General features: G+C 36.4%; 2 protein-coding genes and 1 long non-coding RNA gene across 4 annotated transcripts; 1 reads left to right on the top strand and 2 right to left on the bottom strand.

Moving 5' to 3' along the window:
- Positions 1–1,607: 1,607 nt before the first annotated feature.
- SCFD1 (sec1 family domain containing 1) lies at positions 1,608–116,808 on the top strand. Of its 2 annotated transcripts, XM_019428052.2 has the most exons (25): positions 1,608–1,737; positions 8,231–8,301; positions 10,547–10,635; positions 11,924–12,014; positions 14,203–14,325; positions 15,750–15,837; positions 19,924–20,013; positions 22,796–22,851; positions 23,794–23,879; positions 25,982–26,081; positions 44,444–44,583; positions 47,876–47,966; positions 48,537–48,610; positions 49,288–49,369; positions 68,564–68,660; positions 72,295–72,365; positions 74,611–74,690; positions 79,630–79,692; positions 85,632–85,707; positions 94,564–94,617; positions 99,086–99,138; positions 101,616–101,649; positions 103,211–103,276; positions 112,873–112,941; positions 116,604–116,808. In XM_019428052.2, exons 1-25 carry the CDS (start codon positions 1,680–1,682, stop codon positions 116,625–116,627), a joined length of 1,926 nt encoding a protein of 641 aa, XP_019283597.1. In that variant the 5' UTR covers positions 1,608–1,679; the 3' UTR covers positions 116,628–116,808. The 2 variants fall into 2 exon arrangements, with proteins under 2 accessions (XP_019283597.1, XP_019283598.1); XM_019428053.2 differs by lacking the exon at positions 94,564–94,617.
- On the bottom strand, positions 34,373–35,409 carry LOC109254284 (MICOS complex subunit MIC27-like). Its single transcript, XM_053889320.1, is given in 2 exon segments — positions 34,373–34,772; positions 34,775–35,409. Coding segments are annotated over 2 exon segments (825 nt in total). The 5' UTR covers positions 35,400–35,409; the 3' UTR covers positions 34,373–34,572.
- Positions 97,187–101,225, bottom strand: LOC109254286 (uncharacterized). Its single transcript, XR_002074740.2, has 3 exons — positions 101,047–101,225; positions 98,582–98,636; positions 97,187–97,590 (listed from the first exon to the last, which is right to left on the bottom strand). It is a non-coding gene; the product is annotated as an uncharacterized LOC109254286 (long non-coding RNA).
- Positions 116,809–144,179: the final 27,371 nt, after the last annotated feature.

A 144,179-nucleotide genomic window follows, 5' to 3' on the forward strand; every position in this document is an offset into this window, starting at 1 on the left:
AATGGGTAACAAATTCCTTTCTCAATCTCAGCCTCACAGGGTCTATTTTATATTTGTCTACTGTAATCATTCTTCTGTGGAGTATAATATTTTATACGTTTTTGCCACCCTAAGTGCATTCCTTAGTCAGGACACTATATTATTCCATATGTATATATTGTATAGAACTGTTAAACATTGTTTTAATGTTTTATATTACTGTGACTCAGAGTCCTGGGAAGAAGTCTGTGACAGAACTGAAATGGTTAACAGGTTTGCGTTTGAAAGTAAAAGTACACAAATCAAGATTGGGCTTTCAGGTACTGGAAGATGGGAAAGTCTATATATTCTACATTCCATGAAGACAAACAATGAAGTACAACTTTCCCCTAGGGTAGGGATTGTTATTTCTGTTCAATTACAGTACATCTAGATCACTGGCAATTCCTTCAAAATAACACTGAATAAAATAGTAAATGTTCCAGTTAAGTTTTTAGTGAATATGCCAGTTAGCTGTGAAAACTAGAGGATGCAGTTCTTAAAGGTAAAGAATGTAGGTTCATAACCTTTGATCAACCTCTTCCTATTTTCCCCAGTCACTTGTCCCTGGTAACCACTCTTTGTTTCCCATGAATTTGACTTTTTTTTTTTTTTTTAAGATTATACATGTAGGTCATTTGATGCAGTAACAACTTTTCAGCTAGAAGATGAATAAGGTCTGAGACCTAATATATAACATGGTGACTACAGTTGATTATTGTATAATTGAAATTTACTGAGTAGATTTTAAATCTCACCAAAACAAAGATAAATATGTGAAGCAATGGATGTGATAACTAGATGGGGGGAACCCTTCACAATATATAACTATATCAGATCATCACAGTGTAAACTTTATCTTTTGAATTTGTCAATTACACCTTGATAAAGACAAAAAATTACACAATAACCAAAATTAGTTATCAATATCGGATATGTTTTGTCATCACGCAGTTTCAAGTGTATATTAAAAATCAGCTGTCCATTAACCAAGCAACCCTCCCCCACATGTGATTTTTGCAGTTACTAAAATCAAAGGAGGAGGATATTCAGTTTGCTATTTTGAATCTTCCTAGCTCCTGTGTTCATGTACGCAAAACACCATAAAACTAGACCATTTTGCCTAAAAGATAAGATTGAGAAATCTGCCAAATTAGAGCAATGCTCCAAAGCTGCCTGTTTCCTTGGGAAAGGGGCAAAGGGGAGACCTCTTCTGCTGCACTGGGAAGGAGAATGGAGGCAGCTTTTAAAAGCCTACTTTGTTCCTGGAGCTTCACTTACTTTAGTCCAGTGATCGTTAGATCCCCTAGAGCCTTCTCACCACTTAAGAGATCTGTAAACGACCAATTTAGTATTTAATTAGGTTCTTAGCATTACACCACGCTCCTACCCTAACAACTCTATTCAACGCAGCTACCATCTGAGAAGCTGTGGCTTGATTAGATAGGATAAAAATTCCTACTATTACGCAGCTGGAAAGTAAGCACTACCAGGTGTTCAGGTACTAACTAAGCTCACTGCGTCTCCAAGCTCTGAAGAGAGCTGAAGGAGGCGGGATCCGGCCACCAGGAACCTCCCTTGACCCCGCCCCTCTGGGCTTTGCTTCCGGGGCAGTCCGGGCAGCCACGTAATCCTCGGGTTCTTCACTAACCGGGCAGTGGATGGTGGGAGTCAAGATGGCGACGGCTGCAGCAGCCAGTATTCGAGAGAGACAAACAGGTACGTCTTACTCCCTTCTCCCTGCGGTTTTGTGCCTGTGGTGGGGATTTCTTCTCCTGCTTGTCGCCCTCCCTCGGTCGTGGTGTGTGCAGCTCTGAGATGGACCTCCTGAAGCTCAATCCAGTTCCCAGAGCATCGAGAGCCCCTCCCCTTTTGAGTTTTTAGGCAAGAGATGTAATAGCTCGAGAACGCGGCCTCATTTGTGGTTCAGGAAAAGGGGCTTAAGGGTTGCTATGGCCCTGCTCTTGTCCCTTTTCTGCTGGGCCTCAAAAGGCCATCACAAGAATATCTGGCAGCTGGCAGATAACAACATAGATATTCCCCTGTGTTGCCACCTATGAAGTCTCCGGGTTTGTTTCTGTGCCTGGTCCAGGTCTTCCCTAGATTTTAATGTTGAAAGAGTTTAGTTTGGGGGCATTTCCTCCACAATTACAAAATTTAAGTATTCTTTCAGAGCAGCTTACCTTCTGCCATTTCTCTTCTTTGGACCAGTGTTTTGGGGGTACCTGAAGAGAAATGCCCAGTGATAAAGATTTCCTTCTTTAGCTTACTGGAATGGAATTCAAGAATGGCAAAAAACAAATGAATTAGTAGCTTTGTCATTTTAACCGTTTGACAAATTAGTATTGTAAAACTATTAGTTTCATCCTCGATAGAGCAGTCATACAGCTTCTGTTTGTACCGTTAAATGTGTTTTTTTTAAAGTACATACTTCTTCCCTTTAGCTTTCATATTTTTACATGTTAGATATTTTGTATTTACTTATTTTTTGTAAACTTCTGATGACAACAGAGTTTATACCTGTTAGCTACAGACTAATGGTTTGTTCCTGTTAGCGAATTGTCCTGAAAGTTGGCAGGCTGTGAATTCTGAGGAGCTGATAGAAACAAACCATCAAGAGTATGCACAATTGGAAATTCTTTCCCTTGTAATTAAGTTCTTTTGCATGTTAATTCGAACTGGAAAATAAATGGTTAAAATTAATATGGCTTACCAGAAGGGATTTCAGCTGTGCTTGATTCCTTAGGAATTCAAAGAAAAAATGATTAGACTATCTTGTGGTAACACAGTGCATATGGAATTGTGTTCTGCTTTTTCCATTAGATAAATTTAGTATAAGCTATCAGGTGAAGTTAGGCATAATTTAAGTAAGTAAGGTTTGGGGAATACCTGCCATACGTTTTACCAGTAAGCAAATAGAAGCCCCACTTGTCTTTGCAGTATGGTTCTGACAGCTTAATGAAGCTCAATGAATTAGGTCATGTTACATATTAAAATAAAATAACATATCAAGGAAGACTTAGAAAGCAGCGTTTTGCTTAGAAACCAATAGAAAGCAGTGTTTTGAAAAATAAAATTTTTATGGTAGTAATTTTTATATGCAGAAACTTTGTAGAATGTTGAATCCTAATATAATTTCAATTTCTGTGGAAATACACTTCATTGTAGTAAGATTTCACATTACAACTAGATAGGTTATGCCATAATAATCATTTATCAGATTAGTACTCTAGTTGAGTTCTGTCTTATTTTCGGACAAAGGTAAACCCCTATATGTGTGCTAGAGTACCAGAAGTAAACCTTTCCCTCATGACTATTGAGAATGTTTTTGGAAGTAACTCAGAATCAGTTCTCAAATATTCTAGATGAAGACACCATGGTACACAGGAATTTGCGATCTATTTGGGTAGATAATAGCTGATACTGAATAGTATTCCTAAGCATTGTTTTAAGTGATTTTATGTGTATTGTCTCCATTTTATAGATGAGAAAACTAAGGTATAGAGAGGATAAGTGACTAGCATGGTTATTTTTTGTTTTCCTGCTTGAAGAATATTTATCTTTTAAAGGTCATCTTAAAAGTCATCTGATTTGTGAAAGTTTCTTGGATCACTCACCCTCTTTATTCTTACCTTTAGTGCAACGGACAACATCCTGTGTTACCTATCGTTGCCCTTCATGCATGCCTCTCTGTTGAAGGTTCTTGCTCAACACTCCCGCTTCTCAATCTTGGCAAGCCGCAGATCCACTGCTTTCTTTCTTGCAGTGACCTAATGTAGCCTCTTGGCTTTAGATATCATCTATATGTTAATGATCCCCAAGTTTATATCTCAGGCCTGGACCTTTTCCTCTGAATTCCATTTACCCCATTTCAATTAATAGCAACTCCACCCTTGTAGTTAGTTGCACAGGTCAGAAACCTTTAAGGTTTCTTGACTTCTGTTTTTCATATCCCACATCAGATCTGTGAGTAAATGTTACTAGCTCTACTCTGAAAATACATTCACAATTTGACTGTTGGCATTGCTTTCACGCAGGTCCAGAACGCCAAGAATTTCTGCAGTAACCTCTTATTTAGTTGTTTTGCTGTTATATTCCTGTTCCCCTTCATTTTTTTTCCCCACAAAGTAACAAAGTGATCTTGTCACATATTTGCGCAGAACTCTCCAACAGCTTTCCATTTCAATCCTGGTAAAAACCAAAATAATAATATAGTGGTCTACAAGGCCTTATGTGATATATTTCCTGCTTAACTTTCTGACCTGACTCCCTATTGCTCTCCCCTTTGCTTGAACACGTTGGAATGCTCCCACTTGAAAGCCTTTTTATTTGTTACCCCTTTCTGGATATTCTTTCAGAGACATCTGCATGGCTCACTCTCTCATCTTTACTCAAATGTTACCCTCTCAGGAGGCCTTTCTTGTCTACTGTATTTAAAATTACACTGCAAGGGGACACCTGGGTGGCTCAGTCAGTTAAGCATCTGACTTCGGCTCAGGTCATGATCTCGCAGTTTGTGAGTTCAAGCCCCACGTCAGGCTCTGTGCTGATAGCTCAGGGCCTGGAGCCTGCTTTGGATTCTGTGTCTCCTCCTTTCTCTGCCCCTCCCATGCTCATGCTCTGTCTCTCAATAATAAATAAACGTTAAAAAAATTTTTTTTAATTACACTGCAGGGGCTCCTGGATGGGTCAGTTGGTTAAGCATCTGACTCTTGATCTTGGCTCAGGTCATGATCTCACGGTTATAAGTTTGAGCCCCACATCAGGCTCTGCGCTGACAGCATGGAGCCTCCTTGGGATTCTCGCTCTGTCCCTCTCTCTCTCTCTCTCTCTCTCTCTCTCTCTCACTCTCTCAAAATTAATAAACACTAAAAAAATTTTTTTAATAAAAATAAGTAAAACTAAAATTACACTGCAGCTCTCCCCCCTTCCCTTTGTTTTACTCCATAGCACTTAATATAATCTTATATGCCATATGTTTAACTTAATCTGTTGTGTTTTTACCCCAACTAAAATGAAAGTTCCTTGAGGATAGGTAATTTTTATTCAGTCTGTTGTGTTTAGTGCCATCGGCTGGAGCAGTGCCCAGCATATGGTAAACAATAACTAAACATTTGTTGAATGAATAGTAAATGTGGTTGAATATATAGCAGATGAGTAAAGAAAATATTTCAGGTTAGGGTGAAACTATATTAACCAAGTCTAGAAATGATATGTTTAGGGCCAATAAAGAAAACTAGTTTGCCATTTCATTTAAAAGCAATGATTTAAGCCTATAGGAGAGTTACTCTGATGAAACTAAAAATACATTCTTACATATTCTTTGAACACAGGCCCTGTACTTTATTAACGAATCCACTGTGTCAAAATCTGTTAACAAGTTAGCCAAGGATCACAGTTGAAGAAACTCACCTAGATGGGACTAGGAAGGCAGATGTGGGAATATCTGCTGATACTGGCCTTTTTCAGTAAAGTAAGGCCTAGCTCTAGAGAAACTATACACCTGGGACTCTGATGCAGCCTGGGCTGTGGTTTTTCCTAGTTGTCCCAAGAATGTGAACAGTTCCTAGAAACAAGATTTTCTTTTTGTTGGGCCATGGGTGCCAGGGTGATGATGGCTATATTGCCTGGAAGTGGAAGAACTTGCTAAAAGCTCAGTGGGAGAGTTCATTCTGCAGCACCTTGTATGCCTCCTATGTTACTTCAGTTTTAAGTACCAAAGTGTTTTTTTGCTTGTTTATGTATTTTTTTGTATAATATCATAGTATCTGTAAGCTTAGCATTTAATAGAGGTTTTTCTAGTGTGTGAATCAATATACCAAAAATTAATACACTGGTGATTTGAATATTATATGGTCAATTATATATACTATATATATAATATATAGTATAACGTATTAAGTAGGGAAGAGTATGACCTGTAGATTATTTTGTATTAATAAAGTCTAATCCAAATGCTTTTATTTTTTATTTTTTAATTTTTTTAAATGTTTGTTTATTTTTGTGAGAGAGACAGAGCATGAGCAGGGGAGTAGCAGAGAAAGAGGGAGATACAGAATTCGAAGCAGGTTCCAGGCCCTGAGCCATCAGCACAGAACCCGATGTGGACCTTGAACACAGGAACCATGAGATCATGACCTGAGCCAAAGTTGGAAGCTTAACCAACTGAGCCACCCAGGAACCCCCAAATGCTTTTAAAGATCAACCAAATAGATTTCAGGGTTGCCAGTCTTAAAAATTAAATTACCCAACTAATACCCTTCCTTGAATATTTGGCCTTTCCTTTTTTTTTTTTTTAATTATTATTTTTTTATGTTTATTTATTTTTGAGACAGAGAGAGACAGAGCATGAATGGGGGAGGGTCAGAGAAAGAGGGAGACACAGAATCTGAAGCAGGCTTCAGGCTCTAGGCTCTGAGCTGTTGGCACAGAGCCCGATGCGGGGCTGGAACTCATGAACCGTGAGATCATGACCTGTGCAGAAGTCGACGCTTAACCGACTGAGCCATCCAGGCACCCCAAGGACTTTTCAACTTCACACAGAAGTATAGAGAGATTTTAATTTTCCTTAGAAAATATTTCTGAATCTGCAATACACATGAACAGATGAGCACTAAAAATCTCAAAATTCAATAACACATAGAGCATAACTGCTTTGATTTTAGAAATTGTATATTTTCTTATCATGAGTTATCTACCATATCTTTGGGAAAGTCTCACTTTTTCCATGGAGCATATAATATTGAACAGTATAACTTTTCATTGAATCTGATGAGACAAATTGGTCATAAAATGTATTACAAGATAACTAAAACATAGACCTACTGTATGAAGGTTTTGTATATGAACCCCTTAAATATATCCTATGTAGTTTTTGTTTTTCAAAAGAGTGATGCTGATCTGTGCTTTCAGCCAGACAGTAGTAAATAGACAACACCAGTTATCTATTGAGACCACTGCAAATTTGTAGTTGATAAAATTTCTTTTTGCATCTGTATAAAACGTATGAGGAAATGTCTATTGATGTCTTCTGCCCATTTTTAATTGGATTATTTGTTTTTTGGTTGTTAAGTTGTATAAGTTCTTTATATATTTTAGGTGCTACCCCTTTATCATTTGCAACAACGTGGATGGAGCTAGACAGTATAATGCTAAGTGAAATAAATCGGAGAAAGACAAATAACATATGATTTTACTCATGTGGAATTTAAGAAATAAGCAAAGGAGAAAGAAAAAGAATAAACCAGGAACAGACTCCTAACTATAGAGAACAAATTGATGGTTATCAGAGGGGAGGTGGGTGGGGAGATGAGTAAAATAGGTGATGGGGATTAAAGAGTACACATCATGATGAGCACTGAGTAATGTACAGAATTATTGAATTACTCTATCATATATCTACAACTAGTATAACACTGTATGTTAACTATACTGGAATTAAAATATTTTTAAACTAAAAAAGAGTAGTGTGGGGCTTGTCAGGAGGAATGGAAAAGGCTTCTTTCAGAACATTTTCCACATTGTCATCTGGGGACAGAAAATCTCCCCAAACACTTGCCCAATTAGCTGTTGATGGAATGGTCTTACACAGTCTGACCTGCTTTTACATATCCATTCATTTGATTTATCAGTTTTACTAGAGTGATTTGTGCATTTTGTTTTGAGGTGGTAAGTAATAGATGAGGGGGGTGGGGAATGAAATCATGAAAAACAATAATTTTTTTTAAATTCTTTTAATGTTTTTTATTTATTTTTGAGAGAGACACAGAGTGTGAGCAGGGAGCAGGCAGAGAGAGAGAGGGAGACACAGAATCTGAAGCAGGCTTCAGGCTCTGAGTTGTCAGCACAGAGCCTGACATGGGGCTCGAACTCACAAATCGTGAGAATGTGACCTGAGCTGAAGTCGGTTGCTTAACTGACTGAGCCACCCAGGCGTTCCACAATGATAATATTTAAAAAAATTTTTTATAATGTTTTTTATTTATTTTTGAGACAGACAGAGACAGAGCATGAGCAGGGGAGGGGCAGAGAGAGAGGGAGACAGAACCTGAAGCAGGCCCCAGGCTCTGAGCTGTCGCACAGAGCCCGACACGGGGCTCGAACTCACGGACTGTGAGATCGTGACCTGAGCTGAAGTTGGATGCTTAACCAACTGAGCCACCCACGTGCCCCCCACAATGATAATATTTAATAAGACTGTTTTCATTTCCAGTGGCTTTGAAGCGTATGCTGAATTTCAATGTGCCTCATGTTAAAAACAGCACTGGAGAACCAGTATGGAAGGTAAGAGACTTTATTTTAATTTTATTTTAACTTTATTTAACTAATATTTTAACTTTAATTTATTTTAATTATTTTTGCTTGGTCTTTATTGGTGGTGATTGGAGGGAATTTCTTGTTAATGCTGAACAGTAGCACATTTTAGTTATGCATGGAGAGTTTATTTTTATTTAACGTGGTTTCTTAATGTGAATCTTTTTAATAAACATTTTATGGTGGGAGACAGGCAAGGATAATAATATGCATCTAGGGAATCCAGCTGATCTCTTGAATGGCCCCTCACTAGTAGGTCTTTCATCTGGTTGATGTTTTGTTCCTTAGCTTTGCAGGTCCAGAATTTGGATCTCTCAGGCTTGTTCAAGGTTAGTCAGACTTGGGTAGAGAGTGATCTGTAAACCAGAATGCCAGTTTTAACCGACTCATGAGACAGTGATTTGTAAACCATAATGCTGGTTAATTTATGATATATAAAACTGTCAGTAAAATTGTTAATTGGACCAGAAAGCAATCTATAATATTTCTCCCTTGAGAAATGATGAAGTACCTTTAAAAATTCCTGTTCTTTAAGCTTGTTCATTTTAAACTTTATACTTTCTTTCTTCAGACAAACTAGAATTCAGCTGCTTAGGTTTACACTTGTTAGTTTATAGTCATTTTATATTTCTTTTTTGCTAATGATTGAGAACAACTCAACCTGGTAACTATTGGGGTGTTTTGAAAACTCTGATGATCCTTATAAGTCCTTTGGTTAACTCTAAAGATGGTTAAGGTCATCTATATGAATTCCTAAGTTAAGCTTCAAAATATCCCCTAATTTTTGCCTTCTTTCATGTTTATTTGTGGGCATCCTGTTATTGCTCCTTGAATAAACAATGCTCGATTATTGTTTCTAAAGCCTTTATTAAGCTTTTGAATTAAATAGCTCGAGAATTTCTTGGGTACAATCTGATTTGTGTCAAATTCTTTCCCTATCCATTACTTATGTATCACAAGATTAATAATACCCAGCCTCTTAGAACTAGAGCAGAAGAGTTTTAGCTTTTATTTTTTAATTTTTTTTATGTTTTTATTTTATTTTTGAGAGAGACAGAGCGTGAGTGGGGAAGGGGCAGAAAGAGAGGGAGACACAGAATCAGAAACAGGCTTGAGGCTCTGAGCCATCGGCACAGAGCCCGACGCAGCGTTCATGGATGGTAAGATCATGACCTGAGCCGAAGCCGGACACTTAACTGACTGAGCTACCCAGGCACCCAAGAGTTTTAGCTTTTCTAAAGGAAATGCTGTCCTATAGGAAACACATTTTTTTATGACAGCACGTTTCATCCCTCATTAGCAATTTCTTACTCTGTAAAGAATTACTGATGTAGTTGTAAAGAAACACTAGTTGAAATTTCTCTTTTATTAGCCTTAACTCTAAAACTAATTTTAAGTTAGAAGATTCAGAGTTCTTTCTACCCCTCAAAGATGTCAGTTATAATATTTTAGAATGTGAAGAAATGTATGTGACAGAATAAGGCTAGCATGTACTCTTTAGGGACTTAATTTTTTAAAATTGTTTATTTATGTTTATTCATTTCCTGAGAGAGAGAGTCACACGGGGGAGGAGCAGAGAGAGAGGAAGACACAGAATCTGAAGCCTGCTTCAGAGCTCTGAGCTGTCAGCACAGAGCCCAATTCAGGGCTTGAACCCAAGAACCACAAGATCATGACATGAACCGAAGTCAGATGCTTAACTGGCTGAGTCACCCAGCCAACCCAGTCACTCACTCATTTTTTAAGTGAGCATCTTATTAACCTGAGATGCTTAAATTACCACATTTTCTTTACAGTCTTAGAACTTGTTACCCATTCGTTTTTAGAGGGACTATTTTTACTTCTCTCTTTTTAGAAAGGATTGTTGTAAACTTGGTGGGGGAAGTGTATGTGAGTTTGCTGAATATTAAAGATCCTTTATTATAGCTTAAGATAAGTATTTTGTAGTATGTTGCTAGTATGTTTATCCTAGCAAAAATATTCTATGAGAATAAATTTATGTAATATTAATTTAGCCTAAGTGATCATGCTTTAAAAACTAGATTATGACATACGTGAACGTTTTGGGCAATGACAGAAAATATTAAATTGAGGTAAGTATAAGAATTCAGCATACATGATTTATTAAAATAGAATATACTTCAACATTGTCTTAATATGAGCTCTCTATCAACTGTTTACTGATAGTTTCAAAAACACGTTTTTTTTAAACCAGGTGCTCATTTATGACAGATTTGGCCAAGATATCATCTCTCCACTGCTATCAGTAAAAGAGCTGAGAGACATGGGAATTACTCTGCATCTGTGAGTTTTAACATGTTTCTAATAATGACATTTGTTTTCAGATATATTGCTAAAGGATATCTTTGGCCACCTTGAAATCCAGTTATTAAAGGACATCATTAATACATAAAATGTTAGGTTACAGTACTTGTATAAAACAACATTTAACTATTTACTTTGAAGTTAGAAATAATTCTCAGTCTGAAGTTTCATAATTTCAGAATTTAAATTTTCTCTCTCATGTCTTTTCGTAAAGACTAATTTACCCTCTTATATGAAAGAACAGAACTGGTTGTCTTAAGTTCTCTTCCATCTCTGAAAATTTTTTATTCCTTCAGTTTGAATATGCTTTTTATTTATTTTTTTTAATTTTTTTTTTTTTTTTTACATTTATTTATTTTTGATAGAGACAGCACAAGTCAGGGAGGGGCAGAGAGAGAGGGAGACACAGAATCTGAAGCAGGCTCCAGGCTCCGAGCTGTCAGCACAGAGCCCAACGTGGGGCCCGAACTCACCAACTGTGAGATCATGACCTGAGCTGAAATTGGACGCTCAACTGACTGAGCCACCCAGGCACCCCTGAATATACTTTTTAAAGAATGTCTAAATTAGTTTATCGTTAATATGAAAAATTTAAGTATCTATGGGATAATGATTGTTAACCACTATAGGAGCTATCTATGTTGTCTTCTTAACTACTGAATGTATTTTATTATATTATTTCTGGTATGTTTGATAAATATAACAAATCTGTCTCCCTCTGTCTCTGCCCCTCCCCTGCTCTCTTTCTCTCTCAAAAATAAACATTAAAGTGTGTGTGTGTGTGTGTGTGTGTGTGTGTGTGTGTGTGTGTATACACATAGATACATATGTATGTGTATATATATATATTTGATTTTACTTATGGTTAAATTTTTTCATTGTTTTTAAAGACTCCTCCAGCTTCCTGTTTTCCCTCTCTTGGAGAACTGAATTTTTCCTCTGCTCACCCTCCCCCAAACATATTTCTATGAAAAATGGGAATAAAATTGCTATTGAATGTGCTTTAGTTCTTATTCAGGAGGAATATTGGTATTAGAAATAAAGGTGATTGTAATAGAAGAGATGAAGACTGACATTAGGATCTTACTAACAAATAACGTTAGCACTGATAAAAGGAGAAGCCTGGGTTAAACGATTAATTGCAGCAAGAGCTTTTAGTGTACTGGTCATTGTCTGTAAAATGATTCATCCTTGGTTTGAGAAGTACTGTTTTAAACGATCTTTTTAGATAAATGACTAAGAAAAAGATGAATTTTATGTTTTTTAGGCTTTTACACTCTGATCGAGATCCTATTCCAGATGTTCCTGCAGTGTACTTTGTAATGCCAACTGAAGAAAATATTGACAGAATGTGCCAGGTAATATGAGTTCTTATATGTAGGGACAGGTTTTTTTATTTTTTATTTATATTGTTAATCAAAAAATTTTTTTTCAGGAATAGAATTTAGTGATTCATCACTTACATTTAATAGCCAGTGCTCATCCCAACCATTATCCTCCTTAATGCCCCTCTCCCCTTTAGCCCTTGCCCCCATCCGACACCCCTCCAGCAACCCTCCATTTGTTCTCTAGTTTTAAGAGTGTCTTATGGGTTGTCTCCCTTCCTATTTTTATATTATTTTTGCTTCCCTTCCCTTATATTCTCCTGTTTGGTATCTTAAATCCCACGTATGAGTGAAGTCATGTATTTGTCTCTGACTGAACTAATTTCACTTAGCATAATACATTCTAGTTCGATCCATAGAGTTGTAAATGGCAAGATTTCATTCTTTTTGGTTGCCAAGTAACATTTCATTGAATATATATACCACATCTTCTTTATCCATTCAGCAGTTGGTGGACATTTGGGCCCTTTCCAAACTTTGGCTATTGTCAGTAGCCAAACGTTGGGGTACGTGTGTCTCTTAGAATCAGCATTGTTATATCTGTATTTAACTCTAGCAATTTTCTTCCTTATCTCTGTAGACATATATAATATCCAAAACAGTTTCATTTCAGAAATACAAGATTTATCCTAGCTCTTTTTCCCTTTACAAATTTGTAACTCCTTTTTCTGACAGTCACAAACATGACCCCCAATATCCTCAACATACTTATTTTCTCAGTCCTCATAATTATTAGTCCTTTATCCTTTAACCAATGTCCCAACCTTTGTTAAACCACTGCCCTGCTTGCTACCTTCTTCACACAGCCTCCAAATCCTCAGTTTTTCACACTTAAACATCTCCAATACCAGATGCATCTTAAAATTGATGGTGTGTTATAGAATTTTATTGGCAGCATTAATTCTTTCTTGGTGTTACATAACATAATGGTGCCTCTTTCAATTGACATTTTCTTAGATTAAAAGAAATGCAGGCATACCTTGTTTTATTAGGTTTCACAGATAATTCACTTTTTTAGAAAGAGAAGGTTTGTCACAACCCTGCATCAAGCAGGTCTGTTGATGCCATTTTTGCAATAACATTAACTCACTTTCTGCCTGTCACGTTTCGGTAATAATCAGACTATTTCAAACTTTTTTATTATTATATTTGCTATAGTGATCTGTGATCAGTGATAATTCGCTGAAAGCTTAAATTTTTTAGCAATGAAGTATTTTTTTTTTTAACGTTTATTTTTGAGACAGAGAGAGACAAAGCATGAACGGGGGAGGGTCAGAGAGAGGGAGACACAGAATCTGAAACAGGCTTCAGGCTCTGAGCAGTCAGCACAGAGCCCGACGCGGGGCTCGAACTCACGGACTGCGAGATCATGACCTGAGCCGAAGTCGGACGCCTAACTGACTGAGCCACCCAGTCGCCCCTGAAGTATTTTTTAATCAAGGTATATACTCTTTTTTTAGACATAAGACTCTTGCACACATAATAGACCACAGTATAGTGTGAACATAATTTTCATAGACACTGGGAAACCAGAAAATTATTTTGACTCATTTTATTACAATGTTCACTTTATTGTGGTGGTCTGGAACTGAACCTGCAATATATCCAAGGTATGCCTGTATGGTTATTTAGATATCTATTTTTCCTAGAGTTTAAGAAGATAAGTAAATTTGATTTAAGAATTTGCCTGACTTAAATTATGGTACTTTTGGATGATTAAGAAGTAATACTTCTGGAATTGGTCATTGGAATTATGTCTGAACAGTGAAGGAAGTGTGTTGTTTTATTAAATGACCAGAGCAATAGAAGGTATTAGCTGCAAAATATAATAAGCATTTTACTTTACAAGAGAGCCATTTCTGGAGATTTTTAAGAAAAAGGCAAATAAACTATTTCAGAGCAGTTTTGTGTGATACTATAATTAGTAGAATTTTATTGATAATAGAATTATAACTTTAATTATTAATATATAGGTCCATTATATCTGGCAACCAAGTAACTAGTACTTCTACATAACTTTCTTCTCTTGGGTTTTTTTAATTGTCACTTAAATCTGTGTATTATCCTCCAAAATCTTACTCTTAACAGTATCTAAATGATTTCTGTCTGTGGTCCTCTTTTATATGTGCGCATAGGAATGAAGTATTCATTGTATTTATAGGATCTGCGAAATCAACTCTATGAATCATATTACTTAAATTTTATTTCTGCTATTTCAAGAAGTAAACTGGAAGATATTGCAAATGCAGCATTAGCTGCTAGTGCAGTAACACAAGTAGCCAAGGTAAGAGATTTTGATTAGCTGATGACATTTTGTTAATGTAAAATTTAGTGTATTTTAAAACCTGTTAATTGACTTAAGTTTCTCATTTACAAAAGACGAGGTCAACCTAAGAAATATTTAGACTCAATACTTTTTTTGATAATGTAAATTACCTATAATTTGAACTAGGCAGAATACACCAACCTAATGGTACCTGTTATTTGATGAATTTGAAAGATAAAAATAAAATGCTTAATCAGTCTTTAGTCTAGGATTTGTATCATCTTTTTAGCTCAACTTAGAAATGGTTTGACAGTTGGGTTGTTACAAATTATACTAAAAATATGTTGACATTATTTTATTTATAGTCACGGTATTATCTTCAGGTCTTACTTAGGAGAGAAGATCCAACGAAGTTACATTACATATTATAAGAGGGAAGGAATTTACAACAGGCCAGCAGTTCTACATCATAGTTACCATTTAGATAGGTTCAGCTTAGTTATAAATAAATCTGTCAAATCTTTTCTTGGTTACAGCAGTACTGTGCCTTGTGCTTTTTGACATTGGACAAGACATGAAATTCTAGGGAATCATATAGGGCAAATAAAAGACAAAACAACCATACATTTGCTTCCCATTTTTTCCCACTGAGTTTTCATTCTAAGGTTTAGATAGTCTACTACTACTTCTGATTAGTTTTTGAGGCTTATGTTTTAATGTTCTTTCTTTTCAAAGTTTATTATTTTACATAAAATAATAGGAATGGTTTTCAATTTGCTTAACTAAATTCAGTGTACTTCTAAGAATTTTCTTAATTTTTCTCCTGATTTGCCCTTCTAAAGAACTAGTATAACTTTTTTCCCACTTATAAGTGTTCATGGTGGAAAAATTGTTACTATGACTTACTTAGGAAAGTGTGATTAAAGTGAACATAAAAATTAAATTGCAATTTTTTTCTTCAAAACTGATATACATTCCCATCCCAAGCACAGTTTTTGAAAAAATCTTTTTATCTTCATAAATGTTGTTATCTGAAGATAGTACTTTCCTCCTTGATAATTTATTGACCAAAGTCTTGTTTATATTCCTTTTTAATATCAACTCCTCATTCTTACCCAATGAGGCAATCTGCCACATGGTATAATTTTTGGTTATTAAATATAATGGTAATTTTTTCCATTATTTTCCATTGGTTGATTAAGTCAAGCTAAATGTGCTTTCAGTATTGCAAAATTGGGGTGCCTGGCTGGCTCAGTCAGGGTAGCATGCAACCCTTGGTCTCACAGTTAGTGAGTTTGAGGCCCACATTTGGCTCTCTCCTGTCAGCTGGAGCCTGCTTTGAATCCTCTGTCCCCACCCCGCTCATTCTTTCTCTTTCAAAATAAATAAAATTTTCAAAAATACTGTAAAATTGATATATAAACCTTTTCTTTTATTTCCAGGTTTTTGATCAGTATCTCAATTTTATTACTTTGGAAGATGATATGTTTGTATTATGTAATCAAAATAAGGAGCTTGTTTCATATCGTGGTATGTAAAAACAGGAATATTGTAATTCGTTAAAATGAGTGATGTACTGTAAAAAAAAATAGCACATTTAGTACTCTCAAAAACCAGCTTTGTTTACAGTAGTACAACTGTAAAAGATTTTTTAAAGCACACAAAGAAAACAAGTCTTAGACTGAATTTTGTCACATATAACAACATGTACTAGACGTGTTTTGCAAGCCCAATGAAGCACCAAACCTCTGACTTTTTAGGTACCTACCCCACAGCAGCTTACATGAATGGTTTATTCATGACAAGTAAGACAGTATATGAGTCTTCTACTGCTTTGACTCTTGGACAAGAACAAGTTACTCTGCTTCTCTGTGCTTTAGTTTTCCTCATCTGTAAAGTGGGAATAATAATACTATCTACCTCACAGAGTTTTTGTGGGAATTAAATGGATTAGTGTGTGTAAAATGCCTAGAAAAGTTTCTGGCACATAATAAGTATTCACAAAAGGTTGGCTAAGGCGTCAACAGCTACTATAGCACTATTAAGGAATGAAGTATAGGTGCCATTTTCAAATACAGGTTGTTAGACTCCCTTGATTTTTATACCTTGTTTATTCAGTAGATTGAATATTTGTATTTGATCAAATGCTATCTAACCATCTCTGGAGTTTGCATTCCCATTTTTGGTAAACAGACCATTCCTGGATGTAGATTAAAACTAACAGGCCACACATGCATAGAAACACACAACCACACAACACCCATACCACATTTTATTGTCTGTGTTGCTTTTTCTGTGTGTGGAACACTTAACATGAGTTCTACTTCTTTAACCTTTTTAAGTATACAATACAGTATTGTTTACTATAGATAGTGTTGTATAGCAGATCTCTAAAACTTACTCATCTTGCCTACCTAAAACTTATATTTCCATTGATTATTTACATGGAATATTTTAAAGGAAACTCAGACTATAGGAGATAATGATTAGCCAGTTTATTGAAATAACCAATAATTTTGCTCCTTTAGGATTGAGATGTTTGTGGCTAAAATTTCAGCGGTTCTTAAGTGGAGAGTATGTCCATCTAACAGGACATTTGGAAACATATAAGGGTGTTTTTGATTGTCACATTTAGCTGGACTCTACTAGCGTTCATTGAGCAGGGACTAAGGATGCTAGATGTTCTGCAGTGTGTAAATGATGCTCATAACTGAAAACTATCTGCTCAAAATGTCAGTGGTACCCTATTATGAAATACTGGACCAGATGTTAAGTTCCCTGAGAGAAGAGAACATCAATTTTTTATTTTTACTGAGCTCTGTAGCATGCTTTCTTGGTGAAATTAAACAACATCCCTGAAAGGTATAAGTGTTTGGTGAATTACCCACGTCATAGATTTTTGACAGTAGTTGTTACTTATATAAATCTATTTACAATTAACTGAGTTGTAAATTAATTAGCTGTTTAAGAGGCACCAGGGTGGCTCAGTTGGTTAAGTGACCGACTTCATCTCAGGTCATGATCTCACGGTTGGTGAATTTGAGCCCTGCGTCGGGCTCTGTGCTGACAGCTCAGAGTCTGGAGCCTGCTTCAGATTCTGTGTCTCCCCTGTCTCTACCCCTCCCCTGCTCACACTCTGTGTCTCTCTGTCTTTCATGTTGAAAGCCCAGTTTTCCTTCAGCTAACTTTAAGCTAAACTTACCAATTGTTAGATTATTTGTAAATCTGGTTATATAAAAACAAAGCACCTTGTGCTTACTTCAGCAACACATAGACTAACATTAGAACCATACAGAGATTGATGTGGCCCCTGTGCAAGGATAATATGCACATTCATGAAGTGTTCCATTAAAACAAAGCAAAACAAACAAAAAAACTAACCAAGCACCTTAACTTTTTTGATCAGTTAACTCAGATTAAACAGACTAGATTCTAATCAGTCCCAATGAACAAGCTTAGTCCGCATACTTGGTTTGCTGAATTCCCTTAAACAGTTTAAATTGCATTTATAAATTTAGTATTTTCTTTAAATACTTTAAAAATGAGACCAGGCAAATTTATAAATCTAATATTTAAAGAATTTGTAAAAATAATTAAATTTATAGTGAGCCTAAATTCATTACACCTTCACATACTTATAAATGTAATTAATTTTTTTTATATCTTAAAGAATCATAAGTCTGAAATTATTAAGAATTAACTTAAGAATTAAATTTAAAGTACAAGTTTAATTTTAAAGCATAATTACATGGTTAATTGTCTAGATTCTCAATAGTATATTTATAATATTAATAGATAGTTCTATAAGCACTTTACAGTACAGGTTCATTTACTTCTCAGAGTAACTTTGTGAAGTAGGTATTATTCCCATTTTCTGAATGAAGTAACCAAGGCACTGATATTCAGTAACTTGATAAGAAAATGGCAGAACCAGGTTACTAAACCGAGGCACTCAATCCAGAGACAGTGCTCTTAACCATTTGGTAATTATGTGCCAAATCCTCTCAGACATTGCAAGTGCTTTAAGTGATCATGTTAAACAGATTATCCCAAACATAAATATGTTGATATCATGGCTTTTGTTAATATCATCTACTTTTCATGAATTGGGAATTTATCCAATAAAGGAAGCAGATTTATCTTCTCAAAGTCAGCTACTATCTCAAACCAGGTTGTTACCATGAATGAGTTGAGGTCATTGATGGGCATTTTTTTTTGACTCTTCGAGTCAGTTCTCATTTAGAGGTGTGAGACCAGGTCATAGGACCTAAGGGCTGAAGGCTTCCATTTGGATTTTACCTGTACCAGTGATTGACAGAATGAGTTGAGTATTTCTCCGGATTGGTGTAGCTTGAATTTACATAATTTACATTGTATCTTTTGTCCATTTCTGTCATATGATTGAATGAATGAATGGCAGTCTGCAACATTAGCACATTCCCTCATCCAGATTCTGTATTGCCTGGTTGAATTCTTTATTATTTTTATGTTCTCTGCATGGTTCATATTTTCTTTAAATATTTCAGTATATCCAGTTGGATTCTGCTTTCCTCTCATGATAATCATAAGTTGTATTGAGTTTTATATTTGTTTTCACATTTGGGATGTTGGGAAATTAAAAATATTTTATAGATAATATTTTTAGTCCAGTCTCTCTCTTAAAAATATTTACTGAGCATCTACTTGTCAGATAATGGGCGAAGGTATTGTGTGAGATGGAAGATGAATAAGGTAAGGTCTTTGTCTAGCATAGTCTTCACAGCAGTGTGTTTTTTTTTTGTTTTGTTTTTTTAATGTAGCCCTAAGAATCTTCTGAGGTGCTTGTCAAAATTGGAGATTTCGGGTGCTTGGGTGGCTCAGTTGGTTAAGCATCTGACTTCAGCTCAGGTCATGATCTCACAGGGTTCATGAGTTTGATTCCATGTCAGGCTCTCTGCTCTCAGCACAGAGCCTGCTTCAGATCCTCTGTCCCCCTCTCTCTCTGTGCCTCCCCGTCCCTCCCACTGTCCCCACCCCCATCTCTCTCTCTCTCAAAAATAAGTAAACATTAAAAAAAAATGGCAGATTTCTTAGAATTATCAGAATCTATTGAATTGAATCCCTGAGGAAAAGGGCTGAGAAACTTGAATTTTTAATAGCTTCCAGAGAAACTTTCTCTTCTTTCATATTTCTAGAGTGATTCTTAAACCCACTGAAGTTAAGAAACCACTTAGGTACAGTGTAATGTGTCAGAAAAGAAATTCATGTAACTTAATATAATACAAAGAAAATTATATGTGACACTGGTCTTGCAATAATTGATTTGCATTGTCCTTTTCTGGCAGTAGTTGGGTAATGAGATCAATAGTTTCTGGAAGCCATCTAATGTTTGTGAATAAAATTATGGAATATGATTTTTTTTATTTTCTGGCAAAAATTTTGTATACTTTATGTGGTAGATTTTTTTCTTAATACTACTCTGATATTGAGGTATTGTGTTTTTTTTGAGATAGTATAATTTTTAATGGATACTCATTCACTTAAAAGTTTAACACATAAAAAGTTTTACTTGTTTAAGTATTACCAATGTTATCAAGGCATAAATTTTGGTACTTTTTTCCCCATTTGTTACTTTAGCCATTAATAGGCCAGATATCACAGACACAGAAATGGAAACTGTTATGGACACTATTGTTGACAGCCTCTTCTGCTTTTTTGTTACACTGGGTAAGTTTTCAAATCTTTCTGGTTATTTCTTCAAAATAAATTACTTGACAACTCATTTTCATCTGTTACAAGATCCTCTTGTCTGGATCTCTGTAGGCTCTCTCTCCAGAATTGGGATAAAACATACATACTGTACTATACAGAACCATAATTTTTCTAATAATTTGATGTACTTAATTCCTCTTGAGTTAGCATTTCATAGCTCTATTGGGTTGTTTCCTTAGATGTCTTTGGTAATTGTAATTTTCTACATTTGAATGGTTTGATGGTGACTTAAACTATGTGCCTGCTAATTTTCTTTTAATATTCCATTAGGAAAAATTTTAGATATACTTTTAAGTAGAAAGATAAGTGTAACTATTAAGGTACACTCAGAAGGTTCCAGAAAACACTAAATTTACATATAATATTAATCTACTATACTCTCAGAATTTTAAACATTTCTTTGGTATGTCTAAATTTACTTAACAGCTATTTTGCATTCAGTACCTAATGTGTCATTTTATGCTTTAATATTACTAATAGATGTGTTTAGAAACCTTCAAATTGTGGGGCACCTGGCTCAGTCGGTTGAATGACCAACTCGGTTTCAGCTCAGGTCATGATCCCAGGGTTGTGGGATCCAGCCCCATGTTGGGCTCCATGCTGAGTGTGGAGCCTGCTTAAGATTCATTTTCTCTCTCTCTCTCTCTCTCTCTCTCTCTCTCTCTCTCTCTCTCTCTTCCCCCACCCCCTTCGCCTCCTTCCTCCTCTCCTCCTTCCTTCCTCCTCTCCCTCCCCCCCTGCTCCTCTCCCCTGCTCGAATTCTCTCCCTCTAAAAATAAAGTTTTTTTTAAAAATAAATAAGTATCTAAAAAAAGAAACCTTCTAATTGCAATTTTAATTTTGTAGATGCTGAAAACCTTAACAGTTAAAATGATCACACTGGAAAGTTTCTCCATTTCACAAATGAGAAAATTAAGCAAAAAACAGATACTGTGAATAGTTAAAGATATAGACAAGTTTGAGGAGAATTTGCATGCAAATTTTGGGGTCCCTCCTTTTAGGGATTTTCTCCTATAATTTCCAGCCCTGAACTCCAGTCTTTGATTCCTTAGCTCATTAAGTCTTCTGTTTTCTGCCGAGCTCTTTCTCTTCTGTGCCTTGCAAACTGGAAAGTAACTTCAGAAGGAAAGCTGGTTAACAGCGTATCTCATTTTTCAAATCTAGCTGTTCTTTCAAGAGTTTTACATTCCTCCACTTTCTGCCTGCTTTTGAGTACCTTCAGTACCTTCAAGTGGAGTTGTTACTGTTGTAAACAAAGCACATGTATATATAACTTTCAGTCATTAAACAGACATAATTAACCTTCCTATTTGCCATCCTACACATTGTCCATAATTGTGCTGAATGCTAAGGTTTTCGTGGATGTAAGATTGTTTTACCTTGATGATCGTTGTATTTTCATGATAAAGGTAGATTGAAAAAGAGCAGTATAAAGACCACTGAAGTATTAGAGCTACCTTTATTATATACAGTGTTAGAAAGTGATTTTTGCAAAAGAGAAATTGAAATTCCTGCCAGTCTGATATAGGAGGATGTCAATAAGAAGCTGTTAAATGAAAAAAAGCAAATTTAAGAACAGGATGTATAATACCTATTTTTGTTTTTTGTACTCTTCATAAATGCACTTAATAAGACTATATGGGGCACCTGGGTGACTTAGTCGGTTAAGCGTCCGACTTCAGCTCAGGTCACAATCTCGCTGTCCATGAGTTCGAGCCCCGCGTCGGGCTCTGGGCTGATGGCTTAGAGCCTGGAGCCTGCTTCGATTCTGTGTCTCCCTCTCTCTCTGCCCCTTCCCCGTTCATGCTCTGTCTCTCTCTGTCTCAAAAATAAATAAACGTTAAAAAAAAAAAAATTAAAAATAAAAGACTATATGTAGAAAATAACCTGAAGACATCCATGTCTAATTCTTAGTGGGGATTCTTTATGGTGCTGGAGTGAAGAGGGTTAACTTTATATATTTCTAATATTATTTGAATTTTTTATAACAGGCATATATAATTTGCCCTTAGAAGAAAAGAGCTTTAAAAATTTTGCTAATATTCTACATTTTTACTTTTCCAGTTGACTGAACGTGCTTTGTATAGAATCTAAAATGCAGCAATTTCAGCATATAAAGATTACGGTGTTCTCAGTTTTCTGAGATTTTCAGTGCAATTGGATTATTTTTTTATTTTTTTTATAACTTTAGGATTTCAACCTTTGATAAAACTTGGAGTAATAAAGAGAGAAGTTAAGAGGTCTAATAGAGTTGATTCAATAATGAACTGAGGCCTTTGAGGAGCTTTTCATGTTACGTGAAGAATATGTTATCTTTAATTTTTTTTTTTTAGACTGTAATACTTCATTGTTAAATTGTAAAATAAAGAATAATAATAACAAACCACTAAATTAACTAAGCTCTTTTCACTCTTTTCCTTTAAGTCAAATTAAAGTGAATCCTGTGAACAAACTCTTTGAACCTGTCTGTAGGAAGTCATATATTGATTTAGTTAATTCATTGAAAAAAATCTCTGATTGCACCGATTGGCCAATGCTATATAAAAAAAATAGTCTTTTTTTTTGACTCCCTGATGTTTCTTTTTTTTTAAACCTTGCTTTTACTCTTGAGATAATAAATCTTCTTATGTTTGTAGCCTGAAATTGTATATACTTCTATTTTTGATGCTTAGGTGTTTTATAAGTATCCATTTTAATTATTAAGAGCTGAAATCATTGCTAACTGTTGTTACAATAGGTGCTGTTCCTATAATCAGATGTTCAAGAGGAACAGCAGCGGAAATGGTAGCAGTGGTGAGTTCATGCAGATATCCATTGGCAATAAATAATAATGTATCAGTTGTTTTCCATAAGTACCTCAAGTGTTTTTGTTAATATTATATGATTACTATGGGTTATATACTAAATACCAAAAGCAAGTATTTTTATTTTTTAACATTGGAATTCCACAAAAAATAAAAAGTAATCATTGTGTACTTGACATGGATAAAAATGATTTTCTCTGATGTGCTGTTCCAGCTTTTTCTTGTTTACTAAAACGTATATTCGTCTTTCCACTTTGTGTCTATAAGTAGTATTTTACACAAATTTGATCCCCCAAATCATTTTATATTTAACTTCATTTAGCAAATGTATATTGACATAACCATTTTTAAAATGAAGTTCATTTTGCTATTTTACTATATTGTAGTAAATTGAGCATTCAAAAATTTGCTTTAAAAATTAAAAAATAAGATTTAGAGAAGTTACAAAACGAATGAAAAGGAAACAAGGTAAGTGGTATTGAAAGATGGAAGATACACTAACCTTTTTTAGTTTTCTTAGCCAAAGTGAATCATTGATTGATGGAGGGCTGCTTTCTTTCACATATCCCGTCTCTATTCTGGAACCTCTTGTGGCATCACTCTGTGGACACATTCCTTATACAAAGAGTCATGACTGGGGAAAGACGGTGGCTCATTGCAAATTGTTGCTGTACCTAAAGTAAAAATAGTGAATGAATAGTGATTGGAAGTCAAATCAGGCCTGAGTCACAGTAGAAAAGGCATTGTTCTTTTTAAGTTCAAGTTATGATAATATTGAATAAAGAAGCTAAAATATTTAGATTTTAGAATTGCTGTTTTGTAAAGAAATTCCAAGTTTCTTAATTATGAAACTAAGAACATATTATGATTTTCCTGAACAAAATTCTGTGAAATTGTTTTTTAAAAGTTATTATCAAATTTGATTTTTCAGAAACTAGATAAGAAACTTCGAGAAAATCTCAGAGATGCAAGAAACAGTCTTTTTACAGGTGACACACTTGGAGCTGGCCAATTCAGGTATTATGTTAGTTAATATAGGACTTGAAAAGAAATTTATAGATTTATAGCATTTTTTGGGTTGTTTTCTTATGTTATAAAATACCCTTATACTTGTAATTGAAATTTGTTTCTTTTTAATGAGGTAATCACTGTCACGGTTTTGACTCAGATTGTTCTTGTAATACAAGTGGAATATTTTATTCAGTTTATGTTCTATTGTTAGCATTTTGTCTTTTGCATTTTTGTCATCTGTAGGGGAAATTTTTCTGTTTATATGGCTTTGAAGGTCAGAAGCCATTTTATACCGATTATCATTAAGCCTGTTGGTAATAACATTAAAAATAAGTGAAAAACTTGTGATGCTTTTGTATGTTTTGAGCTATCAACTGGTTTCTGTTTTTACCTTGAAATATTTGTTTATTAAAATCAATGGGCAATATTGGTGTAAAGAAGTAGATAAACCCACACAGATGGCTGAGAATTATTTCAAGGGGAATAGACAATATTTTGGAAAATTAATTCCTACCCCCACTTTTAGGTGAATTAATAAATAAAGCCTGTGAAAATAAACTGATACTTAGAGAGTATAATACCTTCTAGGAATGATAATTCTATGGTAAATTTCCATAGACTTCAAGTTAATTTAGATGGATCCTACGGTCTTATGTACTATTTCTATAATTTGCAGTTTATACTAGCATTGTGTTTCAATTGTTTGTTCAGCTGTCTTGGCTCCTACGTTATTTTAAAATCTTCTGTGATTTCATTGTTGGGTTTAAATATTCTTCAAAATGTTTCTCATTAAAGAGAGCAGAAATGTGAAATTCTCAGCTAATTTTTTTTTTCAACAGAAGGAACTACTATAGCATATTTTACTTAACAGTTCCCTTCTTACAGTGCTCTCATAAAAGCCTTAGAAACCAATATAAAGGCACTTTTTTATTTGGATAATTTCTAAAAACTTATTTATAATAATATTAATAATAAATAATTTATAACATAGTGGTCATTTTTAATTTGTTGGATGCATTTCTAAATTATTTTAATTAGGAGTCAGTAGCCTTACTGACTGTTGTTAAATACATTTGAATCCAGTTGTAGGTTAATGATTCTCCATAAGAATTTGGCAATGTCTGGAGACCTGTTTGGCTTTGACACCTGGGTAAATGCTACTAGAATCTAGTGGGCTACATTATAGGATGCCGCTGAACATCCTACAGTGCACAGAATAAGCCCCAAATCTCACTAGTGCTGAATTAAGAAACTGTCACAGGCAGTCCTTCCTTGCCTTTCACCTAGCTCTGGAGTAATAAATGATAGTAGGTGGTAACTTTGCCACTCCTACTTATTTATTGCAGAGTTTTATGATCAGTGCAGTACGTTTATAATCAGTACAGTGTAATGAGTTACTCAAATGGTCAAAGGTCTCTAGCAGAAAAAAACGTGCATAATTAATATAATCAGATAACAGTATCTTGTAAAATTGATGTATACTCTTGATACAGTAGTGCCAAATTGGCAACCAGATGACTTTGTGCCTCACTTTGCTTTAAGTCTGCTTCACATCAATAATATATGAAGTATCTGGTAGGTGAATATAATATAATTAGGTACCATTGTGGCTTAATGCTTTTAGTTTTATATCTTATAATGGGATAGGGTTTCATAAGGTTCTTCTCTAGAGTCTGCTGTTTTGAATTTGTGTTTACAGAAAAAAAGTTGTAATTTGTTATTTGAAACTGTCGAACATTAGTGTACATTTATAAGATCCTACTCTGTCTTCTAATTTTCCCAGAAACTGACAATAGCTTTTCCTTTTTTCCAGAAATGTGAAATATAAATCTGAGTAGAAGCAACTTATTCTTACTTTGATAACTATACAATTATTCTGTAAAAGTACTTGTATAGTTTTTATCCTTTAAGACAATTCCCTGAGACTTAATAATCTAGCATTATACACAGGCTCTAAGTAGTCCAAAGCATAGAGCAAACTATTATGGAATGCTAGTATTAGCATACTTATTGTTCATATCAGAATGGTATATACTGAAAGGTATTAGAAAAATGGAGATGTATATACTGTTACCAGGAGTTATATAATTTTTTAAATATATTTACAGCTTCCAAAGGCCTTTATTAGTCCTTGTTGACAGAAACATAGATTTGGCAACTCCTTTACACCATACTTGGACATATCAAGCCTTGGTGCATGATGTACTGGTAAGAGGCTAAATATACTACTTTTTACTAAAATGTAGTAACATTCATTGGTCCTTTTAATTTAAAATTAACGTCATGGCTACCAAAACACAGATGAGAAGGATGGAGGTGAGAAATATGAAAGAAAAAGTGATGGGATTTGGTATCACTGGATGTGGATGATGGAGAATAGTGAAGCATTGAATTTATGATCTTTAAAGTGTAAGATTAATCATTTATATTGTTGCCAGTGATGGAAAGAAAAGGAATGGAGAAAATGAGTGACTTTTAAAAAAGTTTTCATACAAGTTTTTTCATTTGTTTTTCCCATACTGAGAAAGTAAATAAATAATATGTTTCTCTCTGGGGAGGAAAGCCATAATTTCTCCCTTTTTCCTGGGAATCAGGTAGCCTCATTTTATGGTAAAAAGAAATAGTAATTTTTATATTACACCACATGTTTTCTGAAGTAATTCCATATATTTAAAATCATGTTTGAAACAAAAATCTGTATTTATATGCATACATATATTCATGTATTAAATAGTGTGTATGGCATGTAATATACACAGATAAATAAAAGAGCCCCAGCCTTCAAAGGCACTGGGCAGAAAATATGTACACAAATAATTTCTGTACAAGGCATAATGTAATAAAGCCAGAATAGTCCCCATTTGATAGAAAAATTTAGACCCAAAGTTAAAGAATTTGAACCTAAATCATTTGCTCTGCAAAGACTAGCACTCTAATTTACTAATTTCTGGCCCAGGCCTCTAGGGATTATAGTATATAATAATATCGTTATTGCAAAGAGTTCCTGAAATGTCATATAGAAAAGAAATGAAAAACATGACAATAGATGGTTTTTTGTTTGGTTTGTTTCTTTAAAACCCATATTCTAGCTATAAGGTTTATTTAAATAAAGTTTTTATTTATTTTGAGGGAGAGAAGGAGAGGGAATCCCAAGCAGGCTCCGCACTATCAGTGCAGAGCCCTACACAGAGCTTGATCTCTAGGACCATGAGATCATGACCTGAGCTGAGATCAAGAGTCAGACACTTAACCAACTGAGCAACCCAGGTGCCCCTCCTGGGGTCTTGTGTTGTTTTAGACTCTAGGATGAGTGTTGATGTAATAGTAGGCAACTCTGATTCAGTATAGAGGGCAAGAAGAATCAAAGGGACTACTGAATTAAACCCTGAGTAAGGGAACATGGAAGCTAGTTTTAGGAGGTCATGTAAGAGGCTGAAGAAGAATTCAACCACTACTGGAGGGCCTACTCTCTGACAAAATATTTGGGAAAAGATCTAAAGGAGGTAAGGTAGTGAATTAATATCTATATGGGAGAATAGCATTCTAGGCAGAATGATGCCTAGCATGTTTAAAAGATAACAAGGGGGGCGCCTGGGTGGCTCAGTCGGTTGGGCGTCCGACTTCGGCTCAGGTCACAATCTCGCAGTCTGTGAGTTCGAGCCCCGCGTTGGGCTCTGTGCTGACAGCTCAGAGCCTGGAGCCTGTTTCAGATTCTATGTCTCCCTCTTCCTATGACCCTCCCCTGTTCATGCTCTCTCTCTCTCTGTCTCAAAAATAAATAAATGTTAAAAAAAAAAATTTTTAAAAGATAACAAGGTAGCCAAGATGACCAGAGCAAAGTAAGGCAGGGGGAAAATAGCAAGAGATGAAGTTAAATAGGATATGGGAAACCATGTAGCATAGGACATTATAGGCTATTGTAGGGATACTGACTTTCAATTTGAGGGAAATGGGGAGCCACATGCAGTTTTGAGTAAAGGGTGACATCTGATAAACATTTTAAGAGTATCACTCTAGCTGCTGTGTTGAAAACACTTTCTTTGGGGGGCATACGAAGAGTCAAGAGACCAGTAGGAAGCTATTGCAGTTATCTTAGCAAGAGATAATGATGGCCTACAACAGGATGGAAATGGTAAGGGTTATGACAATCTTTGGAATGTAGAGCATAGGATTTGCTGATGAATTGGATGTGGGATCTAAGAGAAAGAGAGAAGTCAAAGATAAGTCCAGAGTATTGCTTTTGCAAATGGACAGATGTTATTTATTGAGATAGGAGAGACATGGCAGGAGAAATTTTGGGGCGAAGATCAGATGTTGAGTTTTAGACATGTTAAATGTGAGATGCCTGTTAAAGTATTCAAGCATAGATATCAAATAAATGTATGAGTGTGGAGTTCAAGAAGAACATCTGGTCTAGAGAAATAAATTTTGGAATAGTCCATATATAGATTTAAAGCCAAGAGATAAAAGGAGATAACTAAGGGGGTGAATATAGATAGAAGAATCCAAGAACTGAACTCTGAGGTGTTTTTCAACATTTAGAGGTCAAGGTGAAGAATAGGAACTAACAGTATAATGTAGCAAGAACCAACCAGAAGTGAGAGATGAAAACTAGATTTGTGGTGTTTTGGAAGGCAGTGAATTCACTGTTTTCAGAGAGGAGGCAGGAATCAACTTAGACAAATGCTCAGGACTAAGAAGTCACCAGTGTGTGTGGTAACATCAAGGTTATTACTAACTGTGGTAAAAGCAGCTTCCATAGTGTAGGGGCAGAACACTGAAGTAGGTTTAAGAGAGATTGAAAGAAGAGACAGAATGAATAGAGACAAACTGAAAGAGTTTTTGCTGTTTAGGAGAATTGAGAAAAGTGGTGGTTGCTGTAAGGGTGAGGTAAAAAACAATTTTTAAATGAGAAAAATTATAATTTTTTAAAATTATATTAAATATTATACATTAAAATTTATAAAATTATAAATTAAAATTTTTTAATGAGAAAAATGCCTCTGTAGGTGGCATTAATGGTCAGCATGAGTATAGACCAGGATTTTTCAACCTTGGCATTGACATTTTGGACCCAATAATTTTTTGTTGTGGAGGGCTGCCCTGTGCATTGTGGGATGTTGAGCAGCATCCTTGGCCTTTACTGTCTAGATGTCAGTAGCACTTTCTCAGTTGTGACAACCAAAATGTCTACACACAGTGCCATACCCAGACTATGAAGAGGTGCAAAACTGCCTCTGAGTGAGAACTGCTGTTATAGACTAATAGCAGGAATTTCAGAGGTGGAGTTGTTTTAGGGAAGAGAACAAGTGAAGAATCTGGGAGTAGCAAGGAAGACCACTGTCTCAGTCCTGGGTCCAACCAGTTGGAGTTCAGTGAGAGCAAGAAAGTACAGTGGAAGTTTCGAGTAGATGTTCAGAAAAGGAGATTTGGCTGTTGAATGAGTAGGAGTTCCAGAGGGTATGAGAGAATGGTTTCAGGAATTGGTTAAAAGTGAGAGATGGGATCTGAGGGAGGTAGTATAGGGAGCCATACAGAGATGGGCATGATGAGATAGTTTTGATTATCTTAGATTTGGTTGGTGGGTTCCTGGCTTTTGGGTGGGAGCTAAGGGTGGTATAGGTTAGGAGTCATGTCTTCATTCTTGCTGGTTGTATGTGGAGGCTGTATAGAACATTAAGATACTGCTATTTTTTCTAATGAAAGTAATTGATGCTTTGAGCACAGGAGTTAAGGTATATATACAAGTAATTGCACTGTGAAGAAATATGCTTTTATTCCCCTTTGTTGGAAGAGAAAGTTGGGAAACATAACTTAGAGCAGAGCTTTCCTCAAGCCAGATAATGCTTATACTGGTCTTTGAGGTTTTCAGTGTTGTTGAGTGAAATGAGAATAGAAAGGGCTGTGAATATTAATTTTTTTGTGTGTGCATTACCTTTTATTACCCTTGTATTTTTGTGAGGTATATAATGCAGTAATATTTATTTCCTGTTCTTTGGAGTTAAAATAATCCTTTTAAAAATACAAGGTGCTAAAAATAGATGGTAGAGGGTTTGTTTGGTTGGTTGGTTTTGCTCTCATCTTCAGTTCACACAATTAAAAGTTGGCAATCTTGTGTCCGTAAAAATTCAGTTCAAAAAAATATTTTTTAAAATGTTTATTTTTGAGAGAGAACACGAGCCTGAGGAGAGGAGGGGCAGAGAGAGGGGACAGAGGATCTGAAGTGGGCTCTCTGCTCGCAGCAAAAAGCCTGATGTGGGACTTGAACTTATGAACGGTGAGATCATGAGCTGAGCCAAAGTCAGATGCTCAGTCGACCACGCGACCCAGGTGTCCCTCAAAAAAATATTTGTAAGTGCCTGTTCCATGCTAGTCACTGGGATATGTGGTAAACAAAGCAGATGTTACCCCCTGATTGCATGGAGGTTGGAGTAATGGATTCCTGTGGACATTTGGGTTATTGTTGGTTTTAGTTTTTGTTACAAATAATAGAACACATCTCTAGTTAACTTTCTTAGGCTAGGTTCTCAGATTCCATATTACCTTTAAACAGTCTTTTCTCAGCATTATTATCAGAACATTTAGGTCTTACGAAAATAGTTTCCTTAAAGAGATTGGTTAAGATAAACTATGCAAATTACACTGACTTAATCCTGTTCATTAATTTTATTTTTTAACTTAATATTTTTTTAATTAAAAAAAAATTTAATTCCAGTACAGTTAACATACAGTGTTAGGGTTTCAGGTGTATAAAGTGATTCAGCAATTCTGTATATAACTCACTGCTTGTTAAGATAAGTGTACCCTTAATCCCCTTCACTTATTTAACCCATCCCCCCTCACCTACCTCTGTTCTGGTTACCGTCTCTTTGTTCGCTATAGTCCAGAGTCTCTTTGGTTTGTCTCTTTTATTTCCTTAGTTCATTTGTTTTGTTTCTTAAATTCCACAGATGAGTGAAATCATATGAAATCATATGTGTTTGAATGCATTCTATCTCTGACATATTTCACTTAGCATTATGCTCCCTAGATCCATCCATATTGTTGGAGATGCAAGATTTCATTGTTTTTTTATGTTTGTATAATGCTCCATTGTGTGTATATACCATATCTTCTTTATCTGTTCATCTTTTGGCAGACAGCAGGTTCTTTCCATAACTTGACTATTGTAAATAATGCTGCAGTAAACATAGCATTGCATATATCCTTTCGAATTAGTGTTTTCATATTCTTTGGTTAAGTACCCATTTGTCCAATTACTGGATCATATGGTAGTTCCTGTTCATTAATTTTAATGCAGTTTCTAAATGTGAAAAAACTATAACTGTGATATCATAAATTATGTCATTTTTTTTTAGTTAAAACTACTGCTTTTGAGGTGTCCTTGAAATTTTTAACATTCTTAATAATTATTCCCTTTACCTCCACAAGATGGAGTAAAAGTTCTAGATAGGAAGGGTAACCTAAAATTGGAGCTTGCTTTTTATATTAAAAATCTTTGCCTGAAAATCTGGAACACTGATAGTATTTATATATCTAGACCTTGGAAACAACTGAAAAATTCACACAGCTTCCTTGTGTGCCAGAAAGAGTGTGGTCATTTACCATGGGAAATACACTCTTCTAGTGAAAACCTTACAGTGCCCCTTTCCTTTTACTGGGATATAAGAAGTACGATTAATAATTAGTCATGATTCCTTTTTATTATACCCTGGTTGTGGGAAGGGTAGATTTGATTATTCATCTGCAATGAATAGTTACCATTGGGCAAAGGGGGATGGGCATTATTTCATCTTAGTATCTTGTTCTTTACTTGGGCTTTGTTTTTTCATATCTCAGGTGCCCTTTTTGTGTCTTTGGCCCTCTGCTACTGACTTTTATTATTTGAAACATTAAACCACAATTTATGCTAATATGTAAAGGGTTTTTTTTCCAATTGAAGAAAGGAAGTGGTTTCTAAATAAGTACTTTTAAAAGATTATTAGAAAAGCATTTTAGAAGCACTCCTTTTTTATTTTTATTTTTTTATTATTTTTTACTGTATTTTTATTTTTTATTTTTTTAATATGAAATTTATTGTCAAATTGGTTTCCACACAACACCCAGTGCTGATCCCAACAGGTGCCCTCCTTAATGCCCATCACCCACTTTCCCCTCCCTCCCACCCCCCATCAACCCTCAGTTGATTCTCAGTTTTTAAGAGTCTCTTATGGTTTGCCTCCTTCCCTTTCTGTAACTTTTTTTTTTTTTCCTTTCCCCTCCGCCATGGTCTTCTGTTAAGTTTCTCAGGATCCATATAAGAGTGAAAACATGATATCTGTCTTTCTCTGTATGACTTATTTCACTTTGCATAACACTCTCCAGTTCCATCCATGTTGCTACAAAAGGCCATATTTCATTCTTTCTCATTGCCAAGTAGTATTCCATTGCATATATAAACCACATCTTCTTTGTATTCGTCAGTTGATGGACATTTAGGCTCTTTCCATAATTTGGCTCTTGTTGAAAGTGCTGCTATAAACATTGGGGTACAAGGACCCCTATGCATCAGCACTCCTGTATCCCTTGGGTAAATTCCTAGCAGTGCTATTGCTGGGTCATCAGGTAGATCTATTTTTAATTTTTTGAGGAACCTCCACACTGTTTTCCAGAGCGGCTGCACCAGTGTGCATTCCCACCAACAGTGCAAGAGGGTTCCCATTTCTTGACACCCTCGCCAGCATCTGTAGTCTCCTGATTTGTTCATTTTAGCCACTCTGACTGGCATGAGGTGATATCTGAGTGTGGTTTTGATTTGTATTTCCCTGATGACGTTGAACATCTTTTCATGTGCCTGTTGGCCCTCTGAGTGCCTTCTTTAGAAAAGTGTCTATTCATGTCTTCTGCCCATTTCTTCACTGGATTATTTGTTTTTTGGGTGTGGAGTTTGGTGAGTTCTTTATAGATTTTGGATACTAGCCCTTTGTCCAGTATGTCATTTGCAAATATCTTTTCCCATTCCGTTGGTTGCCTTTAGTTCTGTTGATTGTTTCCTTTACAGTACAGAAGCTTTTTACCTTCCTGAGGTCCCAATAGTTCATTTTTGCTTTTAAGTCCCTTGCCTTTGGAGATGTGTCAAATTGCTGCGGCTGAGGTCAGAGAGGTTTTTTTCCTGCTTTCTTCTGTAGGTTTTGATGCTTTCCTGTGTCACATTCAGGTCCTTCATCCATTTTGAGTTTATTTTTGTGAATGGTGTAAGAAAGTGGTCTAGTTTAATTTTTCTGCATGTTGCTGCCCATTCTCCCAGCACCATTTGTTAAAGTGATTGTCTTTTTTTCCATTGGATACTCTTTCCTGCTTTGTCAAAGGTTAGTTGGCCCTACATTTGTGGCTCCAATTCTGGAGTCTCTATTCCATTGGTCTATGTGTCTGTTTCTGTGCCAATACCATGCTGTCTTGATGAATACAGCTTTGTAGTAGAGGCTAAAGTCTGGGATTGTGATGCCTCCTCCTTTGGTCTTCTTCTTCAAAATTACTTTGGCTATTTGGGGCCTTTTGTGGTTCCATATGAATTTTAGGATTGCTTGTTCTAGCTTCGAGAAGAATGCTGGTGCAATTTTGATTGGGATTGCATTGAATGTGTAGATTGCTTTGGGTAGTACTGACATTTTAACAATATTTATTCTTCCAATCCACGAGCACGGAATGTTTTTTCATTTCTTTGTATCTTCTTCAATTTCCTTCATAAGCTTTCTATAGTTTTCAGCATACAGATCTTTTACATCTTTTGGTTAGGTTTATTCCTAGGTGTTTTATGCGTCTTGGTGCAGTTGTGAATGGGATCAGTTTCTTTATTTGTCTTTCTTTTGCTTCATTGTTAGCGTATAAGAATGCAACTGATTTCTGTACATTAATTTTGTATCCTGCGATTTTGCTGAATTCATGTATCAGTTCTAGCAGATTTTTGGTGGTCTATCGGGTTTTCCATGTGTAGTATCATGTCATCTCCAAAAAGTGAAAGCTTGACTTCATCTTTGCCAATTTTAATGCCTTTGATTTCCTTTTGTTGTCTGATTGCTGATGCTAGAACTTCCAATACTGTGTTAAACAACAGCGGTGAGAGTGGACATCCCTGTCGTGTTCCTGATCTCAGGGGGAAAGCTCTCAGGTTTTCCCCATTGAGGATGATATTAGCTGTGGGCTTTTCATAAATGGATTTATGGTGTTTAAGTATGTTCTTTCTATCCCAACTTTCTTGAAGGTTTTTATTTCAGCTCTGGGAAATGAAAAAGTGGGGAACACATCCTTCTACCCAACATTCTAATTTAGCTGACATTAGTTTCAAAAAGGTAAAGCAAATATGTATGTGTATCTATGTAAATATTTTTGTGCCCACATACATATTTGCTCAGATTTTAGTCTCATCATTGTTTATATGTTTAGTCTATTTTTGGTTTTTTTTATAAACACCGCTAAAAATCATTAAATGCATCCCAGTACTTCCAATTCTGCCTCTTCATCAGTCATTTAATATTGTTTGAATTGAATTCAGTTTGTGTTTTAATGACTTTTGTGATTAGTCAAACTGTACATTACATTAGAAGATGTAAGGGAAAAACTTGGTTTAGGTTATATTCTATGTATCACAGTTACCCTTTACATGATTTTTTCATCATTATTTTCAACTTCACACATCTTGTAGTTCTCTATGCAAACTATTTCAGCTTCTAGTACTGTACATATCTATGTCTTCTGGATGGGACTGCCCATGATCCATGAGCTTGGGGTCAGGCATAAACTGTGTAGCACCTGAGGTAGATTCTGATTTTGTCTTTGTTTCAAAGATGAGTTCTGTTGGCAAAGGCACTGAAAGTTTCAGGTTGTGAGTTTTTGCGGATATTTCTATTTCACCAGAGTTTTCTTAGTTTTTTCTTTAGGTTTAGGGAGTGATTCTTTTTTGTTGTTTTTTGTCCACAATGATTTAACTGCTTCATAAATTTGCTGGTTTGTAGTGTATGCCTTTTTCCCAGTTACCTTGGCAGTTATTACTGACTGAACTGGGTAGCAAACAGTTGCTACAGTGGCCAGTCCCAGAGGATAAGCAATTTTCTTAAACCTAGAACCTTTTCTTCCTGAAAACAAGCCTGCTAATCCTGAAACTGTAATCACTCCAGTTTTTGGAAGAAAATCTCTAGGTGGATTCTTCAAATAGACATAAGCATCTTTTCCAAATTGTACTGTATCCATTATCCCATTTTTCACAAAGACATAAACACCCTTGCACCAGCCAATATAATGACCAGTTGTTTTGCAGATGGATGCAAAGCCTATTTGTAAATGACAAGGCTGCTCTTTGACATATTTAGACTGCAGAGGTGGGGTGGTATATATGGAGAGCTGCTCTGGTTTTACTAGCTGCTTTTTCAATTCTTCTTCTTTGGCTGCATGTACACTTACAGATGCACATATCAGACCTGCAGGTATGGTTGTCAGTTTTCCCATCGTAACAGCCGCCATATCTGTGACCTTCTCCATGTAAGTTTTCATATGGTGGGCAGAGAGGGACCAAACAGTTCGACTGTCTCTCGAGGGTTTTTATTAAGAAAAGATGCTGAATTTTGTCAAATGCTTTTCTGCATCAGTTGACAGGATTATATGGTTCTTATCTTTTCTTTTATTAATGTGATGTATCACATTGATTGATTTACAAATATTGAACCAGCCCTGCAGCCCAGGAATGAATCCCACTTGATCATGGTGATTAATTCATTTTATATGCTGTTGAATTAGATTTGTTAGTATCTTGTTGAGAATTTTTGCATCCATATTCATCATGGATATTGGCCTGTAGTTCCCTTTTTTTGCTGGGTCTCTGTCTGGGTTGGGAATCAAAGGAATGCTGGCTTCATAGAATGAGTCTGGAAGTTTTCCTTCCCTTTCTATTTTTTGGAACAGCTTAAGAAGGAAAGATTTTATCTCTGCTTTAAATGTCTGGTAGAATTCCCCAGGGAAGCCACCTGGTCCTAGACTCTTATTTGTTGGGAGATTTTTGATAACTGATTGAATTTCTTCGCTGGTTATGGGTCTGTTCAAGTTTTCTATTTCTCCCGGTTTGAGTTTTGGAAGTGTGTGGGTGCTTCTTCCAGGTTGTCCAGTTTGTTGGCGTATAAGTTTTTATAGTATTCCCTGATAATTGCTTGTATTTCTGAGGGATTGGTTGCAATAATTCCATTTTTATTCATGATTTTATCTATTTGGGTTCTCTCCCTTTTCTTTTTTGAGAAGCCTGGCTACAGGTTTATCCATTTTGTTTATTTTTTCAAAATTAACTCTTGGTTTCATTGATCTGCTGTACTATTTTTTTAGATTCTATATTATTTATTTCTGCTCTGATCTTTATTATTTCTCTTCTTCTCCTGGGTTTGGAGTGTCTTTGCTGTTCTGCTTCTGTTTCCTTTAGGTGTGCTATTAGATTTTGTATTTGGTATTTTTATTGTTTCTTGAGATAGGCCTGGATTGCAATGTATTTTCCTCTCAGGACTGCCTTTGCTGCATCCCAAAGCGTTTGGATTGTTGTATTTTCATTTTCATTTGTTTCCATGTATTTTTTAATTTCTTCTCTAATTGCCTGGTTGACCCATTCATTCTTTAGTAGGGTGTTCTTTAACCTCCATGCTTTTGGAGGTTTTCCAGACTTTTTCCTGTGGTTGATTTCAAGTTTCATAGCATTGTGGTCTGAAAGTGTGCATGGTATGATCTCAATTCTTTTATACTTATGAAGGGCTGTTTTGTGACCCAGTATGTGATCTATCTTGGAGAATGTTCCATGTGCACTCGAGAAGAACGTATATTCTGTTGCTTTGGGATGCAGAGTTCTAATATATCTGTCAAGTCCATCTGATCCAATATATCATTCACGGTTCTTGTTTCTTTATTGATCCTGTGTCTAGATGATCTATGCATTGTTGTAAGTGGAGTATTAAAGTCCCCTGCAATTACCACATTCTTATCAGTAAGGTTGCTTATGTTTGTGATTGTTTTATATATTTGGTGGCTCCCATATTTGGTGCATAGACATTTATAATTGTTAGTTCTTCCTGATGGATAGACCCTGTAATTATTATATAATACCCTTCTTCATCTCTTGTTACAGCCTTTAATTTAAAGTCTAGTTTGTCTGATATAAGTATGGCTACTCCAGTTTTCTTTTGAGTTCCAGTAACATGATAGATAGTTCTCCATCCCCTCACGTTCAATCTGAAGGTGTCCTCAGGTCTAAAATGAGTCTCTTGTAGACAGCAAATAGATGGGTCTTGTTTTTTTATCCATTCTGATACCCTGTGTCTTTTGGTTGGAGCATTTAGTCCATTTACAAAAATAGGTTTTAGAGTCATTGGGATATCTGTAAGCTTTTATACTTGTAGTAGTGTCTCTGGTACTTTGTGGTTCTTGCAGCATTTCACTCACAAAGTCCCCCTTAGCATCTCTTATAGGGCTGATTTAGTGGTGATGAATTCCTTCAGTTTTTGCTTGTTTGGGAAGACCTTTATCTCTCCTTCTATTCTAAATGACAGACTTGCTGGATAAAGGATTCTCAGCTGCATATTTTTTCTGTTCATCACATTGAAGATTTCTGCCATTCCTTTCTGGCCTGCCAAGTTTCAGTAGATAGGTCTATGGCTACTGTTATGGGTCTACCTGCTATGGCTGCCTCCATTTTATTTTGCACCTTATAGCATTTTTTAATTCATCATGACTATTTTTTAGTCCCTTGATCTCTGTAGCAATAGATTCTCTGCTGTCCTCTATGCTTTTTTCAAGCCCAGCAATTAATTTTATGACTATTATTCTAAATCCTTGTTCTGTTATATTGCTTAAATTGGTTTTGATCAATTCATTAGCTGTCACTACTTCCTGGAGTTTCTTTTGAGGAGAATTCTTCCGTTTCGTCATTTTGGCTAGTTTTCTGTCTCTTACGTGTTTTAAAAGCTTGTGTGCTCTGCTCCTGTGAGCACCGCTGTATTAAAGGAGGGTCATATGCTGTCCAGGGCCTGGCCCTTCAGGACGTGTTTTTTGGGGGATTGTTACTTGCTCTCTGTTTTTGTGACTTTGGTTATTTTATTATCCTACTCGTAGTAATATTTTGTACCCTCCACGAGGTGTGGTTTGATTTGTTCCTTGGAGTAGCCCTGTAAAGGAAAACAGGTAGACAAACAGGAGACAAAAACACACAAACACACAAATTACACAAACAAATAAACAAAAACCTAAAGACTAAAAACAAAAAACCCAAAAACAACAACTACAAGTTAAGAAGAGGGTGGAGGCGGTGCTGATGGAAGAGCATACACAAAGAAAGAAATGACAGGAGTGGGGGGAAGGGGGGGGTAGGGGGCGGGGAGAAAAAATAAACATTGATTAGGCAGAGAGACTAAAAGGCTTAATCCAGAGAGAGAAAGGAAAATAAAGAAGGAGGTGGGGAAAACGAAATGAAAATCAAATTACCCAGAGAAACTATATGACTTGATTATTCCAGAGAGAGAGAGAGAGGAGTGTAAAGAAGGAGGTGTAGAACATGAATCAAGACAATGGATTAAATATGCCTGTTGAGACAGACCAATAACCAGAGTAACCAGCCTAGGGGAGGGAAGAGATAAGAAGGAGAAATGGGGGGTGGGGGGTGGAGAATATATTTATATATCCAGAACTGACCTAGAGTTAATCTGGGTCAGTGCTGCAGTGCTTGTAGGTAGTAGCTGTCCACAGGGTCTGTGCCACTCTGGTGGATGTAAAGTTACCCAGTACCAGGGGGTGTGGTTTGGCGTTTTCTGGACCCACCTCCATTATGGGCCAAGGGAGTGATCCCTGAGGCCCTGCCTTGGAGTAGTGGTGGGTGGGAATGGTGATCTCCCAGTGTCTTCTCCACGGAGCCAGACCTGGTGGACTCCGTTGGAGTCGTCCGCACTGTGCTGCGGGTGCAGACGGGGGCGGTCCTTCTGGCTCCACCAACTCCCATGACCCTGCACTTGGCTGGGATTCAGAGTCCTGCTCCATGAGCTCTGGCGTTGGGGAAGCGCATCTCAATGTGGCGTTACGTGGTCCGGCTGGCTTTGTCTGTGCTGCCACACTACAGGGAGGACCGACTTCTCCTGTTGAGGATTGAGAGCCGATGCCCTTACTGTGAGCCCCTGGGTGGCGGACGCAGGCAGACCTTGTCTTTTCCCACAGCACTCCAGGGAAACGGCCACCTTATTCTCCTGCAGACTGCACCCTCGGCCCTGCCACCATGCCTGGGGGTAGTGGACGCAGGCAGGTTCTGTGCTATCACGCAGCCTTCCAGGGAGGGAACCACTTTCGCCAGCTGTGGACTGAGCTGGAAGAGGAAGAGGGTTCCTCCCCTCCGTGTCCACGCGGCCTTTTTTTATCTCCCCCAGTTCGAAATTACCCACCTATCTTTTTTCCAGCTTTCCCATTTTCTTCCTAGTAGATTCAGTCTCTTTTCCTCCCAGGCTCTGGTGTTCAAGGTCCTTTGGCTTCTACACTTGTTTGTTTGAGAGACACAGGACGTATGGATCCCCCTACTTGGCCATGTTGGCCCCCTCAATTCAAAGCACTCCTGTTTTTTAAAGATGTGTGATTACAGTATATTGGATCCTAAGTGTAGTTCAAAGTTTTATGCTTTGAAGATTGATGCTCTGTTGATCCTGTAGTCTTTATTAACACAAAACCCCTTGGACAACACTGTATTGGACTAGTTTGAGGCGTTTGCCCAGAAGTCAAGTATGATGTAAACTTCTACTCCCTTAATCTAAGCTGTTCATAGGAAGCTCCTAATAAAAGTGTGTAGACTACATAAAAGCCAAGAAAACATCCTTGACTTCATTTTTTAAAATGGTATTGTTTCATTGTATTTCCATATTCATTGCTATTTCTGAGCTTGAATTAAAATTTTATTTAAGGGAGGGGCTCCTGGGTGGCTCAGTTGGTTAAGCGTCTCATTCTTTTTTTAGTGCTCTGACTTTATTTATTTATTTTGAAAGAGAGAAAGCGCATGTGCTAGCAGGGGAGGGGCAGAGACAGAGGGAGAGAGAGAATCCCAAGCAGCCTCCATGCTGTCAGTGCAGAACTCAACATGGGGCTTGATCTCACAAACAATGAGATCATGACCTGAGCCAAAGCCAAGAGTTAGATGCTTAACTGACTGAGTCACCCAGATGCACCCCAAACATCTAAGTCTTGATTTCAGCTCAGGTTATGATCTCACAGTTGGTGAATTCAGGTCCCACATTGAGCTCCGTGCCATCAGTGTGGAGCCTGCTTAGGATTCTTTCTCTAGCCCTCCCTCTCTGCCCCTTCCATGCTCTCTCTTCTCTCTCAAAATAAATAAATAAACTTAAAAAATGTTTATTTAAGGGAAAGAAGAGTATATGTTACTTGCCATATACTAATCTAGCATTAGGTTGCTACCATTTTTTCCCCCTTATATCCCACTTGCTTAGTATGTAGGATTTTGAGATTTTTATCTATGTTTATGATGCAGCATTGTATAGAGATTTTCTTTTTAAATTAAATGATTCTTAGAAGATTTTCCAAGTTAGATTTTTCCTTCCTTTTTTCTTAATGTCTTCACATATTTTTCTTTTCTCTTCCTCCTTTTATCATTGACCAAAGTTCAGGGTTTCTAAAACAGTGCTTTCTCAAAGAAATAAAGTGTGCACTACAGATGTAATTTTAGATTTTCCCATAGCCACATTAAAAACATAAAAAGGAACAGATGAAATTTAATATATTTTATATAACTCTATAAATCAAATTATTAGCATTTTAACACATCACTTTAAAACTAATTCTTTTATATTCTCTTTATATATTAAGTCTTAAAAATTTGGTGTATGTTGTACTTACATCACATCTCAATTCTGACTAGTCACTTTCCAGATAATCAGTGGCCACATGTGACCAGTATCAACTGTATTGGACATCCTGTTTCTAAATCATTACGTCTCAAGTTCTTTGCTAGTTTAGAGAATGAATAAATTGGAAATGTTTGCATATAGTCAGCAGTGTATCTGTAGGGGCTTTTTTAGCCCATGATTCCTAGAGTAATAAGGAATTTTGCTTTAATAAGAATGAACTAGCTTATCAGAGTGTCACTGACATTGCTGAATCTGTACAGAATACCTTGGCATCTGAATTAGGATATGTTAGGTAGTGCTGTTCAATATAAAAGAACCCTTGAACCTCCATGTATTAAAATAACATATCTATATTCACAGTATTCTTTGTTTCTTGTCCAGTGTGGATGGGCAAGGAGGAACTCTTGTTTTTCATAATCACTCCCAAATTAAGGGTGATGAGGCCCCATCTCAACACGTATTTTCACAATCACTGTGGCAAGGGGCAAAAAATTGCAGGTTGTATTCATCGTTACAGATAAAATTTTAAGATATTTTTTTAGGCAATATTTCATATAAAAAGACAAAGTTACAGAGTGCTGTAATGAACCTCCATTTGCATCACTCAGTTTCCCAGGCAATATGCATCTTATCTCAGGCATTATATAATCTATGCATAAATACTACAGCATTTATCTTTAAAGAAGGACCATAATTTTATTATCATACCTAACAAAATTAACAATTATTCTTTGGTAGTATCTCATATTATCTCTGTATTCAGCATTTCCTAATTGTTTCAAAGACGCATCTTTACAATTGGTTTGTTCAAACAGGGATCCAAACAGTATCTGTACATTGCATTGGTTGATATATCTTTAAGTTTCTCAATTTATAGTAATTCCTCTGTTTCCATTCCTTTTTTATTGCTGTTTTTTGGTTGAAGGAATAGGAATTGTTTTCTAAAGAATTTCCTACATTTCTGTGTTTGGTTGATTGTATTCTTGTGGGACACAATTTGACATGGTTCTCTATCCCCAGTATTTTCTGTAAAATGATCTAGACACTTGATTAGATTTGTCTCAATTCTTTGACAAAATAAAAGTTACTTTTATTTTACTTTGCTGTTTTCTCATGTGAATATAAATCTTAGCTCTGCATAAATGGGTGTCACCTATTTCATCAAAATGTAATTTTGTTAACATTAGCTCTTTTTGGGTCTACTGGTCTACTTTAACTTGTAAAAGGAAACCAATACTGCTGAAGACTTACCCATGTTTTTAGCACTTCTCAATGTTATTTTTTTATAACCCGTGATTGGGGACACCATTGTCCAGTCTTCTAAGTCAAGAAAGTATGAATATCAGAGGGAACAGTTTCTACTCTGCCTGTTAAAACTAATTCTGTTGTCTTGTATTTGTGTATAAATATTCAGTTTCTTTAATATGACTAAGTACAGCACTGAATGTTCTAATTTCCCAATTTTCAAGACCAAAATTTTTCTTATTTGCCTGGCTGTTAATGCAAACAATGGAAGTGTTCTTGCCATTATTATGTTATTTCTCAAAACACAGTTGCAGGGTATGGTCTAATGTACTAGACTCTGTATTGTTGACCTACTTTTATCAAGAGGAAATTAAGTTAGAGTGACTAAAATTAACAACTCAGGAAGCAACAGATGTTGGTGAAGATGAGGAGAAAGGGGGACCCTTTTGTACTGCTGGTGGGAATGCTAACTGTTGCAGCCACTCTAGAAAACAGTATGGAGATTCCCCTAAAAATTAAAAATAGAACCACCCTATGACCTGGCAGTTGCACTACTAGGTATTTATCCAAAGGATGCAAAAATGCTAATTCAAAGGGGCACATGCATCACGATGTTTATAGCAGCACTATTGACAACACCCAAATTATACACACATACACACACACAATGGAATATTTCTCAGCAGTCAAAAAGAATGAAATCTTGCCATTTGCAGCAACATGGATGGAACTAGAGTGTATTATGCTCAGTGAAAGAAGTCAGTCACAGAGAGACAAACATGATTTCACTCATACGTGGAATTTAAGATGCAAAACAGACGAACATAAGGGAAGGGAAACAAAAATAATACAAAAACAGAGGGAGACAAACCAGAAGAGACTCTTAAATACAGAGAACAATCTGAAGGTTTCTAGAGGGGTGTTCAGTGGGGGGATGGGCCAAATGGGTGATGGGCGTTAAGGAACTCACTTGGGATGAACACTGGGTGCTGTATGTAAGTGATGAATCACTAAATTCTACTCTTAAAATCATTATTACACTGTTACCTAACTTGGATTTAAATTTAGAAAAATAATAAAAGAGGAGATTAAGTTACAATCAGTATTTAATCTGCTAAGACCTAGAAGTTTAATTATTAGTTAAAAACTTCTAGGGGTGCCTGGGTGGTTCAGCAGTTAAGCATCTGACTTGGGCTCAGGTCACGATATCACAGTTCCCAGGTTCAAGCCCCATGTCAGGCTCTGTGCTAACAGCCCAGAGCCTGGATCCTGCTTTGGATTCTGTATCTCTCTCTCTCTCTCTCTCTCTCTGCCCCTCCCCTGCTGGGCAGGGGTGCTCTGTCTCTGGGGGGCTCTGGTGTGCGCGCGCTCGCTCTTGCTCTCTCTCTCTCTCTCTCTCAAAAATAAATAAATATTAAAAAACCCTTCTATCTTAGAACTAAGATGATTAATGTAGTCATATTAGATAATTTCTCCATATAATTTCTTTTTTTGCTTGTCATTCATTTACTCATTTACTGATGGCCATATTTTGTCTTTGGCTCACTATTCAGAGTAGAGTTGAACCATAAAATACTGTTATTACACGAAGGAATTCCCTGGGTCTAAAGCAAGAAGGAAGAGAAAGGGTAGAAAAAATACTCACTTTCTAAAAGTTTAAAAATTATACTTAAGATTATGTTTGTTAGTAGAAACAAGCATTAGGAGGCCTGTTTAAATAAATGGATTATGTCCAAATGTTGGACTCCTATACAACCATGATAAAGATGAGGTAGATGTAAATACAGAGGTAGAGGAAAAAACTCTAAAATACATTATTGGGGTGCATGGGTGGCTCAGTTGGTTAAGCATCTGACACTTGATTTCGGCTCAGATTATTAACTCACAGCTCATGAGACTGAGTCCCATGTTGGGCTGTATATTGGCAGCACAAAGCCTGCTTGGGATTCTCTTTCTCCCCCTCTCTCTGCGCTTCCCCCATGTGTGCTCACACACGCTATCTCTTTCAAAGTAAATAAACTTAAAAAAAAGAATATGTTATTTAAAAAAAAAATAAAATACTTTGTTAAGTGAGAAAAGCAAGGTACAAAATATGCATAATGTAATCTAACTCTTTAAAATTAAAAGGATATGTCTGTGCTGCCATGTGCAAAAATATTTTTCTAGGAGGATACACAACCTTAACATGATTTTTATATATTTTTTAAGTTTTAATCATTTGCATCTACTATTTTAATTAAAATACATAAAGATTTGAAAGTACATCTTGTGTAACAAAACATTAGAAAGAGGTCTTTAAATTTCAGATGTGTATTTTGTCCTTATTAGAAATATTAGAAAAGACAGCAAGAATCTGTTGATTATGTTCCTCATTGTAGGAAATGTTATGGTTCTTAAATTGTTACTTAAAAAAAGATCACTTTTTCCTAGGATTTCCATTTAAACAGAGTTAATTTGGAAGAATCTTCAGGAGTAGAAAATTCTCCAGCTGGTGCTCGACCAAAGAGAAAAAACAAGAAGTCTTATGATTTAACTCCAGTTGATAAATTTTGGCAGAAACATAAAGGAAGGTAAGTAAGAAAAGTATCAGTAAGTGAAAGATTCACCCCTTAAAAAGAAATGAAGATGTCATATGACAATGAATTTGATTAAAAAAATCAAAAAGATCATGGTGGTTCATCTACACAAGAGGTAGCCATAACTAAATAGTCTGTAGAGATGTCTTTATTGCTTGATTTCTTCCTGATTCCTAGGTTGTTTTTGGTTGTTTTTTAGGGGCCACTTGCCTGTTGATTAAAACCATACTATATGATTTGGTAGATTTTATAGATAGTTTTTTTAAATTTTGTTGCTATCCATTGACCCTCTACAAGACCATTTCTGTCTTTCATTAAAATAGGTTTTTGTGACAGGAAAACATTGAAGTGCAATTTTCCCTCTTTGTTCCATATCTGCCTTCATACAAACACAGTTTTAGATAAATGTGGAGAGAGAATAGCTAAGCCTGAAAATCAGATTTGTTTAAAGCACATTAGAAATAATAATTTGCTTTGTGATTTATTGTAGGCAGATATATAGATTCCATGTGTTGCTATGTCCCTTTAAAGTTTAGGGTATTTAATGGCCTCATTAATTGTTATAAAAGTTATCTAGTGGTCCTTATGGCTAGGGAAGTCATTCTAAACAAACAAACCAAAAATATCCTTTTTCTCTGAGAAAAAGAATGCTGCTCATCAACAATTACAGAATTATAATGTTATTTATTATTACTATTATTTTGAGTATTTCAAGCATTACTGTACCTATATATGTGTCCATGCTCGTGGTATGTCTATTCCTTTTGGCCTCATTTATGTTTAAAGAGAAGTAAAATAATAGGATTGATTCAATCAGCTGGATTTTTTGTGTGTTTTATCTGTTTATAACTTTTTTTTTTTTTTTTTTTTTAACACTGGGAAGTCACATTGCTTATAACAAGGAATTTTATTTTCTCTGCAAAGAAAAGTCACTGTTTTCCTCTTTCTGCTGTGGCAGTTTAGGTACTATTATGATTGATTTTATTTATTTTTATTTTTTATTTTTTAATATAATTTATTGCCAAATGGCCTTTCTTCCATACAACATCAAGTGCTCATCCCAACAAGTGCCTTCCTCATTGCCCATCACCCACTTTCCCCGCTCCCCCAACCCTCTCAACCCTCAGTTTGTTCTGTGTATTTATGAGTCTCTTATGGTTTGCCTCCCTCCCTCTCTATTTGTAACTTTTTTTCCCTCTTCACCTCCCCCAGGGTCTCCTGTTAAGTGTCTTAAGATCCACATATGAGTGAAAACATATGGTATCTGTCTTTCTCTGACTTATTTCACTTAGCATAATACTATTATAATTGATTTTAAATGATTTTCTTCTCTTTAGAATTCCGTAGTCTGTATTTTTTTCCATAGTGGCAAAGAACAAGAAATTACATTTACGTTATTTATAGAGTATGCAGAGTATTTTAAAGTTAACTTGAAGATTCACATTTTTGGGGGGCGACTGGGTGGCTCAGTCAGTTGAGCATCTGACTCCTGATTTCTGCTCAGGTCATGATCTCACAGTTTGTGAGATAGAGCCCCGTGTCAGCTCTTTGCTGACAGCTTGGAGCCTGCTTGGGATTCTTTCTCTCCCTCTCTCTGCCCTTTCCACGCTGTATCTCACTCTCTCTCTCTCTCTCTCTCTAAATAAATAAACTTTAAAAAAAAGATTCACATTTTCTAATAGAAAAAAAGCTTAAGAAAAAAATGTCTTCCTTCAAATATGGAAGATTTGACTATTTTCTTTAGACTATATATTTAGGAACAATCTAAGAAGTCAGTTGAATAGTAAGATATTTAATTCTTTGTAAGTAATTGTAGCCCTGAATAACTCTCACTCTAATGATTGTACTACAATATTAGAGAAATACAGTAATAGTAATGTATGTGCAAAGATACTGGGAGATTGTATAGAATAAAAGAAGTAACTTAAATCTTTCTGAGCTTCATTTTCCTCATCAGTAAAATGTAGGGATGATAATTCTACCTATTGCCCTATTTCAGAGGGTTGTTATGAAGACAAAGTGAAAAATACAAAGAAGTAACTTGCCCAGAGTCATCTAGTTATCATTGGTAAAAACAAGAATAAAGGCCAGTCCTGGCAGATCCCAAAGGTCCTGGTCTTAATTATTAATAGTATGTACCTCACCAAGACCGTGGTTAGATTAGATGAGAAATTGAGACAGATTTTTAGCATTGTGTTTGGCATACAGTGAGCACTCTGTAAATGTAAGCAGTTATTGTTTGTTAGTCCTAAGACTAGAAGATACTGGAGATTTCAGGATTATCTAATTCAGCCAGCACATTTAAACATGCTCAGTGCTATATTCTGCCAGCATAGTCTGCTGAAGCTGAGGTTTATGCCTACAGTTGTCATGTCAAACTGGACTGTTTTCCTCAAAACAGGGAGTTCTGCCATTTCTCTCAGTCTCCATTGGGTGAAATGTGCTGATTGTGAATGGAGTGTTACCAGGTGTCAGGGCAAAGTGCTTTTGTTTTATTGTCTTTTCTTTTTTGAAGGAAGCAAAGCTTCTGGCCTCTGCTAAAGCTGTAGATGAAAATTATTTACATTAGGGACTATTTCATGGTCAACCACACATTCGTTTAGAATTATTCAAGATTAGTGCCACGTGAAACTGTTCCAACCAAAGCTGCTCAATGATTGCAGATCACTTGTGTCCTAAGTCTACGGATATTACTGCTAAACCTCATTTGCCTGGAAGAAGACATCACACATTAGAACAGCAAAACTGTGGCCTGTATTCTGTTTTTACTAATAGTGTTCTAAGATATTAAGCTTACAGAATTAAAAGACCTTTTTTCACAATTACCTGCATGTAATATTTTTTAAATGCCGTGTTTGTAGTTATATGAACCCTTTGATAATCTGTGTTAATTTGGTTAGTAATATTTAATTGATGTTTGGTATACCATGTCTCCTCTTCTTTTTCAGTCACTTAAATATTTTACTTTTTTTCCTAACAGCATATAGGTGAAGAAAAATATGATATGGCTAATGAAAATAATAGGAAAAAATTTAAATGTCCTTAAATGCAGAAGTATTATGATATGCATTTTAAAGAAATAATATTTATAATATAGATACTAGAAGGATATATAGTTGGATTTATGCTAAGTGTTTTCTGCCTATGTTATATATAAAAAATACTCAAATCCAAATAGGTACATTTAAAATAAAAATAAATCCTCATGGTATATATTTCAGAATTTATACAAAAAGGACTATTTTAATGTCATATTCATAGTTCATCTTGTTCATTACTGTTTCAGTCCATTCCCAGAAGTTGCAGAATCAGTTCAGCAAGAACTAGAATCTTACCGAGCACAGGAAGATGAGGTTAAACGACTTAAAAGCATTATGGTAAGATTCTGTTTGCTGTCTTAGAATTATACAAAAGTAGAAGGACATCTGGAGGGAGGAAGAGGTTAACTTTTTTGTTCCTTATGAAAATTTGAGCCATTCATTGTTTTAATAACAAAAAAAAAGTATTGTCAATTTACATAAATTATCTCTTAAAAAAGAAATGTAAATACTGAGAAGAGCAAAATTTTTTCAAAGAATAATCTGAATTTATAATCTGAAAAAATATATAATGTGGCTTCATGTTAGAGGTCTGTGTTCCAGCGCTGCACACTCTAACTGTACTGTGATACACTCAGCATGTGGCCATACTGTTTATTACTGTGTGACCAGTGCCAAGCTTCTGCGCCTATTTCCTTATCTGAAAATACTAGGTGCTGCTCGGTGGTCATCCCACCATTTATATTAGACTGGTGGTACCTAGAACTCTAATGTAACTATTAGAGATGGGTGTTTGTTCCTTAGAGGAGAAGAATCGTCACTCTGGGTGACTCAGATCTTAGTGTTTATCCGTAATCTGAGGAATATATTGATTTTTATGTTTCTGGGATTTTTTTTTTTCCTTCTCAGGGACTAGAGGGGGAAGATGAAGGAGCCATAAGTATGCTTTCTGACAATACTGCTAAGCTAACATCAGCTGTTAGGTAAGTAGGCAATATACGCCCTTTAAGTCTGTCTGTTGATAAGATTTATCTTGAAGGCTAAAAGTTTGGCTAATATTTTTAATAATAGGAAACAGTAGGTAATGGCATAGACCTTTAAATTTAAAAAACTAAATTGTCTCTTTAAGCTGATTTAAGTTCCTTTTATATAGCAGATCATTTGCTTCTTTCACTAGTTAGAATTGTATAATGGGGATAATTTTACTAGGAAGATAGTATTGGTGATAAAATAATACAGCTTACTATTTTATCATTGCTGCTGTTATTATGTTAACTAAAGGTTAAGCATGTTCTTTCTGGTACTTGAAATACCATCAAGGAGAGAAGAAATGTGTTTTAAATGTATATGTAAAATCATTTTTCCACTAATCTGATTTTACTCTAAACCTCCAGATTTTGGAATCAGAAAGTGAAATGGTGGAATAATGATGTTTGGGAGGGAGATTACTTTAAACTAAGAAGTATTTCACTTGTATTAAAGTAGTGAATATTGTTATGTGTTAAAGCCTAGAGATTAACTTTGGTTGATATCAGTTTAATTTGTCATTTTATCACTACTTGTTTCCTCAGAGGAAACACCCAGGTGTGTATTTTATTAAGATCTATGTCATTTTCTTAGAAAATTGAATGGTTAATTTTTAATTTTTTGGTACTTGTAGTTCTTTGCCAGAACTCCTTGAAAAAAAAAGACTTATTGATCTCCATACAAATGTTGCCACTGCTGTTTTAGAACATATAAAGGTAAATTTAACCTACTCCCCAATATTTATGTGTTCCATTTATGTAGAGTTTTATACTTTTTAAGATGGTTTCGTATTCATTATCTCATTGAGGCCTCACTGTAATAATATGAGATAAAATTATCAAAGGCAACATTAGTGCCTTCATTTTTTGCAAATGAGGAAGCTTAAGAATCCAGAAAGATTAGTGATTTGCCAAGGTCACACGTTTAGTAAATAAAAGTTACATCTGTGATATTTGTATTATGTTGTCTCAATATTGCTTCAGTACTACCTCTCCACTTACTCTGTTAACAGTAGATATGTGTCTAACTGTCAGTAATAGAGATTTAGACACCCTTCTTACTATAGTACTATCTAAAATATCCATTAACTTTAGTCTTAGATGAGTATTTTAGTATTAAGGGTTCTTACTGTCTCCTGTTGTACTGTGATTTTGAGATAAATGGTTTGTATCTTCTATATGTTGTTATCATAGTTCTTTTATCTCATTACTTTGTTCATGATTACCCCATATCAGTCCTTCAGTATTCTGCTGTCCCTTATTCTCTGGACATGTAGCTGAATTTCAGTGACACATTGGCCATACACTAGGATGTGGTTATTACTGACCCTTGCTTTCCATCTGATATGATATATTTGAAAAAGCAGTGTAAAATAGCTAAATATGTTTATTGCTTTTCAAAGATAGTGATAACACCTTGAATTTATGGGAAAGGGACTTAAACATTTTTCTTTATTAATGATTTAAAAAGTCATAGAGATAGGAAGGAACTAATATAGATAGATAATGGACATTGTGCATCATGGAATTTAAGCCTGCATAATTTCTTTTGTTCCACATCTCAATATTGGTACTGGCGATTTTCATATACATACAGGGATAGAAACATAATTGTTCAGTTTATAGATGACTCTACTGATATTTTCCCTTCCATATTTAGCATCTCTGTAAAATGGGTAAAGACTGCACAGATCTGTTTGCCTGAGGTCATTGTCTCCTGTGGAGATAATATATATCATCAGGTGAAATACAACAGAGAGCTATATTGAGAATATCCTTCAGTAGGAGAGAAAAGACTTTGCTTACAAGGTGAAGACTGAATCTAATGTAAAAAGTTTATTGCATCAAAACAAAATATAAGTTCTGGTTTATATCTGTTAACCTGTAATTTTATAGTAAGGATCTTATGATCCATTAAACTAATATTTTTTGAGTACTTGCTTTGTGCCAAGCAGTGTTGCTAGGTGCTAAGCGCAAGTAAGCGGACAAGTAAAAATAAATTCTAAGAAGTTACAACAGTTGTTAGTAGTCCTGTGTGGTCTTTAAGATTTAAACTCTTCTGTGGATTTACTTTGACTTTAGTTTTTGTTTATTTTTTCATTAGTAAAGTTTATTGATTCTTACATTTTACTTTGTGACCTCAGTTCTCATAGCTGTAAAACCAATAAAATTACCAAACGGAGTTGTGTAACCCAAAGTAACTAATTATTATACTATGGAAAGCATAGTTTTATCCTATTCATAAAACTTGACAAACATTATCCTGCTACAAATTTATATGAATTACTCCAGGTCAGAGACTAGAGCTTATGGTTTAAGAAAATTCTAGCTAACGTAATTGATTTATTCAGTCATGTTTATGGAGTAACTGTGTGTTGTGCTAGGCCTTGGAAATTCTGTGGTAAATAAGACGAGTTATGTATTCTCATGGAGCTTCTATTATAGTAACAATAAACAAAGTACCCAAATTAGAAAACAAGATAACTTCATTCATTTAGGTGATAAGAAAACAAAAACAGGGTGATATGAGGTGATAGAGAACATCAGAGAGGGCTACTGTAAGTGGTTAGGAGTAAGTGGTTAGGGAAATGACCTTTGATGAGGTGATGTTTGAGTTGAGACCTGAACCACAAGGAGCCGGTTAGTGAAAATTCCAGGGCCAGGCATTCCAGGCAGAAGGACTAAAAAAGTGCAAAGGCCTTAAGACAAGGAACGAAGTTAGTGTGTTTAAGGACACAAAGGAAGATTTCTATTATTTTTTTTAATCTTTATTTTTGAGAGAGAGAGAAACAGAGCACGAGCAGGGGAGGGGTAGGGAGAGAGAGAGAGAGAAACAGGTTCCAAAGCAGGCTCCAGGTTCTGAGCTATCAGCACAGAGCCCGACTTGGGGGCTTGAACTCAGGAAAACGAGTTTATGACCTGAGCCGAAGTTGGACTCTTAACCGACTGAGCCACCCAGGCGCCCCAGGACATAAAGGAAGAATGTGCTTATAGTAAGGAGTGAAAAAGTGATAGACTGTGGGATCAAGAGAAATTGGAATTTAAGTGTGACGGGAAGTCATTGGAGATTAATGACATGATGTGATTTGTGTTTTAAATAGAAAAATGAGTCTGAGTGCTGGGTGAGTTCTGGAAATAAGTATGGAATTGGAAGACAGCTATTATAGCTGTCTAGGTGAAGAACTGTGTTTTTTTTAAGGCACAATTTACTATAAATTCTTTATGATGTTTATTTATAATTTTATACTCATGATTTTATATGAGTTTTTCAAAATCAATGTGTGCTAATAGAGGCCATCTGTCTCAGGTATTTTAACATGCCACTGTGCATAACCCACATAATTCTTCTTTAAGACCTGGCAATTTGGCTTTCTTTATAAAAGAAGTTGTTTTTTCCAGGGCTGCTGATTGGCAGAACATTTTATGCTAACTAATTTGTCATTCACTGTGTTGTTAAGTGATTTTATATAAAAGCTACACATTTTGGGATGATTGTTTTGCTGTAACTCAAGGAAGACACCCTTTTGACAGGATCTGATTTAAAGAAACGGTGCTATACAGGACATTTCATTTGCAGAAGGAAAATAATGTCCCCTATAGGACACGCTGTTCCTTCTTGGGTCATTCTAAGAAACCCAGTCACTCAGAACATTTTTAAATATCATTGATAAAGGAGTATATTTATCTTAAATATTTATATGTAAATTATAGTTGTATTTAATAAGCTGCATACTCTAAGAAATATTTTGATGTAAAAAATTATTTTAGTATAAAAAAATTAGAATGTTTTCTGTGAAGAGTCTTTGTAATATTGACAGTCTCTTTTATTCTTCCTTGTCAAAATTAGGAAGGTATTCTTCCTTGTCAAAATTAGCACATAAATTCTAGTCCCATTATTTCTCATTACTCCTAGTTATAAAATTTCTTCTTAAGGTTTTCCATAATTATTAAATTTCCAACTTTGTAATGTTTACTTTTAAATGGCATGTGTATTTGTACTTTTACTGAGCTACACCATCTACCTCTAGCTATAATGTTAATACAAACTTAATAAGTATTGTTCTCCATGATCTCTTGCTCTCATAACTAGAATTTATTGATGATTTGAGCTTCACTTACTTGCCAACTTTTACTCACCTAAGCAGTAGATATTTTTTATTACTATTGGCAAGAATATTATGACTTTTTATGCAGAGATCTCAGAACATTTCTTTTGCGATTTGTCTTCATTGCAGTTTTGCATATCTTTGGGGATGTTTAGATAATAGCTGCTTCTTACATTTCCTTAGATCATTTTCTGAAGCAGAATACTAGAAGAAAATAATTTGTTTAGAAGCTGTGGCAGTTATCTGGCAATCAGTGTTTTGGTGGAAAGCAGAAACAGCATACCAGTTTGCAACAACGTTGGCAATTATTATTACCTATGCTTATTGATACTCTAAGGATTTTAGTGGGTTGGGTCGTTAGCTTTGGTCTAATAGATGAAAGAGTAAATTGTTGAATTCTCATTTGTTTTGAGTAATCCATACCTTTTAAATCTCTTTTTTTAGCATTTCTTTCATTTCTAATACAATTTCATTTCTAATACAAAACCACTTGCTGGTTGTTGGGGAATGGCTCCTGGGATTACTTAAATTTTTTAAGTAATTTATGGACAAATTTTAGTTTATTTCAATTTTTGTCCCACGTGCATAGTCAAACTTAATTAAGTACTCTTTAGCAAGTCCCTAATAAAAGGAAAAGACACCTATGTGTAAGTCATAGTAGATGAGAAATAGAAATGGCATTATGTGCTCTTTCCCCCAATGCCCCCACCTGAAGGAAGAGCTCTAACATCTGAACACTCCATCCCGATACAGTTGACAAAAAACAGCTGTTAAGAAGCTATTATGCATTGAGGCGTCATTGGTGCTGAATTCTCATTTTTGTTTTCCTGCTTCTTGTAGAGAAAGTTAAGAGGTACTGAATTAGATCTGCAGACTTAATCTGGTCAAGCAAACATGTACTACCTTAGGTTTATACTCTGAAAAGACTTAGCCCTTGCTAGCAATGCTAGCTTTTAACTACAGGGGGAAGGAGGCTCCTCCCTTTCTTGGGCTCAATTTCTTTATCTTTTCTAGGGGAAGATAAGCTTTAAAAATAAAGTAGGAGCTCCCTTAATTGATCTCTACTAGTCAACACACCAAATTAACTGATGGCCTTTATTCCTATAAAACATAGTGCCTGCCGGCCACATTATGACATGCTGACAACTGGCCACTAGTATGCTTCACAAGTTGCATTTTTTGCTTACCTAAGAGTTACTTGTATTTGATTCCAATCTACGTATGTCAGTTGTTTGAGTAAGAAGAGGTTGTTTCTTTAAAACTAAGTTGTATACCTTAGAAAAACTTACTGAAGGTAGTGATTTAACTGTTTAAATTAGTAGTAAAAAGGGGTGCCTGGGTGGCTCAGTCACTTGAGCATCTGACTTCAGTTCAGGTTATGACATCATGACTCATGAGTTCGAGCCCGGCATCAGACTGTCTGCTGTCAACACAGAGACCACTTCATTTCCTCTGTCCCCCTCTGTCTTGGCCCCTCTCCCACTCTCTTGCTCACTCTGTCTCTCAAAAATAAAATAAACATTAAAATAAAATTAGTAAAAAAAAAAAAAAAAAACATTAAAAGATTAGAAAATTTTGAAAAATACTAAACTCGCTTTGCAAGTATCTGTAAGGTTTTTGGTTCCACTTCAAAGAAACTGAAACTGGACATTATACGTGATCGTTATAGTTGTGCTTTATGCAAGAAAGAAAAAAATTCAGTGAAACCACTGTACTTAAAGAAACCACTGTACTAAAAGAAAACCACTGTACTAAGTACAGTCACAACAAGACTGACAGACAGTTGTGTGTTTTAGGTCTTAAGTTAAAAGGCGGTGTTTAAAATGTATATTTATACACAACACAGATTTTTTTGTTGTTGTTATTCTTTACATTAATGGACTTTGATTAACTCATCACTACTCCCCTGATCACAGTAGGAAAGAAATTTTACTATACTAGAAATCAGAACATTTCTTTAGCTATTTTAACTGATCGCTTTAGAGTGATGTCTTGCTCAGTATACATACCAAATGAATGTTCATGTGACCTTGGTGTCTTTTCAAGGCACAGGGGGCAATATATTCTGTAGGAGGAAGTCCCCAAATGACACTTCATTGTCTTCTACCTCTTCTTACCCAGATGAGATTAGTTACTTTCAGAACTTGACATTTTTTTCAATTACAGCCAAAGGTAGCTCTCAAATGAGAGCTTCTCACTTCTCACTCACTGTAAATTTTGGGAGACTACTTCCACATCTCCAAAAAAAAAGGTGAAAATACCTTTCTCTAGCTCTTTGCTCTCACTTCTCTGCCATCTGCTTTTGTGAAGCTGAAGCCTTGTCATTGAGACCCAATTATAAAGGTTAAGTGAGAAGAAATAAAGACTTCTCAGAAGTCTTTAATATGACTTCAATAATAAGAACATAAGAACATAAACACCCTAATTTAAAAATGGTCAAAAGATTTAAATTTTTTTTTTTTTTATGTTTATTTTTGACAGAGAGAGAGACAGAGCATGAGCAGGGGAGGGGCAGAGAGAGAGGGAGACACAGAATCGAAAGCAGGCTCCAGGCTCTGAGCTGCCAGCACAGAGCCCGATGCAGAGCTCGAACTCACAGACCGCGAGATCATGACCTGAGCTGAAGTCGGACGCTCAACCGACTGAGCCAACCAGGTGCCCTGGTCAAAAGATTTAAACAGAGATTTGGCCATAAAAGATACACAGATGACAAGTAAGTTCAACATAAATAATCACTAGAAAAATGGAAACAAAAACCACCATGAGACCTCACTACACATCTGTTTAAAACATCTAAAATTAAAAAAGATCATGCCAACCTTTAGCAAAGATACAGAGAAACTAAAACTTTCATACACTTCTGGTAGAAATGCAAAATGGTATATCCACTTTGGGAGATAGTTTATTAGTTTCTTAAAATGTTAAACAGAAACCTGTCACATGGTCCAGCCATTCCACTCATAGGTATTTACCCAAAACAAATGAAAGCCTGTGTTTAATGTACACAGCAGCTTCATTGTAATACCAAAAACCAGAAACACCCCAATGTCCACCAACAGCTGAATTGGATAAATAAATTATAGTATATCCATACAATGGAATACTATTCAGAAATAGAAAGGAAAGTACTATTGTCACATATAGCAATATGGATGAATCTCAAATACACTGAGTGAAGCCACATTAAAGAAGAGTACATAGGGGCGCCCGGGTGGCTCGGTTCCGACTTTGGCTCAGGTCATGATCTCACGGCTTGTGGGTTCAGGCCTGGTGTTGGGCTGTGTGCTGACAGCTCAGAGCCTGGAGCCTGCTTCGGATTCTGTGTCTTTCTCTCTCTCTGCCCCTCCTGCATTCACGCCCTGCCTCTCTCTCTCTCTCTCTCTCTCTCTCTCTCTCTCTCTCTCAAAAATAAATATAAAAAAAAATTTTTTTAAAAAAGAGTATATAATCTGTGATTGCATTTACATGAAATTTGTAAAAATGCAAGCTAATATGTAGTGATAAAATGCATATCACTGCTTGCCTAGGCACCTGGAAAGGAGTGGGAGGGCCAGAAGGGAGGCATTACAATAGGGAAACTTCTGGGCAATGAATGGTAGGTTGATTATGTGGATAGTGTTCATGATTTCATGGGCATATGCATATGTTAAAACTTAACAAATTTTGTATTATATGTCAGTTATATTTCAATAGAAGTGAAAAATTTGAACAAAGCTTAGTGTTCATTTATTTCAAATCTTTTAAAAAAAAAAAAAAACAACTTTTTTGGTGTGTGTAGTCCTGTTAGTTTAATTTTGCTTTTGTTTCCCTTACCTGAAGAGACATATAAAAATAAAAATCTTTTGCGCCACAAAGGAAACCATCAACAAAACAACAAGGCAACCTATTGAATGGGAGAAGATACTTGCAAATGACGTATCTAGTAAAGGGTTAGTATCCAAAATATATAAAGACCTTACACAACTCAACACCAAAAAACCCAAATAATCTGATTTAAAAATGGGCAGGAGACCTGAACAGACATTTTTCCTAAGAAGATATACAAATGGCCAATAGACTCATGAAAAGATACTCAGCATCACTCATTATCAGGGAAATGCATTGAGAGAGCATCTGTCAGAATGACTAAAATCAAAACCACAAGAAACAGCTAGTGTTGATGAAAATGTAGAGAAAAGGGAACCGTTTTGTGCACTGTTGGTGGGAATACAAATTTGTGTAGCCACTGAGGAAAACAGTATGGAGGTTCCTCAAAAAATTAAAAATAGAATTACACTATGATCCAGTAATTCCACTGCTGGGTATTTACCCAAAGAAAACAAAAACACTAATTTGGAAAGATAATTTCATCCCAACATCTATTGCAGCATTATTTACAATTGTGAAGATACAGAAACAACCCAACTGTCCATCAGTAGATGAATAGATAAGATACTAGGTACACACACACACACACACACACACGCACACACACGCGCAATGGAATATTACTCTACCAAAAAAAAAAAAAAAAAAGAATGAAATCTTGCCATTTGCAACAATATGGGTGAACCTAGAGGGTATAATGCTAGTTGAAACAAGTCCGTCAAAGAAAGACAAATACCATAATTTCCACTCATGTAGATTTTAAGAAACACAAAAAAGAGACAAAACAAACTGTTCAATACAGAGAATAAACTGGTCGTTGCCAGAGGAGAAGTTTGTGGGGGGATGGGTGAAATAAATAAAGGGTAGTAAATGTACACTTAACCAAGATGAGCACTGAGTAATGTGTAGAATTGTTGAATCATCATATTGTATACCTGAAAATAATATAACACTGTATGTTAATTATACTTTGATAAAATAAAAAATAGCAAAACAAAAACTTGTGTAAATCATAGAGAAAGCCAATGACTAATTTTGGTAATGCGAATTTTTTGGCTTTAGATTTAAAGTGACCTAGAAAAGCAAGAAATAGGATATGCTACATAATATGTGGCTAGAAAGCCTAGTAGATCTTTACAGATTTTTTTCCCCTTATGGAAGTATGCAGCAGAATAAATACAGAGAGAAGTGAATTGACATGAGGAGTAAAATGTTTAAAAGGACATGCATTCCTTATTTTTTCTCATAAATTTCTCATATTTATTTATACCTCAACTCGTTCCACAGAATTTGAGGTAGCTTACAATAAAAGCACATAGAATAGTCAAAGAGAGAATAATTAATCAAAGTCAAAATCAAACATAGCCCTTAAAATTTTTTTCTGGCCCCTGTCTTCCGTAGTCCTTCATGAGGCTTCTATGGAACATGAAATAAACTAGAAGGAACATTGGGACAGAGTTATACATAGATTCCACAAATTAATGGTGAGGTTTCTTCCTTGGTCACATTAAGTTAGAAATAAAATTTACTGTATCCTCTGGTCTTTTATTTCCATGAATGCTTAAATAGGAAATGGAAATTTAATGGTCAACTTTTAAGTTAGTTGTTTCTTAAAACAAATACACTTTTTAAAGCAATGGATTTTTTTAAAGGTCAGTTATGTTGAAGTACTGATAAGTACCTCAAGAATCAAATTCCATGCTCGAGTTACGTACTGACTGTGATAGTAAATGTTAATACACACGCGCAATTTTATTAGGTACTCTTTGTATTCACTACAAAAGTAAGTATATCTTTTTTTTATTTTATTTTAAATTTATATCCAAATTAGTTAGCATATAGTGCAACAATGATTTCATTAGATTCCTTAATGCCCCTTACCCATTTAGCCCATCCACTCTCCCACAACCCCTCCAGTAACCCTCTGTTTGTTCTCCATATTTAAGAGTCTCTTATGTTTTGTCCCCCTCCCTGTTTTTATATTATTTTTGTTTCCCTTCCCTTATGTTCATCTGTGTTGTCTCTTAAAGTCTTCATATGAGTGAAGTGATACGATACTTCTTTCTCTGACTAATTTCACTTAGCATAATACCCTCCAGTTCCATTTACGTAGTTGCAAATGGCAAGATTTCATTCTTTTTGATTGCCGAGTAATACTCCATTGTATATATATACCACATCTTCTTTATCCATTCATCCATCAATGGACATTTGGGCTCTTTCCATACTTTGGCTATTGTTGATAGTGCTGCTATAAACAATGGGGTGCATGTGTCCCTTCGAAACAGCACACCTGTATCCCTTGGATAAATACCTAGTAGTGCAATTGCTGGGTCATAGGGTAGTTTTATTTTTAGTTTTTTGAGGAACTTCCATACTGTTTTCCAGAGTGGCTACACCAGTTTGCATTCCCACAAGCAGTGCAAAAGAGATCCTCTTTCTCCACATCCTCACCAACATCTGTTGTTGCCTGAGTTGATAATGTTAGCCATCCTGACAGGTGTGAGGTGGTATCTCATTTGTGGTTTTGATTTGTATTTCCCTGATGATGAGTGATGTTTAGCATCTTTTCATGTGTCGGTTGGCCATCTGGATGTCTTCTTGCAGAAGTGTCCATTCATGTCTTTTGCCCATTTATTCACTGGATTATTTGTTTTTTGGGTGTTGAGTTTGATAAGTTCTTTATAGATTTTGGAAGTATATCTTTGTTTTAAGTACATGTAAAATCCTTTATATTCTTCTGAGTCATTTTATTTAACACCTATGAAAAAGTAAAAGTGAAAGGTGTTATTATTCAAAGCTACACAAATTTTCCCAAATTTTGTAACACTGTTAAATGTGACCCTTATGTTCATTTGTTTACCACTGTATGCATGTGTTTTGGATTTTATTTTTTAACTAATAGACTGTTTTTTGGAGTAGTTTTACATCTGTAGAAAGAAATGAGTGAAAAGTCCAGAGAATTTCCATATTCCTCTTTATCACCTACCCCCCCAGTTTTCCCTATTATTAACATTTTGCATTAGTGTGTGGTACATTTGAAACAATTCATAAGTGAATATTAATACGTTGTTATTAACTAAAGCCCATAATTTTCATTAGGGTTCACTCTTGTACATTCTCTGGGTTTTGACAGATGTATAATGACATGTATCCATATTACAGGATCATGCAGAAATAGTTTCACTGCCCTAAAAATCATCTGTGCTCTGCCTACTCATCCCTATTTCCCTTCCCCTGAGTTCCTGTCACCCATGTCTTTCTACTGTCTTCACAGTATTGTCTTTTTCAGAATGCCTCGTAGTTAGAATCATGAAGTATTTCAGTGTCTTAGTGATGTGAGTCTAAGACTTCTCCATGTCTTTTCATCACTAACACTTCATTGTCTGGATGTACCAGTTTGTTTATCCAATCAGTCATTGAAGGACATCTTGATTGCTTTCAACTTGTGGCATTTGTAAATAAAGTTGCTGTAAATGTCCCTGTGAAGATTTTTGGGTGGATGTGTTTAACCCACGAGGTTGGTTGCTGGATCATATGGTAAGAGTATGTTTAGATTGGTAACAAAACTACCCACTGCCAAACTGCCTTCCAAAGTGGCTCTGCTCTCCACCAGCAGTGAATGAGAGTTCATGTTGCTTCACATCCTTACCAGCATTTGGTGTTGTCCATGTTGGATTTCAGCCATTCAAATATATGTGTAGTGGTGTCACATTGCTTTAATTTGCAATTCCCTAATAACATACAATGTGGATCATCTTTTCATATGCTTACTTGCCATCTGGGTCTTTGGTGTGGTGTCTGTTTGGGCTGTTTATTTTCTCATTGTTTAGTCTTAAGCATTCTTGGTATTATTTGAGGAAAAAGTCCTTTAAAAGATGTATCTTTTGCAAATATTTTCTCTGGTTGTGTGGCTTGTCTTCTCATTCTCTTGGCAGTGTCTTTCACAGAATAGAAGCTTTTAATTTTAATTAAGTACAGCTTACTGGTTTTTTTCTTTCATGGATCATGCTTTTGTGTTGTACCTAAAGAGTCTTCACTATATCCAAGATCATCTAAATTTTCTTCTATGTTTCTCCTATCTTCTAGGAGTTTTATAGTTTTGCATATTACATTTAAGTCTATGATTCATTTTTATTTAATTTTTGTGAAAGGTAAGGTCTGTGTCTAGATTGTTTTCTTTTACATTAGATGTCTGATTGTTCCATCACCATTTGTTGAAAAGACTATCCTTTGTCCATTCAGTTACTTTTGTTTTTCTGTCAAAGATGGGTTGACTATATTTGTGTAGGTCTACTTCTGTACTCTCTTTTCTGTTCCATTGATATATTTGTCCTGCTTTTCGGCTAGTAGCACATGGCTAAGTATTGTAGCTTTATTTTAAGTCATAAAATCAGGTATTGTCAGTCCTCCATGTTTTTTCTTCTTCTTCAGTATTGTGTTGGCTATTCTGGATCTTTCTTGTCTCCATATAAACCTTAAAATCACTTTGTTGATATCTACAAAATAACTTGCTGGTAGTTTAATGGAGATTGTGTTGAATCTATAGGTCACATTGAGAAGAGCATGGAATATCTCTCCATTTATTTAGTTGTTCCTTGATTTCTTTAATCAGATTAAAGATTCCTCATACAGATCTTGTATGTAGTTTGTTAGATTTATAGATATTTCATTTCCTTATTTTTAGTACTAATGAAAATAGTATTTTTGCTTTAATTTCAGATTTCAATTGTTCATTGCTAGTTTATCAGAAAGCATTTAGCTTTTGTGTATTAACCTTGTATCCTGCAACCTTTGTATAATCACTTACTAGTTTCTAGAGTTTTTGTTGTTTTTTCTTTGGATTTTCTACATAGATAAGCATGTTATCTGTAAACAAAGATGGACTTATTTTTTTCCTTCCCAGTCTTTAAATTCCTTCTCTTTCTTTTCTTTTTTAATTGTATTAGCTAGACCTCCATTATGATGTTGAAAGAGTGCAAGAGGGGACATCCTTACCTTTTTCCTACTATAGCCATTGACTTTTGTGTACTAACCTTGTATCCTGCAACTGTGCTATAGTTGCTTATTAGTTCCAGAAATTTTTTATTGTTTTTTGAAATTTTCTACATTGACAATTGTATCATCTGCAAATGAAGAGTTTTTTTTTTTCTTTATTCCAATCTGTGTACCTTTGATTTCCTTCTCTTATTTATTACATTAGCTAGGGTTTCCAGTACAGTGTTAAATGGAAAGTTGAGAGGGAGTATCCTTGCCTTGTTCCTGATTTTAGCTGGAAAGCATCTAGTTTCTCATTATTTGCATTGTTTTTTTTTTTGAGAGAGAGAGAGAGAGAGAGAGAGAGAGGTAGACAGAGTGTGAGCCGGGGAGGGGCAGAGAGAGAGGGAGAAAGAATCCGGACCAGGCTCCGGGCTCTGAGCTGTCAGCACAGAGCCTGATCCAGGGCTCGAACCCACAAACCACAAGATCATGACCTGAGCCGAAGTTGGACACTCAACAAACTGAGCCACCCAGGCACCCCAATTGCATTCTGTTTTCTGAAAGAGATTGTAGAAAATTGTTTTAATTTCTGACTTAAATAGTTGATGGAATTCATTAGTGAACCTACCTAGATATTATGCTTTCTGTTTGGGAAGATTACTCATTATTGATAAAATTCTGTAATCAATTCTATTGATCTTTTTGAAGAGCCAGCTTTTGGTTCCAGTGATTGTCTCTGTTGATTTCTTGTTTATAATTTCATTGATTTCTGCTCTAATTTTTATTATTTCTTTTCTTCTGTTTGCTTAAATTTGTTTTTTCTTTTTCTGGGTATATATTTTAAGAGTTCAACACACTGTTGGTATAAATTAAAACTAAATGCTTCTGAGAGTCATAGTAAAATAAGACTTAATATAGTTTACAAGTGCCCTGTAAATATTTTTTCTAGAAATATTAATCAATTTTTAGATTTCATTATATTGCTAATATTTTTGTTTTTAATACTTCTCATATAAACATGTAAACATCACTTCATGTACATTTAAAATTTTTTATTACATAGATCACTTTAGTCAGAATTTATTTTTAGGAGTCAGTATACAATATAATTTGTAGATTAAAGTTGCATGTATATTCTAAAACAGATTTAAAGTAGCTTTCACAAATAGCACATAGAACAAAAATAATGAAATAAAAACTCGGTAGTTATAATGATAATTCTCAAATTTGGCTTTGAATTTTCAGGCAGCCAAGATAAAAAAAAAAGAGAGAGAGGTGTAATTAAGTTAAAAAAACAACAACAACAAAAACCTTCTTACCAGAAAGGAGAATTTGTTTTTTATTCTTTTTTCCTTTTAATTTTTATTTATTTATTTATTTTAAGTACACTTGACTCCCAGTGTGGGGCTTAAACCCAGAAATCAAGAGACACATGCTCTACTGACTGAGCCAGCCAGGCACCCTTTTTTATTCTAAATGAAGTGTTGCTTAGCATCATATTACAAAATACATTGTTCATGTTGGGCATTATCTGGAAAAAATTGAGTGATACAATGATATTTTTACACTCACATTTTCTATAGCAACTTTAATGAAAGTCAAAGGTGTAATACTAATATATAATTCAGTGAGGGTGTTTTGTGAGTTTCCAATGTAGTAATGTCTAAGTTTATAGGGTCTAGAGTGGAAAGATTGCATACTCTTTAAATATTATGTTACTACTTTATTTAGTTGGTCTTTTGGTAGGAATTAGAGAAGTTGAAGTTACGTATTCCGATTTGGGCCTAAAATGCTAGAAATTCATTGTGCTTGGTTGAGAGAAAAATGCATCTATTTAGAAATAAGATAATCAAGTATTAAAATTGATAGGCTGTTGTAAAAAATTGAAGATCCTAACCAGATTCCTCACCCTGACAGTGCAGTGTCCATCACTGCATAGAAATGAGGTAGAGGTATAAGGATGAATTTTATTCAAGATTTCTAATTCACTCTATCATATGAACAAGTACTCTAGAGTAAATATATTCATCTACCTTTGTTGTAGAACACCTTCAAATACAATTTAATGTATCATCTGGTTTTTGCACCACATCATTTCTTAACATGGCAGACCCATTCAAACCCACCAGTATAAAATGCAACAGGATACACACCTAGATAATGGAAAATACATTAACTTGCTATTTTGTTGTATTATAAAAAGCACTTGAGATTTGGAGAATTCCAGTTATCTTGCAGGGAGGGCACAAGGCACACAATAATAAGTAAATAGTAACAAGGAGTTCGTATTCTAGTAACCTACACCAACTGCAGACTATTATAATACAGTGTTCAAGTGCTGCCACCTGGAGGATGGGATATGTAAATACAGCACTAAAAAAATGATGCGGATTAAACATGGGAAAAAAGAACAGGAAAGGAAAGGCTAGGGTGTAGATGATCTTCAACTTAGGTATAGGTTATATCCTAAAAATATGGTTCTAAGTTTATTTTAGCTTAGGCTATGCTTTACTATAAGTAAAATGTGATGCACAGACCCCTGTCCTACAAACCATATTTAATTCATTATGTAAAATGTTGCTAATACTGTCTTTCAACAGAGAAGAGTTTATCATCCCATCTGTCTCCTGTGAGAAGTAGCAGAGGAATATTGAGATTCTTAATAGTAAAAGGAAGTATAACTCTAATCCCTTTTTGCCTTTACTTTCACTGCTGACTTGTGCTAGGTTATAGAATTAGGGCTTGGAAAAGAGGGAAGGTCAAGAAATACCACTCTATGTCATCAACCAGTCGTAGACTGAGGTGAGAAATGAGAATTGTAACTAGCAGTGAGTAGGGAGTACCAGAATGGTGGTGTTTGTAGCTGGAATGTAAAGAATGGTTAAGAGAAGGAAAAATCCCCTGCAGTTGTAGGAAAGAAAAAGAAATTCATTTCATGCCCTGTATAGGTCATCTGACAAATGTGCTTCGGTAATAGATTTTCAAAAGAGAAAGTAAGAATACCACTTGTTCATCCCAGATGACTCTTAAGAGTTCTCCATTATTGTGAGTGAAGGGACAAGCTAGTTTTTTAAAGGATTCCCTTCTGTCCTTTTCAAACCTGGTGGGCTTTTGCAGTCAAAAAAGTTGTGTGTGGGGGTTATGTTAATTTAATATAAATGTTGAGGTAGTGTACTGAAACATGAAAAACATCAGCCTGATTTTCCAATGGTAACTCTGAAATTGGGAGAAAAACACTAGAATTTTTTAAAAATCACATTCCTCCCTTAGCCCTTTTAAAGAGATTTTTAAGAAATTCATGGCTTTCAGAGTGTATATTCACTGGATATAAGTTGTATTCCATGCATAGTCCTCTGGGTCTCTATAATAATCCTTTTACTGTTTATTCTTGATATTTATTGAAGTTCCAAAAATCTGTTTATTATCTTGACCTTGTTATTTTGTTTTATATTTTTAATTTGTTTATTTTTTATGTGACTATTGTTATCCAAATTGTATTCTTCTTTGAATTCATATTGTATAAGAATAATTAATCTTTGGGATTACAGAAGTTGTTTCTCTTAGTATTTCCTTTACTTCAAGAAATTGAGAAAGAACTTCTATATATTATCTATCCGGCCAAAATAACCTTTTGCCACATATAAATTACGTGTATTACCAAAAAAAAAAACCCCAAATATGTACTAATTGACAAATATACTTTCTTTCATAAAGCATAAACAAAAGAAGCAATAAATTGTACTTGAGGAAAATATAATTTTCCCTACTCTTTATCTGTGGTGTACATTGGAGTCTGACCTGGATTTGAATCTCAACTCTCTACTACTTCTACTCTGGTAACCTTGAATAAATATATGTTTCTGTGTGTCTGTTTCTTCATCTTTAAAATGGGACTAATAATTCTTAGTTCATAGTGTTACTTGGAGAATTAAATGAGATTAAGTTAGTAGTTTTCAAACACTGTTCTCTGGTACCCTAGATCACTATAGAGACATTTAATGGGTCGCTTGTATCTATTTTATGTTTAGGGTTCTGCAGAAGATTTGATTTGAGAAAGAGGGTCCTGAGTTCTCTGTTTAAAAACATTTGAAAGCCATAGCTGTAAGTAAAGTGCCTTGCACAAATAGATCCTGAACATATACTAGTTCTCATATTCAGGCTAGAAAATCTCCACTCCACTCTTCTCTCCTTCATGGGAATCACTATATTGAAATGCTAAGTTAATTTTCTTTAATGCTTTATCGAGGTATAGTTCACATAGCATACAGTTAGTTAACTTATCTAAAGTGTACAGTTCAATGGTTTTTATAGTATTGTCACAGAGTTGTGCATTCACAACCAAAATGTACTTTTATAACATTTTCATCACCTCCAAAAGAAACTCCCTACCCACTAGCAATTAAACTAACTTACTTTTAGATTCTATTTGCATTGCTTGTTAGAAATTTCAGTGTAAGTTAATACATGAAGACTTAGCAAAATAAATCTAATGTCTGTAGCTACAAAAATCAGTGAACCATGTTTCTTTTCTTCATTCGTTTGCAGGTACAGACATTATACTCCATTATGGCATTGAACCTACTTAATTTTACATATTAAATCACTAAACACTTGGTTCTTTACATTTTTCACTCCTAGAAGTTCATCCGTCTACTTTTGTGTCTTCTAAAGATGACTACTTGATCTGTGTATGTCCTGCTTTTAGTTGAGGAATTCAACAAAGACCTTGTCAAGTACTTGTTATGAGCCAGGTGCTATGTTAAATTCCCAGGGTTAAACGATTAATTAAACACAGTCTAGGGAATTTACCGTTTTAGAAGGGTAGCATGTAAACAAAGGAGAGTAATATAGTATGAAGATTGTTATTATGGAGAGGTATGTAAAATGCTGATGGTACACACTTAAGGGGGTAATAAATTCCTCCAAGCAAAAAGGAGATTGATGGAGAGGCAACAAAGGGGAACGAATAGAGATTGAAGAGAGTTGCAAAGAAGCTGGTCCCTGAAGAATGAGTAGAATTCACTGCACAGGTAATAGAAGAGGAATGTATTCTTAAAAACTAATAACCCAAGCCTATGCCTAGAGGACTACAGGTGTACACAATGTTTAATCAGAAGTCATTGAGGTATTTGATGTGACTAAGTGAAAAGTGGTGGGTGAAACAGAAAAGGTTGGCTAGAGCAGATCATGAGGGCCTGAAAGTCAGCTTAACACCTTATTTTATATGCTTCCCCCCACCCCCTTTCCAGTCTTCACTCTAGAGATAATTAGCCTTTACCAGTCTCATATTCAGTTCACATTAACATAGTTCCTACTACCATCATTTTAGTTCCCCCTGGAGTTATCTTTGACTTTTTTCACTACTTTGATTCCCATATCCATTCACATGTTAATTATTAAATGTGTCTCTTCCTTTCCATTCCCACAGCCACTACCATGGTCTCTTTCCTAGGATCTCTTTTCCATTTCTTTTGTCCTTTTTCAAAATTAAAATTTTCCATTCCTAAGACTTCACCTCTTAATCTGTAGTATTCAAAGTAACATTATACAGTAGTGAAAATAGTTCCTATTTCAGGGAGTCTGAAGAATATGAAGGACCCAAGGGTTTATAAAAAGGAAGACCCTTATAAGGTTTATTATACTCTTCCAAGAGTTGACTGGCAAGAGAATTCTCTGTGTACTGATGTAGAATATATTGTTGAGTTAAAGCAAGGAACAGAAGAGTATAGTATATTCCTTTTGTGTCAGAAAGCTGACAGGTATTAGGATATAGACCCTGTTTGCTTACATTTTGCATAAAGGAACTGGACAACTGTAGAAGAAATAGTTGTAGTAAATATCCATAGGAGTAGGGGTAGAAGAGAACAAGGGTGAGGACTGGTCTCAAAATACCTTTTTATGTTGTATTGATTTTTAAACTGAGTATTTCAACTATTTAAAACTGGCCTTGTGTGCCACTGTGGGAGAGTGGGATTGAGGGACTCTGATTTTCTGTTGCTTTATATATGAAACTCCTTATAATGAAACTATCATTCAGACTTCTCCACTCTGACTATGCCATGGTGCAATTCGTTTCACTGAAATGAACTCTATTCCTGTCCCCAGTCACTTTGAAATCTCAAGTCAAAATTCATCACTTTCTTCTCTACAATGGGTTAACTGTTTATTTCGTTCTATCATCTTAGCTCAGTATATTTATGTTCTGTGTTTATATTTTGGTTCTTCATTGGTATCTCTGAGTATTCTAATTTATTTCATGAATGGTTTCTACTCATTTAAATTGTTAACACTTTCAATAGAAATCATATTCTTTTCTCTTTTGTATTATTGAAGCATAATTTAGTAGATACTTGATAATGATAATCTGTATTTACTTTGGAGAATCCTAATATTTTAACTTCATTTGGATAGTTTTAATAAACAAATTTTAAATTGGAAAAGGGATCATATAGGAGAGCTAAGTTTGACTACTTTTCCATTACCTAAAACTTCAAAATGTTAAGTAGGAAAATTAATGAGGAAGTTAGCTTTGTTTAAAAACCACTAAAAATAATTAGGGTAATTTTCTGTCCAGTTTAAGTTGAAAATGTGTGGATTTGTGCACTAAAAAAGTAAACATAACATGACCACCTGACATTAATTTGCATGGAATACAATTATTTATTTATATGTTAATTACTAATACAGTAATTGAGATTGGTGTGATTTTTATCTTTGCTAATATATGACATGCAGAATTAATTCTGAGTTTATAAGTCAGATATGGTAAAATAGTCAATCTGTAATTTTTTAAACTAAGTGTATGATCAAAAGTAAGAAACTTGAAAGTAAATTCTATTAGTAAATGAACACTTATTTTTAAAAATTGATCATAGAAAATAGAAACTTGTAAGCTGAGAGGCCCTTAGTATGTCTTTATTACTTCATATAGTCTAATCTAATATTTATTTTGAAACAGGCAAGAAAACTAGATGTATATTTTGAATATGAAGAAAAAATAATGAGCAAAACTACTCTGGATAAATCTCTTCTAGATATAATATCAGACCCTGATGGTATGTACCATAAATTTGAGGTTAATGTTAAGTTTCAGAGCTGTTGAATCCAGCATGTTCAGTATAAGTAAAATCTGAATAGAATTATTATTTTTCCAATCCATGCCAATAATGAGATAATTAAATGAGCTAGTTTCTGTTGAGAAGTTCGTAGCATAGCAATTCCTGAAGTGGAAAAATGATTTGCATTTTATTTCACTGAACTTCTCTTTGATGGTATTGAAGAACTTGTTGCATTCATTTATTTAAAGTGATATATCTGGGGAAAAAAAATAAAGTGATATATCTGAAGTTCAAATTCTGCTGGTTTTAGGAAGACTTGGAAGTATAACATTCAAAGCAGGTGTCTCTAAATGATACACTTCTAATTACTTTAGTTTAACCCTAAAGCATTTCCCAAAAGGATATATCTAAAACTGAATTCTGTTTTAAATATTTAGGGACTTTACTTTTAAAGAAACTCCTTAATCAGTCCCTTTCATATTTACGTTTAACTAAATATTTGTATGTTAGATTTTCTTAAAACAAGATATGACTCTTTGTACTTAGAAAATGTTATAATTTTTACTTTCAGTTATAATGATCATGGGGATCCACATAGGTTTTAGCCTCCAAAACTATCCAAACTTTAGAGACTTGTTGATCATTTCAGAATAGTTTTCAATTCAAATCTCAGTAAACTGCTTTTCCAAAATGAATAAAAAGTATATAAGCTATTCAGCTTATATTTTGCATACAAGTCACTTAGCTGAATGATGATGGTTTTTGAGTTAGACTTTGGTATGACTTTTAGACTTTATTCCAAACTGAAAAGTAATAAATTCCAAATTGTTTGTAATTAAAGATTCTTTTCGCAGAAACTTCTCTAAGAAGCTTTAGGTTATTGCTCACACTTTTAAGAAGCTGGATTTGTAGTGAGAACATACTATTTTGGAGTTATTTGCACTTTACAATGAAAAAATGCAAAATATATAAGCCCATCATTTCAGAGCTATTCCTTATTATTTATAATAAGTTTTGACTAAAGTTGAAGCAAATGAATGTGTTAATAAAAAACTATCAGAACCTTTCTCTATTCTTTCCCCTTACTTTCTCAGTTTAGTTTTAAAGACATTAACTACAAGAGAACAAGGTAGGCATTCATGCAAAGTGGAAGTCTGGTGCCCTTTTAGCCCAAAACAAGATGTTGCAACCTAAGCAGGATGAGAAAGGCATCCACATGTGGCACAGAGGGTGACTGTACACAGTAGCAACCCAGCGTCAGTCCAAGTGGGGTGAGAAGTGTGGCCAGGCATGTGAGCAAGTGTATTGCAGAGAATCAGAGCCCACATGGAGTGAGAAGACGTCCATACAGGCAAGGGGATGGCTGCAGAGATGGGATATTTGTTATATACAGTGGACTGGTTAAAGAAGTGTATATGTCAGGTGCTACAAATGGTGCCAGGTTTCCTCTTGTCAGAGAAGGAAGAGAAAACAAGTAGGGAAAGGGAGAAAACTATACAAGTAGAGAAGGGGAGAAAACTATAATGAGCTCTATAATGTTGGATTGGAATTGGAAGTATTATAGTCTTGGTGTTTTCACTATGTATTTGTCAGACAGAAATAAATATAGATAACATGTGCGTGCATATATATATATATATATATATATATATATATATTCAGTCAACTGAGCAGGGCTGGGAGCAACAATGCCCTAGTGTAAAGATTGTAGCTTATAAATACATTTTCTACTAGGACTCGTTGGAGAAGTAGTTGATGCTGAGGATATTAAAAACAGTAACAGGCATCTACAGGCCCCTAAAACTCAGAGAGAGGGGAGCCTTTCTCTCCTGCTTTAGGAATGGTGGTCCCAAGAGCATACAGCAAGCCTGGTTGCTTTTTTCTCTTTGTCCTTTAGCTGCTTAGTCATAGTTGCAGGAAATGCACAATAGAACAGGGTAACTAAAGCCAAAGCTTTCTGACCGAAGCACCAGAAAGGGAAAGCCAAGGGAATTGGAAAGTACCAGGGAGATTGCAGAGAGGAAGGAGCTCAGGAAAGCAAGCTCATAAAGTTGTTTGTGAATTCCTGGGCTCACTCCTGAGCTGCACATACGTGAATCTGATCCTAAATAGCATTCCTAAGACTAAGAGTTGAAGGGCTATATGATTTTCCAGTTCCCACAGTGGCCACTAGATGGTTGGACAGATCCCAGTAGCACTGCAGAAGGTTTTGAAAATAGAAATGAATGATGGAACCACAACCCACAGATAGCTGGTGGGAACTTTGGCCTGAACCCAGCCAGGCTAATTCCCTGCTAAAGCAAAAATAGCAGCTTTCTCCTGGGATTTAAACAAGACCCTGAATTTCATAACATAATATTCAGTGTCCAAGATACAATATTTATCTGTAAACATCAGAACTTTGGAGAACCCATCATTGATCTTTATTACCATTCTTTGCCATATTTAGGGAGTAAGGATAATTTGAGAATGGTTATCTGGATTCTAAACCATATAAAAAACTGATGGTTCATTAGTCACGTTTTAAAAAAATTTTCCTAGTTTTTATTCTATAAGAAAGTATAACACTGCCAAGTTCTTGAGTATTAGGACTTTGAAGTGAGAGTACATATTGTTATTGGTTGGTGGTAAAACTGAGTTACCAGTGACCAGTGCTTCATCACTTTGTACCAAAGTACACCCAGTAACAGGGTGAAGAATAAATGAATTTCTCTGTAGTTTGGGGCTCTGGGTAGTAAGAGTAGCAGATCAAACTCAATGTGAGCAAGAAATTTCGATATCTTATGTTTTGTCTTAGAATTTCTAGCAAATATATTTTGCATAATACAACAGTGTTTATTTTAATATATAAATGTATTCTTTTCTCAAATCTTATATAGTGGTAGAATACCCTCAAGAAAGAGGAGACCTGTATATTTTGTGACCCCACTTTTGAGAAGTATTTCATACTTAGGTTTCATAACCTAACACCTAGAAGGACCATACAGCTGTTTTCCCAGGATAGTCTGATTTTTATATTTATTGTCTTTACATAATTAGTACTGACATCCTTTTTCCATCTCAGAAGTATACTGTTTTAGATGTGTGTGATTATCCTACCTATTCCGTTCTTTCTGAGTTTCAATCTAAAAGGTTCATCTCTTGGGGCACCTGGGTGGCTCAGTCAGTTAAGCATCCAACTTCAGCTCAGGTCATGATCTCTCGGTTCACAAGTTCTAGCCCCACGTCAGGCTCTGTGCTGACAGCTCAGAGCCTGGATCCTGCCTCAGATTCTGTGTCTCCCTCTCTCTCTGACGCTCCCCATTCATGCTCGCTCTCGCTCTCTCTCTCTCTCTCTCTGAAAAAAAAAAATAAACATTAAAAAAATTTTTTAAAAAAGGTACATCTCTTATAGACACTTAGGAAGAGAGAATGAAGATACTCCCATATCCCATTCCTTTACTCCCACAACATTTAATCATTTTCCGTATCTGTGTGTTACATAGTCATAATTAGAGTGCCTATAACCTTAAATCACTTGAAAGAACCACATTTTATCTTGTCATATTTATATATGCCTTAAATTTTTATATACTTGTGTTGACTATAACACTTAACCAGAATTCTGAAAGTTTTTTTCCCCCCTATGTAGCAGGAACTCCAGAAGATAAAATGAGGCTGTTTCTTATTTATTATATAAGTGCGCAGCAAGCACCCTCTGAGGTATGTCCTCTTTGTTTAGTTATTGGATAGAAGGGGAGATATTTGTTTGTTTCAAAAATAGAAGACATATCACTGTGACCAAATAACTACCTCATTCCTTTCTTTAAAAAAAAAAACAATTTGTTAAGGCTGGTTCTATTTACTGCTGAGTTTTATAGCAGTATTTATTGTCACCAAGAGAACTGTCCACTCATGAAATGTCTGATCACTTTTAAGTTGTTGGAATATGAATTGAATTCAAGTGCCCAAATTCTTATTTCTGGGAAAATAGCTATTATAAATGAAGTTAACCAAGTTTGCTATGCTTTTTGTGAGTTTGGCCTTATTTCTCATTGTGTAATGATCTTAAAAGCTCCATTTCATTAAGCTGTAGCCACTAATGCTTTCCACTGAATTTATCTTTAACCTAAAGTAAAAATGTAATATTTTAAGGTTATTTAAAAACTAATGTCAATTATAGAACATAAGGAGTCAATTGGAAGAAAATACCCAAACTTCCAAATTGCTATGTAAATATCGCAGTTCAATTAGATTACACTTCAGATTTATATATGTCGTATGATTCATATAAAAAAATGAAATTGAGATTTTTTTAATATTGCAATCAAATAACTTTTATATCAATAAATGCCTCACAATTATTGGGAAATGACATATTTCCCTTTCTAGATTTTTTTTTTCCCCTGGAAAAGAGGATTATGGATAATTTTGTTGTTTTCTTTTTCTGTGACGGGCCATCACTTGCTTTAGAAGAAAGAAAAGTTTATAGGTAATTAATTGACTTTGAAGGCAAATGGTAATTTTGGTGTCAGTGTTGTTGCCAGGTTAGAGACCTGCTAACTCTCCTGTTAACTCAGTAAAATTTTACTGGTGAGCAGCAAGTGTTAGAACTTTGGAGATGACACCTAGGATGATACAGTAGCTATAAACGTCTTTCCTTTGCCAATACCATGTATTTTTATACGTCTGATAGATCATAACGCATTTTTTTGGTCAAAAATCTTGGTGTTAAATCAGTAAGCTAAACCCAATATTTGCTTTAGGCCAGTTCTGCTTTGTTCTGGGAATACATCTTTTATTTTAATTTAGTAAGAAAGTGTAGTTTTCTTTTTAGAAGCATCTCATACCTATATCTTAGAGGATTTATATATATATATATATATATATATATATATATATATATATATATATATATATTTGGCTTATATATAAAAAGGCTTATAGCCTATTTATAATATTTTCTTCAGAATTTTTTATTTTGAAACTTAATTCAGAATTCCCTTAATTTGACCACATTATTTTCATTTATTTTTGGTAAGGACTATCTTTTCATAAGTTTTAAGTGATCATTAAGAGGCTTAAAGCAAATTATGATTACTGATGTCAGCTGATAGCCCCAAAAATGCAAAATAGTGAACATCTCTGGTTGAAGGTGAGCTTTAAATTTCTGACTTGTAAGGAGCACCTGGGTGGCTCAGTCAGTTAAGCATCCGACTTCGGCTCGGGTCATGATCTCATGGCTCCTGAGTTCAAGCCCCGTGTCAGGCTTGGTGGTGACAGCTCAGAGCCTGGAGCCTATTGCAGATTTTGTGTCTCCCTGTCTCTCTGCCCCTCCCCTGCTCATGTTCTGTCTCTCTCCTTCAAAAAAAAGTAAACATTAAAAAAAATTAAATTTCTGTCTTCTAAAATTTTTATAATGGAATCACTATGATGATAGGCTCCTATAAATTACAGGAATTCAACTGGACTTACTCATCAGGAAACAAAAAGAACAAGAAAGAGAAAACAACAGTTTAAAAAGTGTAAGACACCTGATACTCCATTAATGCATTTGGACCACTAGAGTGTATATGACAGGGGAAAACCTGAATCTGCATTTCCCCTCAGTCAGTGTCATGCCCCTTGTGTTTCTGGTTCTGAAATATTCTTGGTCAAGCCAGTTGGTTCATATAGTGATTATCCTGAGGAAAGGCAAGTTCAAAAGTGGAGGAAAAATTGACTGACTCACTGAGGGATGACAAAGTACTGGATAGGTGATTTGGAGTCTGTCAAAGGTAATTTTCATTAGATGTGATTTTTGTCTCGGGTGCTCACTCATATACTCAAAATATGACTCCGTTCTACTTGGGTGCCTGGAATTTAAACTCGTGCCTTTGGTCTGACTTTTTAATGAATAAAATAATAACAAAATGGTCTTCTCTTTCATGAAAGTAAAAATTTTTATATCGTTCTTTGCTTATTTCAGGCTGATTTGGAGCAATACAAAAAAGCATTAACTGATGCAGGATGCAACCTTAATCCCTTACAATATATCAAACAGTGGAAGTAAGTTTTATTTTCTTCTTATATAAAAGAGTACAGTGGAAGTCCCAAGAAGATAAGAATGTTACTAAGAAAATTGAACAGTGCCTTAGTATTTTTTTTGTTAATTTGGTGACATAAATATTTCCCTATCTGGCCCTCTCTATCCACAGCTTAAAATTACAAAAAATGGTCATGCCTTTCTTTCCTAGAGAAGTTGATGTTTTCTTCGCTGATTAGATACGAGTGACAAAGACTGAAATGTTTTGGGTCAGCCATCTCAAAAACATCAGAAGAAAATTTTAATTTCACTAGTAGAGAAATGCAGATTAACATAGCACACAGATACAGTAAAGTGCTGTGCTAAGGATACAGAAAATTAATTGGTGCATTTATATTCTGCTATTAAAAAATATAAATTGTCACCATTTTGCCAGATGGTATAAAAATTTTTTTTTAAAAATCTTTGTGGGATGCCTAGGTGACTCAGTCAGTTGAGTGCCGACTTTGGCTCAGGTCATCCATCATCTCACAGTTCATGAGTTCGAGTGCCATGTCGGGCTCTGTGCTGATAGCTCAGAGCCTGGAGCCTGCTTCGGATCCTGTATCTCCCTCTCTCACTGCCCCTCCCCCACTCATGCTGTGTCTCTCTCTCTCTCTCAAAAATAAAATAAAAACATTAAAAAAAATTTTTTTTAAATCTTTGCATACTTCTAAGGTTTCATTCCAAAGAAGTAATTGGAATTGTAAAATCTTAGAAGCAACCAATCTCAATGTTCAACAGTAAGCATTTCCATAAGATAGAATACAATTGAAAATTAAAATTCATGTCGTATAAGACTGACACTGGAAAATGTGTATAGGATAGTGAAAAAATAGTTTACAACAAGTGACTTCTCTCTTTGTGTCTAGAGACTCTTCTAGACTTTGGAAATATAATAGTGACCATGTGGAAGGCTCCTTCAGTCATTGAATTTACATTTGAGTGGAGGGAAGATGAATCAACAAATAAGCAAACAAATGAACAGAATACTGTTAAATGATACTAAGTGATATAAAGAAAATAACACCGAGTGATAAGATCTTAACTTGGGGGTAAAAGTTAAATTTGTTGAGAAGATCAGGGAACGTGTCTGAGTAGGGATATTTCAGCCAAAACTTAGATGACAGTTTTTACATTATGATCTCTATTATCCATCCATCTATTTCTGTGTGTATTTGTATATATGAACATAAATCTATATACATACAATTGCATACCTTGACATATATTAAAATGTTAACAGTGGATAACTCCAGGTGGTAGAATTTCTTCCCTTTCATGTGCTTATCTTTATCTTCCAAATTTTTTACAACAAACCTTACTGTCAAAATATTTTTCTTTTTTTTTTTTTAACGTTTATTTATTTTTGAGACAGAGAGAGACAGAGCATGAACAGGGGAGGGGCAGAGAGAGAGGGAGACACAGAATCGGAAACAGGCTCCAGGCTCTGAGCTGTCAGCACAGAGCCCGACGCGGGGCTCGAACTCACGGACCGTGAGATCATGACCTGAGCCAAAGTCGGACGCTTAACTGACCAAGCCACCCAGGCGCCCCTCAAAATATTTCTTAAAATGGGGTGCCTGGGTGGCTCAGTTGATTAAGCATCCAAATATTGATTTCGACTCTGGTCATGATCTCACAGTTTCGAGTTAAAGCCCCATGTTAGGCTCTGTGCTGATAGCATAAAGCCTCCTTGGGGTTCTCTCTCTCTCTCTCTCTCTCTCTCTCTCTCTCTCTCTCTCTCTGTCTCTCATCTCTCCCACAGTTAATAAATACACTTAAAAATATTTCTTTTTTTTTAATATTTCTTAAAATGATTGTTTTAAGACTATAAGATTGAATATGCTTTCCAAGCTCAACAGTATGCCAAGTTGTTAACAGTGGTTATCTCTGAGTTTTTGAGTTTGAGTGCTTTTTCAAATTTTTTTTTTTATGATTTCATTTATTTTTTTAATTATTTATTATGAGTAAACGAGTGGGGGAGGCAGAGAGGGGGGAGAGAGAAGCCCAAGCGGGCTCCATGCTGTTAGCACACAGAGCCTGATGCAGGGCTTAATCCCACGAACAGTGAGATCATGACCTGAGCTGAAATCAGGAGTCAGGCACTTAACCAACTGAGCCACTGAGGCACCCCTAATATTTTATTTTTAAGTAATCTTCTACACCCAACATGAAGTTCAAACTTACAACCCAGAAATCAAGAGCCATGCACACCGACAGAGCTAGTCAGGAGCCTCATTTTTTTTTTTTTTTTTTTTTTTTTTTTTTTTTTAAGTCATCTCTACCCTCAACATGGGTCTCGAACTCATTACTCCAAAGTCAAGAGTTATATGCTCTACTGACTGAGCCAGCCAGGTGCCCCTGCTTTTTCAAATTTCTTTTTATTTCACTATGTTCTTGTAATAAGAAGAAAATATACAATAGACCTCTGTTTAAAAAGAGAAACTGAAAACTGCTTTTTCCAATTTTTATAATATATGCCTTTACACATTGGCTTTGTGGCATATGTCATTGTTCTTTACATTATGATTTGTGGAGAACTCCTTAATCAAACATTTATTGTTGGAAGAGGAAAGCCAGTCTTGGACATCATTTTATATGGTTATAAAATACGTAATTCCTAGCATTTTTCTTTATAAGAGTAATACAAGTTTTTTGAAGAAAATTGTATAAAACTCTGTTAGAAAGGAGGTAAAAATTTACCTGTAATATCATCATCCAAAGTCTACAGCTAAACACTGTATATCTTTTTATATGTACATTACATGTATTTTTTAAAATTTGGAAATTATTAGTATAGATACAGTTTTGTATTCTAGTTTTCCATTAACTCATTTTAGCAGTCCATTTTCTTAAATAATTATAGTGTTTCTTGGAGCACCTGGGTGGCTCATTCGGTTGAATGTCCAGCTTTGGCTCAGGTCATGATCTCACGGCTGGTGAGCTCGAGCCACAGGCCGGGCTTTGCACTGGTGGAGCCTGCTTGGGATTCTCTGTCTTCCTTTGTCTCTGCTCCAACCCCACTTTCCCACCCTCCCTCCCCGCCCCTCAAAAAGAAACATTTTTAAAAAGTTTTTTTTAATAGTGTTTCTTAAATTTTCTTCAGTGGTACTATTTAGTGTGTGAATATTGTTTAGCCATAAAAATGTGCCATGATTTATTGAATCCTTCCATATTGTTTAGATATAGTTCATTCTAGTGAAAAATAAGTATTTGTTGAAGGCAGAAATTCTAGTCTACTTCTGAAAACATTTGATTCACATCCTCCTTCCTGAACAAGGTTGTGATTTTTGTGTTTGGGATTTCTCTAATGGTATTTTCAGTGAGTTCTGTCCCAGTTGAAATAGAGTGTTTTTAACATTTCAATTATCACATCTTAGTGATTTCCATTCCGTTTTTTACTCTCATATGATTTTCTCGTATTTATGTAAACTTTTTTTTCTTTTACAAAAACAATTGAAATAGTTAGGAATCATTATAAAAGAGTATTGAGTCACATAAAGTGTTTATGGTATGCTATTAAAATGTTACAAAACAGTTTTACAGTATATTAATTTTGTTTTTAAAGTATATATGTTATATATATGTGTGTCCAGGGATTAGAGGAATATACACAAAAATCATGATTGTGAGCCTCAAAGTGTTAGGGTTCTTTTGGGAGCATTTTGTGTCCTCAATTCTCTATGGTAAACATACTCCCAGAAGGAAAATATTTTTAAAAGCACATCTAAGTGCCATCTTTTTGCCAGACTTCAGAAATTGTATAGTTTAGTTAAAGAGAATTCTGGACACTTGAAAGATTTGAAAATAAATGACTACATGCAATTAGGTATAAAAGTGTGTGTTGTAGAAAATAACTCTTAAAAGGAAAAATCATTGGGTGATAGAATAGTTTAATGAAAAAATTGGTTTTGGGGCACCTGGGTGGCTCAGTTGGTTAACCGTCCGACTTCGGCTTAGGTCATGATCTCACAGTTTGTGGGTTCAAGCCCTGCATCATACTCTGTGCTGACAGCTCAGAGCTTGGAGCCTACTTCGGATTCTGTGTCTCCCTCTGTCTCTCTGCCCCTTCCTGGCTCGTGCTCCCTGTTTCTCTTTCAAAAATAAATAATCATTAAAAAAAAATTTTTTTTTAATAAAAGAAAAAAGTAGTTTTGAGCAGAGTCTTAAAAGGAAATGCACAATTTCTGTTGGAGAAGAAGGCAGTCCATTTATCCCCCTCAAAGGACAGCATGAACAAAGGCATATGTCTGGGAATGAGGGAGTATGGAATGTGGGGACTGATAAAGAGACTAAACTTAGTTCATGATTGTTCGTTCAAGGCAGCAAGTCTGTTTCATGTTAATGACCAGATATAATAAAAGGAAAAAGTCTTGATGTTTGGGAAATGAATGCATTTGTATTTTTTAAAGAATTTCAAGGGCACCTGGGTGGCTCATTCAGTTGAACATCCAACTTCAGCTTGGGTCATGATCTTGCAGTTCGTGGGTTTGAGCCCTGCATTGGGCTCTGTGTTGGTAGACCAGAGCCTGCTTGGGATTCCCTCCCTCTCTCTCCCTCTCTTCCTCTCTCTCCCCCTCTCCCCCTCTCCCCCTCTCCCCCTCTTCCCTCTCCACCCTGCTTGTGCTTTCTCTCTCTCAAAATACATAAACTGCAAAACAAAACAAAACAAAATCTCAGTGTTTCAGTACTAATTGTACTGTACTTGGACAACATTTTACATGATTACCAATCATATAGTCAACATTTATATAGTTGTTTCAGTGCTCATTATACTGAAACATTGTATTATATTCGTTGAAAGATGATTCTCTTTTCAGAAATGTCTGCATAGTAAGAGTCAGTGGAGTTTTTAATACTGTGATGCTGAATGTTTGCTCTGATAATCAGTTTTTCAATATAGCTTTTTTTATTTCATAGGGCTTTTGCCAAGATGGCCTCAGCTCCTGCCAGCTATGGTAACACTACTACTAAGCCAATGGGGTAAGTATTTTTAATAATTCTGATGGAATAAGTCTGGTACTCCAGACCATAATTAGACTCTCAAGCCCTAAAAGCACACTGACACTTTGGGGCACCTGAGTGGCTCATTTGGTAAGCACCCAAGTCCTGGTTTCGGCTCACGTCATGATCTCACAGCTTGGGAGTTTGAACCCTACATCGGGCTCTGCACTGATAGCATGGAGCATGCTTGGGATTTCTCTCTCCCTCTTTTTCTGCCCTTCCTCAGCCTTGCTCTCTCTCTCTCTCTCAAAAAATAAACATAAAAAAAAAAATAATTAAAAACATAATGTTTTTCAAAATAAACATTTTTTAAAATAAAATGTAAGTTAATATATTTTACATGGTATGAGCTATTGGCTTCTTTTGCTTCCTTGTTCTTAAAACATTACATTTTTTTTATTTTCAGAAGTTATATGAAGGTTAAAGCTACTTTTATATCACTGTTGATAAGTAATACAGATTTGGAGCTAGGCACTCAAGACTTAGCTTCAAGAGAGATGTAGGCATACTATTAAATGACAGGGAGGAAATCATTTAATAGTAGGAGGAGGTCTAGGTCTAGGTCTGACTCCTGACTCCACAGAATCCTATAGTGTGCATGATTTTCAAAGTAACTGAACAAGGTAATTCTAACTACTCTTTTTCATACCATACTTGTTTCAAATTCTTTAAGTTTTAGGATAAAAGTGTACAATCCAGAGGAAAGCAGTTTTATTCTAGCTTTACCTCAAGCTTCCAGTTTTAATGGAACAGTTTGCAAAAAGCGAAAACACTCAGCTAGGCAAGTGTTTTAAATGCTTGACAGAATGAATCCAGCTAGCCTCACCTTCATACAGTGCTGTGTAGGTTAGCAGTGCCTCGAGTTGCCTGGTACCAGGGAATTGCCTCTGAACTCTTCATTCCAACAAAGATTACTTTCTCTTGTTTCTGTTAAAGCATTTCCACCTTGTCCATCCTTTGATTTCACAGAGGAGTAAAGGCAAGATAGGGAAAAGGAAATTTATTTGGAAATTACTCTCATGTATTTAGTAGACTTTCCAGTTCCATATCTTAAAATCTTAACTGAATATTAAAAGCCTAAAGATTTCTTGTGGATTTCGTAGTTGAGGATTTTAATAAAATGTGTTGTAAGAAAATCTTGATGATTTGAAGGCTATCCCTAGCCTTCTGATATCATAATACAGGAATACCATTCTGTCCCACAAAACATCCCTTGATCCCAAATGAGAGATTGACTGAGCCACAAATATATGCCCAATATGGCAGGTCATTTGTTGATGTTACTTTTGTTGTTAAATACTCAAACATTTCTTCAGAATTGAGGTAAAATTCACCAGGTATGTTATGCTTCACATTTTTATGTGATAGAGGTTATGTATTGTGGGGAGATTGTATAAACACAGGACTGGATCTAGCTGCTGTGATGTAGAGAATATAGTAACTTTTTGACTTACTTGTAATACTTACACCCATATATATTTTCAATATGTTGATGTGTTTTGAATTCCTAAAACAAGTTATCCTGATTTACTATCATTAATTTTATTGTTTTAATAGTAAGGCAATCAGGAAAGCAGGGAGTTCTCTCCAAATTGTAATTTGCCTAAAACCTATAGACATCGCTCAAAGGTATTGGGGGTTCAGTTCCAGACCACTGCAATAAAGCAAATAATACAATAAAACAACTCCAAATTAATTTTTTGGTTTCCTGTGCATGTTAGTTACATTTGTACTGTGCTATAGTCTATTAAGGGTATAATAGCATTTTGTCTTTAAAAAATGTACATATCTTGGGGCGCCTGGGTGGCTCAGTCGGTTGAGCGTCCGACTTCGGCTCAGGTCACGATCTCGCGGTCTGTGAGTTCAAGCCCCGCGTCAGGCTCTGGGCTGATGGCTCAGAGCCTGGAGCCTGCTTCCGATTCTGTGTCTCCCTCTCTCTCTGCCCCTCTCCCGTTCATGCTCTGTCTCTCTCTGTCTCAAAAATAAATAAATGTTAAAAAAAAAATGTACATATCTTAATTTAAAAATAGTTATTGCTGGGGTGCCTGGGTCACTCAGTCGATTGAGCATCCAGCTCTCTTGATTTGGGCTCAGGTAATGGTATCACCTGATCATGGGTTCATGGGATCAAACCCTGCTTCAGGCTCAATGCTGATAGTGTGGAGCCTGCTTGGGATTCTCTCTCCTGTCTTTCTGCCCTCACCCACCCTCTCTCCTCCCCGTGTGCATGCGCCCTCTCCCTAAATAAATAAATAAACATTTTTTTAAATGAGGCTTTTTAATAGTTTGTTGCTAAAAAATGATAACCATCATCTGAACTTTCAGTAATCTTTTTGTTGGTCAAGAGTCTTGCCATGATATTGATGGTTGCTGACTGCTCAGGATGGTGGTTCGTGAAGGTTGGGGTGGCTGCATCCTGTTAAAATAAGACAATGGTGAGGTTTATTGCATCAATGGACTGTTCCTTTACAAATGATTTCTCTGTAACCACGCATGCAGCTTGATCGCATTTACTTGTAGTAGAACTTCTTTCAAAATTGGAGTCAGTCCCTCAAACCCTGCAACTGTTTTGTCAACAAAATTTATGGAATATTCTAAATCCTTTGTTGTCATTTCAGCAGTCTTCACCGGGAGTAGATTCATTCCCAAGAAACTACTTTCTTTGCCCTTCTACAAGCAACAACTCCTCATTCACTAAAGTTGTATCATGAGATTACAGCAATTCAGTCCTATCCTCAGGCTCTTCTAATTCTAGTTCTCTGTATCCACCACATCTGCAGTTACTTCTTCCCTTGAAGTCCTGAACCCCTTAAAGTCATCTATGAGGGTTTCAGTCAACTTACTCCAAACTTTTTTTCATGATGATAGTTTGACCTCTTACCATGAATTGTGAATGTTCTTACTGGCATCTAGAATGGTAAATCCTTTGTAGAAGATTTTCAGTTTAGTTTGCCCAGATCCATCAGAGCAATCACTATCTGTAACAGTTACATAGCCTTACAAAATGTATTTCTTTAATCAGAAGGCTTGAAAGTCAGGATTATTCCTTGATCCATGGGCTGCAGAATGGATAAGTTTTTAGCAGGCATGAAAACAACATTAACTTTAGCGTACATCTCCATCAGAGCTCTTGAGTAACCAGGTGTGTTGGCAGTGGGCAGTAATATTTGAAAAGGTGTCTTTTTTTCTGAGCAGTAGGTTTCAACACTGGGCTTAAAATATTCAGTAAATCATGCAAACAGATGTGCTGTCATCCAGGCTTTGTTCTGTTTCTAGAACACAGCAAAGGAGATGTAACATAATTCTTAAGGGATAATTCTTAGGGATTTTCAGAATGGTAAATTAGCATTGGCTTCAATTTAAAGTCCTCAGCTGCAATAGCCCTTAATAAGAGTCCTTGAAGTTTTGAAGCCAATTGAAGCCAAGTCTTGACTTCTTCTAGCTATGTAAGTGCTGGATGGCATCTTCTTCCAGTAGAAGTTTCTTTGTCTGTATTGAAAAACTGTTTAGTGTAGCCGCCTTCATTCATTACCTTAGCTATATCTGGATAACTTGCTGCAACTCCTCCATCAGCTCTTGTGTCACCCTGCACTTACCTTACAGAGATGGCTTCCTTCCTTTTTTTTTTTTTTATTTTTTTATTTTTTTTAAATATGAAATTTATTGTCAGATTGGTTTCCATACAACACCCAGTGCTCCTCCCAACAGGTGCCCTCCTCAATGCCCATCCCCCACCCTCCCCTCCCTCCCCCCCCCCCCCCCATCAACCCTCAGTTTGTTCTCAGTTTTTAACAGTCTCTTATGTTTTGGCTCCCTCCCTCTCTAACCTTTTTTTTTTTTTTCCTTCCCCTCCCCCATGGCCTTCTGTTAAGTTTCTCAGTGGCTTCCTTCCTTAAATCTTATGAGCCAACCTCTGCCAGCTTCAAATTTTTCTTTTTTCTCTCTCAGCCTTCGTAAAATTGGAGAGAGTTAGGGCCTTGCTCTGGATTAGGCTTTAGCTGAAGGGAATTTTGTGGCTGGCTTGATCTATCCATAGTACTCTAACTTTTTCCTTATCAGCATTTCACTTTCTTATTTGTGAGCTCACTAGAGTAGCACTTTTAATTTCCTTCAAGAACTTTTTCTTTGCATTCACAACTTGGCTAACTGGCACAAGAGGCTTAGCTTTCAGCCTGTCTCAGCTTTTGACATGCCTTCTTCCTCACTAAACTTAATTATTTCTAACTTTTGATTTAAAGTAAGAGACATGTGCTCTTTTTCATGCGCCTCAGAGGTGGTAGGTAGACTGCTTTAGGATGAAGTTGAACATCTCTTTCTCAGCTGCTGGCTTCCAGAAACTCATTGACGTGGACAGCAGACAGAATTTTTACCTTTTATGGAGGCATATGGCCACAGAAATTGCTGCTGATGCTCTGGGTGAAGAAGGATTATGTAGTCTGAATCAGTGGTGGCAATGACAAACAAGGATTCCCAGTGAAGCAGAGTGTTTTGACCCATGGCTGTGTCTGCCTTCTCAGTAAAGGTCATTTCCGCTACAGACCAAGGATGCAAATCTGTTCAAGGTTGCATTGTGGGTGTCAGTCTTATTGTTCTCAACTTGTTCTCATTGTGAAAAAAAAAAAAGGAGGGGAAGGATATTCCTGGACTCATTGATAATACTGTGCCTCATCACCTGGGACCCAAAAGAGCTAGCAGAATCCACAGACTTCTCACTCTCTCTAAAGAAGATGATATCCACAAGTATGCTGTGAGAAAGTCCCTGAACAGAGAAGGTAAGAAACCAGGACCCAAAGCGCTCAGTATTCAGCAATCTTGTTATTCCACGTGTCCTCCAACACAGATGTCGGCATATTGCACTGAAGAAACAGCATACTAAGAAAAAAGAAGGAAGAGGCTGCAGAAAATGCTCAACTTTTGGCCAAGAGAATAAAGGAGGCCAAAAAAACTGCCAGGAACAGATTGCCAAGAGACAGAAGCTGTCCTCTGAGAACCTCTATCTCTTAGTCTGAGTCCAATCAAAAGGAGATTTTCTAAGAAGAACAAAGAAGACCAGACATCAAAAAATAAATAAATAAAAGTGAGAGACATGTAACTCTTCCTTTCGCCTGAACACATACAGGCCATTATAGGGCTATTAATTGGCCTAATTTCAATATTGTTGTATCTTAGGGAATAGGGAGGCACCAGGAGAGGGTGAGAGAGTGGGAAACAGGCAGTTGATGGAGCATTCAAAACACACCACTATATTTATCAGTTAAGTTTGCTAGCTTACATGAGCAAGGATTGTGGCACCCCGAAATAATTACAATAAGAACAGCAAGGATCACTGATCACAGGTCACCAAAGCCAATACGCTAATAATGAAAAGGTTTGGAATACCGTGACACAGGGACATGAAGTAAGCAAATGCTAATGGAAAAATGTTTAATTTGAGGGGCACCTGGGTGGGTCAGTTGGTCCAACTTTTGATTTTGGCTCAGGTCATGATCTCACAGTTCATAAGACGGAGCCCTGTGTTGTGCTCTGTACTAACAGTACAGAGCCTGCTTGGGATTCTCGCTCTCCATCTCTCCATCCTTCTACACCTGCCCCCCACTCATGTTCGTTCTCTCTCTCTCTGTCTCTCAAAATAAATAAATAAACTTTAAAAAATAAAATAAGATGCTTAATTTGAGGGCAGCTTTTATTTTTACATTTTATTAATAATTATTGATAGACAATTTTATCACTGTTTTATTGTTAGATAAAATTGCAGCCAGGATATCTGGAAGCAAAACTTCTCGGGTCACTGTTTAGTGAGAATACAAGTGGTAGGTACAGTGAGCCTCAGCAGGTCATGTGTAATAGGCAAATGATTTATCTGTAACAAATTGGAAAGATAATTTATACTTAAAGTAATCCTCTTCTTTTGTCCCTAGTCTCTTATCACGAGTCATGAATACTGGGTCACAGTTTGTGATGGAAGGAGTGAAGAACCTGGTATTGAAACAGCAAGTGAGTATACTTGTTAGAAAACATTCTGGTAATTTTTGAACATAAATGTTGACAGGTTGATTGCTTAGCTAGAATACCTTCTAGATATATTCAAGTTATAAATATTTGGAATAAAGTAAAATCAAGGGGCCTCTTTCTGGCATATTTAAAAATATGATATTTTCACACGTGTAGTTCAGGGCTCTGTTATTTTAGGCTTTTTTTTTTTTTTTTAATTCATTTGGACTTTATTGACACTTTGATTTTCCTTTACTGTCAGGTTTGTAAAAGTACATTGATTGGAAAAATGAACTTACCCTACTTAGAATAATAAACTGTTACCTAATGCATATAAGTTTTAACATATATTAAGAGAATAAGCAAATGAACTTAAAGGTCTAAAGGTCTGTGTAAGAATAAAATATTTTAAGTAGAATGTATGTTTTGGGGTAATGAAACTATCCCAAAAGTAGTATAGCCTGATTTTACACTTCATTTTGGAATAATAGTTTTGTACAGAAAACATTTTTTAGTGACTTTTGTTTTTCTTTTTTTCTGCTATCTAATATATAAGTATTCTGCTTCAGAAAGTCATCATTAATTTTGTTTGTTTTCAAATAGGATTTGTTTTTTACTTTATGGAAATTTTCAAATAAACATTAGTATAGGAATCTTCCCTGAACTCTTCACCAAGCTTCAGTACAGAACATCCTGTCATTCTTGTTTCATTATTCCTATTATATTTTTTTATTTTACTTATTTTTACTGAGATAGTTGAAGGAAAGGCTAAAACATAATATTTCACACATAAATATTTCAATTTATAATGAGAAAGATTTTAAAGCCCAAATTTTTAAGAGAGTTGATTATCAGTTATTCAGATGTGAATAGTCAATGTTTACTTGTTTTCAGAAAAAGGTTGATCTTTTCTTTCTCTGGGCTTTCTTCATACTTTCATCTTCCTTACAGTATTTACATGGAGTATTTTGTATTGATGTTATTTTTTACTCTGCCCCCCCCCCAGTTTTATTGAGATATAATTGACATGAATGTTTTACTTCTTGATAAGGATCTTGATAAGATCCTTGAGAGCAAGGAATTTTTTTTACCAATCTTTGAATTTTCCATAGCACTTTATATATAGTAAGTATTCAGTTCTTTTTTTTTTTTTTTTTTTTTTTTTTTAACGTTTATTTATTTTTGAGACAGAGAGAGACAGAGCATGAATGGGGGAGGGTCAGAGAGAGGGAGACACAGAATCTGAAACAGGCTCCGGGCTCTGAGCTGTCAGCACAGGGGCCCGATGCGGGGCTCGAACTCACGGACCGCGAGATTGTGACCTGAGCCGAAGTCGGCACTCAACCGACTGAGCCACCCAGGCGCCCCAAGTATTCAGTTCTTTATTTGAGTGATGTTTTATTATAAAAAACATGTAGTATAAGTAAAGAACAGTGAAAAAAAACTAATATGCTTTATTTAATTAAAGGGCTCTTGACTTTCCAAACTTAGGATACATTCCAGATTGCATTATTTCCTAATTATTTGGGAACACTTTTTAGCTTCATTATCCCTCTTAGGAATTCTTTTCATTCCCTCACAGTCTACCTCTCTCCTGGTAAAGAGCCACTAGTAAGTACTTAATCCACTCTTTTACTGGTTTACATTACTTCCCTGAGTCTGTTCATCTTTCTTCTGCAGAAGGTGAAAAGGTGGAAAGGGGCGCCTGGGTGGCTCAGTCAGTTAAGCGTCCAGCTTCAGCTCAGGTCATGATCTCACAGTTCGTGGGTTCGGGCTCCACGTCAGGCTCTGTGCTGACAGCTCAGAGCCTGGAGCCTGCTTCAGATTCTGTGTCTCCCTCTATCTCCGCCCCTGCTATGCTCATACTCTGTCTCTGTCTCTCAATAATAAATAAAAGTTAAAAAAAAAAAAAATACAAAATAGGAAGTTGGGCACATTAGACATTATTGTACTTTACAGTTTAACCTAGCACTTGTTAAAGAGAAAATTACTCATGACACTTGGGAAAGAATAGGAAGACAGACATTCAGGGGGGGTCACTGTGAAAGGAATTGGGACCACCACAGTAAGGTTTTGTACCTGGGGGGAAAGATTGGGCTCAATTCCAAATACATCAAGGGGAAGTGGGAATTTATAGCCAAGGACCAGGGTAGGAATCAGTGGATGTAAAATTACTAAAAGGAAACATCAGGGATGGAAGAGGATTCTGGCTAAACCACCCTAACAGGATTCTTGCTGAAGGCAGGCCAATGAGATCAGACATCACCTGGGAGATGAGAGGATGAGGAACCTGACCAGATAAGAAGGGTAATCAGGTATAGAAAATGAGAGATTCTTGCTAAACTAACTTAGCAGGATGCTTTTTAAAGTGGGCTGTGCAAATATGGACACAGAAGTTCAGAAGTCAAGTCCTCATTGAAAGAGAGGTCAGAGGAGCCTGAGTAAAGTTTTGTCAAGAGAGAATCTCTGTCACACCACCAATAATGATAGTTATTTAGCATTAACTATGGACAAGATGATTTTGTTATGTGAGACAAAAAGGGAACCACCAGTTCCTAAGATAATGTCTGCCTTTCGGTAGATAGAGTGGGTGTTGTGTAGCCACATGTAGTTAAATTTATGTTTAAGGAGAATTACATATTTTTCTTAATGGGTTACTCTTACAAGGAAATCGCAATAGTGGAATAGCTCATAGTATGGACAAATTACAGACTTTAATTTTTGGAATGTTCTTACTTTCTGAGCTTATTATTCACATAAATGTCCACTAGTGATGTTTGTAATAGGTGTCTAAACTGATCTAGTTAAATATTTTATTGTACTAACACAAAAGTTTGTTTAAAGTTCATAAAGTATAAAAACTATCATCTGTAACCTCAAATCCCTTTGCTTTTCTTAACATTGCAAGTAACAAACTGCTTTGAAATAGGCAGTTTCTCACTTACAGAAGTAAATTTTGGAATGATTGGTAGTTATCTCTATCTGTAGGATATTTCTGCCGCTACTACTAGAAGAGCCATGCATTTTTTTAAAAGTGTAAGTTAATGAGACATTTAGGCTCAACATAGAGGAAATAAATGTGATTTTTTTGTTGTGGGAGGATGGTTCATTTTATATTTTGAAGTAAAAAGAAAAGTCATACTAAAAAATATTTAGGGGTGTCTGGTGTCTGGGTGGCTCATTTGGTTAAGTGTCCAACTCTTGGTCTAAGCTCCGGTCTTGATCTCAAAAGTTGTGAGCCTAAGCCCCATGATGGGCTCCACACTAGGTGTGGAACCTACTTTAAAAAAAAAAAAAAAAATGGCACTTGCATGGCTCAGTTGGTTAAGTGCACATTACTCTTGATTTCAGCTCAGGTCATGATCTCACAGTTCATGAGTTCGAGTCCCACGCTGGGCTCTGTGCTGACAGTGCAGAGCTTGCTTGGGATTTTCTCTCTCCCTCTCTCTGCACTTCCCCTGTTCTCTCTCGCTCACTTTCTCTCTCAAAATAAATAAACATTTTTGAAAATAAGAAAAAAACAGTCTAATACAATCATTTGTTATTGTTTCAAAAAAAAAAAAAAGAGTATTCTGATGGATATATACCTAATATTTAAATGTTAGTTTTTTTCTGGGTATTTGTCTCTGATTACTTCTATCTGATAAATTCCTATAGTTGAATTATAGAATCAAAAGGGTGAACATTTCTAATTGTTCTTAGTAAATAATACCAAGTGGCCCTCCAGAAAAGGTACACCGACTAGCATTGACTTACAGTGCTAGTTTCTCTACATCCTTCCCAGACCTTGGTGCATACATGTATGTGTGTATATGTGTGCAGTCTTTTTCAGTTGAATAATTAAAAAAGAGTCTATTGTTCTAGAAATGTTTAAACTAATAGAAATCCATTTTAAAAGTTACATTGCCCTAATGTTCTAAAATTTAGCAGTACTGCAATGGGAGATCTGGGGCAGTTTGGGAACTAAGAGGAAAGAGATGACCAGAGAAGAGACTGCTAGAGATGAATTCTGCCACTTTGATACTTGCAAAGTTTTGAGTACTTTATGACTCTTAAAATCTCTATTATTTTACATTTTTTAATCTGAGTAAATGTTTTAAGTTATAAATAAAAAGAATACGATGTCTCATGTGCAGTTTTCTATGTTGCCTTTAAGAGCTTTTTATGCTTCGTTTCTTGGGCAACATAAGTTTTCTGCATCAAATGGTTTTATACCATTTGAATGATATTCACAGATTTGGAATTTATTTGTGCGAGGATAATTGTACAAGAATGTGATGAATAATATAGCACAAAGTTGCATAATTTAGAAGTTTTCTATTTCACTTTGGATTGTTTGCTAAAATAATCACTCTTTTCAAATGAATTAACAAATAAATTGCAAGCAGTGGAAACCAGTAGGTTAAAAAAAGTTAAAAGGTGTATCATCTAACTCCAGTGTGTGACCCTTAAGTTTGTGATTTGAATGAGAAAACTCAACAATAAATGTTTGAAATAGGGAAATTTTAACATTAACTGGATATTACTGTATTAAGAAATTATTTTAGTTGTGCTAGTAGTGTTACAGTTTTTTATGAGTTGTTATATTTTGAAAATATATACTGAAATATTGATGACTGAAATGATTTTTTATTGAGGACTTATTTTAAAACAACCTAGGAAAGTGGGGAATAGGTGAGAGTAGACAGGATTTGCCATGAGTTGATCATTGTTGAAACTGAGTGATAGAGGACTGGATGTGTTTTATTGGGTCCATGTGATCTTATTTTCTTGATTTCATTGCCATTAGCATACTGTGATTATGGAAAAAACACCCCTTTATATTTTATTATTTCCTCATCTGTAAGATGTGGATGTTGGATTCATCCATAGATCCCTTTCTGGTATATAATTTTAAAATTTTGGAAATAGATGATCCATCTTATACCCCCTCCCTTTTCCTATCTTTACTTCACTGACAACTTTCCATCCCTATATCGTTGATAATTCCTCATTTCCAATGTGTTTCTGGTATCCACACATTTCATCTTATTAGTTACTTGGCTAACATAGTCTTCAAGATAAGCATTCTTGGGGCACCTGGGTGGCTTAGTCAGTTAGGTGTTATGACTCTTGATCTCACCTTAGGTCTTGATCCCAGGGTCATGATTTCAAGCCCTGTGTTGGGCTCGTGTTGGGTGTGAAGCTTACTTGGGGGGGAAAAAAAAGCATGCAAGGAAGTCCACAAACTGGTTTTCATTCACCAGGGTTTTGATAACCAAGACAGGAGCAATTCTTGTCACAATCTCAATGCTGACTTCAGCATCAGATTATCATCCCAAGCCCAAGGCTGTAAAGGGCAAATTAGAAATAGTCACTATAGACCAGCTGGCAGTATAGAGTAAGTGGCTAATTCTAGGAGAACTAAAGGGAAAAAAATTTTTTTATAGCTGTTTTAGGTGTAAAGCTGTATTACTTTGCTTAGATTGTTTTTTAACTTCTGTGCACATTCTGTTTCAGTTTGTTTTTAAGCAATTACATCATCAGAGATAAGATTAACATTGTTTTTATTCAGCCTTTTCCAGTGACTAAAATCATAGAACATAACTATGGTCATAAAACCAGTAAGGGTTTTTAGAATCCTTTTTTTTTAATTTATTTTTTATTTTTTTCTCCAAATAAAATTTCTAGTTCATGTATCTAAATTTGAGGATTTTAGAAATAGTGATACTTAATGTAGGATATTCATGTTTATGAGACTTTTATCTCTCAAATCTATGTCTATAGTAAGGCTTGCTGCTAATAAAGATTTAATGCTAACCCACACGATAATGTTTTACATTTTATTTCTAAAACAGTTCCCAAAAACACTGAAAAATGTTTGGGAATATTTTGTTTGCTTTTGTTTGTTTGTTTTTAATGTTTATTTTGAGACAAAGAGAGCATGAGCGGGGAAGGGGCAGAGAGCGAGGGAGACACAGAATCCGAAGCAGGCTCCAGGCTCTGAGCTGTCAGCACAGAGCCTGATGTGGGGCTCGAACTCAGGAGCTGTGAGATCATGACCTGAGCTGAAGTCGGACGCTTAACTGACTAAGCCACACAGGCTCCCCTATGCTTGGGAATTTTTTAAACAGTTAATGAGTTTTTTATTTGATTATATTTCATTTATATCTTTTATTGAGCTACAGAAAATTTTTGTGTTTCTAAAGATGAGTAAGGTAACATTTGTTGAACAAAGAAAATTGTATGGTTTCCTTCTGATGTTTATTCTTTGCTGTAAGCTGCCACAGGTCAGTTTGTTTTCAGTCAGTAAAAGTTGGTTAGTCTTGTATATAAATTATTAGTAATATAAAATTGATTTTTTAAATGATTAACTCAATTCAAGCCTTCACTTAGGCAGAGAACAAAACCTGGATATCTCATAGTTGGTGACAAAGAACTCAGAAGTTTTACTGTTTCTTATGCCTTTCCTTTATCATTCTCTACACTTGAAGTTTTCCTTAATCACTGACAGTATGTGAATATCCTATGGTGCAGCAGTGGTAAATGATTCTTTGGGTGTTATGTGGTTGTAAAGACCAGACAAAAGCAACTGTCCCTGGGCTCATGAACTTCTAAAGTATTCTGCTAGAAAGAAATTTTTCTTACGTTATTTAATGACCTGTTGACTGGCAGGTTTGTAGGTATTGCAGAGCTATAAAATACAAACCAAAATTTAGTTGTACCTTTTAGAAAAATCTCATTTTTATACTGCAGGAGGATTTATCGTGAGATACTGATAGAAATACTCAAAAATTTCCAAGTATTTTCAAAAATATAGTAGTATGACTCTTATGACTTTAGTCATTACATAACATCTTTCCTGAATTTGTCTCCATTGTACAGATCTAGTAATGCAATTCAGGGAGCTCAGTGGAGAGTTGTATGCAAGTTAAGAAGTTGATATAAAATTAATTTAGTAAAATCTTATAATTTTAATGTATTCTTGCTCCAGGTGTTTTTAAAAAATTATTCCCTCCTGTTATTTTGCAAAGCACTTCATCATCTTTTGTTATTGTTAACTGTAGTTAAATATATAAGGGTAGTTTTTTCTTTTGGATAAAGCGTTTTTATAGATTTAAATCTGCTCCCAGTCATTCTTCAGAGATTGTCATGGCTTAGACTTATTCCTGCATGAATAAGCTCAATTGTATTTGAAACAAAACTTAAAAGGTAAAATTTTGAGCTGCCTTGTTTTTTTTTTAATTCTAAATTATAGAATTCAGGAAGTACATTTAGTTAGATTGAACCTTTGGTGTTTTGTTTATATTAAAAAGTTTCTGGCCAACACAAATAGGGAATAATGAAATAGCTTTAATTTTACTTGGTAAAATCATCTTAAAAGGTTTTTACTTGCTAATATAGAGAAAGAAAAAAGAAATGCAAATTTTCTGTCTGGGCAAAGCAGCATTTTCCATAGTGATAATCCATTTTAGCAACAAAATATTTTATGTCCTAAAGAAAGCAAAACTTTTGTAAAATAGTAATGTGTTTGTTATCTACATTTAAATAATCAGATTTAATGTTGCCTTTGTTGTATGAAGTCTCTAAGATACAAAATATTCTTTACAGAACATCCTGTACAGTTCACAAAGGAAATCGGTTCAAAGTGGGCAGAATATCATCCCAGTGGGAATGCAGTTTGAACAGACATAATAGTCACTTAGTAAATTTTCTGTATTCCATGTGTTGTTATGTTAAAATAATGATAAAAATCATCAGATTGAAATGGAACAATACTATTTCGTATCCCAAGGCATGTAAGCATGTCAAGAGGCAATCTTCTGCCAATATCAGTGTTAAACATTCATGTTCAACGTGAAATTTACTCTGTAAGAAGACAATGAAGTATGTCATTGGAAATTTGGAGTTTATCCTAGGCAAAACAAAAATGGTCAATAAAATTTGTGTGTATCCATTTCCCCATTTTTGGAAGAGCACAAGTATTTTTTTGGCTTAGAAGAATATAAATTTTTTTCTAATGTTTATTTTTGAGAGAGAGTGAGTATGAATCAGGGAGGGGCAGAGAGAGGGAGACACAGAATCTGAAGCAGGCTCCAGGCTCTGAGCTGTCAGCACAGAGTGTGACGTGGGGCTCGAACTCGTGAACCACAAGATCATGACCTGAGCCGGAGTCGGATGCTCATCCAACTGGGCCACCCAGGCGCCCCACTGGCTTAAAAGAATATACATTAGAAATGAGAGACTCTGAGTTTCTTCAAACTTTAAGTTACTCTTCTTATTCTTTTTTTTTTTTTAATGTTTATTTTGAGAAAAAGAGAGCGTGAGTGGGGGAAGGGGCAGAGAGAGAGGGAGACGGAGGATCCAAAGTGGGCTCTGTGCTGACAACAGAGAGCTAGATGTGGGGCTCAAACTCATGTACCAAGAGATCATGACCTGAGCCAAAGTAAACCGCTCAACCAGTTGAGCCACCCAGATGCTCCTAAGTTACTCTGTTGAAAGAAACTCTTACTTACTATCTGCAGAAAAGAAATGGGGGGGAAAATGGGATTCTTACTTTATCAGAAGATTGCAATTACTAGTATTAAAAAACAAACATCCAACAAAGTGAAAAGCCCAAACGTGTTTATACTGAAACCTGGTTACACTTTCACATTAAAAGGACCTTTTGATTTAGAATTACATATTTTTTTTCCTAGAAACTTCAGTAGTGCCAAGGATATTTACATCTATGACACCATTCACTGAATTCTTAATTTTAGAATATGTTTAATCAAAAAGTAAGCATAGTTAAATGTGAAATGGTTTGGTTGTTTTGTTAATAGAGAACAATTTTGATTATTTTTCTAATATTTAACAAAATATTTATGTTTTCTACAGAATCTACCTGTTACTCGTATTTTAGACAATCTCATGGAGATGAAGTCAAATCCTGTGAGTAGCGTATAATATTGTACTTGTAAATTCGTGAATGTATCAAACTCAGTTTATGAAAGATAATAAAATCTGAGTTCATTGTGCACTTAATCACAGCAGACTACATGAGGGAAAAAAAGAGTCCATGTTCTCCAAGAGCCTGTTTTTAGTCATTATCACAGGTAATGAGAATTGGTTTTCTCAGCTGCTGTAACTATTCTGGCCAGCTCTCATCCAAATTAAATGTAGATTATATTCTTCATGTATAATTAAATGTAGATAAAATATATCCTAAGGAGCAAGTTTCTGTAAATGACAACTAGTGAGCATCAATTGATGTAGTATAAAGAGTACCCGAGCAATTTAACTTTATAAAATTAAATTAGGAGAGAAGTGAAATTTTTAAGTGCATGTGTTCAGATAGCACTAAATTCTTTTGGGCTGAAAAGTAAATTGAGAGAGATAAATTGTTGGATAGATAGACCGATAAATATTCTTAACATTTACTGGGTTTCCAAGCTAAAAGAATGTGAAAATCATCACAATCTGTTTCATAAAACAGCCCATCCTGTTTCTATGGCAGCTAGAATGCAGTTGTCACAAGAGTCTAGAATCAAGAAAGGCAGCATCAAAACCCTAGTTTGGATTGATCTGGATCTCTGTATAGACTTGGCAGCAAGGCTTAGGATCCCGTGCTAAGAATGAGCAGAATCTTCAGATCAATGTGTCACTTTTTGTAATTGTTAAAACATGGTTATAATATCAAAGGGAATTAACAAAAACTTACTTAAAAATCTGCCCATGTGGAAACAAAGAGTGTAATAAAAACATCCCCCAAAGGGGTAACTACAATTATGAAAGTAATGAGAGAATAATTGTCTATAATGTTAAGATATAAGGGATTGGATTCTTCCATCTAGGAGTTGATACAGAGAAAATGGTATACAATGTAGTAACAATAGACTTTGTTAAAACATCCTAGAATATATGAAGTAATAACAATTCTTGAAAAGCCTGAAAGCCTGAAAGAAGTATATACTTAAAACTAGTTATCTTAGAGAACAGTAAGTCATAATAAGCTATAAATATGTGAGAGATATTATCCCAAACACTAAAGATTAAAAATACAGAATAAATACAGAAATAATACAGAAAAAATGCAGAATTTTAGGCAGATGCCAAATCTATAAGGGGTTAAGGAAGTTAAGTTTAAGATACTTTGTTGCATGACCCTAATCTTGAAGTTGAGATGATAAATAATGATGATAATAAAGATAATAGCTAATATTGCACCCTTTTATGTGCCAGGAACCATTCAAAACATTTTTCACATTTCATTGAATTCTTAATAGAACCTTCTAAGAAAATACTATTATTTTCATTTTATAGATGAAACTGGCACAATAAAATTAATTAACTTGCCCAAGGACACAAAGTTAATAAATGGCAGAGCTAAGCAGGCCACATTTTTCACCACTATGATATATTGATTAGGGCAAAGAAACATGCCTTTTATGGAATCACAGAGGTTTAGAGTTTAAGGAAACATTAGAAGTAATTTGAACAATTAGAAGTAATTAGTAATTTGAACAATTAAAGGAGAGGAAACCTTTAGAGATGTTAAGTGACTTATCCCAAGTCACACCAATTTTAATAGCAGAATTGGAACCAAAAGCCCGCTATTCCTGTATTTCTGCCTGCTACTCATTCTCATATACACATGCTTTCCACAATATTCTGTCATAGATACACGGATAGCTAAATTTGGGGTCTTATTCTAATGTTCCTCTACGTTGCGTAAGTTCCTTTATTAGTTCTTTTGACTTTCACTGTATAACTGAAGGCACATTACTACAGACACGTTTTTTAATTAGAAAAAGTAGATTTTTTTCTGCTTTGAACGCATCTGTTCATCCATCTGCTAGATGAGACAGCTGCCTGTACTTTCTCTTCTCCTTTTCCTGTTCCCAGATAGACAACTTGATTTGGAGCATTGAAGATAGTTTAGCAAAATACCAAAGAGATTAGCAAAGTGTACTGTGTTAGACTTAGCTAGTAGTAATCTTGAATGTATCTTATCTCAAAGGCTTGAAAATGCTATAACCTAATTCTAGATGAATTCTTTTTTTTTCTTCAAGTTTTTATTTAAATTCAAGTTAGTTAATACAGTGTAGTATTGGTTTCAGGAGTAGAATTTAGTGATTCATCACTTACATATAACATCCAGTGCTCATCACAAGTGCCCTTCTTTTTTTTTACTTAAAAAAAATTTTTTTTTAATGTTTATTTCTTTTTGAGAGACAGAGACAGTGTGAGCAGGGGAGGGGAAGAGAGAGGGAGGCACAGAATCTGAAGAAGGCTCCAGGCTCTGAGCTGTTAGCACAGAGCCTGAGGCAGGGCCTGAACTCTCGAACCATGAGATCATGACCTGAGCCAAAGTCAGACACTTAACTGAGCCACTCAGGAACCCCCACAAGTGCCCTTCTTAATGCCCATCACCCATTCAGCCTATCCCCCGCCCACCTCCCCCCCACCATCAACCCTCAGTTTGTTCTCCATAGTTAAGAGTCTCTTATGGTTTGCCTCCCTCTCTGGTTTTATATTATTTAATTTTTCCTTCCCTTCCCCTGTGTTCATCTGTTTTGTTTCTTACATTCCACATATAAGTAGAGTCATATGGTAGATGCATTCTAATCCCTTACTAAGTGTTCTCCTTTGATTGTTTTGACTGGATAAATTGAAAGAAGGGATTAAGACAGTATCACATAGTTTTCATCTTGTAAATCTGGCTGGCAGTGGCTTTCTGGAGCTAAGTGTTAAAGAATTCTGATGCAGTTTTTGAGTTCACTGGAAGTTCTGTAATTGGTTAAACCCTGTCCACCACTGAGTACAGGAATAGGTGGTGGCAATACATGCAGAGCTTATCACTGATCAGGTTGGGGTAGGGCCATCCACACTCCAGAAAAGAACAAATTCCTCTGGCTGACTGTGCTATGGAAGGAGAGAGAGGCAGAGATTAGGAAGTGATTACAGTGGCATCTGGGTAGCTCAGTCATTTGAGCATTCCACCCCTGCTTTCAGCTCAGATCATCATCCTGGGGTCGTGGGATCAAGCACCACACTGGGCTCAGCACTGAGTATGCAGCCTTCTTACTATTCTCTCTCTCTCTCTCTCTCTCTCTCTCTCTCTCCCTCCCTCTCCCTCTCCCTCTCCCTCTCCCTCTCCCTCTCCCTCTCCCTCTCCCTCTCTCCCTCTCTCTCCCTCTCCCTCTCCCTCTCCCTCTCCCTCTCTCCCTCCCTCCCTCCCTCCTTCTCTCTCCCCCTCCCCCTCTCTCCCTCCCTCTCCCTCCCTCCCCCTCCCTCCCTCTGCTCCTTTCCCAGGCTCTCTCACTCTGTCTCTAAAATAAAATTTGAAAAAAGGAAGTGATAGTTACAAGCAGTAAAACAATACTTCTCAGCTCCTTTAATATCAAGAAGCTAGTTTCTCCACAGTCCTTTATCTACAACTTCTGAAATCTACAAAGTTCTGAAAATTGGAAAGATGTTGTATAACTCACTTGGTGGCAAAACCGAATTTTAATTCAAGTTGAGGCTTGAATTTATCCTACTTTATGTTAATATTCATATACTTAGCTATAGAATATCAATGTGGTAGATGATGGGGTGGTACCCGCTGGGAATGTTACATACACAGTTTATGCATTATATTAGCTATCTAAAACTTTTTAAATTCAAAATTCCAGAATACATCTAACTTTAAATGTTTCAAATAAGATTATGAACCTGTTTTGGCTCATCTGTATATTCAGTAAAATCAGGGCTAAATAATAAAACTCTAAAATAGAAAACAAGACAAAATAATTACTTGGTTTATAAAATGGTAAATTTTCAAGAAATAGTATACTAGTATAGTATAGTAGTTAGAAGCTTGGGAATTGAAGCTAGACTTCCTGGGTTCAGAGTCTGGAGTTCCCTTACTTACTAGTCGTATGATCTTAGGAAAGTTCTATAATTTCTCTGTACCCCATGTTGCCCATCTGAAAAAAAAGAGATAAGAGTAACTACCTCACAGATGTTGTGGGGTTTAAGTGAGTAATTTCATCTAAAGCACTTAGAATAATGTTGGGGCACCTGGGTGGCTCAGTTGGTTAAGCGTCCGACTTTGGCTCAGGTCATGATCTCATGGCTCACAGATTCGAGCCTCACATTGGGCTTTGTGCTGACAGCTTGGAGCCTGGAGCCTACTTTGGATTCTATGTCTCCCTCTCTCTCTCTCTGCCCCTCCAACCCCCCCTCAAAAATAAAAATAAACATTTAAAAAATAATAAAGCATTTAGGATAATGTTTAACATGTAGTAAGTGTTCAGTTGGTGGTGGTGGCACACATTTAATTAATCTACCATATTAAAAGCTTAATGAAATAAAATACTCAAAGCCAAACCGTAACTCTAAAGAGAAATCAAGTTCTGTTTGCTTTTTTTAATAGGAAACTGATGACTATAGATATTTTGATCCCAAAATGCTACGGGGCAATGACAGGTAAGCAGCTCTTGACTTGTGTAATTTGTTTATAGGTTTCCCCACCCCACCGAGAATGGAAAAATTGATTTTTCGTTACAAATCAATAATTGCTTATTAAATATTCAAACTATATAGAAAACTGGTAAGTGAACAGTATGTATAATCTCATTACCTAGAGATAATCATTGCTAATTGTACTTAACATTTTGGTTCTTTTCCTTTCAAGTATATACACTCACACACCAAAAACATACATTATATTTTAGTTGTTTTGGTTTTTCTTAATGACGAGATGGCAGTATTACAAAGTGTGTGGGAAGGGGAATATGAATAGTATGTTTTTAAATGAATATTCTTACTGAACCGAAGCAAAGGTGGGAACTTTATGTTGAATACCCAGTTGTTGGATTTTTTTGTTTTGTTTTTTATATGGTCCATAAAATCCAGGCCCTATGGATTGTTATAAATATTTTATGGCAATGAAATACTCCACAAGTAATTTCTCTTATTTTGTAACAAACTTGGTATGGAAAGTACTTGTTTACTTCATTATGGATATTATTTTTCAAGGTTTAATTCATGGTAGTTTGAAAAATAGCCTACAAGACATAGAGAAAGAATAGAATTAGGAGAAGAAAAAACCTTCTTAGGATGATCTTTAACACCAAAATTTGGGTGAAACTGGTTTCTTGCCTACATCTTATGTTTGGGATCTTTAGAACTATGTTTCTGCTTTATCCCAAGCTTTTGCATCTTTGTAAGATAGAATTGATAATCTAATCACTAGATAGATGATGATTAGATTGTTTTGGTAACTTAAAAGGTTCTTTCCAGAAATATTACCAGAGTTGCAAAAGCAGCAGCTAATAACACTGGCAAAAGAATTTAACAAAATAAATTACCAGAGAGAGAGAGAATGAGAAGTGACAGCTAATAGGTATGGGGCTTCTTTTGGAGGTGATAAAAATGTTCTGAAATTAGACAATGGCGAAGATTGTACAATTCTGTAAATAGACTAAAAACCACTGATTTGTACACTTTGAAATGGTAGATTTACAACTCTTTTCCTATCTTGATACTCTCCAGTTCACAGCTTACATTTTAGTCTTCCTTGTATTTGCATATGGCTAACAGGTAGATATGTTTTGCTTCTTAAAAAATTACTGAGAAATACCTTAATTCTCCCTGTAGTTTATGCATAATAATGAGTATTAGCATTGATAAGACAGAGGAATTCAGTTTCATTTTTAATAGATTCAGCCTTCGGAGCTATTCTGTCACAATTAATCTTGGTTATTAATAACTAGTAATACTGTGCTATTTAGGTCTCACCTCCTTATTCCATCCATGTCTACTCTCAGAGGAACTTAAAACACTCCAGAAGGAAGTTAAACACTGATGAGGTGTTTCAATCAGGTGGACTTTTTTATGGAATAAAAGGTGGCCCTTTTTATGGAATATTCAGACAGGCCATAGAAATGAGGAAAAGATGATAGAGCTGTGGAATCAGCCTTTAAATAATTAAGGAAGGGATAATAGCTCTCTCCTCTTGGTTGACATTTTCAAAAATCTAAGCTCTTTTTATAGCCTGTTTTAGCACTGAAAACATATATCTGACTCACAAAAGCTTTGAAAAATACCTTTATTATAAGATATCTTAGCACCAAATAAGTTTTTTTAAAACATAAATACAGAAATAGTGCTTAATATATATAATGATACATAGTGGTATACATAAATACAAAGAAATGAGCTACAGCAAAATGGAAATACCTCCTCCCATATCCCCTCTAAATTGTTATCCTTCCCCCACATGTGTTGACATAGTTTTTTCACAAATGTAGATACTGACAAACTATGAAATTATGTTGAGTATCGTAAAATTTTATGTAATTTACCACTAAAATAGGTACTTTATCAACTTACCTTATACCCAGATTTTATTCCTTATGAGAGCTGCTGCTCAGTGTTGACTTCTCCCTTTCAGTTTTCTCCTAGAATTTTTTTTTTATTTATTTTGAGATGGACAGAGAGAATCCCAAGTGGGCTGTGCACTGACAGTGGGAATCCCAATGTGAGGCTCAAACTGACGAACCATGAGATCATGACCTGAACCAAAACCAAGAGTCGGTCACTTTACCGACTGAGGCTCCCAGGTGCCCCTAGAATTTTATTTTAAAGCTAACAGATTGCCCTACTCCCTTTTAGATACTGACACATACACTTCTTCTAGCATATTCTTCTGCATTCATTTTAAAGTTAACAGATTGCCCTACCCCCTTTTAGATACTGACACATAGACTTCCAGCATATTCTTCCTCATTCACTATTTGGATACACAAAACTAAGGACAAGCCTCAAAGAAAGCGAAGGAGGAAGGATTGTAAATACATTTTTATATTTAGTGTGTGTGTACATGCATGTATTTCCATATGTCTTTCATCTGTAATGAAAGCCTCAGGTGAAATTTTCAGTATCATTTTTCTTTGTTACAGCTCAGTTCCAAGGAACAAAAATCCATTCCAAGAGGTAAGTTCTATATAAAAATTCTCTGCCTCTAAAAAGGAAGGAAGATGACCAGTTTGAACCATTATTTTCATCTTAAACATGGCTTTATTACAGTTACTTTCCGGTAATCTTGATACATCCAATTCTGTGTACCCAAGATTCTTTTTAAAAAATTATTAGTAACTATGTTTTTCTGATGCATGAAACTACTTAAAAGAGTTTAAGCTTAGTAATAACTGACACAGTCAGTGGACATTTGGGCTGTTTCCCATAGTTTGGCTATTGTAGATAATGCTGCTGTAAACATTGGGGTTCATGTATCCCTCTGAATTAGTGTTTTTGTATTCTGTGGGTAAACTCTTAGTGGTGTAATTGCTCAGGGATCATAAGGTAGTTATTTTTTTAACTTTTTGAAGAACCTTTTCCAGACTGGCTGTACCAGTTTGCATTCCCACCATGTATGAGGGTTCCCTTTTCTCCACATCCTCACCAATACTTGTTGTTTGTGTCGTTGATTTTAGCCACTCTGACAGGTGTAAAGTGATAGCTCATTGTAGTTTTGATTTGTATTTCCCTGATGATGAGTGATGTGGAACATCTTTCATGTAAGTGTCCATTGACTGATGATAAAAAAGATGTGAGATAAAGATACATGTGTACACACACACACACACACACACACACACACTGAAATATTAGCCATTAAAAAGAGTGAGATCTTGCCATTTGCAATGACATGGATGGAGCTAGAGATTATTATGCGAGGTGAAATAAGTCAGTCTGAAAAAGACAAATATGATCTGATTTCACTCATATGTGGAATTTAACAAACAAAACAGATGAACACAGGGAAAAGAGGCACAGAGAGGCAAACCAAGCAACAGACTCTAACTATAAAGAACAAACAGATGATTACCAGAGGGGAGGAAGGTGGGGGGATCGGTGAAATAGGTGATGGGGATTAAGGAGAGCACTTGCTGTGATGACCACTGGGTGATGTTTGGAAGTGTTGAATCTCTGTATTGTACACCTGAACTTAATATTACACTGTATGTTAACTGGAATTTAAATAAAAAGTAAAAAAGCTGATACAAAATTAACAATTCACAGAAAAAGGAGTCTAAGACTGTGGTAAAAGTTTTATATGCATAGAACTTGCTTCTAAAATTGGATTCCAAATTTGTGAAGATACTGTGACTGTGCTTTCATTTGAAATACAATAAGCTTCTCAATAAAAATACAGTGAAGAACATATATTGGAGATTATGTAAATGCTAATTTTGTTTTTCCTACCTACAGTAAATAACCTCAAATTCTAAAAAGCCTTCTAGAGAAAGCCCTTTAGATTTATTTGCTATTACTTAATTGTATGAAGAATGAAGTCAGTTTTTTTCTATACTTTTTGGAAACACATTTTTTTTTTAATTGAAGTAGCATCAGGTACTTAGGATGTGACCTTTTGCTAGCTTCTATTTTTTTTACCTAAGTTGTGGAATATGCTCCAAACTAAAAGCCATGTTGCTTGAAAGTTAAAATACTGATTTTTTCAACTTACCTGTTTCTTTTTCTGTTTGCATTTTAGGCAATTGTTTTTGTGGTGGGAGGAGGCAACTACATTGAATATCAAAATCTTGTTGACTATATAAAGGTACGTGTTGGCCTTTTAATTCCTTAAGCATTTGGTATTTCACAGTTCCGTGTCTTTAAAATGCTAGCATTGTCTGGTGGCTCTTTTGATTCTCAACCCTTTTTCTAGAGGTAGTTTAAAAGTCCTTATATATATGGAAAAATGCCCATATGCTCATTGTTTTCCTATTCCTATCATGTTTCTGGCCTAAAATTATACTTGATCTGGAAAATAATGTATCTTACTGATGTACTTGGCAGCTCTCTATCCTAATTTGACTTTACATGTTTAGAGACTTTAAGTAAGCTCCTCTCCCAAAAAGTCTACCTTAGTGAAATGATTTAGCAAACCCACTTCCCCGAATAGTAAGCACTTTGCCCCCATCCTGTTGACTTAAATCAGCTACACACTTGGAATGTCTGCTTTTTCAGCAAACAGGAGGTAGCAAATTAGCAGTAGAGTGCTAGTCAAAGCCGACAGGAGCAGCAGGGACTAACAGACAACTAAGCAAAAGGATATGAAGAGCAAAAATGCCATTTAAAATGTAGGGGCAATAGAATTATCAGTTGTTGGAATGACATTTTGTAATCTTCATTTATTTGCTTAACATTAAGTAATGATCATTCCTTATGTTCTATGTTATGTAAGACTTTAAAAAGGTGGAGATTTTGGTACAAGAGGAAAAAAAAGTCACAGATCTTTAAAACTATCAGGCACAATTCCTGGGATCCTATTTCAGTTGCAGAGTACATACTTCAGAGTGTGAACCACCAAGATCTACGTAAGATGCTGTGGTCTCGGGGGAACATCCATCTTGTACAAGGAGAGGTCTTTGATACCCTCCTCTGGTCATATAGTCAAAACCAGGCTGCATGAGCAGGCTCAAAAGCAGTAAACCAAGGAAACATAACAGGAACCAGGTGCAGACCATTAATCTGTACTATTTCTATAAACAGTGCTGACAAACTAGTTCAAGTTGTCCCCTAATCTATCTGTGACCCTTGCAAGGGACTATATTAATCACTAGTTGATCTATTTCATTTAGGTTTGGCAAAGGGTTAGCAATATGAGTGTTCCAGGTGTTCCCAGGGATAAACAAAGGGCTGCAACAGACCAGCTGAAATTAGTCCGTACTTCTATATTCCACACACCCCAGTCCTGGTTAAGCTTTCTTAATTAGACTTGTCAGCATTCTTCTTTCTGCATCTTTTTTTTAACATTTATAGAACAGAAAAACAAGAAGGATAAACATCAAAATATTAATCATTAGTGGAGTAGAGTGGCAGAAATGCAGGTATAACTTTAAAGAAACATTACAGTCTGCCAAATACCGCAGACTTGTTTTTATTCATGTATAAGCTTCACAACTTACCTCTTTCTACTATAGAAATTTTAATTTTGTGAAATGTATTAATAAGTTGATGCTGTGTAACAGTTATCAACTAAGTGTAGTTTTTTGATCAGTTGCTTTCATCAGAAGAACATCAGACTGTCAGTGATAGGTATGTAAGCCCTTTATCTTTTACTTGGTCTCAGTTTCCTAAGTATTTTTCCTTGATTATTATTCCGCACCCACAAAAACGTGGTGTGGAGGCAGTAGGACACAGGCTACTATGACTAGTCAGGCATGCAGAAGACATTTTAAGTTCCTGTATCCAAGCACTTTTCTTAACAGATCATCACTTAGGTTAATAGTTATACACTGGTCTTTGGCTCTGCTGTTGAACGAATTATTTTGTATGCATTTTAGTGGAAATAGTATCCTAATTTTGCCTCCCCAGAGGGATCTTCTAGAATGTACAGAACCTGTAAAAGAAAAAGGAGGATTAGAATTATTCAGAGGATTTATCCCCTAGATGTTATTGGGGTCATCACGACATGAGTACCTGCAGATTAAATCATTCTTTAAACTCCTGGAAACCATCTTGGACCTTCAGCTTCAAATGAAGGAGGCAATTTCTGCAGGCCTTGTGGGCATGTGTAAATATAGCTCAGAGTGTTATTCTCTTGCTCTTGGCCTCTTACAAGGTACAGAGATAATGTTAGCTTTCTTCTTTTGTATTATTCATTTATTGGCTCCTTTTTTTACCCAGAATTTGGCCCCTGATTTAGAAGACTGTCAGATTTAGCAAAGATGACTGATCACTAGAGCTGGCAGCAGTATGAGACTGGCCAGTGCTCTCCCCTTTGTCCATTCCCAGAGATGTCCATTCCCAGTGAAGTAGGGGTGGATAAGTGCACGCTTATAGGACTCTCTGGTCCTCCCATTAATCCCAGTTTAGACAGGTGGAAATAGAAACAGCCCTTTACATCACTCCTCAAATTAGAGGTATTGTTTTGGTGTCATGTTTGCAATTGATCCATGTCCCTGAACTACAGGATCAGGTAGAGAAAAAAATTTTTTAGAAATGCAGAATAAATTTTTGTCAGTTCCTGTGTTATTACCTCTCTTCATCTCTCCCTTACTTCCCCTGCAGTATCTCAACAATCTATCCACTGTTGATTTCCCCCTTTAATTACATGCCTGTCATATTTTAACACACATTCCATCATACAAGCCACAGAAAGAGATGTGCCCAATTTAGAAAATAAGTTTTTCCAAATGTTCCAATTTTCAGTCCATCTACTTTGTGTTTGGTAAAGTACATAAGTCAGTCTATTGTATATGAGGCTTCTTAGCACACTTGTTGAACTGCACCTGCAGCAACATGGGTTTCTTTATCAAATGATATATAAAAAGGGACTCTAAATTGAAACAGTTTCTGCTGAGGACTCTAATAGAGTGTTAAAGGTGTTTGCTTCAGTAACCAGATGTATAGATCCAAAATCAGTGTCTATTCTGGATGAAACCTGCTACTGTCCACCTGGAACCATAGGTCATAGTCCAGTGTTATTCTGTGTAAATAGTATGTTTTCATTTCATATCTTAGGTATATACCTAGGAGTGGAATATCATGGGTCATCATAACTTTAATGATTAACTATTTAAGGAATTGCTAGACTGTTTACCAAACTGATTGGACCATCCTGCATTTGCACCATTGGTATATGAGGGTTCTGATATCTCCGTATTATCGCCAGCACTTGTTATCTGACTTTTTGATTCTGACTATGCTAGTGGAGTGGGATAGTAACTCATTGTGGTTTTGATTTGCATTTCTCTGATGACTTAAGACATCAAGTTTATTTTCATGTGCTCATTGGCCATTTGTGTATCTTTGGAGAAAGATACATTCAAATCCTTTGCTCTCATTTTTAAAATTTGAGTTATTTTGCCTTTGTATTATTGAGGGGTTTGGGTTTTGTTTTTCTTTTTAGGGAGAGAGAGAGTACAAGCAGTGAAGAGGGAGAGAGACCGAAGAGAATCTCAGGCAGGCTTCATGCTCATTGCAGAGCCCTAAATGGGGCTTGATCCCATGACCCTGGGATCATGACCTGAGCTGAAATCAAGAGTCAGACACTTAACCGTCTGAGCCACCCCAGTGCCCCTTATTACTGAGTGTTAAGAGTACTTTATATAATGGTCTGTGATCAATTCTGAGTTAATTTTGCATATATTATGAAGTAAGGCCCAGCTTTCTTCTTTTGTATGTGGCAGTCCAGGTTGTCCCAGCACCATTTATTGAAAAGACTTTTTTGTTTTTCCCTATTGAATAGACTTGGCAGCCTTGTTGAAAATAAGCTGACCATACATGTATGGGTTGATTTCTGGACTTTCAGTTCTGTTTCATTGATCCATAGATCTATCCTTGAGCCGGTACGATGCTCTGTAGATTACCATTGCACTGTAGTAAATTTCATACTCCAGACATGTGAGTCTTTCTACTTTATCCTTCTTTTTCAAGATTGTTTTTGATTTCCTGGATGCCTTACACTTTGTAGGAATTTTAGAATCAACTTGTCAGTGTTAGTCAGGATTCTGACAGGAATTGCATTGAATCTGTACATCAGTTTGCAAAGTCTTTTCATCTTAACAGTGTTAATTAAGTCTTCTGATCCATGACATGGGATTTTGTTCTCTTTGTGTGGATCTTCTTTATTTTTATAATTTTTTGTTTGTTTTTGTTGGTTTCAGAACATAAGCTTTTCAGTTTTCATTAAATTTATTTCTATGTATTTTTATGCTATTATGAACAGATTTTTTTTTTTTTTAAGTTTATTTATTTTGGGAGTGAGCGAGTGAGCACACACTGAGTAGGGGATGGGGAGAGAGAGAATCCCAAGCAGGCTTCTTACTGTCAGCACAGAGCCCAACATGGGCCCCAAACCCAATGAACCTTGAGATCATGACCTGCGCCTAAATCAAGAGTCAGATGCTTAATCAACTGAGCCATCCAGGCGCTCCTGAAGTTTTTTTCTTAATTTCATTTTTGGATTACTCATTGCAATCCAATAAAAATGAGTTTTTGTGAATTGATCTTGTGTCCTACAACCCCAGTAAACTCATTTCTTAACTGTTACGGGTTTTTATTTTTTAGTATTTTTAGAACTTTCTGTGTAGGAGATCATGTTATCTGTGAATAGAATTAGTTGAACTTCTTCCTTAGCCTATCTGGAATGGTTTTTCCTTTTTCTTGCCTAACCACTCTGTCTAGAATCTCCAATACAATGTTGAATTGAATAGATAAGTAGCAGACCTCCTTATCTTCTTCCTGATCTTAGGGTCAAAGCATCTAGTCTTTCACCATTAAGGATAATGTTAACTATGAGGTTTTCATGGCTTCCCTTTAAAGCCATTACAGTTTAGTAGCTACTAAGCCACCCAGTGTAATTATTCTCAAAGTTCTTTTTTTTTTTTTTTTTTTAATCTTATTTAGTGTTAATGTTTCCTTTGTTGTGAATTCAGGAAGAACTGGGCTAGGTCTAGGTCTTTGACATTAGAAACCCATATCAGTACAACTGTGTAGTATGAAACAAAACTTATGGCTATGGCTACAAGAGTGGAGAATTATCTGACTTGGCCTTTGAGTCATACCGGTTCACACTGGGCCAGTTTTGTTGGGAAGGCAAAGAAAATACTACAGTAATTCAAACTGATCAAGTTAGCAATGATGTTAATCTAGCTCATAATGTAACTGCTATTTGGTATAACAGTGATGTATTTGATAAAATTAATTTTAAAACACTCAGTAATATTAATGAGGATGCCTGATCATGCCAGTTTTATTCAAAATAGTATTAGAAGTTCTAGCCATAACAATTAGGCAAGAATAAGAAAAGGCATCCAAATTAGAAAACTATTTGCAGATGACCTATAGAGAAAACTCTAAAGATTATCAAAAACTGTCAGAACTAATAAATTCAGTCAAGTTTCAGGACACAAAAATAATACCCAAAAATCTGTTGTGTTTCTATACACTAATAAACTAACAGAGAAGTAAAAAAAAAAAAAAAAAAAAAAAAAATCATTTACAATCATGTTAAAAAAATAAAACCTGGGAGTAAGTTTAATGAAGAAGCTGAAAGACCTGTGCAGCGAAAACTACAAGCCATTGGTGAAAGAAATTGAAGACACAAATAGGTGTTCTGTGTTTCATGGATTGAAAGAGTCAATATTGTTGAAATACCCATATTCCTCATAGCAATCTACAGGTTCATTACAATCCCTGTCAAAATTCCAAGGGCATTTTCACAGAAATAGAACAAACAATCTTGAACTTGTATAGAGCCACAAAAGACCCTTAATAGCCAAAACAATCTTGAGAAAGAACAAAGCTGGAGGAATTACACTGCCTAATTTCAAACTATAGTACAAAGCTACGGTAATTAAAACAGTGGAAGAGAATTGACAGAACAGAAATAAACCCATGCGGTATATGGTTCATTAACTTAAAACAAAGATGTCAAGAATATACAATGGGGAAAGGACAGTCTCTTCATTAAATGGTGCTGGGCAAACTAGACAGCCATATGCAAAAGAATAAAATTCAACCACTATTTTACACTAGATACAAAAGTTAACGCAAAATGGATTAAAGAATTAAACCTAAGACCCCAAATCTTAAAACTCCTAGAAGAAAACAAGCCATAAACTCCTTGACTGACATAGGTATGGGCAGCGATTTTTTTTTTTTAATCTCACACCAAAAGCCAAAGCAACAAAAACAAAAATAAATGAGACTACATCATAGTAAAAGCTTCTGCACAGCAACAGGAACCATCAACAAAATGAAAAGGCAATATACTGAGTGGGAAATATATTTGTAAATAATGTATCTGGCAGGGGGTTAATATCCAAAATATACAAAGAACTTACACAATTCAACACCAAAAAAATTAATAATAATCCAATTTAAAAATAGGCAGAGGACCTAAATAGACATTTTCCCCAAAGAGACACAGATGGCCAACAGACACGTGAAAAGATGCTCATCATCATTAATCATCAGGGAAATGCAAATCAAAACCACAGTAAGACTCACCTCACACCTGCTAGAATGGCCATTATCAAAAAGAACAAGAAATAACAAGTGTTGGCAATGATGTGGAGAAAAGGGAATACTCATGCACTGTTGGTGGTAATGTAAATTGGTGCAGCTACTGTGGAAAAGAGTATGCAGATTCCTCAAAGAAGTAAAAATAGAATTACCATATAATCCAGCAATTCCACTTCTAAGTATTTTTGTGAAGAAAAAAAACACTAACTGGAAAAGATATCTGCACCCTCAGTCATTGCAGCATTGTTTACAATAGCCAAGATATAGAAGCAACCTAAGTATCCACTGACAGATGAATGGTAAAGAAATTATGCACACAGGCATGCATGCACACTGAAGTATTCAGCCATAGAAAAGAATGAAGTCTTGGTATCTGTGACAAACATGGATGGACCGTGAGGGCATTATTCTAAGTGAAATAAGAGAAAGACAAATCCTGTATGGTTTCTCTTTTATGTGGACTCATTTAAAAAAAAAAAAAAAACCCTCTCAGATACAAAGAACAGACTGGTGGTTGCCAAGAAGTAAGTGGGAGAAATGGATGAAGGGGATGAAAAGGTTAAGAAAAAAAAAAAAAAATGAAATGTACTCTTAAGCAAAGACTACACTTTGAAAAATACAAGAAAATTGAGGCACCTCGGTGGCTCAGTCAGTTAAGTGTCCCAACTCTTCAGCTCAGGTCATGATCTCACGGTTCATGAGATTGTCAGTGACAGCACAGAGCCTGCTGAGGATTCTCTCTCTACCTGTCTCTCACATTAAATAAATAAACTTAAAAAAAAATGAAAATCGTTTGTGATTGAAATATAGAACATACTGGCTATACCACAACAGTGTGTATCTAAAAGATGCAATAGATAAATGACACTCTAGTGGTCTGCCAAGAATGAACGTGTTTGACAAAGGCTTTTACATCTCTCAAGAGAAGATGTACTAGGAAAAAACTCCATAGACAATTGGCCTTTTGAACGTACTAGTAGAGCCAGCTGCAAAATGAAACCAGTAGCCAGTCCTTTGTCATAGAAATAACTATCTTCTTAATTTCTTTACTTTTGAGAGCAGACATTTATGTGTGGAAACATATTTATTAAAGCATAAGTATAGTTTAGAAATTTATAATATCTGGAGTGCCTGGGTGGCTCAGTCAGTTAAGCATCTGATTCTGCATTTTGGCTCTGGTCACGATCTCACAGGTTCTTGAGTTCAAGCCCCCATCAGACTCTGCACTGTCTGTGTGGAGCCTGCTTAGGATCCTCTCTCATTCTGTCTCTGCTCCTGCCCTGCTCATGCTCTATCTCAAAATATATAATAAGCTTAAAAAGAAATTTATAATACCCAATTGTGCAATAACCTCTTATCAGATATTTTGAAGTTAAAAGGTACATCTCCAAAAGAAATCAAAGTTCAAACTCGAAGGTATCTGGGAACTCAGTAATTTGCATAGGTTTTCTGGAACAAATATATAAAGCACACAAAAGACTTTGAATATGTGTTCCAGTAGAGAAACCTTTTGCTTCTCTTTATAGTTACAGAAATAATATGCACTAATATTCAAAGGCAATTTGCTAATAAAACTGTGTTGACCCTAAAAATTTGGTAATAAGTAACCTAATGTATAGGTAATTTAACTTTAAGCCACCATAAGTTCTTTTGATGGAAGGTGATTGGCTAGAGAATGAAATAGATTTAGTTAATAATTGTTACATTGGATCCAGGTATTGGTACATTTCATAAAGTTCAGTTTTTAATGGAAGGAGGAAGTATCAGGTTTATGCATAATTAAGAATAAGTTTGCACTGAAATATTGGCTGCAGTGTTTAACCCTATTCCTCATTGGATGACACAGAAAATTAGTGTTTTGGTGTTAATGTTAATCTGTAAATGCTGTAGAAGATACAAAAAGAAAAATTATGATGAGTGATTATTAAAGCTTGATGAAGGGTGCGGATGGGATGGTGTAGGGAGTGTGGACTAAGTACACGATTAATCTCCTTTGCTAGTTTATTTCTCTGTGAACCTTGGAAGCCATGGTGCTAACATTTCGCCAACCACGAATGAAATGTCCTAACTAGTGCTTAATGTATTCCGATGCTAGGGTCCAAGATAGACTGGGGGCAACTAACACTAGCTTGTCAGCACTGCTTAATAGAAAACATAAATATGAAAGAAATGAGGTGCAAATCACCAATGTTTTCTTGCTTCCGTTCTTTGAGCCTGGTCATGGATATGTGATCAGAGGGGTATGAAGACCCCTCCTTGGACAAGACCGAGCTTCCCTGCAACCAGAGTATCTGCACTGTAACTTGAGATTCACAAATGAAAATAAAATGTGTTCTGTGCTACTGAGATGGGATCCTAGGGCCTGTGCCTAGAATATTTGGACTCTTCTAATGTTTCCCTTTGCTTTTTTTATCCTACTATGCTGTGACCTCTACTTTTATTAATGTCTTGAGTAGATCCTGACATTATATGACCCAGTTATATGACCAATCCTGTGTAATTGTTATATGTAACAGTGAGGTATGACTTTTTGTTGTTGTTCTCAGAGATGGCCATCTAGAACATTTATTCAGCCAACCGTGTTTATTCAGCTGATACATCACAGAGAACTTTCTCTTGTATTACAAAAACATAATTATGTTTCTTGATGAATTATCATATTTGCTTTGTTATGGAATAAACTTTTCAAATTACAGAAATGAATTTTCTTTCAAGTACACAATACATATAATAATTACAGCATCAAGGACTTACAGAATTCAGTAGAAGTTTTGACTGCTGTAATTGGGTTACAGTATTCTGCCAAAATTATTAATGAATTTATTGTAAATCCTATATTGCACAAATGAGACTGCAGTGACCATTCATGCCATAGTTGTACCATATACTACTGTCAGCATAACAAAACTAGCAATGTTTTCTTCAGGTAGTACAGATCTTATGTTGGAAGAATGTTGACCTAAGATTTTATAGATAATCGTTTGTGTGAAACGTGGCAGTCACTTTATTCCATGCGATTTTAGAATAGATATGTGTATACTAAAATTCAACAACCTCTTCCCTCGCCCCCCAAAAAGATTTTGAGGGGTAACAAAAAGTCTTAATTAGGCTTAATCATTCTTCTTGGTAATATTGAAAGTATAACTTGTTACCTGTATCTGAGTTCTCTTACTTTTACAGGGGAAACAAGGCAAACACATTTTATATGGCTGCAGTGAACTTTTTAATGCTACACAGTTCATAAAACAGGTAAAGTGTACGTTGGTAGTTTGTTTCTTGTAACATACCATAACTTGGTGATGATATTTTTCAAAAGAGCAAGAGAATCATCATACTCATTTGAACCAACTGAAGCCAAAAACCATAGGAGCTATAAAAATGTAAGGTTTTAACATGGACTACTATAAAGAAAATTCTGATAAATAATTATTTCAATTGTCCCAAATCTTTGAGCGGATAAATTCAGAAAATTTAAAATTTACAACAGTGAAGTATATACCTCCTAGGTGTACATTCCTGGGTTGTGAGATGTGTTCACCTGAATAACCCAGATTCCTGTTCAAGATACAGAACCATCATACCACAAAGTTCCCCAGTCAATCCTTGCCCTTATTCAATCCCCAAGCAGGTCTTGATATTTTTCCACCATAGATTATGTAATGTATTACAATAGGCAAAACTAAATGGATTGTTTTTTCCTTGGGTGAACTAGAGGATTCTCAATTTAGTTAATTTTTTTAATGAAGCAGATGTTTATGCTGATTTTTGTTTTGATTACTTTGGGATATTAAATTCTTTAGTTTTTCTTTTTTAAAATAAGCATTTAAAGCCATAAAATTAAAAACTCTTGCCAAACACTGCTTTAGCTGCATTTCACAAATGTTAATATATTTTCATCACCATGTTTTATATATATATTTGGGGGGGGGGTTGGTTGTATATTTTTAATATACTTGGTGGGTTTTTTTTAATCTCGTGTGATTTAGAGATGTTGTTTTCAAGTGTTTAGGGGTTTCCTAAATATCTTATTGATTTCTAATTGAATTCCCTGTGGTTAAAGAACATTCTGCATATGATTTCATTGTTTCAAAATTTATTTAAATATCTTTTATGGTTTCTCTTACTGAGCACTTCGTGTGCACTTCAAAAAGAACCTGCATTATGCAGAAGTGGTAAGAAGGTTCTGTAAATTTCATTTTGGTCATGGTAGTTGACAGCATTACTTAAATCCTCTGTGTCTTTATTGATGTGTGGTTTTGTGGGGTTTTTTTGGTCTAGTTCTGTCAGGTATTGAAAGACCAGTATTAAAATCTCCAGTTATGTTTGTGGAACTGTTTCTCCCTTCAGTTCTGTCACTCTCCTTTTAGTTGTAGGTCAACTTATTGTTAAGCTCTGTTATTAGGTACATACAGATTGAGGATTGCTGTGTCTTCGTGATGAATGCACCCTTTCATTATGCAGTGTCCCTCTACATATCTGGTAATACTCTTTATCTTGAAGTCTACTTTATCTGACATTAATAAAGCCACTCTAGTCTTAAGGTTTGCAGGTTATAACTTTTCCATCTGGTTGCTTCAGCTTGCCTATGAATTCATATTTAAGGTGTTTATCTTGCAGATGGGATATAGTTGGAACCTGTTTTTTTTTTTTCAAAACCATTCTGACCATCTCTGCCTTTTAATTGGTGTCTGTTGGTCAGTTAACATCGAAGGTAATTATTGATATGATTGGGTTTAGGTTTACCATTGTACTGTTTGTATTCTACTAGTCTTCTGTTAGGCCTTCCTCCTTTCCTACCTTCCTTTGTATTACTTGAATGCTTTTTTATTTTAGCTGTATCTCTATATTATTAATTTAGCATTTGCTGTAGAGATCACAATATATACATCTTTAACTTCTCATAGAGTTAATATTGTACCACTTGCATTCAATATAGCATATGGACCCATTCCCTCAGCCTTTATTCTGTGATTGTCACATATTTTACATCTGCATATATATCATTAACCTCACAAGACAGTACACAGTGTTACCATTTGTATCTCTTCACTCATCTGTATCATAAAGAAGCCTTTCCCTTTACACAGATACGATTTTTAGTGTTCTTCATCCCTACCTTTAGTAGATTTTGATTTCCATCTGTTGACTGCAAAACTTCTTTTAACATTTACTGTAGCTCAGGTATGCTACCAGTGAATTCACTTAATTTTCTTTTATATGAAAATGTATTTCACCTTTATTCTTAAATATTTCTGCTGAATATAGAATTCTGGATTGACAGTTTTTCAGAATTTTAAAGATACTATTCCACAGTCTTCATTGTTTCTGATAGGAAGTCAATAGTATTCAGATCAATACAATTTTATATGTAATAGGTTATTTTTCTCTGGTTGCTTTCAAGATTTCCTTGTCATCTTTGGTTTTCAGCAGTTATGATGTATTTATGTATAACTTCTTGTGTATTTATCTTGGGGATCACTGAGCTTCTTGAATCTGTATGTTTATATCTTCACCAGATTTAGGGAATTTTCTGCGCTTTTTGTCAAATATTCTGTGTTCAATTTTGTCCTCTCTTTTTGGGACTCCATTCACCTGTATGTACAACATTTTATATTCTGCCACAGCTCTCTGAGGATTTGGGGTGGGGGGGGTTGTTTTGTTTTTAATTAATTTTTTTAGTAGTCTCTACACCTAATGTTGGGCTTAAATATAATTTTAAGTTGTACTATCTCCAGATTCACTCTTTGCTTTCTTATCTCTTTTCTACCATTTGAATAATGTTGTATTTACACCATCTCAAATTTTCATTTGGGTTTTTTTTTAATATAGTTTGTGTTTTTCTGGTTGGATTTTATGTCATTTCATTGTGAGCATATTTTCTATTGTTTCATTGAGGATAGTTGTTATAGCTTCTTTTAAACCCTTGTCTATTAATTACAATACATGGATTATCTATCTCAGTCTCTCCCCTTTCCCCCTAGAGAATGGGTCCAATTTTTCTGTTCTTTCATGTATTAGTTTTAGATTGTATCCTTAACATTGCTGTTTTGGAAACTGAATTCCATTTCCCTAAAGAGTGTTGATTTGGGCCTTTAGCTGGCAATTAACTTGGTAAAATTCACATGTCAAACTCTGTCTCTTGGGCAGCAGCTCACATCTTGCTTGTTAGTCCCTCTCATTTGTGCCTGGTTCAAGGTTTTTCACCATAGATATCAGAAAAGTTCATGTGCAAAATTTAGGGCTCCCACACTCTGGACCTCTCCTTTCCTGGATTTCCTCCTCACCTTCAGCGGCTTTAGTTGTCCCCATACTCTGGGTCGTTCTTGAGGTTAAGAGCCACAGAACTCAGCCAGTGCGGGTCTTTCCTTCCAAGTGTCACCTCTGTTCCCGAACCTGCCAGCTTGCAGTTGTTCTCCACTGCCTTCAGGTAGTTGGTTTTTGCATGTTGTTTAAAGTTTTAATTGCTATCCCTGGGAGAATTAGTCCAGTAGGAGTTTACCCAGCCTTCCAGAATTTGAATGCCTTTTTTCTTTTTAATGATGTTTTAGAAATATCAAATTAATTAAAATATGTGGAGAAGTAAACTGTCAGCAGTGAAGTTGTACATGAAAGTTTTATTTACATTTTCATACTGAGTTAATATTGATTTTATTCTCAGTGTTTTTGTTTTCCATTAGTTGAATTTGTACCTATAATGTTGATCCATTTTTTTTTTATTGTGACAGCATTTATTATTACTGTTCAGTTTTAAATGAATTTCAGTTGGTGGTGAATCTTGAGGAAAACTTATTCTAGATACAAATGCAATGAATGAAATAATGGAGCTTAGATGTTACCATGATTAAAGAGTACATTTTTAAGGTGTATTTCTTTTGTGACTAAAGTAAAGCTATTTTTATGTTTTGTTTTAGCTGTCACAACTTGGACAGAAATAACATAAAAGAACCTTAATATGAGAAACGACTTGGATAAATGTAAAGACAAAAGTCAAAAGAGCCAGATGTTTTCTTCTTCGTATCAGTGTCCTAACATTGAAACTTAGAGTTAATTTTTAAGGAAATTCTATACTTAATATAATGTATACTAATTAAAAGAATAAAGCATTTCAGAAATAAATTTTTAACATTGTACATTTTCTTTCCTGTTACGTTTGACAAAAGAGAAAGTACTTAGGAAAAGTTCTGCCTGAATATTAAAATATTATTATAATGGGTTTGTTATGACTGATACCAGTGAAAATTTAAGAATTATGCAAATATTATTAAAAAAATAAAAAGAGTGCCTGGGTGGCTCAGGTGCTTAAGCATCTGACGTTAGCTCAGGTGGTGATTTCACGGTTCATGAGTTTGTGTCCTGCCTCAAGTGATCACAAGACCCGCTTCTCTCTCTCTGCCCTTCATTCACTTGCATCCTCTCTCAAAAAAAAAAAAAAAATGCAAATGTTACTTGACTGGTTAATGAATCTCCTACTGGTATTTTTTTTTTTTTTTCTTGTATGCACTTTAATAGTAAAATTACCTCCCCGTGGTTTTCTGGTCTGCCATGTTGCCTCTAGACTTTACAGTACTTACTTAAAGTCTCTTCTTCCTCTAGCACACCCAAATACATCTTATCACATAAAATCCCTTCATTATATAATGACAACTACTAACATCTAGAATGGACAAATACAAAACATTTGTCCCATGAAGATCTAAAAAATATGGAAAATTAAGTGTTAAATTTGGTTCAAACCTTCCTGGTATGCAGCACCAAGAAGGAATGTTGATCAATCATGAAACTCAGCTCTAAGAAAAAAGCAAACCAGTTGCTCCAGAGGAAAACCTCTTACTCCTCTCAAGGCCAGGGAGTTTTGCTCCTAATGAGCCTCATCAAGAGGAATCTCTAATGTTACAGATAAACATCCAGATAATAGATAAAACAGCCAGATTCACGAGACCGACTTTCTCTATTCCTACCCCTCAGGAGTCAGTGCCATCATACAAAGCACAGGTCAAGAAAAAGAGGTCTCTTTGGGTAGTGACCTGCTAACCTGACTTGGTCCTGGGCTATAACTTAAAATCTGTTTGGGCTGCTGTAACAAACAACCACAGACCAGTGGCTTGAACAGATTTCACATAACTTGGGAGGTTAGGAAATCCAAGATGAAGGTGCCAAAAGCTCAGTGTCTGGTGAGGACCCTCTTTCTGGTTTGCAGACAGACATCTTGATTTATCTTCATATAGTAGAGAGTCCTAGTCCCTTTGTCCCCTGTAAGAGCACTAATCATATCACGGGGGCTCCACCCCTGTGACCTCATGAAAACCTAATTACCCCTCAAAGGCACCACCTCTAAATACTATTATATTGGGAGTTAGAACTTCAACCAAAGAGTCTGTAGGTAACACATTCAGTCCGTAGCACCACATCATCTGCCAAAGTGATCAAAGTGGTTCATGTTTGGGGCTTGAGACAACAATGTTCATCAAGGTGATAAGCTCCAGAGAAGATAAAGCAATGTCCCAGTTTCCTTAGTAACAGAGAAGTTAGACTTTAACCTATGTTCAGAAAATATTTTTTAGGTTAAAACTTCACGAAAGACACAGGAGGTGGTCTCTTTTCATGTTGTGTTTGCAGCCAAATATAAGTTAGAAATAGTGTGCTCAATGAACAATTTTTTTCAAGTTTGCCTCAACTCACTTAAAAGAAGACCATTGCAAAGTTTCCGAGAAACGTTTCTATGGGGCCTGTAAAGATTTGGGGCCCTTAAAAAAAAAATCTCTGGGGAAACCTTGGCTTTTCTCAAACTGTCCACAGCCTAGCCCCATCTGTCCTGGTGTGAGTTCCCCAGCAGGCCATCCACAATACGGCCAGGGTCACTGTTGATGCTGTCTTGGGCTGGCAGCTCAGCAGGTCCATCCCCTCAAGCCCCCAGCGTGGCTGATTCAGAAACCAATTTTATCTGCCCCCAAAAATGATTCTTAGAAGAATTGATTACTGCCATGGTAAAGCACAGATCAAGGGTAGAGGTCAATGGGAAAGGGAAATGCTGTGCCTGATGATTTACAAAAGTTATAGCAGTTAATCCTCACAACAGCACTAACAGGTAGGTGGTACAAATTTTATAGATGGAAACAACGCTCAGAAAGTTAAATATCCTGCTCAAAGTCATAGCTGGTACATGGTGGAGCCAAAGATGGAGTACACATCCCTGTGCTCCAAACCCATTCCCTGTGCACTGCTTGAAATCGCCTAGCTGAGGAAGCACAAGGCTTGAAGTCTTGCCAAGCCACTCCAAACTGATCAACCTGACTCCACCACTTCACCTCTCTCTTCTCCGGTGTGGAATGAGGTATACAGAGTAGGGGCATCTTATGGCAGAGCCTTCATAGTAATGCAGCTCACCTGGGCCAGCCAGCTCAGGGTGTTCAACCAAACAACCATCTTACTACTGAGCTCACACACATGAACTGGCAGGAATAGCCACCTGACCAATAGAATTTGAGTAGTTTGGCATAAACATGGGAAATATCGATTCATTTGGCATAGATGGGGCTCTAAACTAAAAGGAAAAGGCAAAATAAAAAAAGGATTGAAAGGAAATTCAAGTCAAAACAAAATCTGCCTTGGAAGCTTCCGGAAGCTTCCCTTTCATCTCCATCAGGTAACATTGTACTGTAATGAATTATAAGACAAACTCACATCCAAGTAGGCTCACAATCATGACCGTAAAACTTACAGTTTTTAGGTAATAGTCAAAAGAATTTGAAGCTAGGTGTGAAGATTTAAATTTAGTTAAATATATCCAGGTCAGGTGGTGGACATTTGTAGAAATTTTTAATTGTGTTAAAATTGCAAGGCACAGAGCAACCTGGCTCTACAGGCTGATGAGACTGTACTGATGTGACATGGGACTAAAGAAAGCAGTAACCTGAATTTATCATTTGTTGTAGTGACCACATCGAAACAGACTAAGCAGAACTAGGAACTATTCAACTTCACTTTGTTCTATTACTCTGGGTTCCACACAATCCTGGAATTTCAAAAGTTGATATCCAAAGGGATCCCTGAATGTTGATGAGTATGTACCAGACTTTAAGTATTTATAGCTGCTTTTACAAGAGAAATCTCGATGGTTCTAAATTATCAAGCATCAGCCCCATCAACATGGCTCAGTTTCAGTAGGAATAACTGTGCTGAAAAAGCAAGCTCTGTGTACCAAGATGACGTGGTATCCTAAGAATCCAGAGACAGCCACAGGAATTCTAAGATCTCCTGAAGGATTATGGCTAAGTGACTAAAATGTTGATATGCATATCGGCATCATTTTCCCTGATTTTTGTCACCCCAATCTTATTTCATTCATATTTCTCAGGTGGAGCTATTCCTGACAACAAAAATTGATAAAGGGATAGGTGAGTAGTTAAACCCAGCCAATGAGAAGCTATTAGTTTCCTGCTGAGGTCACTATTTGAAAGGCTCAAGAGAGCCACTGTCTGCCAGACTTAAACTGGAGGGCCTTAAAATGAGGCTATAGATATGGCCACAAGACACCTGAGAATGAAGACAGTGCAGAGCTTAGAGGTGACATCATTTGAACCCCTGGGTCTTACACTAGTGTAACTTGAGTGTTGCAGCCAGCAGCAAAGCCTTGAAAGAGATACAAAATCTAATGGATGATTTAAACATCCTAGAAGAGCCAGAGAAATGCCAACCAAAATATAAGAAACAATGATTCTCAGACATTGAACATCAGAAAGCACAGCATAGTGATTCCTAAGAGAAGGGAAGCAATCAAGATGCATCCTACAACTGCCCCATTTTCCTGGCGAGATTTTTTTTTGTTCAGGTTGCAGCACAGGCTCCTTGAGTTGCTCAGACAGAGCTAGGCATGTGGGTAAGTCAAGGCAGCTAGCAGTCACAAGGCAGGATAATAGGGAGTGGAGAGCTCTAGAGATCTGCAAAGGGTCTGATGAATGCCTGTGAGTGCAGGTGAGGAGGAAACCACCTGAGGCCAGGGAAGGAACCACCTACAAGGATCACAGGGAGGAGGAACAATCTTTGCCCAAGCGGGACCAGGAATAGTGTCTGTTCCCATCAACCAATTACCCCATAGTTCATAGAGGATTAGCAAAAGTACTTAACAGGCTTTTGCCTCAGAGCTGGGGAATATAAGCCCTAGACTAAATGCTGTTTTGGTCCCACCTAACCTTAAAAGCAAAACCCCAAAAGATCAAACTGTTACAATTAACCATCTACAAAAAAGCCTAAGAACAGAGAAATAAAAAAATATCTAAACACTCAACAAAGTAAGTTTAGTGTCTGCAATCCAACTGAACCTTACCAGATAAGACACAGGCAATACAGCTCATCATGAGAACCTTTCAATAGAAACAGACCCAGAAATGCCACAGATGATAGAATAGACAAAGACATTAAAACAATTATTAGAACTATATTCCATATATTCAAGAAGATAGAACATTTTTTAATAGAGAAAATATTTTTAAAGGCCCAAAATGGACTTCTAGAAATGAACAACTTAAAGATCTGAGAGGAAAAATCTATTAGATCTATCTGTAGAATAATAACATTTATAAATTGAATTTAAAACTTAAGAAGAACTAAGTTTTTCAGATTAAGTTTAATGAACCATCAACTTTTTAAACAAAAATAGCTCCTTCAGTATTTCTTTGTGACCATAAACTTACACTGACAGAATCAAGACATACCTGAAGCTCTTTTTTTTTTTTTCTTTCCAATCACCTGTTTCAGTAAGTTCACTTTTTGGCTTAAGACAGTTTGAGAGAACTTCCTGCCATTTTCCAGGGAAAAAAAAAAAAAAAAGACATCAAATAGTTGACAAATTCTGAACAATATACCAGTCTAACTGGCTTTGAGGAAGCACATTCTATTTCACAGAACTGCTGAAACTGATGCTGAAGTAGAAATGGATTCAAAATTGAGATGTGCCCAGAGAATACAAACCACAGTTCAAGAACTCTCTTGTCCGTGAGAGACCAGAATTTTCATTGATTTTTATTATATTTGACAGTTACTTACACTAAGTCTACAACTATACATCTTTGTGAAAATACAACTGATTGTTTTTGGACTACTTTTTGTGCTAAAATATGCTTTGAACTGTTAATTCTGTGAGTATGTTATGCAGTTCACACATAAGTGAGTGCTCGGGTATCCTCTATTTTTAAAAAACTGTGATCATGTAATCTTCAAGTATGCTACCATCATTAATATTCCAAGATTACAACCAAAGTCACAGAAGACTGATTTTTTTTTTAATTATAATTTTTTTTAAGGTTTAATTATTTTTGAGAGAGACAGAGACAGAATGCGAGTGGGTTGGGGCAGAGAGAGGGAGGCACAGAATCTGAAGCAGGCTCCAGCCTCCAGGCTCCGAGCTGTCAGCACAGAGCCTGAAGCGGGGCTTGAACTCATGAGCTGTGAGATCATGACCTGAGCCGGAGTCGGACACTCAACCGACTGAGCCACCCAGGCACCCCTGATTTTTAAACCTCTATTCCAATTTACAACTTAATATATACCAAGAATCAGGGGCTCCTGGGTGGTTCAGTCGGTTAAGCATCTGACTTTGGCTCAGGTCATGATCTCGCGGTTTGTGGGTTTAAACCCTGTGTCAGGTTCTGCACTGACAGTTCAGAGCCTAGAGCCTGCTTTGGATTCTGTCTCCCTCTCTCTGCCCCTTCCCCACTCATGCTGTCTCTCTCAAAATAAATAAATATTAAAAAAGAAAAAACAGCCACACATTAAGCCTGAGTGATACTTCCTATTCGCATATGCAATTCTCCAATCCATTCCTAATAAACTAGGAGGAGTCTTAATCCTAGTACTCCTAAAATCCTTAATCCTCCTAAATCCTTAATCCTCTCCATCCTAATTCTAGCAATCATTCCCCTACTCCACACTTCAAAACAACGAGGAATGACACTCCAACCACTTAGCCAATGCCTATTCTGATTCTTAGTAGCGGATCTACTCACCCTAAGATGAATTGGAGGACAGCCAGTAGAACACCCTTTCATCACCATTGGTCAACTAGCCTCCATCCTATACTTCTCAACTCTCCTAATCTTCATACCTATTTCTGGCATCATCAAAAATCTTTTAAAATGAATAGTCTTTGTAGTATATAAAATACCTTGGTCTTACAAACCAAAAAAAGAGAATATCTCCCCTCCCTAAGACTTCAGTGAAGAAGCAGCACTTTGTTAGGTGCTCTAGATGTTAGCCTATGTAATCCTAATTATAAAGAACTTAAGAAAATAGGTAATGCAATTCCTGCTTTACAGATACAGAAATCCAAGGTAAGAGGTTACCTGCTACCCAAGGTTATTCAGTTAGTAAGTAGTGGAATGTGAACCGACCAGATCGGAATCTAGAACCTTTTCCATTTGACATGAAGAATTACAGGATGATAGAAGTACTAGGATATTCAGAATTAAAGGATAGAAAACTGAGAGATACTTAGATACTCTGGGGATGCTAGAGTTACACAAACAGAGATTTATAATTTCCTCATCCCCAAAAGACTGGAGACAGTAGCTTAGCTGTTTCTAGCCAGTGTATATGCCATTTCCAGAAATGAAGTTTCTAAATCCTAACTCAGGGTGGGAGTTTTTAAGAAAGCCCCTCAGAAGTATGCTAGCTCTTGCTGGGTTCAATGAGACCTAGTACTGATAACCCTCGGCACACAAATGGTCCTCTGCTCTATCTACTTGCTCCAGATAGCACCTTTCTGTCCTTGAAAGAAAAAGCCATTTCCATTATCTTTCCTAAATGTTGGCGCTTTTTTTTTTGAGGTGGGGGGGGGGGTGGTCAGCTGAAAATATGCCTCCATTATACAAATTTGAATACATCCATACCATAGAACCCCATGCAGCTGCAAAAAGTCATGAAGAAACTCTTGCTATACACTATTATGGAATGGTCTACAAGACTACAGATGTATTGTTAAATTAACAACAAAAAGGTACAGAACACTGCGTATAGTATGATGCTCTGTAAAAAGAAAAAAAAATTCTATACACTTATTTATCATGTGTGTATATAGAATATCCCAGGAAGGATACACAATAAACCAGCAACATTTGCTTCCTAAAAAGGGACCTGGGTGCCTGGGGTACATGAATGGGAAGGAGATGGAGAGGCTTTTCACTGTAAACCTCTTCTATGCTTAGAGTTGAGTACCATTTGTATATTATCTACTTGATTAAAAGTGTGAGAGAAAAAATACCTCTTTTGCTGTAGGAGACAATAGGGGGTTTTAGCTCACAAAATCTAATCCACAAGTCTGATGGAGTCTTCTAATATCCTACTTTACTTTCTCCCTCTGTAGCACTAAATACTGTTATCTACTCCATTCCTGAGATTTTCCTTTGGCCTCCTTGACTTAAAGTACCAAATTAGAGTCATTTGATTTGCAGTATGTTCCTGTCATTCCTAAGATTCAGACATCCTGGATAAGAATCAAGGTAAGGAAGTGTCACTGGATTTGTCATAGAATACTTTGTACAGGTACAGCTCATGTCACTCCATCCTGACAGGAGTGAAAAAGGAAGAATGGCTTCCTTCTACAAAGGTCATTGCTAATGTCCGCATTAAAAAATATTCAACCCCAACTGAGCATCGGGAACCAGACTGGCTGAATTCAACCCCAGCCTCACCTCTCATTAACTGTGTGGCCCCAGGCAGGCTATCTCATGTCTGTAAACCTCCATTTCCTCATCTCTAAAAAGGGGGAAAGAAGTGTCCAACTTCATAGAGTTGCTGTGCAGATTGACATAATCCACGAAAGTGCCTGTCGCCGGGTCTGAAGCTACAAGTAGGTACTGCACTGTAAGTTCAAAGGTCAGGGGCTGCTACTTCGTCCAGAGACCTTTACAGCCTCCAGGTACTGTGGGTGGTTTTGGAGTGGTTCTCACGGACAAGAATCCAGGAGCAGCCCCTTGCTCAGCACTGCAGTCTTGGGGCTCTTTGTGGCTACATCAGAGATGTGCCAAGACCTTCCTCAAGACGGGTGCCACTGTTGTTCAAAAGGCTGCTATGGCCATAACACAAGCTCTAGGACCTAAGATTCTGTAGACAGCAAGGCAAGATTCTGTACCCCAGGGGCACCTGGGTGGCTCAGTCAGTTGAGCGTCTGACTTCGGCTCAGGTCATAATCCTGCAGTTCATGAGTTCGAGCCCCATATCGGGCTCACTGCTGTCAGCCTGTCAGCGCAGGGCCTGCTTCGGATCCTCTGTCCCCCCTCTTTGCCCCTCCCCCCCACTTGTGCTGTCCCCAAAATAAATACTAAAAACAAAAAAAATTCTGTACCCCACTCCGCAACCCTCCCAACTGCTGAAATGTGGGGTCTAAGGTGCAGCCTTCCTATGTTTACACAATTATAGTTCTGTGAGGAAGGCAAGTCTCCCTCACTAGCCTCTGTGGAGGCAGCAGTTCAAATATCTCCTCTTGGAATACCACAGAATGTCCCAAGTTGTCCCCAGGCTGTAGTAACAGGAAGGGAAGGAAATAAGTTAAGCAATTTTCTCATTCCTCAGGTGCCATCTGTGATTTGCTCTGCCTCCCTCCTGGCGCAGAGTCGGCTGTGATCATCCCCGTGTGGTCTGCCTGTGGGTAGCGCATGCCAGCTGGCACCTCTCCCTCGACTGCCCATGCGGACAAATCTGCCAGCATCTGCGCCCGTGTATCTGCCTTGGCATGGACTCTGAATCCTGACAAGACATCAAGACCCAGCTCCAGTGTAGCCCTGACCGGCTCCCTGAATTCAGAGAAATGTTTGATGGCCAACCGCCCTAATGCTGATGTCAGAGCAGATCCAGCCCCAGAGACAATCCTTGGGCTCCAGAGCACGTGAAGCTCAGGTTTCTAATAAATTGCTTGTGTTTGGGAGGAAAGCCATCCAAAGGTGTGAGTGAAAGAGACCACTTTGAATCTGAAACCAGTCAAAATAAAGATAGTAGTTTTTAAAGATTAGAAATCAGTTCCTGCATGTAAGGGACATTTATTCTCTGTCCTCTTTAGGCAACAACTTATCACCTGGTGTTTTCCTTCCCTCCTCTACCTCCTCACACATCCCAGCTTTCATATCACAATATATAGATATCCTAAATATATACAGAAAATAGATGCCCAGGAATAAGCAAAATTAAATTTTGTCCCCACTGGTTTTAAATATTGTAAATATTTACTGGGACACCTGGGTGGCTCAGTCGGTTCAGCATCTGACTCTTGATTTTGGCTCAGGTCATGGTCTCATAGTTCGTGAGATCAAGCCCTGTGTTGGGCTCCATGCTCAGCACAGAGCCTGCTTGGTATTCTCTCTCCCTCTCTCTCTCTCTCTGCCCTGCTCTGTTCTCACTAGCGTGCTCTCCCTCTCTCCAAAAAAAAGAAATAAATGAACATTTTAAAAACTTGTTAAAGGGGCACCTGCGTGGCTCAGTCGGTTAAGCATCCGATTTTGGCTCAGGTTATGATCTCACAGCTCATGGGTTCGAGTCTCACATCGGGCTCTGTGCTGACAGCACTGACCCTGGCGCCTGCTTCTGATTCTGTGTCTCCCTCTCTCTCTGCTCCCTCCCCTCCCCCGCTCATACTCTCTCTCTCCCTCCCTCAAAAATAAACAAACATTAAAAAACAATTTTAAAAATTTGTTAAATATTCCGGTTTGTCTTCTCTCAGGGTGTCCTCATGCACTATCATTAAGGAGTAATGGCACCTGATCATTTGACTTCGGGCTATGTCTCCAGACTACATGTCCTGTTTTCAAATTTTAGAATGTAATTATTTCATTTCAAAGGAAAGAAAAAGAGAGGATGGTAATAAGTGAATAGAGTACATCAGGGTTTGGGAGCAATTGCTTTATTATTCTCTTAGATTAAAGGTTCTGAAACTATAGAATTAGAGCTACTCAGAATTGAAGGGGACCCCAGGGACCCAGCCTAGCTGCTCAAGGCCTATCACCCCTCCACCAACCTAGCCCCCACCCAGGCCAGCAGTCCTTCAGGGTTGGGGCTGTGCTTTCTTCCCAAGGCAACCAGAGCCATCCTCACAGAGCAGAACCAACCTGCAAGGAAGCTCAGGAATGCCACCTTCATATACGCACAACCACGTCAAACTTCTGACACCTGACCATACACATAATGATTCGGCTTGAAGAAAAAACTTATCAATCAGCCATCAAAGAGCAGCTAATTCTAAAACTTCAAATGTGTCTAGAAGAGAAGGCCTCTTGCAGAGAGGATCCTCACAAATTCTCCAAAAGTCATCATGTTCACATAGCAACTATGAACCGTAACACAGGATTTATCAGTTCTACTTACTGAAAATTGTCTACTTTGTGGAGTAGCATGGGTATTTGTGAAGAAAAGAATCCATAACCACACTTATAATAAATAGGTCTGCCGGCACATAGCACCATGAGCAGAAAACACTAGGAAAGCTTTGTCATCATGAGAAAACCCAGGCATCAGATTGCAGCCAACCTACAATCTGCTTATCTCCTATTGCTTATCTCCTGTTTTCTCTGGTGCTCCAGGTACTTAAATAAGCAGGCCTTGTTGTCATCAGTACGCAAAAGCCACAGTGGGGCTCAGCATTTCACTCACATTAAGTCTCAGTGGAGATGTTCACTTGTGTACCAAGGAGAACAGAAATAGCAAATTCCAAATGCCCTGAAAAAGTTCTGCCTATTTTTTTTTAATTTACTTATTCTTGAGAGAAAGAGAGAGAGAGAGCACGAGCACGGGTGTGCACGTGCATAAGCAGGGGAGGGGCAGAGGGAGCGAGGGAGAGAATCCCAAGCAGGTTGGCCCTTTGTCTCCCTGCCTGCCTTCTTGTGCTGGGACGTTGGTCTTCTCCTGGCCTTGGACGGAGACCTACACCATCAGCCTTCAGACCCAGGCTAGAATTACGCAACCAACTAGCTTGCAGAGAGCAAACTGTAGAACTTCTCAGCTCAGACAATCATGTGAGCCCATTCCTCATAATAAATCTCCCATTATACATGTGTGTATATATGTGTATATATGCACATTGCACATGCACATGATATATATGTAATATATCACATATAGATATACATATAAGGAGATATATATATTCCTACTGATTCTGTTTCCTGTTTCTCCGGACAACTCTAGGACAGATAGACTAGATAAATTGGATGAATGGATGGATAGATAGGATTAGATTAGGTAAGGTTAGATTAGATAGACAGAACCAGAGAACAATAATTTTAAAGTAGGCCTGGGCAGCAATGAAAATAATGATTGTAACATTATTTTACTATTTACTATAACATTGACTGAGTCTCTTCCTGTGCTGGGAGCTGGCCAAGTTTACAGATGTGTGCTGGGGCTGCACCTGTGCAGGGGAGAGGATTCAAAGGCTCTGGCTGTGGAATTAAAGCATCACCATCCTTCAAGAACTCTGCTGGGTACACAGCACAGTCAGAACAGCTGTGTTCTGTACAAACACCTTGGTTTTGTCTGAGCTTCATGACAGAGAACTGAATCCCTGTCCATTACTTGGATTTACACGTGGGTAATGGACAAGGCTGAGAGCCAAGAGAAGCCACTTGAGGAAGATCATTACCATTAAATGAGGAAGAAATATAATGAAGCCAGCCCTCTGGGGATGATCTAGAGGTATAGGGAAGACAGGAATCTGGGGTAAAAATAAACTGCACAACTAAAGCCAACCCAATGCTGCTGGAAATACCCTGTTCCCAAGAAGTGAGGTGGGCAATGAAAGCTGCTACCACTTTGATTCTGTTGGTCTCCAAATGAGAAGTGGACATCAGAGGGAAAGAGAAAGAGTTGAAGAGAAAGAGAAAGAGTTCAGTAGGAAGAGGGCCAGGTGGCTGGAAGAAATAACTTGTGTCAAAAGAACATTTTCACACAATTCGCCAAGACAAGGTGGATAACCAGGCCCTTCTAAGGGACCCCAAAATGGCCACAAGAACAGGGAGGCCTCAAAGCCCATCCAGGTGACATCAGAGGCATTAAACATCAGAATGTGTATTTTATACTGTGTTGATAAAGCCTAGATAGGTACTCATAGACCATTTTATAGGTAAGACAAACAGACATAGAAAGAGGTTTTCTGGGGGCACCTAGCTGGCTCAGTCAGTTTATGATCTCATGGTTCATAGGTTCGAGCCCCACATCGGGCTCTGCGGGCACAGCTCAGAGTCTGGAGCCTTCTTTGGATTCTATGTCTCCCTCTCTTTGCCCCTCCCCTGCTCACACTGTCTCTCTCTCTCTCAAAAATAACTAATAATAAACATTAAAAAAAATTTTTATTTAAAGAAAAAGAAGAAGCCAGGACTGCAGTTCCGAAGACTATGCTCTCACCTGACTCTACCACACCACCTGCTTAGCAGAATTTGGATTATCTGGACAAAGCCCCATATATGTGTAGGGAAACAAGTGATGTGTTTACATGAATTTTGTCACAGTTTATTTATAAACCTCAGGATAGGGTCCGACATCATGGCCATCCTTGATCTCTTGTATGCAATATACTTCATCCCACCCAGGCCATCAGTTGCCTTCTAGTTACAAAAAAAAAAAAAAAAAAAAACTGCTCCAGAGGTGCCTGGGTGGTGCAGTAGGCTAAGCTTCCAACTTCTGCCCAGGTCACAATCTCATGGTTCGTGAGTTCAAGCCCCACATCAGGCTCTGTGCTGACAGCTCAGAACCCGGACCCTGCTTCAGATTCTATGTCTCTCTCTCTCTCTGCCCCTCCCATGCTCTCTCTCTCTCTCTCTCTCTCTCTCTCTCTCAGAAGAATAAATAAACATTAAACAAGTAAAAAATAAGACTGCTTCAGCAAAAGCCTTGCAAGAGCCTTGAGTATCTACCTCGTTTGGCCCTTTCTGAGGGAGACAGCCTTATGTCCTGACCCTGCTACCCTAAATTCATTCTATAGCACACGACCTACCATCTGAGTCATTGGTGACTGGATTAGCACCTCAACCTATACACTGGCATAAGGCAATCTTAGCCCAAGAGGGGAATCCCATATGTAGTGGTGGCTAAACCCAAAGATTTTCTCTCTTAGGGCATTTTTAGGAAGAAGGAGCAGCTAGGAGCAGGTTCAAAGGCAGAATGATGTTCAGAGACAGTCAGAGCAAAGGGAACTCAGCTTGGCTAAGGTGGGCCATAGTAGAGAACTAGGGTTGGTTTCATGAAGTCCTGATACTAAGGGGAAAAGACTATGCCATTGAGTCACAATGCATCCTCATGGACATTTTGGGGACTAAACTCTTTCCCAGACTCATGAAGCCTGGCCACAGGTGTTCCTGGCTTCCCATGTGCCAGGTAACAGGACTGTCATCTGGGTCTGTGTGAGTCCTCACAGTGAAGCCACCCAGTCGTTGAGTTAGGCTGAATAAGTCTCTGATCATGTAGCTAGTAGCCATCAAAAGAATTATACTGTTAAACTACCAACCAACCAAGATCAGTTTCTTTTTTAATTTTTTTTTAAGTTTATTTATTTATTTTTAGAGATACAGAGATAGCGTGAGCAGGGGAGGGGTGGAGAGAGGAGAGAGAAAAAATCCCAGGCAGGCTCCACACTGCCAGCACAGCGCCCAACATGGGACTCAAACCCACAAAACCATGAGATCATGATCTGAGCTGAAACCAAGAGTCAGATGCTTAACCAACTGAGCCACCCAGGTGCCCCCCAAGTCAGTTTCTATTTCGAAGAAATTATTTGGGGAATGATTACTTCTTTCAATACAACCCCAAGACTTAGCAATGGCAGAGTGGGAAAGAGACAATGCTGCAGACTGTGTGCTTTCTGGGGCACAGGTCTGACTTTGCTTTTCCATACTGTTATTGCCTTGTTATTATTCCTGGTCTTCATCCCAAATCTCATGAACACTTCTCTTTAGCCTCAGTAACTCCACCAACTTATCCACACTCATGATCTTACTTCCTTTCTGACAATGAGATTCTAACATTCCTGGAGTTGAGAGGCAAAAATCAAGAAAGCAAGCAAGAAAAAACTATTACATCGACTGGATTGACTGGAGCCTTCCACTGCCATCTCTTTCTTGCAAACATTACCACGTCTTCGTTGGCTTTTGTCTACTTCCGTCAGCCAATCTATGACCAAAGAAAACCAACAGTGGTCTGGTGTCCTTTCCAGGCACTGCAGAACATCCAATGCTAGCCAAGGTTTGCCACTGGAGTTTTCACTCTCTTCTGAATGTTAACAAATGTGACTGCTCTCCCACCTCCAAAGAACACTGCTGGCCTTAATCAAAAACCATTTTGTGTTTTTCTCATGGTTGGGACTTTGGATGGCTATGGGGCTAGGAAAATCTCAGTGACCCCTTAGCTTGGACTCTGATTTGTTACTCTTATTAGGAAGGCCTGAAAGTATTTAAAACTTTATTTTGAAGAAAATAACATTTCTAACATTTCTTCGGGTGTGAAAAATGTTTTTTGTTAGCTCAGGTGTGTTAACATAATATACGTAAGAGTCTCTCTCCACCATACCAGATCTTAGCAATGCCTGTTTCAGAACCCAAGTGATCAAGGTTTACAATATACAGACTTATTACTCACCAGGCCATAAGGCGTTCCCAGGCACTGTGTCAGAGTTTTATTCATCCCAGTCTGCACCTCCCCATAAGACCTGATGCTTGAAAAAGGCTCAGAAATCATGGAGGGATGGAGAATGAGAAGGGGTGAGAGGGCAGCATGAATGAATAAATTTTAGGACCATTCATCAAAATTGTACATTTGACATTATAAACTCTCCGAACACACCCATCACCAAGTGAAAAGGAGAGAAGGCACAAACTGTCCTCTCTTTTCTTGACCACAGCAGTGTTTTCCCAGGTCAAATTATCCTTTGAACATCTACACTCTGTCACATAAAAAAAATAGACAAAGCCTCCACGTAGGACTAGAAGTGACCTGTTTGCGTCTTTAACAATGCGGCTATTCTCTTCATGTTTTTAAGGAAATGTGTGGAGATGTCACTGGGTGGTGTAGTCTTACTGGATGTCCTCTTAGATGCTCCCCAACTGAGCATTATTCTAGAACAGAGCTACTCTGGCTATAATAAGCACATGAATTACTTTTAAGCTAAAATTTAAATGTTAAATTATGTAGCTAAAACTTCTATTTAAAAAAGTGACTCTTACTAGCCAAACAAGGTCTATTTTAAGAATTGGCAACATCATTATCTGTGTTTTCCAATGTGGTTGAAATTGTACATGCTGCACTTTCAACGATTTCGCTGAAGTTCAAAATCAACCTGCAAAATAAAAACTAATTTTTACTGAGAAGATTTCCACAGAAATCAGAGATCTATGAACTGGGTCTCCAGCAGGAATGACCTTGGTTGAGCAATGATAATTTTATCCCTGATGGTTAATAGCAGGATGGCATGATATATAGGTAAAGTCATCTCTAAGTTGGCAGAGGTCAACACACACACACACACATGCACACACACAGGTCTCAGTTTATAATGAGAAGGATTCTAATTTCTCACGAGTGAAGGACAAGTAGATCACCCTCATAGAGTTTATACTCAAGAAAGAAGACATAAACTAAATAATAAATTTGATAAATGACCTATTATGTTAAAAGATTATAATTTCTACTGGAAAAGAAAAAGCACTACAAGGTCAGGGATAGGGAATGGGCTTGGGAAGAATAGTGTTAAGTAGTCCAGGGCTAGCTTTGTTGAAAAGGTCAGAGTTGAGCAAGGACTTGAATGAGATGAAGCTTTGACGAAATGTTCTGATTTCTTCATTAAAGAGTCTTGCCACCATGACCTCAGCACACAGGATCCAGTGGCCTTGGTTCCAGTAAACACATGGGGGCTAATGACAAGGAGGTGAACAATCCTAGCATTTGTCTGCTCTTCATCAGGGTGGGATGCTGGTGCTGTTTCCACATCAACTATTTAGCAACATTCGCAACCATGCACACCAGTGTTAGTGAGCTGGGATGAAAGCATGTGTTCCAATGACAAAGTCCCTTCTCTTTTCACTGCCCCAGCCTGCCTATCTAGTATTTTGGGTTCCTTAGCATCATTCTCCTTGGACAGTTGTAAGGAAAGCTTTATACTAGGGTCATTCTTATGGATATAGAAATTGATATATTTGAGATATGGTAATGGTGATAAAAACTGGAGTCAGGATCTATTTCCATATTCACAAAGCTGAACTTTGATCTGAGAATTCTACCACTGAACAGACTTAAACCACACCCACAAATGATAAGTAGATTGAGTGATCACCCAACACTATATACCTTCGTCAACTTAGGGTGCTGTAACATATTATCACAGGCTGGGTAGATTAAACAACAAACACTTATTTCTCACCCTTCTAAAGACTGAGAAGTCTGATATCAAAGATCCAGTGTCTGATGAGGGCCCACTTCCTTGTCTGCAAATGACCATCTACTTGTAGGATCCACATGTGTTGGAGAGCAAGGGAGAAACAAGCTCTCCCTAGTCTCTTCTAATGGCACAAATCCCATTCATGAGGGCCCCACCCTCATGACCTAATTACCTCCCAAAGACCCTACTACCTAATACAATTACATAGGGGCTTAGGATTTCAACATATGAATTTGGGGTGGGAGGAATACACACATTCAACCTGTAACACTATTTAAAAAAAGATTTTTAACACTATTGTAAATTTAGATTAACTGCAAGTCTATAAATGTTTATACACTTCAAATTTCATATATTACACATCATTCAGATGTTGCTTGTACTTTCAAAGTTTAAAAGCCATCTGTAAAGTTCTCATTTCTCTTTGAGTATCCATTAGGGCTGCCAAAGATCTGGTTAACCTTAATGCAAACACCAGTGCCATGGGCTCAAAGAGTCAAAGACCTTCCACGTTTCTCTTGGTGCAGTTTCAGTACACACCCTCTGATTCCACATCCCCCTGACTGCCCTTTCTCTCCAAACCATGTTCATTCAGAGCCCAGCCCCTACGCTGTGTGCATAACAAAATACATGACATAAAATTTATTATTTTGAAGTGTACCATTGAGTGGCACTAAGCATTTTCACAATGTTGTACAACTATCATCACTATCTGGTTCCAGTTTTCATCATCCCCAACAGAAACTTCATCACCATTAAGCAGTGCCTCTGCATTACACACTAGTAACTACTAACCTGCTTTCTGTCCCTATGGATTTGCCTATTCTGGATATTACATATAAGTGGAATGATACAATATGTGGCCTTTCACTTAGCATCGTGTTTCCATTGTTCATCCATGTTGTAGCATGTAACAGTACTTCATTCCTTTCAATGGCTGAGTGATACTCCACTGTATGGATGTACCACGTTTTATTTGTCCATTCATACACTGATGGACATTTAGGTTATTTCCACCTTTTGGCTACTGTATACTGTGTATATTGCTGCAATGATCCTTCATGTACAAGTTTTTTGTTTGAACACCTGCTTTCAATTCTTTCTTATATTAATTTTTATTTCTTTTTTAAAGTCACTCATTGCAAGCATGACAGGAAGCTGGTAGGTTTACTAATGATGTGGGAGATGGTGAAGCAGAGTCAAGAGGAGTCACATTACAAAGTGAGCTGCCTTCCCTCATCTCTCCGTCTCCAGATCCTTGGTCTCCTGCAGGCGCCAGAGACAAACCTCCCATCTTTTCACTCATATTTGTCCTCTTCCCAGTGAGGTCCCTTGAGGTCTCATGTTTTTTTACCCCAAGAAAATTTGTCAAGGAAATTCTTCTAAAGAAAACAGCCTTCTTGCTGAAAGGAATTCTGCTAAATATAATTTTCTTCATCTTCTTGCATAAGGACCTACGCATGGGGAAGCTGATTAACCCTAGAAACCAGAAAGCACACATCAACGTGGGTTTCCTATGATGAGGGAAAAGACACTGACAGCACAGTGTAATTTCTGGTAAGTTCTGCCTCACAGGTAACCCATTAGTTAACTGTGTACTAGTACACAATGAAATTGGGACCTAAAGCAAGAAAAGGATCTTTGGGGAATTAAACATAAATAGAAAGTAACAGAGTATGAAGCTCTCAAACAAATCAAAGCAGTTGATTGAGCTTTCAGTCCCTCGGTCCATGGTCCAAAGCATATGTACCACCCTTGTTTTTCCCTACAGAACACAAAGAGATAAGACAAGATCACCAGAAAATCTAGGATCTGGCTAGAACCAAAATGGAAGAGCTGCTCAGCCTGACAAGCTACTAGAATGGAAATGTTCCAACAATTGTACATTCAGCTATTGACAATCTGAGTAGGGGCTATACTAATAAGAAAGAGAATAGGGCAACTTTCCTGTTGAGTTACAATCAATTCGCTGATGCCTACTATATGCCAGACACTGTAGGAAGCTAGGGATACACTAATGAGTCACACTTGGCCCATCCCTCAAAGGATTCCCATAGAGTAGAAAGAGAAAAACATCTAAACAGTTTTAAGTTTACATGATACTAGTCTGAAAACACAAACTAATGGAAAAGGCAGAGAAGCACAGGAATGACAGAAGAAGAACAGGCACATGACACCACACAAGGGAACTGTTGATTATACATAAACCTTTTTTAGTCCATCTTCTCCATTTGTTGAAGTCCTATTTTGAGCCCTCGTGACTCTCATCTGATTTTCTGAATTTATCTGTGAACTGTTTTTCACGACTCTTAGGCTCACCTCCCTATAGGCTGCCCTCCACTCTCACCATCCTGACTCACACAAAATTCAAACCCGATAATAATGACCACACATGGAGCATTTTCTGTGGGCCAGGAATTGTTAAGGACTTTACACTACTTCATTCAATCCTTACCTTACAAATAAGGAAACTGAATGACAGAGCTAAATAGTTTGCTCACGATCACCTAACTAGTAAAATTGATAAGCGAGGTGGTAGAGCTGGGATTCAAAACCAGTTTTGTCTGAACTCTTTTGTTTGTCCTTAACTACTGTCATATACTGCCTCCTTCAGCAGCCAAAATTCTTAGTATGTAAAACTGATTTAAACAGAGAAGGGGTTTATTTTTAAAATGTTAAGTCTAGTTCTACTTCCACAAGATGTAGAAAACCACAAGATACCCTAACAATATGAAAACTTAATAATTTAGTACATAAAATTTTATTTATTTAAAATTTTGTTGAGATGATCAGATCACCGGGGTCTTCTGAAACCTGCAGGTAGAGAAGATACATTGAAAAAAAGCCTCCAGCATCTGGGGCCACCTACTAAGCATAAGGGAATAGCAACCCACTACCAGAATTTTAAGTCTGTGGTGCCGTGCAAGTAACCATACAGACAACAAAACTCAAGCCCATCTCAAGTGCTGACTAGATTAACTTAGCTCTCTCACTCCACAGTAATGGACTGAGAGAATAAAAAATGTGCCTATTCCTGATTTATCTCATTCTCGACTGTTCTAGGCACAGTGTCCAGCATCCAGGGAAAAATTACAAATACAGGCTTTATCTCAGATACGGCAGGTTCAGTTCCAGACCACTGCAATAAAGTGAATATTCCAATAAAATTAGCCAAATAAATTTTTTTGTTTCCCAGTGCATATAAAAGTTATGGTTATACTCTATTATAGTTTGTCAAGTGTGCAATAGCATTATGTCTAAAAAAAATAGGTACCTTCATTTAAAAAACACATTCTTGCTAAAAAAATGCTAACCATCGGGGCAACTGGGTGGCTCAGTCAGTTAAGTGTCAGACTTCACGTTAGGTCATCATCTCGTGGTTTGTGGGTTCAAGCCCCATGTCAGGCTCTGCTGAGAGCTCAAAGCCTGGAGCCTGCCTCAGATTCTCTGTGTGTATGTGTTTCTCTCTCTGCCCCTCCCCCACTGGCATTCTTGCTCTCTCTCTCTCTCTCTCTCTCAAAATAAAAGCATTAAAAATTTTTTGTTTTTAAATGCAAACTATCATCTGAGCTTTCAGCAAGTTGTAATCTTTTTCTGGTGAAGGGTCTTGCCTCAGTGTTGACAGTTGCTGATAGATCAGAGTGGTGAATGCAGAAGGTTGGGGAGGCTGAAGCAATTTCTTAAATCAACAATGAAGTTTGCTCTGGAAAGCAGTGTGGAGGTTCCTCAGAAAATTAAAAATAGACCTACCCTATGACCCAGCAATAGCACTGCTGGGAATTTATCCAAGGGATACAGGAGTACTGATGCATAGGGGCACCTGTACCCCAATGTTTATAGCGGCACTCTCAACAATAGCCAAATTATGGAAAGAGCCTAAATGTCCATCAACTGATGAATGGATAAAGAAATTGTGGTTTATATACACAATGGAATACTACGTGGCAATGAGAAAAAATGAAATATGGCCTTTTGTAGCAACATGGATGGAACTGGAGAGTGTGATGCTAAGTGAAATAAGCCATACAGAGAAAGACAGATACCATATGGTTTCACTCTTATGTGGATCCTGAGAAACATAACAGAAACCCATGGGGGAGGGGAAGGAAAAAAAAAAAAAAAAAAGAGGTTAGAGTGGGAGAGAGCCAAAGCATAAGAGACTGTTAAAAACTGAGAACAAACTGAGGGTTGATGGGGGGTGGGAGGGAGGGCAGGGTGGGTGATGGGTATTGAGGAGGGAACCTTTTGGGATGAGCACTGGGTGTTGTATGGAAACCAATTTGACAGTAAATTTCATATATTAAAAAATAAAAAAAATAAATAAAAAAAAAAAACAAAAAAAACAATGAAGTTTGCTGCATCAATGGACTCTTCCTTTCACAAATTGTATCTCTAACGTATGTGATGCTGTTTAATAGCATTTTACCCACAGTAGAACTTCTTTCAAAATTGGAGTCCATCCCCTCAAACTCTGCCACTGCTTTATCAACCAACTTTAGGAAATACTCCAAAACTTTTGTTGTCATTTCAACAATCTTCACAACGTCTTCACCATGAGTAGATTCCATCTCAAGAAACTACTTTCTTTCTTCATCCTTAAGAAGCAGCTCCTTGTGTGTTCACGTTTTATCATGACATTGCAGCAATTCATTCACATCTTCAGGCTCCACTTCTAATTCTAGTTCCCTTTGCTATTTCCCCATATATACACTTACTTCCTCCACTCAAGTCTTAAACCCCTCAAAGTCATCCAGGAGGGTTGATAACAACTTCTTCTAAATTCCTGTTAATAATGCTACTCTGACCTCTTCCCATAAATCACGAATGTTCTTTTTGGCATCTAGAATCCTTTCTTTTTTTTTTTTCTTTTTTAAATTTTTTTTTTCAACGTTTTTTACTTATTTTTGGGACAGAGAGAGACAGAGCATGAACGGGGGAGGGGCAGAGAGAGAGGGAGACACAGAATCGGAAACAGGCTCCAGCCATCAGCCCAGAGCCTGACGCGGGGCTCGAACTCACGGACCGCGAGATCGTGACCTGGCTGAAGTCGGACGCTTAACCGACTGCGCCACCCAGGCGCCCCTAGAATCCTTTCTAAAAGGATTACTACTTAGGGGCGCCTGGGTGGCATGGTCAGTTAAGCACCTGACTTTGGCTCAGGTCATGTCTCGTGATTCATGGGTTCAAGCCCCCCATCAGGCTCTGTACTGACAGCTTTGAGCTTAGAGCCTGCTTCAGGTTCTGTGTCTCCCTTGCTGCCCCTCCCCTGCTTATGCTCTATCTCTGTCTCTCTCTCTCAAAAATAAATAAACATTAAAAAAAAAAGGATTGCAATTTAGTTTTCCCAGATCCATCCGATGAATCACTGTCTATGGCAGCTATTACCTTAAAAAATGTATTTCTTCAGTAATAAGACCTGAAAAGTCACAATTACTCCTTGCTCCATGGGCTACATAATACATGCTGTGTTAGCAGGTATGAAAACATTAATCTTATCGTACATCTCCATCAGAGTTGTTGGGTGACAAGGTGCATTGTCAATAAGAAGCAATATTTGGAAAGGGATTTTTTTTTTGAGCATTTGTCTTAACAGTGGGCTTGGGATATGCAGTAAACCATGTTGTAAACAAATGTGTTACCATCCAGGCTTTGTTGTTCCATTTATATAGAGCTCAGGTAATATAGACTTATCATTCCAAAAATCCTCAGTCCGTTAAGAATTATGCTAAGTGAACACTGGCTTCAATTTAAAGTCACTAGCTGCATTAGCCCCTAACAAGAGAGTCAGCCTATTCTTTAAAGTTTATTTGAATAAATAATAGCTAAAAATTTCTGTAAGCTGGGGACAACCAGGTTCAGCAATCACAGAGAGTTCCAAACAAGATGAACCCAAGGAGGCCCACATATGACACATAATAATTAAAATGTCAAAAATTAAAGATAAAAATAGAAGTTTTAAAGCAGCAAAATGAAGCAATTAGTTATATACAAGGGAAACCCCATAAGGCTATCAGCTGATTTTTCAGCAATAACGTTGAATATTATCATACTACTCCCTTCTGGCCTGCAAAGGGCTAAAAGGTAAAAATCTACAACCAAGAATACTCTAACCAGCAAGGTTACAATTCAGAATGGAAGGAGAGAAAACCAGTATCCCAGACAAACATACGTTAAAAGAGGTTATCACCACTAAACTGGCCTTACAAGAAATGTTAAAGAAACTTCTTTAAGTGTAAAATAAAAGGTAAAAATTAGAAGTAAGAATATTATGAAAGGACAGAAGACTCACAAAACAAAGAGATGTAAAATATACAACATTACACATTAAACATGGAGGCAAGGAGTAAAAATGAAATTCTTTTAGAATGTGTTAAACTTAATGTGTCAACTTAATATAGACTGCTATATACTTAGGATGTTATATATGAACCTCATAGTAATAACAAATGAAAAACCTAAAATAGATACCCAAAAAATAATGAGAAAGCTGAGTGTAATACTAAAAAAGTCATCAGTTACAAGGAAAGAGAGCAAGAAAAGAGGAAATGAACAGAGAAGAACTACAAAAGCCACCAGAAAATAATTAACAAAATGGCAATACCCACCAATAATTACTCTAAATGTAAATGGTCTAAATGCTCCTATTAAAAGACATAGGGTGACAGAATGAGTACAAACAAAACAAATAAACAAAAAAATCCCACAAGACCCATATCAATATGCTGCCTACAAGAAAACAATTTCAGACCCAAAGACATACACAGATTGCAAGTGAAAGGATGAAAAAGGATATTCCATGCAAATGAAAGTGAAAATTAAAAAAAACAAAAACACGGTATCAAAATACTTGTATCAGACAAAATAAACTTGAAAACAAGACTAACAAGAGGTGCTTGGATGGCTCAGTTGGTTTAACGTCCAACTTTGGCACAGGTCATGATCTCACGGTTTGTGGGTTCGAGCCCCATGTCAGGCTCTGTGCTGACAACTCGGAGCCTGGAGCCTGCTCTGGATTCTCTGTCGCCTTCTCTCTCTGCCCCTCCCCTGTTTGTACTCTGTCTCTCATTCTCTCTCTCTCTCTCTCTCTCTCTCTCTCTCTCTCTCTCTCGTCTCACAAAAATAAATAAACATTTAAAAAAAAAAGAAACAAAACAAGACTAACAAGAGACAAAGCATACTACATAATAATAAAGGGATCAATCGAACAACCAAATATAACATCTGTAAATATTTATGCACCCTACATTGGAGCACCTAAATACATAAAGCAAATCTTAACTGACATAAAAGGAGAAATTGACAATAATACAGTAATAGTAGGGGACTTTAACACCCCATGTACATCAATGGATAGATCATCCAGACAGACAATCAATAAGGAAACAATGTCTTTGAATGACACATTAGACCAGGTGGACTTAACAGATATATACAGAATATTCCATCCAACAACAACAGGACACACATTCTTTTAAAGTGCACATGGAACATTCTCAAGGATAGATTACATGTTAGGCCACAAAACAAGTCTCACTAAATTTAAGAAGATGAAAATCATATCAAGCATCCTTTCCAACCACAATGGAATGAAACAAGAAATCCATTACAAAAAAAAAAAAATAGCTGGAAAAACACAAACACATGGAGCTAAGCAACATGCTACTAAACAACCAATAGGTCAATGGAAAAAATCAAAGGACATCAAAAAATACTTGAAGACATATGAAAATGAAAACACGATGGTCAAAATATTTAAGATGCAACAAAAAACATGCTAAGAGATTATTATAGCACACAGACCTACCTCAAGAAATGAGAAAAAACTAAACAATCCAATCTTACACCTAAGGGATCTAGAGAAAGAAGAACAAAGCCCAAGGTTAGTAAAAGAAAGGAAATAATAAAGATGAGATGGGAAATAAATGAAATAGAGACTAAAATAAAATTTAAAAAGATCAATAAAACCAAGAGCTGGTACTTTGAAAAAATAAACAAAATTGATAAACCCTTAGCCAGACTCATCAAGAAACTAATAGAGAGGACTCAAGTAAATAAAATCAGAAATGAAGAAGTAACAAGCAATACCACAGAAATATAAAGGATTATAATAAAATACTACCAAAAAATATATGCCAATTAATTGGACAACCTAGAAGAAATGGATCAATTCCTAGAAACATAATCCTCCAGAACTGAATCAGGAAGAAATGGAAAATCTGAACAGACCAATTAGTAGTAATGAAATTCAATCAGTAATGAAAAAACTCCCAGGGGTGCCTGGCTGGCTCAGTAGGAAGAGCATGTGACTCTTGATCCTGGGGCCATGAGGTCAAGCTCCATGTTGGGTTAGAGATTACTTACTTACATACATACATATGTACATACATACATACATTTAAAAAAAACTTAAAAAAAATACTCTGGAGCACCTGGGTGCTGGCTCAGGTCATGATCTCACAGTTCATGGGATCAAGCCCTACATCGAGCTCTGTACTGACAGCATGGAGCCTGCCTGGGATTCTCTGTCTCCCTCTCTCTCTGCTCCTCTCCTGCTCATGCTCTCTCTTTCTCAGTAAACTTTAAAAACATAACAACAACAACAACAATAACAACAAAAACCCACTCCCAAACAAAAGTCCAGGACCAGGTAGATTCACAGGTGAATTCTACCAAATATTCCTTTTTTTTTTTTTTAAGTTGATTAATTTATTTTGAGAGAGAGAGGCAAGTGCAGGAGGGACAGAGAGAAAGGGAGAGAGAATCCCAAGCCGGCTCTGCAATGTCAGTGTAAGGAGCCTGATGTGGGGTTTGAACTCACAAACCTGTGAGATCATGACCTGAGCCGAAATCAAGAGTCCAATGCTTTATCAACTAAGCCAACTAGGCACCACATACCAAATATTCAAAAAAGAGTCAACACGTGTTCTCCTCAAACTACTCCAAAAAACAGAAAAAGAAGGAAAACTTCCAAATTCATGCTATGAAGTCAGCTTTACTCTGATACCAAAATCAGATAAAGACTCCACTAAAAAAAGGCCAACATCCCTGAGGCTATGGATGTAAACATTCTCAATAAAATACTAGCAAACTGCATCCAGTACATTAAAAAAAAAAAAAAATCATTCACCATGATCAAGTGGGATTTATTCCAGAAATGTAAGAATTGTTCAATATCCCCAAATCAACGTGATACACGTTAACAAAATGAAGGATAAATAAAAATCATATGATCATCTCAATAGATGCAGAAAAGCATTTGACAAAACCCAACATCTGTTTATGATAAAAACTCTCTATAATGTGAGAGACATAAGGGCCGTATATAAAAATTCCATAGCTAACATCATGATAAGTAGTGAAAAACTGAGCACTTTTCCTCCAAAATCAGGAAGACAAGGATGTCTACCCTCACTTTTTAAAAAATGTTTATTTATTTTTGAAAGAGAGCGAGAGAGCACATGAGTGTGAGTGGGGGAGGGGGAGAGAGAGGCAGAGAATCCCAAGCAAGCTTGCACTATCAGAGCGGAGCCCAACACGGGGCTCCAACGCATGAACCATGGACTTATGACCGAGCCGAAATCAAGAGGTAGACACTTAACTGACTGAGCCACCCAGGCACTCCTCAGTCTTGCCACTTTTATTCAACATAGTACTGACAGTCCTAGCCACAGCAATCAGACAAGAAATAAAAGGCATTGAAATTAGTAAATAAGTAAAATTGTCACTATTTGCAGATGACATGATACTATACAAAGAAAACCTTAAAGACTCTACCAAAAAGCTTTAGAAAGCTTTTAAATAAATTCAGTAGTTTGGGGATACAAAATTAATATATAGAACTCTGTTGTGTTTCTATGTACTAATAATGAAGTAGCAGAAACATTAAGAAAACAATTCCATTTACAATTGCACCAAAAAGAGGGGTGCCGGGGTGGCTCAGTTGGTTAAGCATCCGACTTCAGCTCAGCTCATGATGTTATGGTTGGTGAGTTCAAGCCCCGCACTGGGCTCTCTGCTGACCACATTGAGCCTGCTTCAAATCCTCTGTCCCTCTCTTTCTGCCTCTCCCCTGCTTGTACTCTGCCTCTCTCAAAAATAAATTAATTAATTAATTAAAAAGAATGAAATACCTAGGAATAAACTTAACCAAGGAGGTGAAAGACCTGTACTCTGAAAGCTATAAAACACTGATAAAAGAAAATGAAGATGACACAAACACATGAAAAGATACTTCATGCTCATGGATTGGAAGAATTAATATGGTTAAAATGCCCATACTGTCCAAGGGTGCCTGGCTGGCTCAGTCAGTTAAGCAACCAAATCTTTTTTTTTTTTTTTAATTAATTTTTTTTAATGTTTATTTATTTTTGAGAGAAAGACTGAGGAAGAGTGTGAGCAGGGGAGGGGCAAATAGAGAGAGAGAGAGAGAGAGAGAGAGAGAGAGAGAGAGAGAGACACAGAATTTGAAGCAGGTTCCAGGCTCCGAGCTGTCAGCATAAAGCCCAACACAGGGCTTGAAATCACAGTGAGATCATGACCTGAGTCAAAGTCAGACGCTTAATCGACAGAGCCACCCAGGTGCCCCATCAAATTCACCTGTAATAGGGGCGCCTGGGTGGCTCAGTCGGTTAAGCAGCCGACTTCGGCTCAGGTCATGATCTCGCGGTCCGTGAGTTCAAGCTCCGCGTTGGGCTCTGTGCTGACAGCTCAGAGCCTGGAGCCTGTTTCAGGTTCTGTGTCTCCCTCTCTCTCTAACCCTCCCCCGTTCATGCTCTGTCTCTCTCTGTCTCAAAAATAAATAAACGTTAAAAAAAAATTTTTATAAAAAATAAAATAAAAAAAATTCACCTGTAATAAAAGCCCTAGTTTGGGATTCATCCCATTGTTACAGTTCACGACAGATCACAAGTTCTGATATTTATTCTGGAAACATGGTCATATAAGCCATAACCATAACAATTGTACGAATTAAAGAACACAGAATTACATATGACTTGTTAAAGAAAAGACACATTTGCCATAACCTCAAATGATGAGTATGATATCGACGTTGAGAGAAAGACATTATAAACAGAAGAAACCACAG

Source organism: Panthera pardus, unplaced genomic scaffold (assembly GCF_024362965.1).
Source record: "Panthera pardus isolate Hobbes unplaced genomic scaffold, ASM2436296v1 HiC_scaffold_24, whole genome shotgun sequence".
Taxonomy (NCBI): Eukaryota; Metazoa; Chordata; class Mammalia; order Carnivora; family Felidae; genus Panthera; species Panthera pardus.

Excerpts from the sequence above, each read along its gene's own strand:
- SCFD1 (XM_019428052.2), top strand. The coding sequence starts at position 1,680 with ATGGTGGGAGTCAAGATGGCGACGGCTGCAGCAGCCAGTATTCGAGAG. Across the intron at positions 44,584-47,875 it reads TGGCAGAAACATAAAGGAAG|TCCATTCCCAGAAGTTGCAG; the intron begins GTAAGTAAGAAA and ends TTACTGTTTCAG. Across the intron at positions 72,366-74,610 it reads CGCAGCAAGCACCCTCTGAG|GCTGATTTGGAGCAATACAA; the intron begins GTATGTCCTCTT and ends TGCTTATTTCAG.